At 32.8% G+C, this 118,736-nt stretch overlaps 8 protein-coding genes, 2 long non-coding RNA genes and 3 pseudogenes across 16 annotated transcripts; 7 read left to right on the forward strand and 6 right to left on the reverse strand.

Annotated features, from left to right (window-relative positions):
• Window positions 1-2,950: 2,950 nt before the first annotated feature.
• On the reverse strand, window positions 2,951-5,593 carry LOC108815870 (regulatory protein NPR6-like; annotated as a pseudogene).
• Window positions 5,594-31,472: 25,879 nt separating this feature from the next.
• On the reverse strand, window positions 31,473-33,103 carry LOC108833679 (lysM domain receptor-like kinase 3; annotated as a pseudogene).
• A 2,348-nt stretch (window positions 33,104-35,451) lies between these two features.
• On the reverse strand, window positions 35,452-38,736 carry LOC108833677 (origin of replication complex subunit 5). Of its 3 annotated transcripts, XR_001946732.2 has the most exons (6): window positions 38,581-38,736; window positions 37,261-38,079; window positions 36,758-37,171; window positions 36,334-36,658; window positions 36,068-36,221; window positions 35,452-35,619 (listed from the first exon to the last, which is right to left on the reverse strand). XR_001946732.2 is itself a non-coding variant. In XM_018607088.2 (5 exons), exons 2-5 carry the CDS (start codon window positions 38,064-38,066, stop codon window positions 36,171-36,173), a joined length of 1,596 nt encoding a protein of 531 aa, XP_018462590.1. In that variant the 5' UTR covers window positions 38,067-38,079; window positions 38,581-38,736; the 3' UTR covers window positions 35,867-36,170. The 3 variants fall into 3 exon arrangements, 2 of the variants coding, with proteins under 2 accessions (XP_018462590.1, XP_056846719.1); XM_018607088.2 differs by lacking the exon at window positions 35,452-35,619 and having other exon boundaries at window positions 35,867-36,221; XM_056990739.1 differs by lacking the exons at window positions 35,452-35,619; window positions 38,581-38,736 and adding an exon at window positions 38,365-38,468 and having other exon boundaries at window positions 35,867-36,221.
• Window positions 38,737-39,138: 402 nt separating this feature from the next.
• Window positions 39,139-39,981, forward strand: LOC130498055 (cystathionine beta-lyase, chloroplastic-like; annotated as a pseudogene).
• A 556-nt stretch (window positions 39,982-40,537) lies between these two features.
• LOC108833678 (two-component response regulator ARR9) lies at window positions 40,538-48,007 on the reverse strand. 2 transcript variants are annotated; one of them, XM_056990740.1, is made up of 9 exons: window positions 47,313-48,007; window positions 47,150-47,230; window positions 46,234-46,707; window positions 45,822-46,130; window positions 41,756-42,013; window positions 41,572-41,678; window positions 41,382-41,459; window positions 41,133-41,203; window positions 40,538-41,059 (listed from the first exon to the last, which is right to left on the reverse strand). In XM_056990740.1, exons 5-9 carry the CDS (start codon window positions 41,856-41,858, stop codon window positions 40,726-40,728), a joined length of 693 nt encoding a protein of 230 aa, XP_056846720.1. In that variant the 5' UTR covers window positions 41,859-42,013; window positions 45,822-46,130; window positions 46,234-46,707; window positions 47,150-47,230; window positions 47,313-48,007; the 3' UTR covers window positions 40,538-40,725. The 2 variants fall into 2 exon arrangements, with proteins under 2 accessions (XP_056846720.1, XP_056846721.1); XM_056990741.1 differs by lacking the exons at window positions 41,756-42,013; window positions 45,822-46,130; window positions 46,234-46,707; window positions 47,150-47,230; window positions 47,313-48,007 and having other exon boundaries at window positions 41,382-41,431.
• Window positions 48,008-52,507: 4,500 nt separating this feature from the next.
• LOC130497678 (uncharacterized) lies at window positions 52,508-55,887 on the reverse strand. Its single transcript, XR_008936686.1, has 3 exons — window positions 55,562-55,887; window positions 54,807-54,936; window positions 52,508-52,887 (listed from the first exon to the last, which is right to left on the reverse strand). It is a non-coding gene; the product is annotated as an uncharacterized LOC130497678 (long non-coding RNA).
• On the forward strand, window positions 52,578-54,392 carry LOC108817846 (protein STRICTOSIDINE SYNTHASE-LIKE 8). Its single transcript, XM_018590661.2, has 3 exons — window positions 52,578-52,864; window positions 53,299-53,553; window positions 53,647-54,392. Exons 1-3 carry the CDS (start codon window positions 52,578-52,580, stop codon window positions 54,236-54,238), a joined length of 1,134 nt encoding a protein of 377 aa, XP_018446163.1. The 3' UTR covers window positions 54,239-54,392.
• A 584-nt stretch (window positions 55,888-56,471) lies between the features above and the next one.
• On the forward strand, window positions 56,472-61,097 carry LOC130497679 (uncharacterized). The gene is made up of 6 exons (XR_008936687.1): window positions 56,472-57,472; window positions 57,545-57,660; window positions 57,769-57,815; window positions 57,962-58,010; window positions 58,109-58,219; window positions 60,662-61,097. It is a non-coding gene; the product is annotated as an uncharacterized LOC130497679 (long non-coding RNA).
• Window positions 61,098-63,157: 2,060 nt separating this feature from the next.
• On the forward strand, window positions 63,158-67,041 carry LOC108817149 (uncharacterized). Of its 2 annotated transcripts, none has more exons than XM_056990357.1 (16): window positions 63,158-63,361; window positions 63,508-63,606; window positions 63,780-63,901; window positions 64,003-64,103; window positions 64,193-64,283; window positions 64,362-64,420; window positions 64,523-64,643; window positions 64,741-64,809; window positions 64,897-64,949; window positions 65,038-65,146; window positions 65,228-65,398; window positions 65,488-65,646; window positions 65,735-65,812; window positions 65,899-66,057; window positions 66,147-66,331; window positions 66,398-67,041. In XM_056990357.1, exons 1-16 carry the CDS (start codon window positions 63,229-63,231, stop codon window positions 66,759-66,761), a joined length of 2,073 nt encoding a protein of 690 aa, XP_056846337.1. In that variant the 5' UTR covers window positions 63,158-63,228; the 3' UTR covers window positions 66,762-67,041. The 2 variants fall into 2 exon arrangements, with proteins under 2 accessions (XP_056846337.1, XP_018445265.1); XM_018589763.2 differs by having other exon boundaries at window positions 63,159-63,361; window positions 63,810-63,901.
• An 18,770-nt stretch (window positions 67,042-85,811) lies between these two features.
• Window positions 85,812-89,813, forward strand: LOC130497631 (uncharacterized). 3 transcript variants are annotated; one of them, XR_008936629.1, is made up of 4 exons: window positions 85,812-86,060; window positions 86,158-86,388; window positions 86,819-86,877; window positions 87,441-87,936. XR_008936629.1 is itself a non-coding variant. In XM_056990582.1 (4 exons), the coding sequence occupies exon 4, from the start codon at window positions 88,437-88,439 to the stop codon at window positions 89,343-89,345; it is 909 nt and encodes a 302-aa protein (XP_056846562.1). In that variant the 5' UTR covers window positions 85,812-86,060; window positions 86,158-86,388; window positions 86,819-86,877; window positions 87,955-88,436; the 3' UTR covers window positions 89,346-89,813. The 3 variants fall into 3 exon arrangements, 2 of the variants coding, with proteins under 2 accessions (XP_056846562.1, XP_056846563.1); XM_056990582.1 differs by lacking the exon at window positions 87,441-87,936 and adding an exon at window positions 87,955-89,813; XM_056990583.1 differs by lacking the exons at window positions 85,812-86,060; window positions 86,158-86,388; window positions 87,441-87,936 and adding an exon at window positions 87,955-89,813 and having other exon boundaries at window positions 86,751-86,877.
• An 11,598-nt stretch (window positions 89,814-101,411) lies between these two features.
• Window positions 101,412-102,415, forward strand: LOC108816673 (transcription factor ORG2-like). The gene is made up of 2 exons (XM_018589237.2): window positions 101,412-101,722; window positions 101,831-102,415. The coding sequence occupies exons 1-2, from the start codon at window positions 101,426-101,428 to the stop codon at window positions 102,275-102,277; spliced, it is 744 nt and encodes a 247-aa protein (XP_018444739.1). The 5' UTR covers window positions 101,412-101,425; the 3' UTR covers window positions 102,278-102,415.
• A 7,050-nt stretch (window positions 102,416-109,465) lies between these two features.
• Window positions 109,466-111,215, forward strand: LOC108817889 (probable aquaporin SIP2-1). Its single transcript, XM_018590719.2, has 3 exons — window positions 109,466-109,929; window positions 110,498-110,758; window positions 110,851-111,215. The coding sequence occupies exons 1-3, from the start codon at window positions 109,642-109,644 to the stop codon at window positions 111,016-111,018; spliced, it is 717 nt and encodes a 238-aa protein (XP_018446221.1). The 5' UTR covers window positions 109,466-109,641; the 3' UTR covers window positions 111,019-111,215.
• On the reverse strand, window positions 111,158-112,938 carry LOC108817888 (magnesium-protoporphyrin IX monomethyl ester [oxidative] cyclase, chloroplastic). Its single transcript, XM_018590718.2, has 5 exons — window positions 112,404-112,938; window positions 112,204-112,268; window positions 111,788-112,115; window positions 111,602-111,700; window positions 111,158-111,518 (listed from the first exon to the last, which is right to left on the reverse strand). The coding sequence occupies exons 1-5, from the start codon at window positions 112,875-112,877 to the stop codon at window positions 111,255-111,257; spliced, it is 1,230 nt and encodes a 409-aa protein (XP_018446220.1). The 5' UTR covers window positions 112,878-112,938; the 3' UTR covers window positions 111,158-111,254.
• Window positions 112,939-118,736: the final 5,798 nt, after the last annotated feature.

A 118,736-nucleotide genomic window follows, 5' to 3' on the forward strand; every position in this document is an offset into this window, starting at 1 on the left:
GCGACTTACGCGTAATGAACATTGTATATCCAAATTATTTTTACATATAATATATAAAATTAAAAATTAAGTAACTATATTTATTATAAAATAATAAATATACATTGAATAATTGAAAAGTAAATAACTATTACGTATATAATTAAATTTGTACATGCACATAAAAAAAAAACAGCACTGTTATTTATTTACATTCATTTTATTAATTCAAACAATCATTAATTTTATTTAATATGGTATATAATTAAGTTTAAATGATATTAACACATATATATATATATATATAAACAAAAAATTTGAATTATTGATAACAAAAATTTTCATTATTGGATGTTTAGTAGTTTTTTAAAAATTATATTTAAAAAATCAATGCAAATTTAAAATTTAAATATCAATATTGTTCACAGCTTTATATCAAAATATATATATTTGTTCAAAGCAAATTTTGATATTAAAATATTTTATATGGTATGTGGTTTAATTTAGATGATATTAATATATGTATATATATCTTTTAATTCTAATAGTTATTAAATGAGACTTCATATTTATATGATTTTTTAATCCTTTGTCTTTCATAACAAAAATTTAACCGTTGATAATCAAAACTTTCAGTGCGAAACTTTTAGTAGTTTTAATAATTTATAGTTATTTTAAAAAATTTAAAATATAACATATAAATAAAAATATTTTTTTATTATATGGTTAATATGATTGTTTAACTTATTTTAATAATTTAAAGTTAAACAAAAATGATAGAAGATAGACAAATTTTTACTAAAACTTTATTATTCAAATTCATTAACTATTATATATAGTTTAGTTACATTATAAAATTCCATGATTTTCATTTAAAGAAATAATGAAAATATTAATAATTAATTTAATAAAAGTTTATTATAAATTTAGATAGACCAACATATAATATAATTGTGGGATAACACATGAATACTTCAAATATTTTAATGTTTCTCAAATAATATATAGGGCAATTCTCTTAAATAATTTATTTTAAGTTTTTGTCACAAAAATAGCCCTTAGAAATAAAATGACAAAACCCCTTTTTGTTTTGGAAATTTTAATTTTAATTTTTAATTTTTTGAAATTTGAAACTCCACCACTAAACCCACCTCTTAACTCTAAACCCTAAATCTTAGATTAGTTAACACAAGGGTTATAAATTCATACTAGATTTTGATCCGCCCTTAAAAAGGGCGGGTATATTTTTTGTTGGAAATAATATTTTATGTAATAAAAATTATGATTTTTGATAAATTATATATTTTAATTTTTATAAAATTTATTTTAAATTTGATTATATGACTTATTTTGTTATTTTAAATATGACTAAATTTTAGAAGACTCTAAATAATTCTAACCCGTAATATGATTTTATCTATTTAACCCGAAGTTAAATTTATTTTACACTGATTTTTTATTTAAATAAAATATTTTATATCTTCAACACTCTCTGTATTGAAAAAATCATTTGTGTGTTTCAAAACATTTTCTATAACTATATTAAATTTAGTTTATGTGATTTAGTTTTTATTTTAAATGAAGCTATCTTTTAAAGAGTTGAGATAATTCAGACCCGTATTATAATTTTGTTGATTTAATCATTTGTTATTTCAACTTAATTTTATTTTTAAGTTTCATTTAATAAATGCTTTCAAATAATTAATAATGTAAAAGATTTTTTGGAAAGATATGGTGCAAATATTTATGAAACAAAATTTTCAAAAAGGCTAAAAATTGGATTATATTAAATATTCTTTAATATAATTACAAAATAATGACTTTTTGATTGATTTCAAACAATGCTGGTAAAATGGTACATGCAATTTTTGTAATTACTTAGAAATTTTTGTAATATGCTTTAATAGTATAGATAATTTAAATGGTTACTAAACAGAATCTAAAATTTCAAGTCCATCGATTCAAAAGTTTCAAGCCCATTTTGTTTTAATAATACACTGAACAAAGATATTGGGCTGTCAATTTATTTTAAGACTATGTTGGGCTTTTAATGGCCGAATTTCATTTTTAATTGACTTATTCTTGGGTTCACCCTAGGGGGTAAACCCTTAGGTTCACCCTAGGGGGTAAACTCTTAGGTTCACCAACCAATAGGATTTAAGTATTTTTTATTTAATATCTTTTAAAAATGAAAACAAAATCTTGTTAAATTATATTATGTTTTTAAAATAAATAATTAAAAATAAATAAAAATAGTAGTAATTGAAAAAAAGATTTTTTTTTTAATTTTTAAAAACTATGATTCATCCAAGGGTTTAAAGTTTACCCAAGGGTTCCGGGTTTCCCAAGGGTTCCGGGTTTCCCAAGGGTTTAGGGTTTAGGGTTTAGTATTTAGGGTTTAGGGTTTAGTATTTTGGATTTAGAGTTCTTATTAAAATTTTTTTTTTGCAACTACAACTGTTTTTATTTATTTTTAGCTATTTATTTGAAAACATAATATAATTTAACAATATTTTGTTTTCTTTTTTAAAATAGATTAAATATGAAATACTTGAATTCTATTGGTTGGTAAACCTAAATGTTCACCTTAGGGGGTGAACCCAAGAATAACTCTTTTTAATTACACGATTTCATTTAAAAAGAAAAGGAAATGGGATGTTTTTGTAATTTCCTTGAAAAGTCAGGGGTATATTCATAAACTGTTTTCTGCTTTAATAGTATAGATTTATCTTTAAATAACATTTCTTTTGATCATTTTTCTATTTGTTGGGATGCTATTTTGTGACAAAATTTTAAAAATAGTTATCTAAATGAATTTCTCTAATATATAAGGGATATGTATACCAATAAATTGAGGATTGAGTAATCTACTGTTTATATATACGCAAGAATAATTCTATTGTTTTGTGATAAAAGGTTTCATTGATTACAAAAAAACAAATAAATTGTTGTTTTTAACCATCTACATAAATATATGTAACTCACGATCTTCATCAATATATATGACCCTTGTTTGTAGCCTTCTTCTCTTCTCATTTTTTCCACTTTTCATGGAATAAACGCTTACAATTGTTGGCATATACATATTCACAGATAAAAAAGACTACAACAATTAGATCTTGAAGAAATATGTTTATCATAACTACAAAATGATCGTTCTATAAAACCCTAGAAGTGGTGGCCCTGGTGGTGATGATGATAAATTGTTGATGGGCCATGATGATGATGATGCAGGCTCATTTCATCTCCAAGATCCGGATTTATAGCTCCAAGATTAAGATAAACCAATCTTGAATCCAAACTGCTCCCGCTCGTGTGTTCGTTTTTCATCCTAGGGTAGATCATAGTGTTGTTATCGTTATTGTTATTTTTGTTCCCTTCTTCTCTGGAAATCACCAATGCTGCAGACTGGACCAGCTCAAGACAAAGCCTGAGCTTATTAGGTTCAATGTGCGTCATCAATCCAGGAATTGCCCCCCTAAACAAGAAATCCGACGTTAGGGTTCTAAGGATGTCAAGAGGAGTGATACCATCAACTGTTTGGGCGTTTGGATCAGCATGGTGGTCGAGTAAGACAGACACCATATCCGGAGAGGCCATCTCTGCCGCAATGTGGAGTGCGGTTTTCCTGGTGGGACCTGCCGGATGGTTCACATCGGCTGCTCCAAGCTCAAGAAGTGCCTTCACAACCTCTCTACTACAATTCTCTACCGCGTAAAACAAAGCTAATGACTCGTCTAGATTGAGTCCTTCTCCCATAACCATTAGCTTCACGAGCTCAACATCTGAGGAGTCTAATGCTCGTCTCATCCTCTTGATCTTCTGGTCCTCTCGGCTCAGAGCCGAGGTTAGGTCATGTTGGTGAGGCACTAGCATTAGGGAACATAGAGGTATGGATGATTTGAGACGAAGCTCCTCAACCTTGGCTACGAGTTCGATTGGGAGATGTTTGGCTAGAATCTCTGTTGGAAGACCGGATTTGGCGACTAGGCAAGAGCAAGTCGTCAATAACTGATGCATGTCTTGATTTCTTGAAGCAATTAGCACTTTCATCACGTCTTCAATGGAGGCTTTCTCCACCATGCTTGTCAAATGTTTCTGTGATTATTAAAAAGAAAAAAGAAAAGGAAATTTAAGACAAAGTGTTCAATTTGAAGACACTATCCACCACTTATTTTCTATTTGCATCAATATACATGTGTTCATTGTAAAGGATTACTCAAAGTTAAGAAACTATTCACCAAGGCTTTTCGTTGTATCTAAATCGAAATGAGGAAAGTGGGGTAAGACCATCATACGACAACGACCTAATGATGGCCTATAGAATGATAAAATCTTTTGATTTTGATCATTGCATTTGTTGAATTTCTGAACGTAAATGGCCGTTCCATACATATATGTCATAGTAAATTCATGCAAAATCGCATAATGATCATGTCAATCCTCTTAACCCAAAAAGATATAATGTCATTTTCTAAATTGTTGGGTTACTAATAAAATCCCTATTATTAGTCAAAGTTACTATTTTCAAATATATATATTATATATATATATATATATATATATATATATGAGATAATGAGTTTGGATAATGGAAGAAAGAAAACCACAAAAAGTTACTAATTGAGTAGTTTTTTTCTTTATGCAACACAACCATCAATTCATACCGACGTTGTCCTGAAATAAAGTATCAGTACGTGAAATGCGAGAAATCTTTAACCTTAGTTATACATGAAATCTATATAATACAAACTCTACTTATCTATTTCTATTCTTATATACGTGTAGCATCACTAGGGTTTCAAATTTTAACTCAACGGAACTGACCCAAACCGAAGCCGAATCAGAACAGTTCATTACCAGGATTAAATATCAAGAATCATTAACCTAACAAAACTTCCTTAATTAATTAGAACCTGAGTAAGCAACGCGAGCTGCTCAACTCCAAAATAACGAGCGGCGGCTAAGATATCTAAGGAGAGATCAACGGCGGCAGTGCACTGCGTGTGCCAACATTCTCTATCTCCACAGTTTGATCTTGACTCGTGCTTATGCGGTACGATTGAGACTTGACCACTGTATAAGAACTGAAGTAGAAGCAAGAAAACTTCGTAACTAACAGAGTTAACAGGTACGACTCCTCCCACTGAGGCCACTCTGGCTCCTGAGCTGAACGGTTGCTGTTTGTGGAGGATCAGATCCGTAGAAAAATTTGCGGAAGAAGAGGCTACGTGCAGCGAGGATGCAGCGGTGACCGTGGACTAGACGACCTTCGACGCTGAAAGTGACGTCAGAGAAAGCTTGACCGTTGATTTAAAGGTTGAGGTAATCTAATGACAGAGATTCCTCGACACTACTAGTCATCGCTGCTGCTTATTCTTTCTTTTTTTTTGTAGTATAACTTAGGGTTTCAGAGTACTATAAAAATACTCTCCTTTGATTGGTAAGCTATAGAAAATGAAAAATATAATTTGTTTTCTTGAAATAAAAAATCATGCAAGTGAAAGTGGGTCAAGCTTTTATCTTGAGAAGCTCATGGAGAAGATGAAGAAGAGAGGGAGAAAGACTATAGTGTTTGGGAGATTGGTCTTTGTGTATAGATATACAGTATAGAGAGAGAGAGAGAGAAAGAGACAGAGATCTGAATAGGCGGACCAAGGGGTCTCTAATTAATTTATAATAAATTAAGACGATGAAATGATTAATGTCCACGTGTGTGCTTTCTTTTATTGGCTGGTAACAGTTGGAGTTTTGAAAAATTTCTGTGATAATCATTTGTTACTAAAATTAGAAGATAACAATAGGGTTTTACTTAACATATACTATTATTAGTTTTGTAAATGAAAAAATAAAAACAATGAGGGAGAGACTCATTATAACATGATCAAGAGATATTAGTCCTGGGATTCTGCCCCGAACCGATTGGTCCGACCCGAACCGAACCGAGATTTAGGGTGATCGGTTATTGTCCGGTTCATAGAGAGGAACCGATCGGCAAAGCTTTTAAAATAAATCGGTTTTGTCATCGGTTCGGTTCGGTTCTCTATAACCGAATGGATAACCGAAAAATTAACCTAACTATATATACCTAATCTAAAACAGAAACCTAACCTATCAACAAATCTAAAATCTTATTCGGCGTAACCTAATCGCCTCTCCTAATCTCTCTTCCTCAAACATCTCCTAATCTCTCTTCCTCCTAATCCAGAGACTCCATAGTCCATACCATCTTCCCTGCTTCTTTATGTCATCTCGAGTACAAGGTGACAAGGTTAGTTCTCATGTCTCCTCTTCTCTCTGAGTTTCTGTATAAATCTCTATAAATTTCATTTAGAGATTGTGATTTTGTGTGGTAATAGAAACAGATGTCGGATTGTTAAATAATATTGTTGTGAGTTTCAATTATATTTTGGTTTTAGTTTTGTTAATTTTGTTAAATAATATTGTTGTGATTGTTTTGTGTTATCTAAATTTCTAAAATGTTTATCTTTTGATTGTAGATGTCAGCTTGTGAAGATAACCATGAGTTCTTTGGAGAAGACAATGAAACTGATGTCGATCAAGGAGGTGGAAAGAAACGATCTGCTTCAGAGAGGTCAAGCACTGATCTGCCTCCTGCTGCAAAGAAAAAGCAAGCCCACCGAGCAGACGTCTGGCAACATTTCATTCAAAGAGAAGATGATCCAAGCATCAGCAACTGCCGTTACTGTGGCCAAGCGATTGGATGCGACTCCAAGAAGAGTGGGACAAGTGCGATGAAGAATCACATTGGTCGATGTAAGATGTTCCAAGTTTACAACGAAACTGGAAAACAGCAGGTGCTAAGTGGAGACAGTAGTGGTGTTTTGACAACCGTGAAGTATGATGCGGCTTTGTTCAGGAGATCAGTGAACGAGATGATAGTGCTGAACGAGGAGCCATTCTCTTTTGTCGAGTCTGAAGGGTTTAGGAGGTTCTGTCACAATGTCTTGCCGATGTACACAGTTCACTGCAGAAGAACAGCGACAGAAGACATTTTTAAAATGTTTATGGTGGAGAAAGCTAGGTTGAAGAAGTTGTTTACTGATGAGAAGCAGAGAGTATCTTTTACCACAGATATTTGGGTGGCTCCTACGACATCATACAGCTACATGGTCGTCACAGCTCATTGGATTGATAGGAACTGGGTGATGCAGAAGCGGATCATCAGTTTCAAGCCTGTCACAGATCATAAAGGTGAAACTATTTCTGAGCATTTGAGTTTGTGTATGTCTGATTGGGGTATAGATAAGGTCTTCACGGTGACAGTAGACAATGCTAAGGCAAACGATAAGGCTCTACGACTGTTTGCAGAAACCTGTAGGGGGATAGGCCCGAATGCATTAGTTAAGGATGGTTCTATGATGCATATGCGTTGCTGTGCACATATTCTCAACTTGATCGTTAGGGATGGGTTAGCTGAGGTCAAAGAGAGTGTCATGGCTATTAGAAACGCGGTTAAGTATGTGAGATCATCGGGTGCAAGGTTGAAGTCGTTTCAGTTGCGGGTGCTTACAGGAAATGTTAGTAGAGGGAGCTTATCTTTGGATTGTATAACTCGCTGGAACTCCACCTATCTCATGTTGTCTGCTGCTCTGAAGTTCAAGGTTGCGTTTGAGAAGCTCAAAGCCGAAGACATGCTGTATAATGATTATTTTATGGAGTTAGAGGAGAATGGACAGAAACGGGTTGGACCTCCTACTTCAGAAGGGTGGGAAGAGGTGCAGAGGTTAGTGAAGTTTCTGAAAATCTTCTTTGGTTGCACCTTGGCGTTCTCAGCATCCAAGACAGTCACATCTACCATTTGTTACAATGAGATTGTGATAATAGAGAGGAACTTGATTGCACTGAGCAATAGCAGAGATGGGGTTCTACAGATTCAAGCAAGGGAGATGAGAAACAAGTTTGAGAAGTACTGGGATGGACTTTTCAATATGAACCCGCTGGTCATCATTGCAAGTGTGTTCGATCCAAGGAACAAGATGCAGTTTGCTTCTATCTGTTTTGATAAGCTCTATGGTAAGGATAGTGTGGAGAGTGCTCATCTCAGAACCTCAATAAGAACACTGATGAAATCGTTATATGAGGAGTATGTGAGCAACCTTGTCCCTCACTCTCAAGGTGATAGTCAGAACAACCTTGTCGATTCTGTGGAAGGTGAAGTTGGAAACCTGTTTGATATTTCTGATGATGATGATGAGGACTATGAGAGCAGAGATTCTTTGTATTCAGAGATGGTTTCAGAGGCAGCATATGAAGAATCCAGTACTGAGCTCGATATTTACTTGCTGGAAAAACCAATACCAAGAAGAACAAACAGTCTCGGATTAGACACCAGTGTGTTATCTTGGTGGAAGAAAAACTCTTGTAAGTTTCCAGTCTTGTCCGAACTAGCAAAGGATGTACTAGCCATCCAAGTCTCCTCTGTTGCTTCTGAGTCAGCGTTCAGTACGAGTGGTAGGATTTTAGATCCTTTTCGTAGCTGTCTGACTCCATACATGATTGAAGCTCTTGTCTGCTTACAACAGTGGCTTCGAAACAACATCCAGGCTGAGAAGGTTTCAAGCTTGGTTCAGATGTTTGCAGAACTGGATTTTCAAGAATCATTAGGTAATCATTTTAATTCTTAAGTCTTATTTTTTTTAATGCTCAGAGTCCTAAGTTCTAACTGCATTTGATATTATGTAGAGTCTTTGGAAATTTCTGGTGAATCTGATCATTAAAGGTAATCTGTTGCTCTCTCTGATTTGTATTATTAAAAGAAATTACATGTCTTCTTACTTCATGAACATGTTACTTGTAGGTTGGAGTGGCTTGGAACTAGGAAGATTCAAAACTAACTTACATATCTCTCTATTTTGGACAACATCCTTTTGAACTTAATGAATCTATATATCTTTCAAACTTTGATCTTTGATCTTTAGAAAAGAGATATAGATTCAGATTGTTGTCTTTTTTTGTGTGTTTTCATGATTGAGCTTGATCTCTTTTGGATGTTTAAACTCGGTTGTAAGTTGGTTTTGAGGTTTTTTTTTTTTTTTTGTTGATTGCTTGGTTTAATTGATTTGGCAGGTGAAAACAGAGCCATAACCGTGTAAACCGGAGATAACCGATACCCGAGATGAACCGAAAATATCCGAAATAACCGATTGACCCGTTTTTTTTTTTTTTAAATGATTTTTCGGTTTTTTCGGAAATTAATTAAATTCTATAATTAACCGATATCCGAACCGAACCGAACCGATTTTAAATTCGGTTTTATTCGGAAATTGATTCCGAAAATCCGGATAACCGATAACCGAAAAATCGGTTCGGTTCGGTTTCGGAAAACCGAAATCGCAGGCCTAAGAGATATCATTAGCTACCGACTAACTCAAAACCCCAAATTAGACCATGTCACCTAAGAACATATATCGATCAGCAGTGACTCAATCTCTCAAAAGAAATTTTATTAAACTAATTATTTTTTGTTTTATTTTTTCTAATGTGCTGTATCAATTAAAAAGGGCAACTGTAAAATGAGTTTTCTTAACGTAAAGAAACGTCCCTCAAAGAACAATTTTTTTTGTATTCTCTAATAAAGTGAGGGTTTTCGGTGCAAGGAAGAAATTGTTTTAGAAACGCCAAATAACATATTGAAACATGGCCGATAACAAAAATATTAGAAAATAATGTTCAAACAGAACTTTTTTAAGAGAAATCAATAATAGCACTTAAGTTCGATGCTTCGATGATATAATAGCTGTGACAAAAGAAATTCATCGTTTTCCTTTAAAAGTACGTAGTATATTCAAATAGCTAAAGAAGGGCTCCACTATTCTATATGCTTTTCATTTTTTTCTTTCTACTCGACCATCGAAAAATCGGCCAATTCATATTTCAACAGCGGTTCGATCAGTATATATGTTCGAACCATGTGCTAAAACATACATAAATACATAATACATTCAAATTTCATACATCAACTAACAAAATTCGGTTTTTACATACATTAACCGTTTATCCGTTAGTAAAAAAACAGAGTATAAACTGTCCTTTAAATATTAGAATAAAGGAGGAGATGGGGATTTGAACCTGGATCTGAAGAATATATCAACATGTCCTTTAATTAACCACTGACATAAAAGATTTGTTGATTGTATTCTCCATATTTTTCTATTTATACGTAATAAATATTTCATTTATATATGGCAATTCTCTCAAATAATTATTTAAATAAACAATGTAAAATAAACTTTTTCTTCTCTCAAATAATTGTTGTCGAAATATATTTTTTAAACTACAATTTTTTATAAAGAAGATTTCCAATTTTTTTTCAATATTTTGAAAAATTTTAAAGGGCAATTTTCCTAAATAGATTATTTTTAAGTTTTGTCACAAAAAGAGACACTAGAAAGAAATATGACCAAAATATTTCATTTAAAAGGTAATATTATACCCTAGATATATAGATACAAATAAATAAATAAAATAAAAATATTTTTTATAGTTTCAGATTATATGTTTTCAAATTCGGATTTTTTATATTTTGTTTTTGAATTTTTGTTTAAAATTTTCTTTTTTAAATTCTAAAAACTTTTTGAAACTATTTTAAAAATTTTTCATTTTCAAATTTCAAATATATTTGTGACAAAAACTTTTAGTGCTATTTTATGGTATTTCTCTTTTTTTTAAAAAATATTTATTATTTTTTAGAATTCAAAACCACCTCTCAACTAAAACTATAAGTCTATATTAGTTAATCCTAAGGATATAAATGTATATTTACTGTAAACCTCCATTGAAGAATTAGAGTGCTAGCTGTAATAAAATAAATTTAAGATAGTTTCAGAAATTCAAAATTTAAAAATAAATGAAAAAGTTTGACTTTAAAATCATATATTTCGAAAATAAAACATATTTTTTAATTGTTCGAATAAATAAATATTTGAGAGAATTGCCATATTTGGATGAAATATTCATCTATCTTATTAAAACAGAAACATTCTGTTGGACCTAACATTTATTTTGTAAGTTCTTAAATTATATACACCTTTATACTTTATAGTTAAACATAAATTAAGTCACTAATGTTCCTTTTTTATACTACTATCCATGTTTCCAAACAATATACTTATTTCTTTATACTACTATCAATGTTTCCAAACAATATATTTTTTATACTACTATCAATGTTTTCAAATAATACAATAATTAATCTTAGTTATTTTATATCTATCATTTTCTCTTTAAAATTTTGTAGAAACATCATAATTTCATAAATTGCAAAATAGTGAACTTTAAAATTTTGATTATAAGATTACAAATTATGAAACTATTACAATTTAAATCCAATTAGATTACATATCGGTCATCCATCAGTTCAATCGGTTAGTCTCGGGTTTTAGTGATTTTTAATATGAATATTTTAAAAACATAAATTGAATTGTCAGTTCTCCGGATTAACCAGTATAATCACAATCGGGTTGAATTTAAAAATACTGATTTAAATGCAAAAATATTTTAAATACACACTCTTTAAAAATAACCAAAATATTTGTTAAATTATTAGTGAAATTTTCATCGTAAAATATTCCGCGCTTCAAAAGCGCGGATCAAAATCTAGTTAAGTATAAATAGGAAACAGTAGAAAAGATAATCAACAAATCGTGTTTGGTACAGTGGTTAATGGACCTATTGAAATGTTATTCAGACCAAGGTTTGAGTCCCCCCCCACCCCACTACATTTATAGATAGTTTTATTATTTATTTGAAATATAAAAAGCCACGTAATCAATATTTAACGGATAGTTCAGACTCTGTTTTTTTACTAACGGATAAACAATCAATACATGTAAAAACAAAATTTTGTTAGTTGATGTATGAAATTTGAATATATTACGTATTAATGTATGTTTAGGATAGAGTTCGAGTGTATGTAGTGATCGGAACAGCGACCCTCTGTTGAAGTATGAATTGGCCGATTTCCCACTCGTCCATCCATAGGTAACAGAGAGTATCAAAAGATTTAGATGATGAACTGAAGTTGGTAGACGAATATAACAAACTGATTTTTTTTAATTTTTTCTTAGTATCATCAGAAGTGATGTAGTTATATCAATCAACTAGCTTTTGACCCGCGCATCCGCGCGGATGTCATCTTTCGTAAAAATAAGTAAGTAATATATTTTAATACTGTAGGTATATAATATTTACTATATTATAAATTTATTTTATAATTTCTTTATTTTTATAATTTTTACATTTTAGAACGATCTCAACTTGTTTGTTCATATGTTTAGCTACTTATTTTTTTAATTGAGATTATTTTTTATGCAACTGTGTGTTTAAAACTATTTATGTATGATTTAAAACAATATTATTTGTTGGTTAATGTTTTGATAGATTAGATTTATGTATAATTTTTTTGCAAAATTAGGTAGTTTGTAAATGTTTAAATGTGATGAAATTATAATAATACATAAATAAAATTAAGAATTGATTTGATAATTATTTGTATGGGTGGACGTTTGGGTACCTATTCGAGTTCGGTTCGGGTCTATTCAGATTTCGGGTTTTCGGGGTCAAAAATTTCAGTCCTGTTCGGGTATTTATAAATTTCGGTTCGAATTCGCTTCGGATCCTTGCGAGTTCGGTTCGGGTTCGGATAATCTATTTTAATTTTTTTTTAAATTTTAAAATTCATTATATGCTTTAAACTTCACAAAATGTTTAAAAAAATAATATATTACATTTAAATTTGAATAAGTTGTGCTAAAATACCAAAACTTAACATATAAATTGGTTTAATTTGAATATTTGGATATAGAGTCAATAAATATTTTAAATATTTTTGGTATTTTGAGTACATTTTAAGTGTTTAGACATGTAATTTTGACTATTTGTATATATTTTCAAGTATTCTAGTCAATTTAAAAGTATCATGTATATTTTGGATGATTTTTAATATACATCAAATCTAAAAATATAAGTATATTAATTATTTCGAATACATTCGGGTACCCGAAATATTTTGTAGTTGTGATTAGAAGGAATATAAAAGTGAATACAGTAGAACCTCTATAAATTAATACTCTATAAATTAATAATCTCTATAAATTAATAAATTTTACCAGTCCCAATTTGGACCGCTGTAAAATATGACATAAATCGATAAAATAATAAGATAATAATATTTTTAAAACTCCCATGTAAATATATAGTCCCATTAAAATCATAAATTAATAATTTATCTCTATATATGTTTATATAGGTACAAACTAAATATTATATTGTTGGTTTTATATTCACAATGAAAATACCTCTATTTTTTTCTTAACATTTTAATATATTTGATAATATTTAGTAAAACTATATTGAAAACCACATAAAAATTATATGAAACATAAAAATATACACTATATAATATTATAAAAAAATGAAAGTCAAAATTTTCAAATGTAAATAATGTTATATATGGTAAAAAAATATTTTCTTATTTATAAATAAAATATTTCATAAATAGAATAAAAAACTAAAAAAGGAAACTTTGGTAAATTAATATCTCTATAAATTAATAAAATTTTAAAGTCCCAACATTATTAATTTATAGAGGTTTTACTGTATATGTTTTTGAATTAATTAATTCTTTCCTTTAATATTTAATCATCATGATTTATAGAATATTCGTTTTTAAAGATTAACCATTCGTGATATGCAAGTTTTTGAAAGCAGAATAATAAGGTTAAGATTAAGATTAAGATTATGTTAAGTTCAAAAAAAAAGATTATGTTAGCCGAGTGATGTTGTATTAGTTAGCGTAGAAATAGGTAAATTCCCTATCCGACTTAGTGCAACAATATATTCTAAAGATACTAAATATAATATCTTTAACTACGAATATTATCTATAGCATGTAATATTATCTATTCGCTGGTTTACGTCTATAATTTAAGTTCGCAGGTCTTATTATTATCTTTAAACGACAGTGTATAGTCTTAATGGCAATTGCTTGTAATTATTGTGCAAACTAAGGAGCAAATATGATGCTTGTAATTATTGTACTAAATGTACTTCAGTTTTAATAGATTAGATACATCGTACGATATAAAGTATATTTACATCATTCATGTAAAGTATTACTAATGTCCTTTTATATTACTGTATTTGCACCGGACCTTTATACGACATCTATCTTATTAAAATAGGAACATTACAACTTTTTCTAGGTGGATTTTTAAAAGTGACCTCATATATTTAAATTAAATGTCTCATTCTTTATATATTATATGTACCATAGTCTAACTTTGCATTGATGTATTTCCTTAATACATTTCTTCTTTTTGTCCATATTCCATATATGATTTTAACATTTATTACATGTCGATTTAAATAAGATATATACTAAGAATACTAAAAATAGTAATCGTTCTATAGTTACCCTATACAATTCATTTTAAATTGATCAGTATACTTTCATTGGCCATATTAATTGTATTAGTACGAATAACATTAGGTAGATAAGTCATAGACACATACATAAAGATATGACTATTCTTATAACTACATTGGGCCTAATCTACTTTCTAAAACAAATAACACATAGCTTCATATATTGTTTAGAATATAGTAATATTGTATAGTATTATACTTATACAATAATACTAAAAACAAACCAAACTGAAATATAATATATATCGAAAATGCTTTGAACCATTACACACAAAATATATTAGACCTCAGAGATAAAATTCACTTTGAAATTACGTAATAACTATTTAAAAAAAAATTTCGTAATGTACAAAAAACATAAGTTTTATATAAAATTTTGTGTTACAATAAAAAGACACAACTCGCGCTTGCAAAGTGTTATTTTTACATACGAAAGACAGTTTTGATATTGTTCTTTAAACACAAAATTGAATTATACAAACTCGATACTACATAAAACTAAACAATATAGAATACATTTTAAAAATAAAACATGTGCGGGTGTACATATGTTATATAATATATAAATATATTATGTTACACATATTTTCATATAAATAATACCCCAATGTAAGTTTTGTATGATAAATGTTGAAAATACAAAATACATAGCACTATATATTTTAAATAATATAGAAAAAATCTACTTTACGTTATCATAAAATTTAAAAATCAAATTTAGTAATTAAACACATTGCTTATCTAAACACATTAGTACACATTGTTATTTATAAAAAATTTATATTAATACACATTGCGATCATGTATAACATTTAGTAAAAACAAAGATAAAAAAAAATTGACTCCCGCTCGGTCGAGCGGGTCATGATCTAGTGTCGATTAAACTTGATTTCTTTTTCGAAGCATTTACCACACTTATCGCAGGAAAAACAGACCAGCCAAGATCACTATCGAAGCCATATGCATGCGTATAAAATTGCTAATATGAAAATGGTGAATTGGACAGGACGGTGATGGATAAGAACATTGGCCTAATTCGTATGGAGTGAAGAACCACTAAAAGCTTGGACTGTACTTAGTAAAAATGTGATTTGATGGTTTTGCTTTAACCATTGGTCCATTTATGACCATCTCTTCTCTTTCTTTTTTTTCTGGTCAAACAACTGACAATCTCTTCTCTTATTTGCCACTTTTTCTTCCACATGAAAAAGAAGGAAAAATATGTTATTTTCTACACGATTCATGATAGATTTTTTTTTGTGCACGAATTATATTAAAGAAGCAAATGGCCTCGGGCCCAAGTCAAGCCCACCAACGGGTTACACAGAAGAGCCCAAAAGGGTTTGTTTTGCAATCTGATCCACATCACTGATCAGATCGCGTTTGATGTGATGAAAAGAAGTTTCGATGAAAACAGAGGAGATCCGGTGGATATTACGAATGATTCCGAAGAGCTCCTTGGCCTGAGTTTCGAAGTTGATTGCTCGGATGAGCGTTAGGTTGTCAGAGAAGATCTTGATTCGGTTGATGTCAAGCTTCACTGCATCGATGATTCCCAATCGCAGAGCTAGTGCTTCGGCGACGATCGGGGAGGGGACGTTGACTTCTGCGATAGAGCCTTGCTTGGTGAACGCGTTGTGTGCTCCGTTGATTATCCAAGCCAAACCGGCTTTCTTTGAGGTTCTGTTCCACGCCGCGTCTGATCTGCATGTGGCCCATTCCTCCTGCTCCGTAGAGGGGTGACTGCTTATCCCTGCTCTAGGTATTACTTGTTTCTTCTTTTCCAAGTTATCTTGGGCCTGGATCCATTCTCTTGCGAGCTTTATTCCTTTAGTCGCTACCTCCTTTGCTGATATTACCTTGTTCTCGAATATATGTGTGTTTCTTGTAGTCCACAATACCCAACAAATCCAAGGCAAGATATTTTCTTGTAGTCCACAATACCCAACGATTCATGATAGATTAGGATGGAGAAAAACGTAAATGATTTAGGTTATGTTATGAAAGTACTTGAATTTAAAACTATAGTGATTGAACTGTTGATTCATTAGATTACAAGCTTTTAAACCGGAAATATAAACAATAACCTTCATGGCCACGATGATAGATAAGTATGTTAAAAATTGAGGACATGTGGAAACAATCAGTATAAATATAATTTATTATTTTTTAGCCCTAAGATGGCAAGATATAATAATTTCGATATTATTATGTTTAAGAAAAAAAATTATTTTAAAAAATAATTTTATTGTTAACATTCAGATTTTGAATGACAATAAAATTACTATGTACAAGTTCAAACAAAATTACTAGGTAGATATCTACTTAAAAAACTTTTCGCGTCTCATTAGCCACTCTGTTATTCCAATTAGCAACAAAAATAAAACTCAATAAAAATAAATATCTGCATAGCTAGTTACAGCACTTTCGTTCAAAGCGGTAATGTGCTTAATTCAGCTAAAAGCATGGCCGAGGCTGAACTAATCAATTTATTTTGTATCTGAAACAATAATGCAGATAAAAAGTATTTTGACGACATAAAATAAATTCATTAATCACAATAATAGTAATAATGTATTAAAAATTGGTGGTGGAGGCTGAAGGACATGGGATGCATGTGGCCGATTGATCGGGTCCATCTGTCAGGCCGTTAATAATATTATATCCTATTTATCTTTTGTTTTAAGTTTTAACTTTTTTTGGTAAAAATGAAAATTTATTACCAGTTTTCAAAACTTTTATAAAAAACTACCGAGACAAATAAAAAACAGAAGAACAGAAATAAATCTAAACACAGAACTCAAACCTAATTAAACAGGAACAAACTCTAGGCTGAACATCATAAGCAAACGATATTTGAAAATCTGAACAATCCGTAGTGATAGCGAGAACTAAACCCGATAAAATTTGGATATGTCCGATGATCGGTTCTTTAAGATCAGGTTTTCCAAGAACAGTTTTCGGTAATATCAAGTCTTATATCCTTCACAGACCACTCCTCCACACAAAACCAAAAACACTTATTGAGATCAGATCAAGCTTTATTCGGAAAGAAACTACCAAAACTGTCACAAACCACCACACATGCACCAAAAAAAACGAAACAGCAAGAACTGCCTTAAGCCAAAGCGGTCAGAAGACAGCCCAAGATCAAATCTCTATAACTTGCAGACCCAACACGCACCATCACCAAGTAGAGAAACTGTAGTTGACAAATCCAACAAGTAGTAGTTTCCTCTTACGCGCTCCTGCTACAGAGAACCCGCAACAGATCCATCTGGTAGGAATCGATGGCAACTCCAGATGAACCCCAGAGAGCCACGGACTGACCGGCTTAACAAGATAACACCATGAACAACCGAGGAAGCATGAGAAACACCGCAACTCCACCACCCAAGAAAACCAACACCGTTTTCAGCATAGTATGACCACTCATCCGCGTCGAGAAGGTAAAGAGAGGAAACATAGGAGAGGCCTCTGATATTCAGATCTGACGTTAGATCTAGACCACTACCATCACAATTTTCCAAGAGACAACTTCATATCTATACCACCACCATAATTCTCCGCCAGATCTACCCGCGGAAGCACAAGACCCAAAACCACAAGAAAGAAACCGAGGAAGAGGACGGAGAGGAGGAGAGGAGGAAAAGCGACAAAGGAGGGAGGAAGCGACTGACGACGACAGAGGAAACGAGACCGCCAGCCACCCTAAGCAAATAGTGATTAGGTTTTGTTTAAGATGATTTGGAAAAAGAAAACGGTCACTTTAAGTTTTAACTTAATTAAACACTATACAAGAATTACAAAATATAACTAAATTTTATAAAGAATAATGAAAGAAATATACAATATTTTAATAATTTGCGAATTAAGTACATCAGACGCATAGAAAGACATTTGTACCCTTATCAAAGGTTGACAAACCTACATTGTGTAGTTATAACGAGATATTGGATAAATCTGATTTTGCCAGACTAGTGTTATCCTTAAGCCCTCAAATTTGCAAAAAAAAACAATTTTACATAGACATTACCACAAGCCTCCGAAATCTCAGGACCGACCCTAAGGTTGATCAATGGAATAAAGTGTTATTAAAAAGATTAGCTTTTGTTTAACAAAAAATTATCATTAATTTAAAAAGAGTGCATGAAAGATAAATGGAGAGGTTATGTGAGGATTATATCTACACATATCTGCAAGTTAGAGCATGGTTACTGCTTGGATTATAAAAAATCAATAGTGACATAACCATTTACCTAATTATTCTTCTTTCTATGGTTATCTACTGCAAAAGTTCTCATTTTATAAACCACTTCAAGTAAAATAGTAGGTCTAATAAAGTTAAAGATGTTTAAAACTCTTAAATCTGTTCTTATAATTGTAAGCAGATATAGATATGAATTGTGGTTAAAAATTGATAGTTTAAACAAAAATATTAATAAAATTATAGCATTTTTTGTGTTTGTATCAATAGTGTTCTATGACATGCAATATATATCGTTATCATCTAGTTTTAAATTGAATTAATCATCTATTACTGTTAGTTTAGAAAATATATTTTATTGAATTTGATATTATATATAGGGATAATTTGTCAAGTACCTATATTAAAGGCTCAAATTGGCGTTGTACGCATGGATTGACGTTTGTGGTTCAACTTGTACAGTCCGTCTTCGTTTATGACGAAAATAACCCCAATCTGAAATATTATTTGGCATCTGCAATACAGTGAAAGTCAGAAGGATTATCTAACAATTCTCTTAGCCTTTTCTTATTGGTCATAGACCTTATGTCTTATAATTCATCCCAACCACACGATTCCATGGTTTCTTGTGTCAACACTCGTGGACTCAATTTCGAGAGATTCTGACAATTCTCTTTGCTCTTTTTCACACTTCATTTCTTTATTTTTACACTATTTTTCTTTTTAAATTTTCTTTTCACCTAAAATTTTATGTGTAAATCATTTTCTCAGCATAAAACTGTGATATATACTTAACGAAAAATAAAAAAATCTGATAAATAATTTTTTGGATTTATGATGAACTACATTATAACTGATCAATAATTTGACCATTAAACATGTTACAAAATATATTAGAGAGTTAGCAAATTTTATAACAAGATACAAAATTTGTTAACATGTTACAAAATATATTAGCGAGTTAACAAATTTTATAACATGATACAAAATTTGTTAACTGTAAAATAACATCAACTATAGTCTCGCTAACATGATACACAATTTGTTAACATTAAAATAACATCAATTTTTACTAGGTTTATGATAGAACTACATTATAACTCATCAATAATTTGACCACCAATATTTTACAAAATGTGTTAGCGAGTTAACAAAAATGGTAACAAGATACAAACTTTGTTAACATGTTAAAACATTTGTTACATGTTACCAAATATGTTAGTGAGTTAACAAATTTTGTAACATGATACAAGATTTGTTAACATTAAAATAACATTACTACAAAATGCATAAATTTATTTCAAATTCAGACAATCATAGTGAAAATTTTACCAGAAGATCACTTATGAACTTGTGTAATTTATGCATTCAATTCCTAAAGTGTTGGGGTTAAATGGACAAAAGAGGCAAAATTTGAGGACAAACCATTGTTGGTCATCAAGCTTTCAACCACCTCTTCGGTGAGGCTGATTTGGACAACGACGAAGGCTGAGCTCGAGCCATCGACGCATACATGTGCTGTCCGCAGGTGAAAAAGAAGCCCAAACACAGTGGCTAGTCTCGATTTCAAATATAAAAAAAAATTCACCAAAATAATCAACACTGTAAATGTTTTAATCAATAGGTCTCTAAAGAAATCCATAACAAGTAGAAATTTAAGTTTGAATAAAAATAGTCTATACAAAAAAAAAATTCAAGAACACAAAGAATGGAAAGAGAAAGAGCTTGGAGAAGATGAAACCATGAGATGAAAGAGAATACGAGAGAAAAAATGATTTAAGAAAATAAAATTCATCACACATATTTTTAAAAAAATAGACACCTAGCAAGTTGTGTGTGTGGGAGAGTGAACCCGAGCAAAAAACAACGTAGGGGTGTCAGTTTAGATGTGTTGTTCAGTGTTAGATTAGTAGGGTTAAAATAGAGATTAAAATTCTTGGTTTTTGACTAGGGCATTTACTTAATATCGTATGCAATTTGCGGTATAGAAGCAAATTTTCCCCCATATATATGTAGCTAGGTAACTTAATGGAAATACATTAGAATTGCATTGTAATACATTAGCTATTTATCTCTATGAGAAGATAAACATTAACGTGTTTATCATATGCGGTATGCGGATGTCTCGTCACTTAATTTTCTTGTTTTTCGCTTGTTGAAAAGTTTACACAATTTCTTTTACTAGTTTTGTTTTACCAAAAGAAAATTAAAATGTTTTGACAAATCTTGAGTATATTGCTACGATATTTTTTTCCCGTCTGGTCAATCAAGTCCTTGAAATGAAATATTCATCGAATTGTACATACACTGTAAGTTCAGTCAGGAACACACGTGCGGGTGACCTTTATTTCCTTTTGCTTATATTTTATTATTTAGTTCACTGTTTTTCTTTTTTTCCAAATCTATTTATCTTATTATACTTGTACATATTGGTTTTAGTTTTTGTTATAGTGAGAGAAAGTGGAAAATATTAGTGAAAAAGGATGATAACACAAGAAAGCACTGGCAGTCGTATGATAAGATAGAGATCCGATTTGACGTCTGTTTTGTCTTTTCAGTCTTTTTCTTTCTTTCTACCAAGTAAATGTAAATTTTCATTCTTTTTATCAAAAAAAATATTTCATTCATATTTTTTCTCTCTTCATCCCACTGTTTGCATAAAAATGTTTTCCATGCATAAATAAATTTAAAATACTAACCGAATATATCAGTAGGTCCCGTACAATAATATAACGTAAAAAATAAATTTTAATAATTTAATTAATGTATATAAAATAAAAATCAATTATTATTATTTTTTAAATATATTCTAAAAATAAGAATTTAACAAATTAATAATTCTATAAATTAATATAATACTATAGTTTCAATATTGTTAATTTATATAATTTTTACTGTATATAGTTTAAAATTCTTTTATAATGATAACAATTTTACTTTTAGTTGATCTTGTTTTTAGAGGTAGATCCACATGTATTAATGATGAGTTAGTTGACACCTCTTAAATTGTATAAAACGATTTTTACATGTAAAATAGAACGTTAGTTCTAGTGGTTAAGTCTTCTTTCTAACCTCCCTAAACCAGATTTTAATATCCAGTTGACTTAGTATTTTTACCTTTTTTCCCTGACCTAAAATCCATATAAAATTTTGATCCATGTTAAACCAGAGTCTGGGTCCGCCACTGCGTCTTTTATCGGATCCTAGGGTTTTGCTAAGACTGTATAATTCATATTTTGTTATGAATTGATATTGTAATCATTTTACAAAAAGTAATAAATGATTTTTATCACCAACTTAAACTAATTGCCCAATTCCTGATATTTAGTTTTTATTTCACCTTACGAGATCAAAGGAAAAGTTAAGAGTATCACACTCTAATACCATTTCTAATGTATTTTTCTATGTTTTCTTCTATAATAAAGAAACTCTGTGATAGATGTGAGTTTCTTTTCAATATATTTTTCTATTTTTTCTCTAAAAAGATAAAAAAAATATTTTTAAAAGATTTATTTTTTAATTTTACAATTAACACTCTTTAAATTATAAATGTTGAAAATTAACCATTCATTATATATTTTGTAATTTTTTCATAAAAGTGCAATATTAATTAATTTAAACATTTTATTACAAAAACATTGAACAAAAATAATTAAACAAAGTAGACATTATCTAACCATCATTATTACTATAATTTTCTCATAAATAATCAGTTAATGTATTATGAAATGAGAAATGATTTTTTTTTTATCTTTGATATTTTGAATCGACTTAAAAACTCTTGGAATCCGTTATTTTCATCATCTGATATTTGAAGTAACCAACAATAAACTCAACAAGTTCTATGTCCATCCATTTCGTTTGGACAATATTCTAACGATCTTTGTAAATCCGGAAGAAATTTACCTGAATAATAAATTGTTTTAATATGTTTTATTAATCAATATTTAATTTCAACTTAAATATGTTATCAATATGTAAAATCTATGTGGACTTTTTAATAATTAAACTATAATTAATAATTTTAGTTTTAAGTATAAAAATTAAGTATTATTTGTTCAAAAAATTGACTTTCACATAAAATAATAAATGTAAAAATTTATAATATTATATAAACAAAATATAATTGGGTTTTGTATGTAAAATAATGTATTTCTAAATAAACATGTATTTTAGCTATAATCACAAAAAAATTAAAGAACCACAGTGTAAATAAAAAAAAGTATGTCTCTATTATAGAATAATGTTAATATAGAGGAGAAAATAGCAATTCCTAAGTTATAATTTAAAATAAAAACTATAAAAAAGAAAAAAAATAAAATAAAATAGTAATCTCTATTTCAGGGAAAGAAAAAGAGATGTGATGGAGTATATTTTACTTTATTATAGCATATAAAGGTAAATATAGGGATGTGTTAGAAATGCTCTAATCGGTACTGATATTCATTACACTTTTAAGACCATTCAGTTGATATCCAATCCCTTTTCGTGATCGGTATTTGCTACTGTCCTATCTAGTATTGTGGTGGTAGACAATGCTTTATAGGCTTACGATAAGCATAATGAATTGAAGCTAACTCCGATTTTGAATTGCATTATAACTAACTTAGATTTTGTTTATTTGAAAGAAGTCGCAGCCATCAAATACGCGTTGTTGTGTGTGCATGTGTATGCTCCTATTCCCCACTATTATGTGTATATATATGTAGTGTTCGTATATATTTTCTTCCAGTTCGATGACAGCTTTCAAGAAGAAAATGACATGAATCTAATTCTAAACGAAGATAATTTTCACTAGTCAAACTCAAAGTCATCTTCAACTGAAACACTTGAAACTGAAACACTACATCATTAAAAACTGGAACGTTCTATTAGAAGTTAGCTAGAACTCTGCCATAATAGTTAGTATAGTATAACTAAAATATTTCACTATGGGAAAACAGAACACCATATAAAAAAACTAGAATAAATCTCAGACCAAAATTGACCCATGTGAAAGTCACAAACCGTTAAACCCACTAAAACTCTTAATAATCCTAGCACTCACCAAAACTAATAAAATAGAGAGATAAGATTTACAAAAAAAACGCAGACAAACTTGTGACTTTCAATAACATTATTGCTTGTTTAATCGAGTTGTGCTAATATAGATCATTTAGACTGATTTATACCGGTTTGACTAATTTAAGATGGTGTTAATTGATTTAAGGTGCTTAAATAATATTTTTAAGTAAATTGTTTCGGGTATGACCGATTTGTCGTCTAGTCCGAAGCTTAAACCAGTTTATAGAACATTGCATTTATACTCATATTTACGGAAGTGTATGTGTGAAAAGAAAGAGACAAGAATAGCTGGAGTTTCCAGTTCTGCTGCTAAGTATCGTGGCAAAAAAACAGAAGAAGTGTTTGTTAGTATTGAAAATGGATAAATAAAATATATGTAATTTCATGAAAGAAGGAATAAGAACAAGAAGACAAGCGGTGAAACAGTAAATCTCAGCTGCTTTTTGTCTGGATAAAGAAGATTTACCTCTAACTGTTAAGAAGTTCAAAACATGGAACAAGATCTTCTAGTTGGTCATATATAATATTGTTCTTGTTGAGACTGTTATTACCCTATCTGCAACCCATCGACCTGCTTCTCGACCAAGCTCATCAGCTTTCTAATCAATTGCATGCAAAAACAATATTACGAACATTCATTTTTGAATTTACAACCCATATATTATATGATAGTCTCAATACATTAGTATGTTTCACTATACTTGGATTTTTTAAATTCCATGGATCTCTGTTCTAAGTCAATACCTCATTTATGAAGAGAAGATCTAACATTTAATTCTATCACGAAACGGTTGTTTTAGAAATTAATAGAACGTATGTATAGCCGTATTGTCTTATCACCAATTCACCGAACAAAACTTAAATTTATCCAGAGAACTGCGAACCACCAAACTATTACTCTAATAATTTCAATAATTTCAACTGAAACTACTTCAAGAAAATACTTATTCGAGTCTTTTGAGTAATGATTATCATTGCACGACCAAAAAAAAAAGATTATCATTGCACGACGTATTAGATGACACCCACAAAACTTTTTAGTCCTATGCAGTGCCGGTTCTGAGATATTGCGGGTCCAATGCGAAACTAAAAATATATGGACCTTAAATGATATCTAAAAATTAAACTTTACAATATCCTTACTACTAATAAAATTTTATTAGCTCTAAAAATTATTTTTCAATTTCTTTTTATTAAAGTACAGAAAACCATCAAATATTTTATTATGTTACATGTATGTATTTTGTTATGTTACATGTTTGATTAGAATCCATTTTATATTTCTTATGTTAACAAAGTATAAAAACTGTGAAAATATTAGGCCATCAAATTTGAAAATTATAGGCCCCATTCAAATGTATCTTGAGTATGTGCTCAACACCGGGCCTGGTCCTATGGATTTATATTGCTTTCATATGTTTAATCTGAATATGAGTGAGGTAGTTGATAATCATCTATCTTATTAAAGTTCAAGTACAAATTCGGTGCGTTTGGATACTTGGATAAGATTAATAAAAAAATTTGGTGTGTTTGGTTATAACTATAAAAAATGAAATATTTGGAAACTTGAATAGTAGTATCTATTAATTGTGTTTCCATATTTCACTTAGTTTAGCAATTTAATTAATTATATTACCTTAATAATAAATTACATCATTAATTATATTACCATAATAATAATATTGCATATTTTTATTTATTAGTTAATCAATATTAACTTTGTGCCAATTATAAAATCAAAAATGCTAAATAATTAGGTTTTACATATGATTAAACATTTGGTTTATTTTATTTTACTAAAATATTTTTATTTTAGTTACAATCGGTGGAAAATTACGTACCCAAAAACATAGTTCAAAAATATGTTTTGTGAATAAAATAATAACTTAAATCAAAATACTTAAAATGTGCTACATTTATTGTCACTTAATTTTCCACTCCATATAATTATTTTACTTGATAAAAAAACTCTTTCTATTTCACTTAATTTAGCAAAACACATAAAACAGTTTTTATTAATTTATATAATCATTTAGACATGAACATTATCTGTCTATTTAGGTACATGTTGTTCTTTTCGGGTATCCTTTTTTTTTGGTAACCAAGTCCCGCTTGAATATTATAAACTTATGTGTGGATTTTGAGTTGGATCATTCTAGATCTGGATGAATTCGGTTCTGATGTATAGGAACCTAAAAATATCTAAATAACCAATGTATCTAAAACGGGTTCGGATATTTGTAACAAAAATAACCATCTATACTATTAAAGTACAAGCACATTTGGATTTTTTACTAAACATGCCCTTTCTTTAACTCACATTGCTTATTTCATTAAGGGCAATCAAGTAATATTAATAACTCATTTTTATTGGGTTATTTTTTTTTGATCCAGCCCACTGCCCACATCATCTCTCTTGGGCTATTTGGGCTGATTAAGAAATCAGATCCAATTCTTATTTTTTTCCCTAATTCTAATAATTTATTTTCAACCATTCTTAATATTTTGTGTAGTGAACAAAAATTAATAACTTAATTATTATGTTTTTTATTTTTAATATAATTTAAGCATTCATAAAAAAATTGAATTTTTTCATTGAAAAGTATAAATCTTTATTAAAAGTATATATTTTTTTATTAAAAAATTAACCACATAATAAAATTAATATATCAGAGTTATACTAACTTAATTCATTAAAAAATAAAATTTAATTTTCTAAACATAAATACTCACTAAACCTGGACGTTCGGATACTCATTCTGGTACGGATTGGTTCTTTCAGATATCGAGTTTTTCGGGTTTTAAAATTAAACCTCATTCGGGTTTTGAAATTAAACCTCATTCAGATATTATAAAATTTCGGGTTGGGTTCGAGTCGGGTCTTTCCGGGTCCGAGTGGATTCGGTTCTCATGCATAAGAACCTGCAAAATAACCAAATAACCAAAGTATTTAACGGGTTCAGTTATTTGTACTTAAAGTAACCAAAGTATCTGATTCGGTTCAAATTTTTGTATCCAGATTATTCAATAGTAACCAAAATATACTTTTTATACAGTTTTTTGGGTAAATTTTTATCCAAACTATCATATTTTATCCAAAAATACTCGAATTACTGAAAATAACTACTATAGTTAACTTATAAAATTAATTAAAAATTAAAATAATTATAAATATAATTATAACATATATTTTTAGATATATTTCGGATATCTTCGGGTACTCATTTGGTTCTCGGTTCGGGTCGGATTCGGGACCGGTTCTTCGGATATAGCAATTTAGAACTCATTCGGATATTTACCCCGGGTTTGATCGGGTTCGGGACCCTGATTTTTGGGTCGGTTTCGGGTTGGTTCTTCGGGTCCGAATATTGTGTTCTGGTCTATACTCTTTTAAAATGAAACACGATAAAGAAAAATAAAAAAGCTTAAATCTTTTATAAAAAACAAATATATAAAAATATGACATTTACTAAATATTTGTCAATTTAAAAAAAAAATAAAGGAAAATAAACCCGCGCTTTCAAAGCGCGGGTCAAAATCTAGTCTATCTTATTAAAGCTGAAGTACAAATTCGGTGTGTTTGGATACTTGGATAAGAGTATTAAAAAAAATTGGTGTGTTTGGAAACATGGATTGTAGTCTTTTAAAAAAAAATTTGTTTGGAAACAAAGATAGTAGTATTAAATAGAAAAAAATAATGGGCTTAAGTTATTAAGTCCATTATAAAAGAATGTTGTCAATATATATAAGAAAAATACAATACAAAGCCCAATTTGAAATACCAATTCAAATTATGGTTTTTATATTTCATATTAAATTTTTAAAATATAATATATGTAATTATTTATATGATGATACATATTAAATACTATTAATTATATCATTACTTATATGATGGTACATATAAAATACGATTAATTATATGATGAAATTATACGATATATAATAATGACTAAGGATGGGTTTTCAGACATCCATACGGGTTTGGTTCTGATCAGTTTGCGTTTCTGGTTTTCGAGGTCAAATATTTCAGTCCTATTAGGATGTTTCTAAATTTTTGTTTGAGTTTGATTCGGATCTTTACGGGTTTGGTTTGGGTTTGGATAACATATTTAAATTATTTTTAAAATTTTAAATCACTATATATTTAAAATTTCTCAAAATCTATAAATAAAGTAATATATTACCTATAAATTTAAATAACATATGTCAGAATACCTAAGATTAACATATCATTTGGTTTGATTTAAAAATTTGGATACAAAATCAATAATTATTTTAAGTATTTTTGGTGATTTGAATATACTTTAACTATTTCAGATATTTGTTTTTGACTATCTATATATATTTTCAAGTATTTTAAACCAATTTAAAGGTATCATTCTTGATGTTTTATATACATTAAATACAAAAATAATTAATATATAAATATATAAATCTATTTTTAGATAAATTCAGGTACACGAATACTTCGGTTTGGATCCGATTCGGTTCTCTAACTAACAAAATTTTGAATAATTCGAATATTTAATCAATTTATGTTCAGGTTTGGTACTATATTTACGGATTGGTATCAGTTATGTTCCTCAGATTCATTTTGTCAAACCCTAATAATTACATGAAAAACAAATATCATCATATTTTTAAAAATATACATCCGCGGAGGTGCAGAGATCAAAGTATAATCATTTATTTTAACAACAAGCCAAATAAATATGTTGATTGAAGAGCGAATAAAACAAAATTAGAGAAATACATAGTTTATCAGAGGCACTCTATGTGTCGAATTTATTATATAAATTTTTTTATTAAAATAAATAAATTCAATAATTACAAACAAATAATATATTTTATAAAAGTGAAAAATAATACCCGCGCTTTCGAAGCGCGGGTCAAAATCTAGTTTCTTCTTATGAATGGTTTTGTTTTCCCGTCCAACTAACGAAGTAGTATCGTACTTATATATTTTTCTTATATAGTGGATTATTGGTTGCAGGTGTAGATATTCTGGATAATCAAAATTTAGTTTAGAACTATATATGTCAAATAATCGAATTCTGTTTTCTTTAAAATTCTCACAGCAAAATAAAAATTTTACAAAATCAAAATATGTCTGCAGAGAACTTTATTTTCAAAGCAAAAAAAATAGTGCTTTACAAAGTTACATCAAAATAATCTACAGCAAATATATCTACAGATTAAATTCTACAGTCAAAAACATAAATTTACCGCTAATTCCAATCATCCCTATATCTTATTTATCGATCTTGTCGATGTCAAAAGAGCACATTTAATATAACAAATAGACTCATTACTACACTTGCTGAACAAAGTTTAAAATGCTTTGCAATTAATGTTAAAATAGCTAAATCGACCATTATTTAACTACCATGTAAACGTATAGACATTGAAACTGGCCAAGTAATAGTAAATTTTTTCCCTTAAAAGATTATTTACTAAATTTTGTATCTAAAAATTTATTTGATGGTGCTATTGATCATGGGCTAGTAAAGAATTAGTATATCGTTTCTAGTTCGTTTTGATGAAAATCACGTCGATATAGACACATTTAAATTTAGAAAAATTGTCAAAATTACCACATTATTAATTATACTTTTCATGATTAGCTTAACTGTATTTATCCTCATTTTTAAAGAGGTAAATAGACACTTACACTTATAATTCTAAGATTAACTAATCTAAATCTAGAGTTTAGAGTAGAAAGATGGTATTTTGGAATATATGGTTTATGATTTTAATAAATACTTAAACTTCAAAAATAGATTCAAAAAGAATATTTGAATTTCTTTATTAATTCTACTTTTAATGTTTAGTTTAACTTTGTTTATCCTTATTCTTAAAGAGGTAAATAGAAATTTACGCTTATAACTCTAAGATTGATTAATCTAAACCTAGAGTTTAGAGTAGAAAGAATGGTGTTTTGTAATATAGGGTTTATGATTTTAATAAATACCTAAACTTTAAAAATAGATTCAAAAAATTATTTTAATTTTTAAAAGACAATTTTCAGAAATAGAAATCAAAAATAAAATATTTATAAAAAAGTTTGAATTTGAAAAATTTCCAATTAGAAAAGCTATTGATTATTTTTTTATTTATTCTATTTTTAAATAATTATTTATATTTATATATCTATAAAGCAAGAATATAAGAGTATTTTGAATATTTAATGAAGAAGGTTTTTTAAAAATGTTCTTTTAACGAATGTAAACATGATTTATAGTACCAACAATGGAGTAAAAATGAAAATTTTCTTTAAATTTGTAAAAAGTAAATATTTTTTATACTAAATCGTCTTTTTAAACACATACTAAATCGTTTACTATACATAAAATCTCAGGGTTGATCCTATGTGTTTTGCATCAGTGTATGTATGTATATATAGACGGGAGAAAGATTTTGTCTAGATGTAAAATAATTTGACAAGACAAGACAAGACATTGATCTTTTAGCGTGTGTGAAGGGATGTGTGATGTGGACTTATTTTGACTGGATCCCTTTTTTTATTTGTGAACGACTTGATCTCTTATCCTCTCCTCCTTTTATATTCCCGTTGGTTGCTAAAACTAAACATGATAACATTTATTTTTAAACTTGTAAATCTTAAAATTTAAATAATTAAGTAAAGTGACTATCTAACCTAAGTAGACAATATAAATAACACAGGCATTTTAACGGCATGCTGCAGTGTCATCTCATAATGTAAATAGAAATAAATCAAAATTTGCATTATATCTTTTATATATTTTTATCAGCCTCTTTCATTAACTGAAAGGCCCAATGAGCAGTTACATCAAGATGGATTCGGCCCAAAATCATACATCGATCATAATATTTTTAACAAACTTATTTGCATTACATCTTTTATGTTTTCATTTCTTTTTTTTTTATAATCCAGTATCCGACCACTAAGCGTGATCGACTAGCCCACCGGACCTAAGCCCATGCCATTACAGGATTTTTAAGCCTCCACTTAAGGACCCCTGATTACGCGAAGTGGTCTGAAAGACGAGAGGAGCCCATGTGAAAACTCTCGTGGCCAACGCGGATCGAATCCAGGGCGGACACTTCAGCCGGAGTTCCTTTACCATTAGGCCAACACGCGTTGGTTGTTTTCATTTCTTTTGATCGAATCTTTTATGTTTTCATAATCTTTCAGATCACCTATAATTTTGTTATTTTATCATTCACAACGAAGAAATGGTACTACCAGCTACCAAACAGACGGGGCTCATGTGCGTCGAATAGCTAAACAATAAAAAGCCTTTAGACTACGAATTAAACTAAGCCTAACGTGAAGACAAATTGCAAAAAAACCATGTCTCCTGAAAGAAAGAAAATTTTACACTGCAAAACACTTTTTGACTTCTCAGTTACATTTAGAATCACTTCTTAATTCAACCTCACGTCTTTGTTTACAAACGCATTAATGTGTCATCGATCCCTCGTAACTCATGTGTCTTCTTGACTTTAAAACCCTCATCCACTCGACTCTAAATCAGATATTGCATTACTAGCTTTTACTACTTTTCCTTTAGCTTTCTCTTGTTCATCATTTTGACTTTTGATGTCTTCACATATCCTTTCACATCAAAGAAATTAACAACGTTTGGAAACGGAACAAGTTCTTAATTACTTACCCATATTATATGTCTCAGGCCACACGACCACAAAACACAAATCCGTTTATATTGAATTAACAACCTTCAAAGCATAAAGATGTCGCGATTACAAAACCAAATCATCGACAAGTGGAGTTACAAATTTGATTTATTATGTTTCCAAAAGCTTAAAGTAAATGAGATTTTAATAGGAAGATAAAAATATAGCACGGTATATATTCTAGTTTATACGCAAGATTAGAACATTTTTTGCTATGTGCTTAAAAACTACAACTTTTTGTTTGTTATCTCTCCAAATTTTTTCTATACAAATTATGAAAAAAACGAAAAATAAAATAAAATCGAATGCATCACATTCCTCATCTAGGAGGCGTAGGAGACGGTGATATCTACTGGCCGTTTCATATTGGCCGACCATTTCTCCGATTCCAAATACAACTGCGATATCTTTCCGGCGACTCTTCCCATCTCAGGCCGATTCACCGCCTCATCCTCCACGCACTCCAACGCCAACCGCATCAACTTCTCTACCACCGTCACCGGAAACGAATCCCCCAATCTCCGATCAATCCACCTCCTCAGCTGCCCCTCTACATCACCACCACCGTCAACCACCGCTTTCACGGTTTCGATCACCGAAGTCCGCTCGAAATCCCCCGTCGACTTATCATACCTATACTTCAACGGCTCCTCCCCGGAGAGAAGCTCCAGCATCATAACTCCAAAAGCGAACACGTCTGACCTCTGAGTCGCGACCCCGGAATCTTGAAACTCCGGCGACATGTACCCTCTCACTCCCTCGAATCTAACGCCTCTCGTCGACCCGTCTGTCTCCCCACAGAGCTGCGCGGTCCCGAAGTGGCAGATCCTCGCGTTGAAATCCGGCTCCGTAACGATCACCGCCGAGCTCTTGATGTGGTTGTGAACAAGATTCTCGATCGGTCTCGATTTGGATCCTGGACGTCCAGTTCGATAGGACGGTGAAGTTAGGGTTCTTAGGGTTTCTTAAGCAGTCGGTTAGAGAGGCTCAGTTGACGTGTTTGTATACTAAGTAGATAGTAGATGTGATCGGATACTGAAGCCCCGAGGAGGTTGATGTGCTGTCTTAGTTAAGGACTCTTTAACTCATCTCCATTAGAGCATCTTTATCGCAGTTGTTTCACACGGTTTCTTAATGTAAAAGTGAATTAAAATAAATCAAAAATATGTAATAAGTGAAAATACGTCTCCTAAATTGGAAGAATAACAGACGTATTTTAAAGGACACGTGTTGTTTCCTTCTTCCTCTTTCCGTCTTTTGATTGGCCTTCCTTTGTGTTACTCCGCTCGACGGAGCGTTTGAGAGTCACCGCTCTGGGTCCTCTCCATTTGATCTCGACGACGGGTCTCTTCCTCACGGCGCGCTGATCGCAGTCGGCGTTATCGGAATTCAGACCCTCGATTCTGTGGACGACGACGATCACGTCGAATTTGACGGCGAAGAAAGGAGGATGGCGGCCACTGCATGGGTTTGGTGGATGCGGATTTGGTGGACGCGGTTTTGATCCGGACGCAAAGTTTTGAACTTTGAAGAAACAGAGAGAGGGAGAGAAGAGAGGATATGAGTAAGCTTCCTTCTCTGATTCATCTCACAAATCCTAATCTGGCCATAATAAAGTGTTGATTTTCATTGCTCAGCTTAGCCTAAATCCTTGTATAATTAGGTCCATTTGGGTAATATTGATTTGTTGTTACTTAGATTTGAGGTTATGGAGATGCCCATGAACTTTGTACTGTAAAACTATGGTTGGATGTTATCAAAGAGTAAACTTTATTGTGTGGGTATGATTCATGAAGTTTGTTTTTGCTTAGCTTAGATCCTTGGATAGTTTTTTTTTTTTTTTTAACTAGGATGTTCAAGGCCCGGAGGCCCGTAATCACCCTAGACCCGGAGCCAGCCTTTGCTGATACCTTTAAGTGGCGTAAAGCACTCCGTGGCCATGCTGTGACATTCGATATGGCCGACATTCGTACCCGCGTCCCCTTGAATGGTGGACTTTGCAGGACGGCCGTTACCACTCGGCCACTAACACATGGTTAGATCCTTGGATAGTTAGGTCAATTTGGCTGATTTCGATTTGTTGCTAGTTAGATTTGAGGTTATGAAGATACCAATGAACCTGGTACTGTAAAGCTATCGTTGGTGTTATCAAAGCAGTAAACTTTACTGTATTAAACTGTGTTTAGGACATTCATGCTATGCTCTCGTTAGATGATACAACAGCCTGGAAGGGTTTCAAGCACTTGAACCAGAGCTATCTCTCTGTGTTGCTAAACACGTTTACAGCAACGGATAAGAGCTTGACACGAGTGGACAATCAAGCAAGAGGAAAAGTGTGAGTTGTGTGTTAGGCGGTGATATACACAAGACACTACCAATGCTGACTGCTGAGGCAAGTGAGGAGGATCGATCTTTAATTTGATGCAAATTTGTTCTGCTATAGCCTTTACACTTTAATAATTAAGAGACTTGCAATAAACTATCTAAATGTTCAAATCTCTTTCTAAGTATCATAACTCACTTTTACACTTTAAAAACTATTAAAAATTAACTAAGAGACCTTTAGGGGGTTTAGGGATAATGATGTTCTTAGAGTCTCAAGGAAGAGTATCACACTGCTCCCAAGAAAAAAAAATATTTTAATAATACACAGAGAAGAACTCAGTCTCACAGTCTCTCTCGGATGAAACGAGTTCATGACTATTTCGTGGGCTCAACAACACGTGACGGCCTACAATTAATCCAATTATTATATATATATATATATATATTTTTTAGAAAAAATCAAACAGAAAAAAAAATAATAAAAAAATACTTTGTGAACCCTTCTCATGGGGTTCACTAATGGAGTTGCCCTAAGATACCCAAACTCTTAATAATAATTGTAGGGTGCAACTGGTGACAACAATTGAGGAAAGGAATGGCAGGGAATGCTACGTTCCTGATTTTTTTTACCTGTCACAGAAAAAATTCATTACTTGCAGGAATTAGTAATTCCTTATTTTCCTTCTTTCACGAGGAATTGGAGTAGAAATATATTTCATGCCAAATTAGATAAGGAACCAAAGGAAAAACTTTAAAAAATTTGGTAAAAATATATTAATATGTTAACATATCAAATAATTTATAGAAAACTGACATTTTAAACCAACTTCTCAATATACGTGGTTTGTCTTCTTCTATATAATATCTGTTCATCAAGCTTTTTTTTTCATATAACCCTACTCATCTAGAAACAAGAGAAGGAGGTAAACTATACTTTTAAGATTAATTTTTTTGGTCAACCTTTATTTTAAGATTATTTATTATGCGTAAAAGAAGAATACATATGCATTGATTAATTTACGTCCATTATTATTATCTATAGCTAATTATCAAATTATTTATTGTTTAAAGTTTTGTTCCTTTGTTTAGTTACCATTCACCATGACATTTTGTTACATTTCTTCTCTACAATTTTTCCTTTTAATTAATTTCTTATCATTCCTTTAGATTCTTTTTCTTATAGTTCCTATCATTTTTAAAGTGGTCACTAGTTAGACCCGTAATCTTTGGTGCACAAATATTTTTTTTAATTTAACATGTATGGCATAATGTAGCTGTATTGTTTGTTTTTTAGTTGTAAATTAATATTTAACATATCAAAACGATAAAGTATATGTTGTCCTGGTGGAACTATGATTACCTTTTTGAGTTGTCCTAAAAGGGGTTAGGAATAGTAGTAGTATTGGTTAGTGATGTTAACTGCGCATTAGTTACTGTGCAAAAATCAAGATAATTGTTTTGGATAGCTATTACTCTCACTTTAGCTTTTTTTTTTGTTGCAAAATATGTTTGTTATATAATTTCGATGTAACTTACACTTATTTTCAATTCAATATTAACTGCAAGATGAATTAATCTTATAAATAAATAAATTTATTTCAAATGCTATTGAATTTTAATCAGTTTCTTAATATGTGAAAAAATGATCAAATGACACTTTTTGTGAAATGTAGGAAGTATCGTTTATTGGTTTGTATTTTTTTAGTGTAGTGTGGCCTACTCACATGTATTAAAGATCAAATCCATTACCTCATGGAGACAAAATGAACGAAGAATCCATTAGCTTGCAAAAGATAAAAGTGAAACTAATAAAGGTCCATCTATTCGTGTCCGTATCCACTGAGAGAACAAGAGGAACAAGTTCACGCAAGTCGATCAGATCATCGGAGAGAATGCGGACACGTGTTGATGATCTGAAACAGCACCATATGAATTTTGTCAACAAAAGAAAATCTTCAGTAAATAAGTGACGTACACGATGACATGGGTGTATGACGGTTTTACCTTTCATGGAAATTTATGCAAAAAGATTATATAACAAGTTATTCTTGTTCATGTGATCACGGTGATTGTGATGTCAATTGAGTTTCTTGGACATTCCTTAATGTCTCATTAAAAATTTAGAAACATACAACTGTGCAAATTGTAAAAGTCTCATCATGGTTTTCAATCAAAATTAATAATCCAATCAACGCCCATCCGTGAATGGTGTTACCTTCAGTTTCAATGAGAAATTAGAAAAAAATACAATTACTGATTTAATAATTACTTATCTCGTCTAGAATAATAATAAAAAAAAATTTTGGACCACATTCTTAATTATTTCTTAATAAATTTGTATTATAAAATAAATTCCCATACCGAAAATCAAGAGGATCTTGCCTACACAGGGTTTAAGCTTAGGAAGATGCATGGCCTCCACATGGTGTCTTCTCCAGGAATATAGACCATCCTCTCCAACATATTATCTTCTGTACAGGTACTTGGACAGTGGAAAGCTGAGGCTTCTCGCAACCTATAAACCAAATCAAAGGCAAAAACACAGAGACACGGTGCATCAAAGCATAATCTATTATATCACCCTATGTTATTTATTTGACACAATAGTTGCAAGTAAAGTGTGTTACCTTCAGAGACAGATCTTCAGACACCATGGAACGGTACCTAATAGAGCCTTCTAATGGACAGCTTCCGCTTTTGATTATGAAGTTTGCATCACAAAGACTCGACACTTGAAGCAGAATATCAGACATCATATTGTTACTCTCCTTGTCATAACCAGTAGCTTCTTCTTCTCCTTCTTCTTCAGCATCATCGCCAAATGAAGAATCTCCTACAGAGGCAATGCACTGGAATATCGCCAACAGTCTCTCCAGTGGAAAGCTTCCAGGACCTTTCATCACTGCTTCCTGCTCTGCCATTTCCTTCTTCTCCATCGACTTCTCAGAGGCCCTGAAGGGGAAAATATCATCAAGAATACACATCAGATTCTATTCAAAGACATCACGAGAACACACGGAAAAAACAATGATACTGATCTTTTAGACTTACTTGCGCTTTCTTTTACGATTATCCATGCCCCCTGTGGAGTCAAACATGGAGGCATCTAGCGTTGCTGGGTTTCTTGAAGCAAGAAACGCTGCAATGAGGAGGTACTTTGCTGAAGTAGACATATGGAAGTCCAACATCTCAAGTTGTTCACCTTTCTCACAACTGTAGCTAGCTTTCTGCCTTCTCTCGCCTCTGGTGTCACCATCATGAGGGCGGCTCGAGACCCTGAATATCTCATTTAGACAGGAAGTAATATGCGGTTTAAGATTGCTATACAGCCTTCTCTTCAGATCTTCATTTGGTGAAATCGCTAAATCATCAAGCGGTTCACAATACTTTCTGAACAATGATGAGAAGGTAGTGGAGAGTTCTTCAACTCTCCTGGTGACCCTACAGAGAGGTCTCAGTACAACACTGTTTGACACACACACACACACACAGAAAGAAACCGAATTAGTAAAAAAACCATATGAGTGGTGATGGTTAGAGAAAGCATGCCTTACTCAAGAAATGCTGAGTATAGTTTCTTGTTAACTTGATTCTTCAAGAAGATCTGACGAAGTTCCTCTTCAGAATACTCAGGGAAATAAACAGGTAGAGGGTCAGTGTATCCCACGTTTGAGTAATACACATCTGGTGACAACCCGCTGATAAGTACGATACCAAGTTGAGGCATCTTCAAAACCGAATACAAACCGAAAAGAAACTGCAGAATCATTGCCCCTTTGTCCCAGTCTTTGATAAGATCCACATGATCAACTACCAAGTACACCATCTTCCCCATGGATGATTTTCTCTCCAGTTTAGTAGATTTGAGTGTTTCCACCACATTACTAAGCGCTTCGCGAAGCAAGTTGACGAAATCAGACGGCTTATCACATCGTTTCGCACTAGCGTACCCATTCGATGAACACTTTCTATGCAGCAGCAACTGATTCAGGATGGACTCAAACAAGATACGGGGAGTGCAACATGTACGGCAGCTCGAGTAAACGAAAGGGCGATTGAGATGTCTGAACACCTGAAGAACAACACTTGTTTTGCCAGTAGAGGCGTCGCCGTATGCAATTACTGGAAGAGCAGGGGAGTCCAAGGGGCCAATGAGACGAACCAGGTCGAGAATCTGAGAGCGTCTGCCTGGGAAGTTGGAGAGGAGAGCATCGAGAGTGATGGATTCTTCTCCGAATGTGAGATCAGAAACGGTTGGTGGGTGGTGGGAGGGATTGGGCTCAGGGTTTTCAACAGTTACAGAAGAAGATGAGAATCTAGTGCTTCTTCGAGTGACTTTCGAACTCTCTTCTCTCGTCATGATGTGTTTTTACCTATGTCCAAAAGACAGAACGTGAGCAAACAAGGTAGACCAAAACAAATAAAAAAATTGGTTTTGATTTGGACCAAAACAAATCAAGAACAAGTAGGAGAAGGAGAAATAGAGGCACTGAGAATCATTTTCAAGACTATGATGCAAAACCTCACTGAAGCAGAGCACTACTTACAACTAACCAGTCTTCACTTACAAAAGCGAGAATCTAAACTACACAGCTATTAGGTAACAGTATAAGCTGCGAATGCGAATGAAAAGAGAAAGCACGATGATTTGGTCATACCGAGATACACAAAGAAAAAAACAGCATTCAGTAGACAATTTGCACACCATTGATACTGGAAGAGCTACGCATAAAAGAGTGAACATTTATTAAATAACAAACATATTGTTCATCATGTCACAAGCCAGTACATACAGTTATAATCCATTAAGTATGATACGACGACCAAATCCTATGTATAAAAATCCACGACCAAAATTGAATTCGAATTCGTACCGTTTTATCGCGAGCGATTAGTGGGCGTGTCCTCTGATTAGGTAAAGAGGTAGACGAATTGAGAAGAGCCGAGAAGATGAAGTAGCAGAATTAGGGTTTCTTTTTGAGAAAATCAGCCAGAAACACTCGACTTTAGCGGAAGTAAAGAGTGAAAAACCACCCAAGTCGCGTCTTCCCAATGAAACAACGAAACGACGTAGTTTTCGGAAATCATTATTTTTAATTTTTTATGTTTATAATAGCAGGTTTTATTTTGGTACGAGAAAAGGTAGTTTCAGTCCAAACGTTGCATAGAATCCCTCCCAATATAAATGTGAACTGAATCTGGATAGTGGTAGTTACAGCAATAACTCATTTACTACTAGGCCAACTCTTTTATAATTACAAGTTTAATGATTCCATTTGATGGTTGTAGACGAGTAAAAACACAACTAGTTTAGACGAGGTTGCTACTGATATTGGTCCTCGGACAAAAGCTTGTGTGGCTTGAATCTCCAAGAAATCCTAGACAACAAATTTCCCATATAAGAGTTAGTTCTCTGTGAATACCGAAACGACATGCTCAAGGTGAGATGATTTTTCAGTAGTGTTTGATTGATTTTCTGGTTTGGTTGGTTTGTAGAAACTAGCAGAGGTGGCTCATGCTCAAGGTGCACTTGTGTCGGTAGACAACAGTATTATGTCACCACTGCTCTCTCGGCCATTAGAACTTGGAGCTGATATGTTAAAAAAAACTCATATTTCCTTACTATTGAGTTTCGTTGTAACTCTCAGAACTTGTCTGGTTTTGTAGATAATGTGATGCACTAGATTTATAGCTGGACACAGTGATGTGATGGCGGGTGTGCTTGCTGCTGTAAAAGACGAAAAGTGTGTGTTCTTCTACTTGTCTTTACTGCTTTCAAGTGTTTGAGATATTTTCTTATTACATTCTCATTTGTTAGAATTTTCAGATTGGCCAGGGAGTTGTATTTGCTCTGAAACTCAGAAGGTTTCTGGATTAGCTCCTTTCGTATAGAAAAGCAACACCTCTACTTACTTATAGACAATGGATTTGTATTCCTCTCATCTTTGTTGGTTTCACTACTTACATTAGATGGTGAAAATATTCAGGAAAACACGAGGAAAATCGCAATGTACTTGTATTCTCATCCAAGAGTAAAGAAAGTGTACTATGCTGGATTCTGATTCTGATTTCATGCACTTTCTTCTCTTTTGTTAGGGAGTGTTAAGTCACTTATAAGCATATGCCATGCTTCGTGTCACATGCAAGCATACCTGCAGCAGTACGCGAGGCCAGAGGCTTGACGGAAGATCTTGTCCGTATATCTGCAGGTATTGAAGATGCTGATGATTTTGATCTCTGATCTTGATATGGCCTTCAAAACTGGTCCTATCTAGCTTCTGAAAAGAAGCACCGTTTATTCTTGTATCAGTTTTGTTTTCATAGGTTCTTGAAGTAAGAATCAATGTAAGTAACCATGAAGCGGCTGAGAACATATCAAACAAATAAACTAGTTATTGTTGGATTCCTTGTAAAATCTGTATTCCAGCTGGTAATAGACTTCAAAGCCAACCTAAGCAAGGTAGAACATGACTATGCAAGTACAGATCTTTCTTCAAAGTAAAACACAACTCTCAATAAGATGTTTGTTCTTTTAAGCCAAAAAAAAAACAAGATGTTTGTTCTGTTAAGAGATAACAGAGAGGACCCAGTGAACAACTTGTCCTAAAATTCTGTTTCAGGTTAGGTAAGAACAAGTACATGGAACAAACCATGACACCTGCACCAGAATATGCCGGATCTGTACTTATTTAATCACTAGTACAGGTATTTGTCTATACATGATAGAGCAACACTGTAAATTGAATTTAAAACTACATATCTACAGATCCTTCATATACCATTTTCAGATAGACAAGTTGAATTTCTTTAAAGCAAAACTAAAAAGAGGAGTGAACAAAACTGAGACTGGGTTATTATTCACCATGTAAGATTAACTGATGTACATATAAACATCATCATCCATCCCTATTCCCCCTCTGCATTCCCTACTGAAACCATGTATTTGTACCAGTGGAAGCAATCCTACAAATCTCTAAAATCAATAAACCGAAAAAAAAGAAGCATCATTGGCGATAGAACTAGACAGCGGTTGTGATGCCCTCGAACCTAGGACGTGATCTATCTGTTGACAGCCCTTCTTCCATCGACTTCCTCTTGTTGCTACTCAATGTTTGCTCTTCTTGTACTACTTGCAGATGCACTTGTTTCGGTTCTAGTTCTGACTGAAGAGGCAAGATTTTGACCTCTGGTTCAACTGCTGCTACGGTTCCATTTTCGTCTTTTGAAGTCTTTTCAATCTCTTCCAGCTTCTGCTTCTTCAACTTTGTTTTCATCATAAGAGGTTTCAACTTGTTGAGATCAGCTAATCTTACTGGTTTCAAGAAAAACTCCTCAGCTCCTTCTTCTAAACATCTGTTCATGATTAACACAACTAAAGGGTCACACACTCATACTTCAAAGATTCAATCTTTCATTGGTTCTTTACCTGCTGATCCTTGCAGGAACGTTCTCAGAGGACATTATTACTACAGGCATGTTCTTAAAAGCTGATGATTCCTTCAAAAATTAAAAAAACAGAGTTTATATTAAAATTCCTGGATAAATCAAAAGATGTTATGAATCAACTCATCAAATAGCATAAAAGATATGAAATAAACAAATCACAAAGAGCAAAACATTCCTAATTAACATTCTCACTTTCTTGATTATAAAAGAGAGAGAAAAAAACAAGTACCTTGACTTTCTTGAGCAAATCATAACCAGTCATGCCTGGCATACAATAATCTGTAATGATAAGATTCACTTCAACTTCCTGTCAAAAAGTCACAATCAAACAAGAACAAAACAAACTTCCACTAGACAAAGACTTGTAAACTTAACATTGAAGTGATTATTTTTTTAAGAAAGAAGCAAACTTTTCGAACCTGGTGAATCTCAGGAGATGTCGAAACTGCATCTGGGTCGTTACTCTCAACACCTTCTCTTAAACCCAGAAACTCTAAAGCCTTATAGCCTGAATCAACAGTTGTCACTGCAAAACACCCCAAAAACATAAAAAAAGCTTAGATATTTTCTTCATTCTTATAAGCTACAAAAGACATTTCTTACCTTGACATGAAGCTTTTTGAAGCAATCTCTCTATAAGTTTACGATCGAATAAACTATCATCAACAGCTAAAACGTGAAACTGCGGTTCTGCTGCCATACCCATTGCAGAAAGCTTGAAGATCTAATCTTGAATCTTGAAACCAGATGTAAAGTCTCGGACTTTTTCTTATTCTTTGCTTCGGGATTGCTGCTACTTTAATCTCAATACATGTTGTTTAGTTTTTCTTTTTTTCTTTGCTCCTTGTTGTCATTGTATTTCTGTCAAAAATCTGAAAATTGGTAATAATATCTTTACATTTTTACCAAAAAAAAAAGTAACATGAAATAAAAAATAGGGTTTGTGCTAAAAACAAGATCTGATTATATGTTTTTTCTTTTCTTTCTTCTTCCACCAAATCATATGCAAAAGAGAGAGGGAATAATGAATAAAAGTAATTAGCTTTGAATTGTGGAGAAAGCAAGTTCTGGTAGAAAAATGTTTTTTTTTAAGAAGACAACTCAGAGGGAAGAAAGAAAAAACAGAATAAATAAAATAATCTCTCAAATAAATCTTTTATGGTGATTTTTTAAGGATTAGATATGAGGTGAGCTTTGCTTTCCATGCTACTGACCACAACGGCTTTTGTTTTTACACCAAATTTAAAACGATGTACATACAAAAGATTTGTGAATGTAAGCCATAAGTTCAATATTTTTCAAAGATTTTAGTTTCAATGGTACTCTGGTTTTTGAATAAATTGGTGTATAACGAAACTTAATTGTTAGATTTATAAGATAAAATTTTCTGGTTTTGTAAATAATATAAAATAATTGTACCTACGAAAAAATGACTATTTCATATCTAACATATCGCGATATGTTCAATTTATATCCGACTTAATACCAAAATATACATGAATTTATATGGTCGTACCAAAACATACTCTACTTATAATTTTTTGGTGAAATCATACATAGTCGTCGCATCAACTGCCATATCATATATTTTTATTTGAACGTCAGCTAATTTTGCTGACGAAGACGCTATGTGTATAATTTTTTTTTTATAAAAACTAAATAGTCTTTTATAAGAATAATTTTTTAGAAAATGTAAAATTTTATAATTTTTTATTATTTAGTAAAATTAACAAAAAATAATAATTAATTAAATTTTAATCTTATATAAGAGATATATTCGTAAATGTTCTGATCCTATCACAAACCGTCTTTATAAGAGTTATATATGTGTTGTAATAATTCAAATTCAATGCTAGTGTTACAGACATGTTACTTTTTATTAATCATGATTGTGTTGATCTAAATTTTTTAAATATAAATAAATTTCCCATGATTAATAAAGTGTAACAAAACTGCGACACCAGCATTGAATACAACACATATATAGTTTCTATAAGGACGGTTTGTGATATAATCAAAACATTTACTAACATATTTCTTATATATGATTAAAATTTAGTTAATTAATTGATTAATTTTTTGTTAATTTTACTAAATAATAAAAAATTACGAGATTTTTACATTTTTAAAAATTCATTTTTATTAAATGATGACTAATATTTAGTTTTTTTAAAAATGTACACATAACATTCTTGTCAGCAAAATTAGCTGATGTAGAAACCACGCGAGCGAAAGTAGATGACATGGCATTGATGTGGCGATTAGTGTATGATTTCACCAAAATATTAAAAATCGGGTATATTTTAATTGAATTATATAAGTTTAGATATATTTTGACACAGACTAAGTCAGATATGAATTAGATATATTACCATATGTTGAGTATGAAATGTTTGTTTTTCCCTGTACATACACAAATTTATTTGAGTATAAATGTTAAGATTGTTACATGTATAACTGCTCTAACGTCCAATGCACACTTACTGCATTGTACATACACTATTCTATAATACACTATTCTATAATTAAATCCATATAATTACTATTTTAATATAATTACTGATAGATGCGTGATTCAATATTTTTATTTTGTTAATAATTTTATGGTTTTTCCATTATTAGTTATTTTTTCTCAGTGCATTACTGCATTGTACTTTATCATTTTAAAATTTAGGATTTAATTGAAATGTTGTACTATTATTAAAATTTCTTATAATCATGTTTAAATAAATTTTATAAAAATTACAAAAGTATCTCTTATATTGGTTGTAAAAACTAAAATATTTGCAACATTACTATTTTAATTTTAAAAGGTTTATCAGCAAAATATTAAGTTTCTCAAAATTTTCAATCTTAATGCTACATTAAAAGTTCGAATATCTTATTTTGAAGATTCATGAAAACTTAAAAATACTCTGTCAATATCTTTCTCCAAATGTTTTTGTTGTAATTGTCTGATATTTTTGTTCTTATCCTCGATTGGTATATCCTAAGAAGAAATTGTAACAGTATGCTGTAGAACATGTTTGTTCTTATTAAAACTTTTAATAAAGTGATTGGTAAACCAGTAACAATATACAATTTTAAAATTATCATAAAATTAGTATATAATTTATTTATTTTAAAATAATATATATTAAATTATAATATTAATCATATAATTTTTTAAAGATAATAGATCTTATTTAGTTATAGAAATTATGGCAAAGGTTAACAAGTTGTGCTAGTTAGCGTTACAAAACGAATTTCATTCATCAACGGGTGTCTCTTCCAAGAGTTATTTCAGAGAATGATTATAAATAGTTTAAGACACACCAAAACTCTAAGAACTTGAATAAATAACTTTACTTTACTTTAAAAAGAACTGAGATTTATTTATCTAAGAGTATCTCCAATGTATTACTCCAAAATGGTGTAACTCCAAAATAGAGTAAGATTTTACTCAATGTATTACTTCATTTTTTACTCCAAAAATTGTTACTAATTGTTAATAATATCTTATACTTATAAAAATTTACTAATTAACTCCAACTATTTTATGTTTCCAAAAATGCATTAAAATATAAGTTATTTAAATTAAACATCTTATATATTAATACAGAAGTCATGATTTTTTCATGTGTGATTATTAATTTGGACCATCCTTTAATTTTTATGAAATGTATTTTATTAAGATTAATTATATATAATCTTTTAACTACTTTAATCATAAAATCTTTTGATATATTTTCATTTTAAATATAAATATATATTTTAAAAACTCTAACAAATCTTTTTCAAAGATTTTGACAAGATCTTAATTTTCCAAAATAAAAAGGTGCTATTTTGGTCATTTTAATTTTTGAGTGCTATTTTTGTGACAAAAACTTAAAAAGTGCTATTTGAGAGAATTGCCCATAAAACTATTGTATTTAAAATAGTTATATAAACATTTAGATATATAATTAATGTTTAAAATGTATACCACTAAAATTTAAAATAAATATATATTTATATAAAACTGAAAACAAATACCCGTGCGGTTGCGCATGTCAAATTCTAGTTTATTATTAAAAGGTATAAGAAATTATAAAAATAAAATAAAACATAATATATAAGTTGGTTCAATAATAAGAATTAGAATATTTTCCCCACAAAATGATCAACTAATGCATTTCATAATGAAAAATAAGTTTCTTTATCTTTGATATTCCTAAATCGAGCAAAAAGAAATTTGAAATCGGACATTTAAATCACTTATATTATGTTATTTTTATTTTATATTATTTATGTTGTTTAATTATGTTATGCATTTTATGTTAAATTATTAAATAATGAAATATCTTGTTTTTCATGTTATTTTATAATTTTAAAATATTATTTAAGTAAAAAATAAGAACATTAAAGATTAAAGGACCATTTCATAAATAAAAAAAGTTTAACTCCAAAATGGAGTAATGTGTAAAATTACTCCATAAATGGAGTAACCCTAGCCATTTCTCCATTTTGGAGTTGAAAATAGAGTGGGGTTGTAGAAGATTTTACTCCAAAATGATGTTTGGAGTAGAAAATAGAGTAGGGTTGGAGATGCCCTAAGCAGGAAGAAAGGCTAAAGCCTACACCGAATAAAACTACACCCAATAATAAAACAATGTAACTTAGAGATGTTTTGAAAATTTATAGTGCCTACCGCAAAGATCACCTTTGAGATCATAGTTAGCTTCAAAATCCTCATATGAATGGAACCGGAAACATTCTTCGTCAAAAGGGATGGGACTGTCCTCAAGAACCGACATGATAGAGTTTTTTTTGGTGCAAATGTTAAAAAACATGATAGAGTTGTGTGAGAAAGATACGGTTACGCTATGATCAGCAACCCGATATACCAGTTTGTTTCTGGATCCGTATAAGTTGAAGAGTTTGTAAACTGATCCTTGTTTCATGTCAGGAAAATATTTTTAACACATCCTGATGAAATGAATCCTTGAATAACAATTCCCTGTAGAAGATGTGAAGATTAACATAATACAGAAGGAAAATATAGAAGACGACCATGTTTGAAATAAAATCAGTGGAAAATAAATTTTGGAGAATTCACAAACCTGTTCGTCAATGAGGAGCATTTCCAGACCAATAATTGTTTTTCTTACTGGGTTTTGAGCCTCCCAAAAATGGATCAGACGGTAGCTTAACTGGGCTTCGTGGGGACCTGGTGAGATATCTTTGAAGAACATAACTTTCTGATCATTGGTGGAGGAGACAGGGGACTTGCAATTTGATTTCATGGCATGTTTTGGTTTGTAGAAAGGAATGAAAAACAGTAGTATATAAAGGATGAGAGAGGGAGGGATGCGAAACAAATTCATAAAGAGGGAAGTATACAAAACTATTGATTGATAAGAAGTGGGATCACGGTAACAGAGGTTTCAAGAAGTCGAAGCGGGGAAGACGAAGTGACTGAGGGGAAGTCGATAGAAGCTGCCATCGATTCGGAGGTTAGGGTACTCATGTGGGCTCATTTTGGGCCAGAGTAAATAGTTTAACGCCATAGAAAGAAGTCCAGCATTATTGACTTTCTGATTATGAGTAAACGACGTGTTAAATAACTTCTCCCTGATTGGCTGATTATTTTTGAGGACGTGACATACCTCTCCTTTGAGTATAATGACCTTTTAGTATTGTTAGATTCATCATACACAAGGCAAATGTCATATCCTAGTTGTTAAACTATTTTATAATTTTAATCTGATTAATTATTATATTTGATATATTAATGTTTATACATAAAACTAGTTGTTAACTTTTATAATATTATTAGTCTTATAATATTATATGTTAATTTTTAAAATTGTATATATCTAATAATTATAAATCTTGTATGAATATTTAATTTATGTATTATTTTTAAAATTTTAATAATTTTTAAAAATATTTTTTCTATTTTTAATTATTTTTACATATCTAAAGGGCCAACTACACTTTTTACTGTTTGTTTCTTCAAAAGATGGATTGAGATACCTCTAATCTGATCCAAAAGGGATCCTGCACAAGAAATCTGGATTGGGGTTTTGTGTCCATTGATCTAGAGCAACAATCCATCTGTTAACAAACCATGAACCATGAGAGAGGACGTGGTGCATGTCCCTATTTGATTGGAAAAAGAATTAAACTCTGCACTTACTCTTCTTCCTCGAACGCAATCTTCTAACTCATAAATTGGTGGGAGGGTTTTGACTAGCCCTCCAATTTTATGTACTAGAGGGTTCAGTCCATTTACTATAACGCTGGATATGCTTTCTTCGATCAAGTCGTGATTCTCCAGATCCGGGATGTCTACCATCTCTCCTTCTTCCAGAAGCTCTTTATCTTTTAGCTCTTGCACTAGAGAAGAGGTATTCTCTTTTATCTCTTGATCATTGGGTTAGCTATTCTCCCCTTGTCATGTTTGTCTTTTACTTAAAAGAGACGATATGTATTCACATTGTATTAACCAACTAAAAACACTTATAAAAACCAATGTAAATCTCATTCTCAAGGATGAATTCAAATGTCTTTCATAAATAGTACTTAAAATGAATAGGAAACGCTTAGAACCAAATAATCAAGTTTTCAAATGAAACAATTTAATTAAAGAATAAAAAGATGAGAAATAACTAAAATAGAGAGTTTAGGATATTTTTACCCTCACTAGTTGCTGGATTTAGAAGAAAAAGAACAGAAGATTCAAGATACGATGAGAAGGTATCGAAACACGGTGAGATCTCTTCTCCGGTGAGGCTACACTCTGGTCATTGGAGCTCTGATGGTTAGCGACTATTCTCTGTAACTGAACATGATTTTGCTATGTTTTCTAGAGGAAAAAATTATCTTTTTTTGTAGAAGAGAAAATAGAAAACTCTTAAGATTTTTTTACATAGGACCAAAAGATTTTTTTACATAGGACCAAATCATTGAAAATCATTGTGGGTCTTGTCATTAGAAATTGGGCTTAGGCCCGGGATATGACAGTGTCGGTACTGATTTCAAACATTTGCGACGCAAGTGGTGGTAAGGAAAAACGTCTTTTGAAAAACACAACTTGGATCGAGATTTGCATTTGATTAGCATTTGTGACCAACTAAATGGAATAATAGGTTGTATATTGCTTTTTGAAAAAACTAAAAACGAGGGTCCTACGTAAAAAATAAAACTCATTTTGCAAAGAAAACTATGTGCTAAAAACAAAATGGTTTTGGAAAAACGCTAACAAAAAGCCAAAAAGATAGTGGACTAAACACAAACAGAAGACGCCAGTATGTTTGTGTTGAATTATTTGAGAGGACCAGTGTATTTTGTGCGTACGATTCTGTAGCCATTTGACAAAATTGTAAACGTGTATATTATTGGGAACTCGGCCAAAAAAACACTGAACTTTGTAGGAATTGCCAAAAGAAACCTGGACATATGGACTGGTCAAACAAAACACAAACTTTTCATTGACTTTAGAATTAATTAACAACTAGATTTTGACCCGCCTTTTAAAAGGACGGGTAGGTATATTTTTTGTTTCATTTTTTCTGAGAAATTTAATTTTTATATTTGCGTGTTTTATTCATATTTTTAATATTCATTTAATATAATTGTTGGTACTATATTAAATATGTCAAGTTGCATAATAATACGCTATATGCATTTAAGAAATTATTTTAAACGTTATTCTTAAAGTTTGCAATATATTATATATTTTTAATAGTTACCTAACATAGTTCGTCAAGAATATTTGTACCCAGAAAACTCGACGCGGATTCGATCCGAAAATTAAAGTTTTATACTCTATTAGACTTGGCCTATATACTTGAACCGTTCTTAAAGTGTTATATCTAAAAAACCAATATGAAATCCGATCCACACCGAAAACCGAACGGTTCGAGTATATAGGCCCGAACTTTAAGTAAAATCATATTCAATAAATATTTTTAATCGAATAACCTATTTAAGAACTGTTAAACTAAATAAGTTTATATAAATATTTATTTCTATTAAAAGTTTACCTAAAACTCAGGTAAACCCTATTTTAACATCATGTACTTATTAACTATAAACTTAATATTTGTGTAAAATATTTAAAATTAGAAAAAAAATCATAGACTTTTAGAATGATCCTATTTTAATATCCAGAATAGTTATATTATATGCCTTGATATATCTAGATTCTGATACGCGTTTTGAAAGTGCATAAATATAATGCATAATTTCATTAATAATGTTACATATGTTTGCAATCTTATTTTATATATCTTACTTTAATATTTTATATTAATACGTTGAAATATGTGATAAAATTCATGAATGTATGTTATTCTTTAATTTTATGATTTATAAATAATAAATTAATTAAGTTACTTTATATTTATTAGTTGATGTATTAATTTAATTATGAATATAAACATTATGGGAATATTATTTTTTATTCTATAATGAAATAATTAATAATTGTTAATAATTTATTTAATATAAATTACGAATTTGATTATTTAAAAATAAATATTAAAAAGAATTTATGTTTACATCTTAAATAAAAAGACAATAAAATATATTTTTATAATAAAATCTTAGAAAAGGATACTTGACAATATCTTTTTAGATATCTTATTTTGAAAATATTATTAAGTTAGTTGTAAGAGAAAAAATAGGAAGTTAAATTAATTCTATTTTACAAATCTTGAAATATTAATAGATATCTTTTAGATTAGAAAACATTATATGAAAATAACTAATGAAATTATTTTAGTTGGACTGTTATGACTTTTTTTATAGTCCAAAACATAGTCGATAAAAAGTTCTCCTGTTTTAATAGTATTGATATTTTCGTTGACTTCCCAATTTAGCACGCCGTCAGCCAATTTAACAGAAAAATGACATCGTTAAATATTGGTGTTAAGTGAAACGACGTCGTTTTGAAATGAGACGAAACGACGTCGTTTTACACGATTTGAAAATAAAATCAAGTCGACCACTGGGATTGAACCCAGGTTATTTGGATCAAATGACAAAGTACTTTACCACTCGGCTAGTGGCTCAATCAATGAATATACTAACACATTTAATTATATTTGGTACTGATTGAATATTAAAAAAATATCTAAAAACTTAAAAAGATCTTTAAATTTTCTAAAAACTGAAAAATTAATTCCAAAAAAGAAAATTTTCATTTTTCGGATTATAAAAAAAAGTTGAAAAAAAATCGAAAAAAAATTCTAAAAAGTTAAAATATTTCAAATCTGAAAACATATAATCAGAAACTATAAAAAATATATATATTTTTATTATTTTTTTGACATCTAATATATTTTATTATTATTATTATTATTTATTTTTTATAGTTTCTTATTATATGCTTTCAGATTTGAAAATTTTTATCACTTTTTTTTGAATTTTTTTTGAATTTTTTTATTTTTTCAAATTTTCTTTTAATAATTTGAAAAATGAAAATTTTCTTTTTGGCATTTTTTATAAAAAATAAAATAAAATAAAAAAAATTATTTTTTTATAGATTCTGATTATTTTCAGATTCAAGTTTCTTTATAACTTTATTTTTTGTTATTTTCGATTTTTTTTTTCAAAATTTTTAATCCTAAAATGAAAATTTTCGTTTTTTGGAATTTGTTTTTAAAAATGAAAATTTTGGAAGATTTTTGATTTTTTAAAGGAAAAATAAAATTTTATTTTTAATTTCAGTTTCAAAATTAATTTTATAAAAAAATTCTTTATTTTTCAAATTTTTGGAATTTTAAAGACTTTTTAAATTTTTAGAAAATTTATTATATTCAAAATCAATACCAAATAAAAGTAAACGTGTTTGTTCAGACATTGAATGTGCCACTAGCTTAGTGGTAAAATACCTTGTTATTTGATCCAAACAACCTAGGTTTGAACCCCGGTATCTACCTATTTTTATTTTCAAATCGAATGAAACAAAACGACGTCGTTTCACTTAACGCCAACAGTTAAGGTTGGGTTAACGCTGTCTTAACTCTCGTTTAACGGTGTGCTAATTTGGTCAGTCAATCGTAAGTTTCTTAATAATCTAAATAAGTCAACAAAAGTTCAGGCTTTTATTAGTCAGATAAGTGTACATGTTTCTTTTAGCAATATGTATTTATATTTGATCAGGTTCCATGATAAGGACAAAAAAAAACCCATCGAAATATTTTTTATTGTGTCACATATTGAAATAGTTTAAACGAGAAGATTCGTGAACGTGGCATGCTTCTTTTTATAAAATTATTAATTTGTTTATTCGAGGTATTGAAATAGTTTAAATGAGAAGATTCGTGTACGTGGCATGCTTCTTCTTATAAAATTTACTCGATCCGTTTCATTTTACTTGTCGTTCTAGATTTCGGCATACAAATTAATAAAACATTTAATTTTGTATATAACTAGATAAATACATCATTACCAATACACCTAATCCTATAAAAAAATCAATAAATTTTATACTGAAATAATAAAACGACACTTATTTTAAAACGAAAAATTTTGCTATAAAACGACATCTAATTCGATCCATCACTAAACCAATTAAGTGAATTTTGTTAAGTGTCGAACAAATTAAATTTTTAAAAAATATTATAATTTAATTGGTTCATAATTTTTTAATTTTTATTTATTTTAATCAAATATAAAAGAGGAAATCTTAAAATCAATTAATGTTGATGTCAACCAATCTATATAATCTTATACATAATCATTTTTATTATCTAATTATAACAACTATGGAAAATATATATAATATTTTATCATCTTTTCATTAATAGTCTATTTGTAAACAATGTAAAGTACATTTTTTAAAAGTAGTTAATAAAACTAATATAGTTCTAGTTTTATTTTTCTATTATAAATCAGTGGTAAAAATAGCTTTATTTTCCTATATAAATCATATCATAATATACATATATAAGACGTATACTTTTGATAAAAAAATATTGCAATAACTAAATGCATCATAAACGTGTTTATAAATAATTTACGTGAGTTTACAAATATTATATTATTTAAATTATCTATATCCTCAAATTTTTAAGGCAGCCAAAAAAAAAAAAAAAAAAAATTTTTAAGGCAGCCACCTAGTTCAACTTAATTTCTATTGTAATGCTAAACCTTTTTCGACAAACACGCGGCTGTTTTCACCAAGCGACAACGCTGATTGAAACGTGTGTTGTATCCAAAATTTTAAATAAAAGAAAGAAACATCTGATTGTTAATCCCTAATTTTAGCAAAAAAAAAAAAAAAATCTGATTGTTAACTGTTAGTATTATTTTAAAGTTATTTTTCTATACTTATATAGAGTAATTAATGTCAGTCTCATATCATTCACACATTTTCCCTTTCACTTATTAGCCAGAGAGAGAGAGAGAGAGAGAGAGAGAGAGAGAGAGAGAGAGAGAGAGAGAGAGAGAGATAATGCCAATCAGTCGGAGAGTTCTGACGCCTGTCGCGGCCGCTCCGGTTATCTTAGCCGTCGTTTGCTATTTATTCTGGTCAACTATCATCGAGCCGGACCGTTTAGAGGGTACGAAACACGTTCTTCAAGTGGCTAAGACCATTCCTCTCCCCGGCGTTGGACCAGAGAGCTTAGAGTTTGATTCACAAGGTGAAGGCCCTTATGTCGGTGTCACCGACGGTCGCATCCTCAAATGGCGTGGCGAAGAACATGGCTGGGTCGACTTCGCCTACACTTCTCCTCACAGGTTTGTTATGTCTGTCGGTGACACTGCGATCAAATGGACTTTTTATTGATCTTTATTCAAAGTTAGATTAAAAATAAAAGGGTATCTCAAATAAAAAATATAACAGAATGAGAAAAAAAAGTTGGAGAAAGAACCTGAAAAGTAGATAATCGTTACTGCAGAAAAAAATATATCGAGAGATCAGATCTACTTGTGTTTCTATTGTTTGTACAACTTTTTTTTTGTTTTGGTTATTAAAATTTAATCATATATCTAAACTATATTACATCGGAGAAATTATGTTTGAGAAACCAGCTTTAAAGATGCTCTTATTTTTGAGAAACCAGCTTTAAAAGATGCTCTTAGATGTGTGAATTTTTTATCTAGATTTCAGGGTGTTACTCAGTATTCCCATTTAACTTTTTGTTGGTTTGTTTCTGTTTTGGTTGATGAAGAGATAACTGTTCGAGGAATCAAGTAGTACCAAGTTGTGGAAGACCCTTGGGACTTAGCTTCCACAGGAAAACAGGAGACTTGTACATTTGTGATGGTTACTTTGGGGTCATGAAGGTCGGACCAGAAGGAGGCTTGGCCGAGTTAGTCGTTGATGAAGCCGAAGGCCGCAAAGTTATGTTTGCGAACCAAATGGACATAGACGAAGAGGAAGACGTCTTCTATTTCAATGATAGCAGCGACAAATACCATTTCGGGTTGTTAAATATTTTACATTTTTCTTATTGTTACAATTCTACGTGGACTTTTACTGACTTGTAAAATGTGTTATGTATGTTGTCTTTCAATAGGGAAGTGTTCTACGTGTCTATATCCGGGGACAAAGTGGGAAGAGTAATTAGATACGATATGAAGAAGAAAGAGGCCAAAGTTATAATGGACAAACTTCATTTACCTAATGGTTTAGCTCTAAGCAAAGACGGATCTTTTGTAATCACCTGTGAAGGTGGTACGGGTATTCTCCACAGAATATGGGTCAAAGGTCCTAAGGCCGGGACCACCGAGGTTTTCGCCAAGGTCCCTGGCCCTCCGGACAATATCCGACGTACCCCTACTGGTGATTTTTGGGTCGCGTTGCACTGCAAGAGCAATTTGTTCACTAGGTTGTTTCTGATTCACTCTTGGGTTGGAAAGTTTTTCATGCATACATTGAAGTTGGAGACAGTGGTTCATCTCATGAACGGAGGGAAGCCTCATGGAATAATCTTGAAACTCTCTGGAGAGACCGGAGAGATTATTGAGATGCTTGAGGATAGTGAAGGGACAACGATGAAGTATGTTAGTGAAGCTTATGAGAGGGAAGATGGGAAGTTATGGATCGGGTCTGTGTATTGGCCAGCCGTTTGGGTTCTTGATAAATCTGTTTATGAGGGCAACAAATGAGTGACCAAACGCAAAATGAATAAAATGTTCGTGGCGTGGTTTGTTTACTAGCGCAATGCATTTTGTTTTGTATCTTTTGTTTTTGTTTGTTTCTGTTGTTATTGTTGTGTGAGTGGACTTTGTTGGTATTGTTGTTATTGTTGTGTGTGTGGAATTTGGATCTTGTTTTCGACAAAGACAAGCCAATCTAAAAAGGAAAGAAAACAGAGAACGAAACAGAAAAGAACCAGTAGGGAAACAAAGACAATCCAACGGGTAAAATAAAGGAGACCGCATATAGGTGAGAAAGAGCATCATTATCTCTAAACTCCTTAAAGGGTTTCTTAATTATTTTTTAATAGTTTTTAAAGTGTTAAAATGAATTAAGAGACTTAGAAAAAGATTTGAACATTTAGGTGGTTTATTGCAAGTCTTTTGATTATGGGTTTTAAAAAAAAATTAAAACACTTTCATTGAGGAAGATGAGAGTATTTGGATTTAATCTGACCATTAAGCCTCACTGCCCTATTTATAACGATTCAATGCAACTAATCTCAAGACAATGAATCTCTAACTAATAACCACTTACTACTGCTTGCTTGTTCTGTAATCCTCTCTTCCATGCATAGATAGCTGCTTCTGTTCGTTTGTTTGCTGTGAAGAGAATGCAGCTTGGTCACTTCCAAGCTCAAAGCCTGGTCAATCCATCCTTGTTGCCTCTGTATTAACAAAGGATTGAAAAGATTGAAACCCAAACTGCAATGCTAATCAAAACCAAAACTCAGATTTTATTTTATTTTATAAAGAAACAAAGAGCAATTAGCCATCAAGCAATTTCATACGATCATGTAGTTGTAAATCTTACATTCTTTATAAAGAAACAAAAATCATCATCATCATCAGTTTGAAGGCAGTAAGAAAAAAAAAGAAGACAAGACAAGTAAAGCTCAAAACTTTATAGAGAATCAAAGACCAATGAACCATCAAACAATTTTACACGATCTTCCACTTATAAAGCGTGGCCATGTTTCCTAAATCATACAGAGAGAAAACAACACCAACAAAAAAATACTACACTAAAAGCTTCACCTTCCTCAGGATCATCATGCCCATTACATAAGCAGAACAAGAAACACAAACACATAAACGATTCAAGCCATCTCAAGAATCTAGATCATGACACCAAGCCACCTAACGAGAATCTACTAAACCAATAAGAACATGAAGTGATAGCATAAGAACAAAAACTCAGAAACGCATCTGAACTCAGAATTATCAGAAACGCATAAGAACAAAATTACATAACAGATCAATGTTGTTGGAGAACTAAAAACTCAGGATTACCTTTCGATTAAGAAGGAGCAGAAACCGACGATTGTCTTCATCGATGAGACTCACCGACGATTTTCTGAGTTGAGGAGAGGAGAGCAACCGAGAATCTTCGTCAACGAGAGCCAACCCAGATTTCTCGCCGAGGAGAGCCACCGCCGAGATTCTTCGTCGAGGAGGAGAGCACCGAGGAGATTTTTCATGGAGGAGACCACCGAGTTTCTTCGTCAACTTCGACCTTTTTTTCCTCTCAACGTGTTTTTTCTCTCCTACCAACACACGTGTCCAACAGAAGACGTTTCTTCTTTCGCATACACGTCTCTTCTTTCGTATACGTTCCTTGCCTTAATACCTATTTTTCTTTTTCTCTTAATTAGTAATTACCCTAAAAACTGCTTAAGAACCCTGCGATAAGGGTGCTTGATATAGACCCAACCACTTGCTTGAAAGCAAATGCATTCGTAAAAGGAGAAAAAGGCTTGAAACACTTCAAAGAATGGAGACACAATGTTAGGAATTATCGATCGTTTGATTGCTTAAATAATTAACGACACAAGATTTTTAACCCAGTTCCCTTGCGGTACCTCTGGGGTGGGAACCGTCTCCCACAACTTCCACTATCAATCAAAAGGGTTTACACAAACGTTCTATGCGCTCTCCTCATATAAACATGACACTAATAAAGAATAAGAAGATCAAAGAAACTCTATCTCTTAGAGACATGACTCGAACAATGTCTCTTAGTTTCTTCTACTCTTGATCTCTCTCTTTACTTCTCTTGTCCTTCGGGTTTTTCTCGGATCATATCAACCTTCACGGATGGTCTTCTTTTATAGTCAAACCTTAGCCGTCTCTTGCCTTCATATTTCCTTTTCTTGCATGTCAAACTAAACCGTAACCGACGTACGAGAATAATCTCCTTTGCTTAATACACTTTATTTCTGGTCCATCCAACTTGGAGAAACAGACCCAATTCGAAGCCCATAAATAATTGATATATGAAGCCCATATGCTCACAATCTCCACCTTGGGCTTCATTCTTCTCATTTATTTTAGTTTGGCCCAGTGCTTTATCACTTTGACCCAGCCCAAAAGAAGTTTTCTTTCTTCCTCGATGACGAGAAGATATCTTCTCAACAAACGCCATCGATGCCATCTCACCGGAAGTTCTGCCGTTCCCGACGAGTTCTCCAATCACCACTGCACTCTCCGCGAATCGCTGCCACTGTTTTTTTCTGAGAAAACCCTGAAGCTTCTACTTCATCTTCTCCTTTGATTTCTCCATCAGACCAAGACAATATCTGTGACAACTTCTTTCTCAGATGCTGCCACCAGCCCCTTTGACTAAACCCTTTGATCTTCCTCGATAGTGATATTGTAGATGCGATTATTTATCTTCTGTTGATGGTTCTCTATTGAACACAATTCCATCTTGATCTAGAAACTTGTCTTGAAATCAATGTGACTGCAACGCCGGCAATGACTTTGATGTCAATCTCAGACCAAGTTACTCCACCTTGAGCTCTCCACCTTGAGCTCTGATTCTTCAATCGATTACACCACCATCAACCCTACTGCTTCTGTTTTCTTGAGCTCAAAATCCAGAGAGATTCACAATCTCTCTCAAGTTTCCATCTTCTCTCAAGCTATCACCATCCATAGGAATTCTCTATTCACTTCATCGATGATCCTGTGATATCAATGCTCAAGAGCCTCCAGCCACTGACTCATCTCTGTGACAAGTTGCAAACAGAGCTAATGGAATGGCTTGTCTTCTCTCTACAGCTTGTCCGGCGAAGGCTTTCGCCACCTCCACTGTCCAAGATGTTTACTTATGTAATCTCCTCCATTGACCCTCTTGGTCAGACCATCACCACATACCCCTGTCGGTATCCATTGGCGCGACTGTGCCTAGAAAAATCCAAGGTAACTATCTTGTACCACACACTTGGTTTCTGCAAAATCGTCCTTACTTCGTTTTGATTTTTGTATTTGCAGACGTGAACCCATAATCAAGCTGTACCTGTTTCTTTATCCACAGCAGCTCCACTTTATTTTTACCATTCTCCACAGCTCCACCTGAACGTGGAATAATCTTTTATTTCCATTTAATGGTAACATCCTTAATAAAGCCTGCAACTACTCCATTTGTTCTGTCTCTCTTCTGATTTCTCTAGGCTATCTAAAATCATAACTTTTAATTTTTTTTTTTTTTTCTGCAGTTTCTTCGGTGATCAGTCGAAGTACTTCTGCTCCCATGATGATTCTGGTAAACCACAAACTTGAACCATCCTTGTAGCCTCTGCAATTTTTCAGACTTATCCGAGACAGTGAAATCACAACTTGGATTTCAACCTTTTTCTTCACACAGTAGCTCCCGTGAAACCTAACCCTTGGTTCCTTGTTTCTTTCCAGCTACTCATGACGAAAGAACAACCTTCTCTGTTGCTTCCTGCAACTTCAGGTAACCTCTTTACCTTTGTATCATTTCCTATGCCTCTCTGTTCTCCTTTTTTTTTTTTTCTCCAGAGAACCTTAACTCAGAACTTGAAATCGTTTCAGATTTTCAAGATTGCTCCACCTTGAACAAGAAACAACAGTGCACGACTTCTGATGCTTCACGGATACCTTACACCTTGACTGCGAGATGTCAGCCTCGCCCTTCATCTCTAGGTAATTCCCTTTACCTCTATATGTTTTTGCACTTCTCATCATTAAACTTTACCCAGTAATGAAATCTTGTAGTGCTTCCAGAAAACGTAAGCCCCTTTCCTTTAACTAGAATCATCTTTGCCTCATGCCTGAAGCTAAACTACTGTAACCCAATCAATCACACAGCCTCCTCCATGACCTTCATGAATCTGTTATGTTGATTTAATTCATTTTTCCTTTTGCAACTTGATTCCTTTTAGTATCCTTTTGATTCTCAGGTGCACCTAGCTCCGAATCATTTTCCTTTGAACCAAATGCAATAACCTCCCTGAATCATATATGCTTCAACCCGTGAAACTATCTCTGATTCAAAATGCTTTCCTGTTTAAACCCCACAGCTTTGGATCCCTCTTTGTACCGCCGTTAGGTTTAACGAAACACGCCATCAAGCTACCACATTTGCTAAATAGACTTTCGACATAAACTTTGATCCAGCTTTCTTCTTAAACAGAACCTGTACCAACAGTATTAAACCTTACTGCTAGATTTTATTTCTCTTAGCTTTACTTGAGCTCCTTTTTTTTTTTCAAAAACAAAACCTTGCTTTATGGTTAAACAACCACAGACTGAATCCATCTTGTACCGCCATCAACCATGATGGAACACGCCTCCTAACTACTCTTGTTGGGAAGACTTTCGACACAATTTTTCATTCATCTCTTCTTGTTTAACCAGACTCTTCCGTATTAAATCTACCTTGAACTCCTTTGTGTACCGCTGTTATCTCTTAACAGAACCCGCCATCAAGCCATCATCCTTGCTAGATAGACTTTCGACGCACCCTTAGTCCAAGCATCTCTTCTTACAGAACCTAACACATCCTTTGTGTTCTTCTTTAGCTCTTGAAACTCTGATCCTTATCCCTGACACTTAACCCTCCTTGAAGACTTTATCAGACCTGATTTTATATGAACTCATAAGTTCCCTGCCTGCTTTGCCTCAAACAGACTCCATATTTCACCTCTATGCTCTTCTGCTATAACCTTTCTCTTGAATCTCAGATTTTTAACATACTGTCGAAAAGCTTTTTACACACATGCATATCCCTTCCTAAGGCGTCCCCTAGTCGTGGATCTGTAAGTCCAATTGCTTTATCAACCCTTCCTTGAACACCAAACTGAATAAACTTTCAACAACTAGAACAAGCCAAGATACAACCTGATTTTACAGCAAAAAATCTTGACTTCTTATTGTTAAAACCGTCTACTTCCATGCGTTCTCCCAAAAAATCTTGATTCCATAAACTTAGCAGCCTCGAGTATCCAGAAACTTTAAACATCACAATAACCTTGTGATTGCAGCGGAAATCAGTCTTCAAGTCTTCAGCAACCTCGTACTTCTTTAAACGTCATGTTTCCCTTTGATCTTTCAACTCCAAGCCTTCAATGTGTCGACTCCATAATCTCACTAACACCCGCAATCAAAACCTGGATTGCTCTGATACCACTTGTTAGGAATTATCGATCGTTTGATTGCTTAAATAATTAACGACACAAGATTTTTAACCCAGTTCCCTTGCGGTACCTCTGGGGTGGGAACCGTCTCCCACAACTTCCACTATCAATCAAAAGGGTTTACACAAACGCTCTATGCGCTCTCCTCATATAAACATGACACTAATAAAGAATAAGAAGATCAAAGAAACTCTATCTCTTAGAGACATGACTCGAACAATGTCTCTTAGTTTCTTCTACTCTTGATCTCTCTCTTTACTTCTCTTGTCCTTCGGGTTTTTCTCGGATCATATCAACCTTCACGGATGGTCTTCTTTTATAGTCAAACCTTAGCCGTCTCTTGCCTTCATATTTCCTTTTCTTGCATGTCAAACTAAACCGTAACCGACGTACGAGAATAATCTCCTTTGCTTAATACACTTTATTTCTGGTCCATCCAACTTGGAGAAACAGACCCAATTCGAAGCCCATAAATAATTGATATATGAAGCCCATATGCTCACACACAAGTCCAATATATAGCAGAGTCGGTGGAATCAAATAAAAAAGAAAGTAGCTAGAAGATATTTTACTTATGTTGATTTGGTAATTTTTCATTATTTACCATATTTTCCAAAAACAAGAAAAGATTACATCCATACATACTTTATTTGCAATAACAACATAAGACACTTCTCATTTGTCACACATTTTCAATGTGAAAATTGTCAAATATACTCTCAACTTACAGCCAACTATCCAACTCATGTTACTTACTTAAACTAAATATTTATTTTTATTTAATTTATGTCTTGATTTTTAAAATGTAAAGCAAGAAAGATTAAAGAATCAAAGTTCTTTTCGCTTCTCTTTCATCATGAACCACCAAAGAAAAATAATTTTCTTTTCTTGATGAACAAATTTTTTTTAAGAAGCTCAATGAGAAATCTTTTTAATGATTCTATTGAAGGGACTAATGGACAGCTTGATGGTCAGAACATCACTATGAGCTAGGCTCAGTCCCGTATGAAGCAGTGACAATGGAGGCCATGATGGACATGGTGGTGGATACGGAGTGCTCAGCTCCACCTCCATGTCGTGCTCTCAGCTCGTGGCTGCCGTCTCCATTGCATTGTTACAGACTTTTCGTCGTCGTCGTCTCTCCATGGTCAGAGATTAAAAGCCCGACCAACAATGGTGAATTATAGATTATTTTCTCACCTGTCTTTTATCTTTTGTACATTTTTGTTTTGGACTCCAAACTATTTAATATGCAGAAACATCCCCTTGATTTCATCTTTTTTTTGTTTAAGTATTTTTCATAGTTTGTAATAGCATAATTACCGTCTGTAACATTTTCATAGTTTGTAATAGCATAATTATCCAGATTTAAAAAAATATATATTATTTAAAAAAACAAAAAGTTAAATACTATTCAGATTCATGTTCACGTGAGTACTGTATTTTCCTTTTTAATGTTACAGTCAATCTATATTAACTATTAAATCGTGTCTAGGAGAATTTTTGTATATAGAAAGTATAATAATATGAAATCAATTGGATCAAGATGGAAACCACGATATGTGTTTTAAATAAATTTGATTGGATTAGTTATAATTTCCGTTTAACTGTAGGAAAAAAATATAGGATACAAAGCATTGATTGATATTGCATAGTTATAGTTAGAATAATTATAGTTAGATTAATTTATTATATGGCCAAAACAGTTAATTAATAAATAGTATTAGATAGGTCTAATAAGTCTAACAACCTTTTTAAGTAGATTTTTAGGACTCTTTTTCTTTTAATAGTATAGATATTAACCATCTTACATAATGTAGTTAGATTAATTTATTATATGGCCATCTTACATAATGTAGTTAGATATTAACCATCTTACATAATTATAGTTAGATTAATTTATTATATGGCCACAGTTAATTGATTTTGACGTTTGATCATCTCTGAAATACATTATACATTACCAAATGACTCTTCCTTCCACTTGAATACAGAAAGTAATCAAGGTTTTCTTCAAAAAAAAATAAAAATAATCAAGGTTCCTTTGCTTCAAAACGACATCGTATCAATGCAAACAATCACAGTTCCATAAAGCTTCAACTTGAAACTAACCTATGATGAAGAACAGCTATATCAAAGAGATCATTTAGACTACATACATTGGACGTGTTGAATCTATTTCTACTATCATTTTAAATAATGAGGCTGTTGAATGCACACTTGGGTTCAACTGGTTGAAACAACTCAACCATTGAATAAACACCAAACGGACTCCACTTCTTCATATGTGTCTTCTTTTTATTGGTTTGTGTAGATTATGAATTTTTAATCTCAATTATTCAACAACAATTATTTATAACTAAACTAATTTATAAATTTATCTTCTATATATCAAAATTCGGAATTTTTTCTACTCCATAAATAGAGACTTGGTTCATTTGATTTGGATACCAAAAAAAACTTCTATTTCTACTATCATATTTTATCATTCTACCTTTAATCTCTTGATTATATCTTTAACTATTTTTTTAGCGGAATGAATCCTAACAATAAATCTTCTAATAATCAAAATTCTACTAATTACCCTTTTAACTATCTAAAGCCCAACAACTATTAATTTCAAAATCACTCTTTCAACCAACCCCAAAATATACCAAATTAAGTTTCTGAAACCTTTTTAATAATATATTTTTAAAAAATATATTTAATTACTATTCATGTTTTCTATTATTGTTATTTGTAAAGATGTAACTAAAATAAAACACATTTTTTATGTTTTTAATTAAACTAGTTTAATTTTTTTAACAATATAAAAAATAATAGGATAAGGTGTTGAATTTTATTAAACAAAACCATTGAAGAGTATAAAAAAATGAGTGAGTGTTGAATTGTTAGATGGAAGAAAGAGAAAATATGTGGAATGAAAAAGTGGAATTTAGGGTGTTGAATCGGTGTGTGACCAATGTACATAGTCTTACTCCGTGCTTGCAAAGAAAAATCTAGGGGGTGTATTGAATATGAAACTTGAAGTGATTTGATTTTTAACGAGTGGGATTTGTATTTTTATTTTTATAACTAAGAAACTCCCCTCAAACACTCTGGAAACACTTAAAGCACTCTAAAATCTCCAACTTAAATTTTGTTCAATAACAGTAGATTTCATAGTATTTTATAAAATATCAAATTCAATAACATTAGATTTTAAAATGTTTTTTAAATCCACTTTTGAATAATAGTGAATTTATCATTTTAATACAAATCACTTCAAACATTTAAATAAACCCTACCTTAAACCTTTTTAACCTTTAAAGGTCCATTATTCTTAAACTAGGCCAATTAACTATTTAGGGTTTCAAAAGGCTCGACAAAATATATAGGCCCATTATTCTTCAATTTACCCCAATAAAGAAATAGAGACCAAAAACCTATATACTGTTAACTATTATGTCGTCTCGTCTTGTCTCGCTTTAGTTCTGCCGGAAGCAAAGCGTAAGAGGATTATTATTCTTTGCTTTGATGATGTCCTCTTATGGAGATAGACTGAAGTCGACATCCATTAATGGAGTTAAGTTATACCATGTTTCATCTGCTCCCAATGTTGCTTCTTGGCTTAACCCTAAGAAGCAACGAGCTCTCCGCAAAAATCCTCGTAAGTATTTTTATCTGATGAGTCGTTAATTCTCTGCCTCGATGTCTCTCCTCCTTTTGTTCTTAGCTTTAGTTTTTTTCTCTGTTAATGATAGCTTTGAATGTTTCTCCTTTTTTTTTTTGTGGTTTGTGTTCTGTTGAATAAAGATTATATGCAAAGAGTGGAGCTTATTCAGGATTTGAAGTTTGAGACTGCCACTACTAGAATCAAAGCTACTCCTGATGGAGAGTATCTTATTGCTTCAGGTAATTTTTTATCTTTTTTCTTCTCTTTTGTTGGTGTGTATTTTCAGGGCCTAGGGCCGTATGAACATTGAAGTTGACCCCTACAAATTTTTAGGATTTATATCCCGAAATTATGAAAAAAAAAATTGTTATATCCCCCCCCAATACTCAAGTATTCCTAACAAGAAATTCAGAAAAAAATGTCTCCTTGTGTGCTGAATCAGGTATACATCCACCACAGGTCAAAGTTTATGAGCTAAGTCACCTTGCTTTGAAGTTTGAGAGACATTTGGACTCTGAGATAGTTGATTTCGAGGTAACATTATACTGCTTCATCATGACTCATGGAGTCGTGTCGTGTCTCTAAGCCGTTCTTGTTTCTGGTTTCAAGAACGTGTATGTTGTTGCGCTCTACAGATATTGGATAATGACTACTCAAAGCTCGCCTTCTTATGTGCTGATCGTTCTATCAATCTACACGCCAAATACGGGAAACACCACAGTTTACGAATCCCAAGGTACTTTAGCTTTTGTTTGGTCTGTGAGATATATATATATATATATATATATGTGGCATTGGTCTAGTAGCTCACATTTAATTTGGTAGGATGGGGAGAGACATGACATATGATAAATGGTCTTGTGATCTGCTTTGCGCTGCTTCATCACCAGATCTCTACAGAATCAACTTGGAGCAGGTACGTTTCGATGGAATATGATGTTCTAGTCTGTGTGGCCATGTTAATGATTTGTGAGACATGCCATTCTCTCCTTAGGGAAGGTTTCTTTCTCCTTTCAGCACTCAATCCCCAGCGCTGAATGTTGTTTCTAGAAGGTTTGTATATTATTTGAACTAGCAGAATATTTGAACTGCACTATTTACATATTACTATTGTGTAAGTTTGAGCACTTTTAATTTTTTTTTTTTGTCATCCAGCAATCTCCATGGATTGATTGCTTGTGGTGGTGAGGATGGTGCTGTCGAGTGTTTCGATATGAGAATGAAATCATCTGCTGCTAGAATCAATGCGGTTGCACATGGTGGTGATGCTGCTGCGGTAATTTATTCTAACATATGCTCCATATACTGATAGACTTCTAAATATTACATCAATCTTTCTGATAATCTTTTTCTTTTTGTGTATTGGCTGATAGGAGGTTACTGCTATAGAGTTTGACGACAGCGAAGGTCTTCAAGTAGCTGTCGGAAGTAGTGCCGGAAAGGTTTGATTCTATATTTTATTTGTCACAATTTGGCTATATATATATAGCTATCGTTTGCTGATTGTGCTGTCGTTATGTTATCTGCAGGTGTTCATATACGACTTGCGGACTTCGTCTCCAATACAAGTGAAGGATCACATGTAAGTATTAATATCCATTACATAAGCTATAACATTAGGGTTTGTTTCCTCGGTGTTTCATTCACTTTTCTGCAAAAATTTTTTGCAGATATGAGAGCCCAATTTTGAGTATTAAGTGGCAGCGGACTATTAACACTCAAGAACCTAAGCTGATTACTACTGACAAGCAAATTGTTAGAATATGGGATCCGAATACGGTAAGCTTCCAGTAACATATGTTTTGGTATTGAAATACTACTAGAAATAGATACAGCTTTTGATAACCACCACCTCTTCAGGGAGAAGGTATGACCAGCATCCAACCTACGGAAGGAGGAATAAACGACATTTCTGTGTTCCCTGGAAGTGGGCTTATCCTTCTTGCTTTAAACTCTAGCCTTATCCCATCTTACTTCATACCTGAACTTGGTCCTGCTCCTAGATGGTGTTCACCTCTTGAAAACCTAACGGTATACTTATATCTGATTCAAAATGTTTTCCCAGTCTGGTGTGGCCATATTGTTGCTAACACTTTTTGCTTAAAATCTTGTGTTCTCAGGAAGAGATGGAGGAAACTGGACAGACAACTATTTACGATAATTACAAGTTCGTGACTAAGGAAGATCTGGAGAAGTTGCAGCTGACTGATTTGATTGGCACAAATCTTCTTAAAGCTCAAATGCATGGATACTTTATAAATCACCATCTTTACAAAAAAGTGAGTCCTTGACATTTTCATACACTAATAACTTTAGATTAATCTCCTAGATGTTTCTTCCTTATAACTTCTTTCTTTCTCTTTACAGGCTTTGCCAGTGGCTGAAAATTACCGAGAAAGCAAAATTCAAGAGAAACTAGAAGCTGAACGTATCCAGAGAATCACAGTTAAGTACTTCTGATCTATGCAGATTCATAGTTTTGATACGTTGGTTACTTACATACATCTCTGTGTGTCTTGTGCTTCCTTCAGAAGAAGATAAAATTGCCAAAGGTTAACCGTGATCTCGCAGCCACCATCCACAACGAGGAGGATGAGGAAGCTGCAAAGAAACTGTCGAAGAAGAAGAAACCTGGACTTAGTGGCGAGGATTTCTCTGGTGGTCGGTTTGACAACATGTTCCATAATCCGGTATTAACAGCAATCTTCTCGAGGCTTTTTGTCTGTTTCTTTTTTTTGTTGCACTGTTCTTGAGAATCAATCTCTTTGTGGGGTTTCAGGACTTCCAAATCGATCCGGAATCATATGAATATCGTGTTCTACACCCTGTTGCTTCTTCTACGAAACAACCTTCTTTGTTAGATGAACACTTTGAAGCTGTAACAGATGATGATGAGAAGAGCGATTCTGATGCATCACATGGTTCAGACGATGGGAGACCAAGCAAGAAATCGAAAACTCCAAAGTTAGTGCCGTTCTAAATACGTTCTATTTTCTTTGTTCTTTCTTGATGTAAAAGGTTTGGTGTCAGGTTGTTTGTAGTGAAAAACGAGCGGCATGCTGAAGCTTTCCACAACGGTAGATCACTGGGTAAAGAAGACAGTCTTCCAATGGGCGAGCGTCTTAAGGCTATAGAGAACCAGCGTGGCAACTTTCGAGCCTCCAGAGATGTTAAGTTCGGTCCTGGAGGTTCCCGGGAGATTTCTTTCAACGCTAGACGCTCATCCACATACGAAGAAGATAGAGAGGATGAGGATGGGGACGGGCAAAGAAACAGGAGGAGAGGAGTTCAGTCTCTTGGACTGAAACAGGATGTTGTCAGAGGAAGCAGAGGTGGACGTAGTGGTTCCCGAGGAAGAGGTGGACGTGGTTGCGGGGGAAGAGGCCGCCGATGATAAATTTTGCTGTTAGAGGCCGCATATTACTTTGGAAAGAAAATAATGGGTCCATTAAGAGATATTTTGATCATATTTACAATTTTGGAACATTTTCGACACCTGTTCTTGAAATGTTTTACTCTAAATGTCTGAATTAGAGCAAAATCGTTTTGCTTTCTTGTGTTAAAGCCTTAAAGGTAATAATGGGGGTGATTGGTTTGGTCGTAGAAAATTTACTGTGGGATTTAAGCTGTAGAATTTTTTGATTTAGCTTTAAGTGATATAGATTTAAAATTTATTGTTACAGCAAGTTAGCAACATATTTTCTACAGAAAAAAAAATGGAGCTTTAGAAAATAAGGTATTTACAGTCATTTTCTCTACATTTTTGTTGTAGCTTTAAAAACTAATATAAAGCATGATTGGTGATTTTAAAGGTTGTAGGTAAAAATTAAAGCTAAAACCACCTTCTACAACCCAACCAATCAAACCCAATGTAACTTTGACACAGATCGATAGTACTTCTTAGTGTTTAAGTGATGGCCTAGTGCCTAAAACGATTAAAACAATTAATCAGACCTCTCGACTATTATAATTAAGCTGTTGAGACATTTATAAATTATAGCAATATCTTAAATATATCTAATCTTTTATATTATATATCATTATCTACAAATAATAAAATTTATATACAATAAATTAAAACCTTAGAATATAATTATTCTCATATTTTTATAATATTTAATAACTAACTAAATATTATTTTTATATTATTTTTTATTTTAATCAAATATCTTTTGTTACATAAAATAAACTTAAAATATTCATATATACACAAATTATATTTATTTTAAATATTTCTGTTGTAAAATATTTTTAGATAATATAATATAGAATCATTGAGGTAATGATGAATACCAAACTAATGAAATTTGTTTTTAATTTATGGGCAATTATATATTAACAAATATAACCTAATTATTTATTAGGAATAATAAAGATTTAAAATGCTCTAAATTTAAACATGAGAGCAAACAAAATATTTTGCAAATAATAGTATAAATATTTTGAATCTTCTGTCAACTTTTTTCAGAAGTTATCACATAATTGATTTTGATTGTCCTAAATTCTTTTATCGTAAAAGATAAATTATTATTATATCTTCTGTGAGAAATATATATGTATACATAGAATCAGTTTAATATTATTAAACCAAAATATAAGATATAATACTTTAATACTACTAAATTATAGTGTATAAGTTTGGCTATGATATTATCTTTAACATATTTAATTATTTTCAAGATAATGATAATTATCAGTTAAATCACTAAAATTATTTATTATTTAATATTAATTATTTATCAACTAATATTAATAATTAAGCATAAAATGACTAAACCTATAATTATGGGAGCATGACAAATAAGAAAATTTACTTCTCAAATAAGAGTATAGATAGATAGATTGTTTTATATCTTATTTTTTAACTTTTATAAATGAAACAATTATTTTAAGATAACAACACAAATATATAAGATTATCTTATCTTAAACATAATTAATATTTAATATAAATTCATTTTAACTATATAATGTAAGGATATAGATAAATTGTTCTATATCTTATTTTAAAACTTTTATAACAGAAATAATTATTTTAATATAACAACGCAATATATAAATAATATTAATTATTAATTAATTAATTAATATTAATAATTAAGCATCAAATATTACTAAACCTATAATTATAGAGTATGAAAAAATAAGAAAATTCACTTCTCGAATAATAGTATAGATAGATAGATTGTTTTATATCTTAATTTTTTAACTTTATTAAAAGAAAAATTATTTAAGATAAAAACACAATATATAAGAATTATCTTATCTTAAACATAATTAATATTATTAATATAAATTCGTTTTTAAATAGGTTGTTTTGCCCGCACTTGCGGGTTTAATAGTTTAAAAATCATAAACATATACTATAAATACAAATTTTAGAATAAAATATTCTCGTGTTTTTGAAATCTTTAATAATTAACTTAATATTAATTTTTATACTCAATATTTTTTATTTTAATAAAATATATTTGTTACGCAAATAAACCTAAATCATTCATATGTACATAAATTGTATTTATTTTAAAATATATGATGTAAAATATTTTAGATAATTAATATAGAATCTTTTAGATAATGATGAATACCAAACTAATAAATTTATTTTTAATTTATGGGTAATTATATATTAACAAATATAACCTAATTATTTATTAAAATAATAAAGATTTTCAACGCTCTAAATTTTAACCTGAGAACGAAAAATCACTTCGCAAATAATAGTATAAATAATTTTGAATCTGCTACCAAATTTTTTTAAAAATTATCACAATAAGTTATTTTGACTGTTTTAAAAAAAATATCGTAAAATATAAATTATTATTCTATCTTATGTGATAAATAACTAATTAATAGATATAGTGATAAAAAATTACGATTTATAAGAAATTAATATATTATTTTTTCTTTTAAATAATTTTACATATAATTTTTTAAAAAAAATTTGTATATATATTCATTAAAATAGGGTCGGTTTAATATTACTAAACCAAAATATAATATAAACATATATGTAATACTTTAGTATTACTAAATTATAGTGTATAAGTTTGACTATGATATTGTCTTTATCAAATTTTGATTATTTTCAAAATAATGATAAACTACCAGTTAAATCACTAAAAATATCTATTATATTAAAACAGAAGTCATGACTTCTAATTCATACTAGATCTTGACCCGCCCGACCGGGCGGGTATTTATTTTATGTTTTTAGTTTTTTATTTATATTAAATGATGTATTTGTAATATTTAAATTTAAATTTAAATTGAAAATTAATCTTTGGAGTTATAATAAAAAAATAATTAAAAGTTAATAAAATATTCTGATATAATCTTTTCAGTTTCTAATTAAAATAATATAGAAGTGGGTCATAATTTTTTCCAATTCCAAAATCTTAGAATCCCTTAAAACAAAGAAAATAAATTTATAAATACATAAAATATATAAACATAGTTGGAACTATAATTTCTATTAAAATAAATTTGTTAAATAAAATAATCTTGCGCTTTTTTATTTATTTCTAGAGTTTGATCCGTGACCGTATAAATATTTTCTTTCCCTTTAAATATTTTTTTGTACTAATGGTATACTATATATATTTTTAAATTAAAATGTATTGCATAATTTTAATATAATATTTTAAAACATAACAATTTTATTTATTACTTTAAAATAATTATATTTTATTATTTTAATCGTCTTTATATAACACTGTATCATATAAGAAATCATATATTTATAACTAATTAGACTTATATTATGAAAACCTTATACTAATAATATATGAATAAATTCTTTTATATTTTATTTATATGCTATATAAGTTGATTAAGATGTGTGATTTTTTTATTTTTTATTTATTACTAATAAATATTAAATATTATATATGTTAATATGAAATATATTTTGGTTAAGATTTGATTAAGTAAATCTATTATTTAAATTAGGAAAAACATTAAATTTTAAATAAATTATTTAAATTAAGAAAAGACAAACATACATTACTTAAATATTGGTTCAATAAATATCTCAATGGCATTATAAAGTAAATAATTAGTAAAACTAAAGGGTATTTTTATTTTATATTTTTCTTTTAATAATATAGATATAGATCCTCGTACATTTTCTATTGAACTGATTGATATTGTTAAAATCCCATCGTGGAATATGGAAACTAATTTCTTTATTTTAGAAGTAAGTTTGATGAGAATATAAAAGAGATTTCCTTTGTTAAAAAAAAATTTAACAGTGTATATAGAATTAATTGAAAGCCAATTATCAAGGAAGCTATTGCTAAGATATAAAATATTATACGTGGGAGGCAATATTAGAGAAAGGGAATGACTAAATCTTTTATTATATTCATAACATATCATATTAATAGTTTAAGAAAGATTTATATTAGATTGATATTGTTTCCATATGTCAAACTAATATCTTAATTAAATTGATTCGCCGGATGCTTTTCCATTAACTTATATGTCAATTATGTTAAGGCTTCCCAAGACATAATGAAAGATTTTTGATTTCAATAGATTCTTACGGTTACCTATAGATATTAATTATGGTTTAGGTTAGTGGCAGTGACTTGTAATATTAGAGATAAAATAAGGGTTAATTCTTAATTGTACTTCAATTTTAATAGATTAGATGTGATTTTTTAAAAAATGGACTATCTACTAGACTTGGTCACACTACATTTTTAATCATTATTAATTCTTTGAACTACTTTAATCATAATATCTTTTGGTATCTTTTCATTTAAAATTAAAAAAATCTTTTTAAAAGATCTTAACAAGATCTTAATTTTCAAAATTATATGTAAATATTTTAATTAATTCCGTAATTAGTTTTGAAATATTATTATACATTAATATATTCAGTTGTTTTTATAAAATGAAAAATAAAATATTATATCTTATTTTTATCTATTATATAATCATAATCAATCATGTTAATTTTTTATCATATTGAACTTAATAAGATAAAATTATATTAAATTGATAAAATTTTAAATTTTATTTTCATAAATAGAAAATATTTATGTTAAAAATATAATACGACAGAGCGGCTTAACATTAGCAGACTATATACTACATATATAAAAATTAACATATCTTTCACTTTTGTAGATATAATAATATATTGTGTAAAATGAATAAACATAAAAAATATTGATAAAAAGAAATCCAGCTTTGAAAGACGGGTAAAAATTTAACATCAATTAAATAAAAAAAATTGTCAAATATTTTTTCATGCACATATTAATATGTTTAATAACTAAATGCAAATACAATAAAATAAATATATAATAAGAAGCAACAAATACGTATGACGGTTTAAACAGTTGATTATTTACAACATGCAAACTATATATTATTGTATTTGAAATAGCTTTATAAATATTTTAATATATGAATAGAATTAAAAATGTATACTACTAATGATCTAAATAATATATATACATATAAAAATGAAAATAAAACCCGCACGGTTGTGCGGATCGAGATCTAGTTTATTAATTAATATTAATAATTAAGCAAAACTATGACTAAATCTATAATTACGGAGAGCATGACAAATAAGCAAATTCACTTCTCAAATAATAGTATATATAGATAGATATATAAGTTGTTTTATATGTTAATGTTTTAACTTTTATAATATAAATAATTTTTATGTTAACAATATAAATATAAGAATTATCTTATTTTAATAATTAATATTATTAATATAAATTCGTTTTACACAATATATAAGAATTATTTTATTTTAAAATAATTAATATTATTAATATAAATTCGTTTTTAACTATATAATAAATTCACAAATAATAGTATAGATATAGATAAATTATTCTATATCTTAATGTTTAACTTTTATAACAAAAATAATTATTTTAAGATAATACCACAATATATAAGAATTATCTTATTTAAAAATTAATAATTTGATCAATATAAATTCGTTTTTAATTATACATACAAATTCATTAAGGGTAATATCAATATTAACCAGTCTAACTTTAAACGTGAGATATAAATTCGTTTTACACATTATATAAGAATTATCTTATTTTAAAATAATTAATATTATTAATATAAATTCGTTTTTAACTATATAATAAATTTACATAGATAAATTATTATATATCTTACTTTTAACTTTTATAACAAAATAATTATTTTAAGATAACAACACAATATATAAGAATTATCTTATTTAAAAATAATAATTTGATCAATATAAATTCGTTTTTAATTATACATACAAATTCATTAAGGGTAATATCAATATTAACCAGTCTAACTTTTAACGTAGGAACTCCATTGCGAAAAATCACTTCACAAATAATAGTATAGATATATATTAATTGAAAAATCACTTACATGATTTTTATTTATGTGTCGCTCATATGTGAAATTTCAAAATTTTGTTATGACTTGATGGGATTTTTGCAAATGTGACTTAAAACTCAAAGTTGAACCCAAAATTAACTCATGATTTTTTTTGAAACTTTCATTTCTCCTATTCACCCTAAAAATTTGGACTATTCACAAAAATGCCATTATTTGTTTCAAAAATAAGTTTTTACTCTCTCATCCTCATGTTCTTCAAGTATTTATAATATTGTCATTGCCATCAATACACCAACCACTATACACAACCAATTTGAAACTCTTAATGCACCTAAAATTGATTTAATGACATTCATTTTATCTTATTTCTTATGAACCACAAACAAACATTTTTTCACTTTCTATTTATTTTCATCCCAAAAACACAATATTTGATTCTAAATTTTTTATGGTTCATAGAGCTATTCAAGCTTGCGATTCTTGCTGTGTAACTTTCTTTTGAGATTTTGTATGCTTAGAAAAAACTTATGTGTACTAAACAAGTTATCTCACTAGTTGTAGCTATGAAATCAGTTTCTTTTTTTCCAGATCTGTCCGTCATAAGATTTCCGTGTAAGTCTTATGGATGTAGAAGACTTATACGGAAGTCTTCCGGTCAATGCAGAGGTTAGTTTTGCAATTGACTTTATGTGAGTGTTTTTAGAGATGAATTTTATGGAAGTCGTCCGACTTTCTTTGTTAAAAAATATATTGAAATTACAGAAAAGACTTCCTGGTAAGTCTTCTAGGATAAAAATGTTAGTTTTGCATTTGATCGGATTGTATTTGAAATTTGACTTTTCATAGACGACTTACCCTGTAAGTCGTCCAGAAGAAAAATAAAACTTCAAAATTTAATTATAATTAGACGACGTCCATGTAACTCGTTTCAGGTTAGTTTTGCAATTGAAAAACAAAATTTAAATATTTTATCCAGACTACTTACACGAAAGTCTTCCCAAGGACGACTTACAGGGAAGTCGTCCAGGATTTTATTATGAGATTCTAGTCAAACATTGGTTATTATAGAAGACTTCCGTGTAAGTCGTCTACGAAAAGCCTTTTGTGTAAGTTGTCCAGATAAAAACTAAATTTTTAAGTTTTATTTTTAAATTGAAAAGGTAACTTGAAAAAACTTACACAGAAGTCGTCTAACTAAAATTAAAATTTGAATTTTTATTTTTCTGCTGGACTAATTCCTTGTAAGTCCTCTGTGAAAAGTCAACTTTCTTACACAATCCGAACAAATGCAAAACTAACGTATTTACCCTAATTCATTATTTTATAAAGAAAGATGAAAACTTTGATGAGATTATTTATAACTTTTTCAACATATTTTGTCATAATTAAAATAAAATTTATTTTTATTAAAATTTTTTTTTTTAGTATCTTAAATGAATTAGATAAATTAAAGATTTCAAATAGTTATTTTGTAAATAGCACTTAAATGAATGTTAGATATATTCTATTATATTTTGTATATAATCATTTTTAGATAATATATTTTTGTAACTTTAAATAAATAAATAGATAATATATAGTTGTAGATATAAAATTTTAACATATATTAACAATTTTATTTTATTTTATATAAAAAATTAAATAACTTACAAATTTTATTCATTTTAAACAGTGAATAATATTTTAATATTTTTAAATGGTGAATACTATTTTATTTAAATGAAAGTATTTTTTAAAATGTTAATTTACCAATTTAATATCATTTCATATTTCATTAATATATTACTTATATTTTAATATAATATAGACAATAATTATCAAATTTATAAAAGTAGCATATAATTTTATTTATTTTTATAATAAATGTTTATTTAAAGTTTTTATAACATTATTATATTACTAATTACGAAATTATTTAATTTATTAATTTAAAAATATCTAGAATTTTTTGTAAGATTTTTTTAGAATTTTCTCAATAGATTCTTAATCTAATATCTTTATATTAAGATTGTTAGAAATCTTAATATTCAATAGATTAATGTAAATAATCAAATATATGTAATTAAGGAAATAGATATATTGTGACTTTTTATGGTAAATTCTGATCCGTCTTTCAAAACTGGATTTCATTTTACCAATACTTTTATGCTTATTCATTTTAGATAAATATAATATACAAAAGTCTAAAATATTTTAATTTTTAGACATGTATTATATAAATTGCTAATTTTAAGCCATTCTGTCATAATATTAAAAATAAAAAGATAGGATGATTAAAGTAGTTACAAAGATTTTATATTATTAGCTTTAATGAAATACATGTTAATTTTTATACATGATTATATAGTTTGCTAATGTTAACATGTCTTACCTACATATTAGATTTTATTTTTGAACATAAATATTTTATAATTACAAAAGTAAAATATATAAATTTATCAATTTTATTATATTTAGGTCAATATAATAAGTTTTTTTAATATGATTGATTATGATTATATAATAGATAAAGTATGATATAATTTTTTATTTTTCATTTTATTAATGAAAACTGAATGTATTAATGTATAATAATATTTCAAACTAATTTCGAAACTATTGAAATCATTTAAATATAATTTTGAAAAATGAAGATCTTTTAAAAATCTTTTAAAACAGATTTGTTAGAATTTTTAAATAAATAAATTTATATTTAAAATGAAAAGATATCAAAAGATATTATGATTAAAGTATTTTAAAGATTTTATATATTATTTTTTGCCTTAATAAAATATATTTAATAAAGTTTCTAAGTGATGGTCCAAATTAAAAAAAATCACACATGAAATAAATCATGATTTCTGTTTTAATAGATAAGATTTTGATCCGATAATATGTTAGTCTAAGGAATGATTGGTTAATGGTTTATATTACATGTTCATAATTATAAAAATAGGATAATGTATTGGTCTACGGACTGGTTTAATACGATAATATGTTAGTCTAAAAAATAGTTTGTTAATGGTTTATATTGCATGTTCAGAATTATAACAATCTGCTAATGTATTTGTGAAAATGGACTTTTTGATAATATTTTACATCTTAACTATTTATACATCGATTTTACATTTAATAAGGAATCAAATATTGGTTTGTCAAGAGATCCGGTTTTGTCGGAGTTAATGGTTAACTTAGGCATGATATATTATTAAGCATATTTTTAGTAATAAAAAATAATAACTGATTTTTTGTTATGGTCCATTTTTAAAAAAATCATACATGAATGACTTAAGATGTTTCCATTTGGCCTACTCTCTGCTTATTAAAAACTATTAACGGCCATGTCAAAAAGTTATGTTGTTTGGGATTTTGAATAAATGAAATTACTGTTAAAATGTCTAATACGGCTTCAGAAGAATTTAGATACCATAGGCGAATGCTTATTTTTTTCTTGTGTGGGTAATACGGCTCTGCATACACATAAACATTTTTGTTAATACCATATTTTGGAACATATATAGCTTCAAACCGACATCTAGGCCGGACCTGGATTCAGCTACTGCCAAAGCGGCAAAGCCTGTAAAGAGAACGAATTAAAGAAGTATCTTATTATCAGGGTTATGAAAATGTATTTAACTTAAGAACGGTGAAAAGCATACTCTCTTTTTTGTACAGATGGTGCTTCATAAAAGATCCACGCATTTCAAAAGATATGTGCCAATCAAATGATGAGCCAGCTGCTATAACTTTAGGGTTTGTTTCTTCAGATTATTTTAGGGTAAAATGCCAAGTACAGCAGTCGCTACTCCGAAATTCAGAAAGCCCACATGTACAGATAATATTTTGTTTTACATGTACATTAATGTCAATTACCCAAAAGATAAGCCTTTTCTGGTAATTTTTTTATAAAGTGTTGATAAAAATAAAATATAAACCGATGATGTAAGTCATGAATAATAAGTTGACTTGCAAAAAAGAAAAAGAAAAACACCAGCAAAATTGTAAAGTTGACACCCCTAAGATTGATGGATATAAACAAATAAGGGCTTACTAGACCTTGATCCGTCCGACCGGACGGATGTTTATTTTATATTTTTAGTTGGACGGGTGTTTATTTTATACTTTTAGTTTTTTTGTTTATATTAAATGATGAATTTGCGATATTTTAAACATAAATTTTAGACTAAAAATGAATTTTGGTAGTAATAATAAAAAGTTAAAATTAAAAATTTAATTAAATATTCAGATATAAAATTTAAATTTTCTAACTAAAATAATATAAAAGCGGGTCATATTTTTTTTAATTCTAAAATCTTAGCATCTCTTATAAACAAATAAAATAAATTTATAAAAATATAAAATATATAAACATATTTAGAACTATAATTTCTATTAAAATAAATTTATTAAAGAAAATAATCTTGCGCTGTTGTTATTTATTTATAGATTCGACCCGTAACTGTATAAATATTTTTTTCACTTTAATTTTTTCTGTGTACTAATGATATAATATATATATGTACATTAAACTCTATAACATTATTGTTAATATTACATTTTTAAAAATATTTTTTTTATTTATTATGTTCAATAATTATATTTTATGATTTTAATTGTCTATTATATCACAGTATATCATATAAACAAATCCAATATTTATAACTAATTGAACTTATATTTTGAAACCATTATACTAATAATATATGAATAAATTATTTTACATTATATTTATATGTTATATAAATTGATTATGTTATGTGATTTTAATATTTAATAAGTTAATACAAAATATATAGAGAAATCGATTTTGGTTAATATATGATTAAGGAAATTTATTATTTAAATTAGAAAAAATATTAAATGTTTAAATCTATTATTTAAATTCAAATTAGGAAAATACATTTATTAATCAGAAAAGACAACAATAATTAAGGAATCTAAATCAGAAAAGACAACAATAATTTTGGAAAACACATTAAATAAACTGAAAAAGACAAGCATTAAAATAGGAAACTTAGTTAATTCTCAGTGGCATGCCTTTGTAAATAAAACTGAAAACTAAGGGGTATTTTTTATTGGGTACTACTCTTTTAATAAGATAGATTTGTGAAATAGGTAGGAAAAAATTGAAAATTAGTTTTGTAGAGAAAATGTAGAGAGAGATAGGAAGGTAAAAGAGGAGAGAAGATGTGATTTTAGTTTTTTCTTATAACGCTGATTTATTATGATATTATAATTATGAGAAAGTTTACATAGACGATTCGACAACCGATAATACTATCTGTCTTATGAGGATCTACGCCTAACTGCATCATCAGAACCGTTCTATGAAAATCTCATGATCTGATTTACTTGCACCATGTTAAAGATCTTTTGTACGATTTTTTTTTGTAGCTTTCTATTAATAAATCGCTCTTTCTGGAACTCGAAACCTGGATTTTCTGTAATCTGCAAGAAATTATATAGTCTGGGGTTCGAACTCCAGACCTGGATGTCAAAGTCTTTAAATCTTAATCAGTAGACTACGATGCTTCTACGGTGAACATACAGAGCTTCAAACCGACATCTAGGCTACGGTGACATATAGTTAATGAATTAGTGTTTTTGTATGGTCACCTCACCTAACTTCCCAACAAATAAAACCACAATCATAATAATTAATAAGTCAACTCTGTAATCGCTTTCTCTTTAAGAAAAACTATAACACATTTATCAATGAAAATGTAAGTCCACTATTTTATAATATATCGATCAAAAACAAACAAATCTATTTCCATGAAATAAATGTAGTCAGCTTAAGTAGTAAGTAACTGCCTTGGATATCAGTATACCACATTATCAAATGGTATATTATTTTTTTTTGAAACCTTTTTCAATTTCACGTAGTAGATCAAATGGTATATTACTGGTTTATTCTTACAGCTTGCAATGCTTTATTATTATTATTTAAAGAAATAGTTCAAAGAAAAAGAATTTGCAATGCTTACGTATCGGCTGACAAGTTAAACACATGGAATAATAATTTGGAACGAAGAAGATGTTGGATAAGCTTCAAAGATAGCTTAGAAAACAAGTTATTCATAAAAGGAAGTTTGAATAACTAAAAAGGAAAAACTTGATTTAGATTTATGTTAAGTTTCTAGATCACATTGTAATAGGTTAAGCTAAGACCCTATATATAGAGATCTATATTGTAAGATGATCTCAAGAAGTTAAGAGATTAATAAAACGAAGAAACTGTTTTATTAACAAGCTTTCATATTCACACATTCGATCCTTAGGCGACTTTATTTGGTATCAGAGCTTAGGTTTTTGTGTGATTGTGAAATCGAGAAGCTGTATCCATGGCTGATACAAAAGCTTTAACAGAGATGAAGCCACTAGGAAGAAGAGAAGACTTTCCGAGTGCTGTAATCTGTCTGATGCTCAATACGACGAACTACACTGTTTGGGCAAAGAGGATGAAGATTCTGTTAAAGGTTCACAAAGTTTGGAGTGCAATAGATCCAGACACTGACGACGAAGAAAGAAACGACCTCGCAACGGGACTTCTGTTCGGTTCAATACCTGAAGCGATGGTTTTACAAGCCGGAGAAGATGACTCCCCTAAAGTTATATGGGAAGCCATTAAAACCAGAAACCTTGGTGTTGAACGCGTTAAAGAAGCTCGTCTACTAACGCTGATGAATGAATTCGATCGATTAAGTATGGAAGACTCGGACAGTATAGATAACTTCACGAGCAAGTTAACAGAGCTTGCATCAAAAGCGTCCTCGTTGGGACAGAGCATTGATCAACCAAAGCTCGTGAAGAAACTTCTCAACAGTCTACCAATGAAATTCATTCACATGACGGCATCAATAGAGCAGATGCTTGATCTAAACAAAACCTCCTTTGAAGATATTATTGGAAGACTCAAAGCATATGAAGAACGAGTCAAAGGCAAAATTGCATATGATCAACAAAACAATCTGTTGTTCTCAAGCACTGAAACATCAAGCGATCAGAACTCGAGAGGCAGAGGAAGAGGATCATATCGTGGTCGTGGACAAGGAAACAGAGGTAGAGGACGAGGAAGAAGCAACACTGGCGAGGGGAACAAAGAGAAGAAAGACTACTCCCAGATCACATGCTTCAATTGTAAGAAGAAGGGACACTTCAAATCCGTGTGTCCTGAGAAGAAAGAAGAGAAACAAGAGCTCAACAAGACAGAGACGGAGGTAGCAGAAGCTGCGTTATACATGCATCAAGTTGTGTATCTCAACGAAGAGAAAGTCTTACCGAATTCACCAGAGCCAAGCAAGAAAGAAGATGGTATATGATATCTAGACAACGGTGCGAGCAATCACATGACTGGTGAAAAATCTTACTTCTCAGAGCTCAACGAGAACATCAAAGGAAAAGTCAAGTTCGGAGATGGCTCGTATGTAGATATAAACGGCAAAGGATCTATTCTCTTTGAAGCCAAGACAGGGGAACAGAAGCTCCTAACCGACATATATTACATACCGAACTTGAAGAGTAACATACTAAGTCTGGGTCAAGCAACTGAACAAGGGTGTGACATAAGGATGAAAGAGAATTACCTCACTTTGAGAGATCCAAGCGGTAGACTTTTGGTGAAAGTTCAGAGAGCTTCTAATCGTCTATATAAGATATCACTCAAAGTCGGTAAACCTACTTGTCTACTCGCAAAGATCAAGGAGGAACCATGGAGATGGCACGCACGCCTTGGTCATATAAGCTTCAAGACAATAAGGGCCATGGCAACACATGATATGGTTCGTGGCTTACCTGAAATACATGAAGAGAAGCAGCTGTGTGACTCATGTTTGGTCGGGAAGCAGACGCGTCACAGCTTTCCTGCAGCAACTGCATACAGAGCTTCGGTTGCTCTCGAGCTGTTACACGCGGATCTATGCGGTCCCATATCACCGGCAACACAAGGTCACAACAACTATATCTTCGTCATAGTTGATGATTGTACGAGATATATGTGGTCTATTTTGTTGAGAGAAAAGAGTGAAGCCTTTGATAGATTCAAGAGTTTTAAAGCCCTTGTTGAGAGGGAAGAAAACAAGACAATCGGAACACTCCGTACGGACAGAGGAGGAGAGTTCACGTCAAAGGATTTCCAAGACTTCTGCAACAAACATGGCATCAAACGCCATTTAACAGCACCATATACTCCACAACAGAATGGAGTTGTGGAGAGAAGGAATTGTACTTTAATGGAGATGACTCGAAGCATGATGAAAGCTATGAAGGTACCGAACTACATGTGGGGAGAAGCCGTGCGACACGCAACATATGTGATCAATCGTGTTCCTACTAGAGCATTGAAGAATAAAACTCCATACAAAAGCTTGAAGGGAGGAAAGCCTAACGTAGGTCACATAAGAGTTTTTGGATGTGTTGCTCACGCGAAAGTAGATTCAGTTCATCTAAGAAAACTTGATGATCGTTCTCAAGCTCTTGTTCATCTCGGAATCGAACCAGGCACGAAAGCTTATCGACTTTATAATCCTACCTTCAAAAGGATAGTCGTAAGTCGGGACGTAATTTTCGACGAAAAGACTTGTTGGAATTGGAAGGGAGCTACTAAAGAAGGACAAGACGACTCTGGTATGTTCCGGATGACGTGGGGATTGACTGTAAACGAAGGGAATGGTCCGTTTATAGCCAGCACACAACAAGAAGAAACCGCGAATGCAGAAACAGAGCAGCAAGAAGACGAAACAGGTGTTACACACGCAGAATCAGATGTAACACACAACGAAGAAGAAGAAGTTGATCAAAGCTCGACACAGGAAGTAAGGCGCTCAACTCGTCAAACAAGTAAACCTAGTTACCTAGATGACTACATTTTACTTGCTGAGATAGAATGTGAGCTGTTGCTTCATGTTATCAATGAAGAGCCAAAGAATTTCCAAGAAGCAAAGGGAGATAAAAGATGGACGAAGGCATGTGAAGACGAGATCCATTCTATCAACATAAACAAGACATGGACGCTAACAGACAAGCCAGCTGGAGCAAAGATCATCGGTCTCAAGTGGATCTTCAAGATCAAAAGAAACGCTGATGGATCTATCAACAAGTTCAAAGCGAGACTCGTAGCTAAAGGTTACGTACAAGAACATGGTATCGACTTTGATGAAGTGTTTGCACCAGTGGCTCGATTAGAGACCATAAGACTCCTGATTGGGTTAGCTGCTGCGAATAAGTGGGAGATTCACCATCTAGATGTCAAGACAGCATTCTTACATGGTGAGTTATACGAAGAAGTTTATGTGTCACAGCCTGAAGGGTTTGAAAAGAAGGGAGAAGAGCATAAGGTTTTCAAACTCTCCAAGGTCTTGTATGGATTGAAACAAGCTCCACGAGCTTGGAACATAAAGCTTGATCGAACTTTGAAGCAACTCGGCTTCAAGAGGTGTTCTAAAGAAAATTCGGTCTATCGAAAGGATGATAAAGGAAAGCTTCTTGTCGTGGCTATCTACGTTGACGACTTGTTCATTACCGGAGACTCTGCAAAAGAAATCTCAGAGTTTAAGAAGAACATGTCGAAGAACTTTGAGATGTCTGATTTGGGTCTTCTAACATACTATCTCGGATTGGAAGTAAGACAAAGCTCAAAGTACATCATGATCAATCAAGAAGCGTATGCGAGGAGAGTATTGGAGGAAGCTGCAATGGACGACTGCAACTCGATATGTATACCCATGGAGTTCGGTCTGCAACTCTCAAAAGGCCTCGACGAACCTGAGATAGATGCTACACTTTATCGAAGGAGAATTGGCTGTCTCAGATATCTTATGCACTCAAGACCAGACATGTGTTACGCAGTGGGCATCTTGAGTAGATATATGCACTCACCAAGAACGTCTCACGGCAACGCACTGAAGCAAGTGCTAAGGTACTTAAAGGGAACAATCGGGTACGGATTATCTTACGAGCAAGGTGGATCAATGAATCTCGTAGGATATAGTGATAGTAGTCACAACACGGATCCGGACGATGGAAGAAGTACGACAGGTCACTTGTTTTGTCTAGGAGAAACGCCAATCACTTGGTGCTCACAGAAGCAAGACACGGTGTCTTTAAGCTCGTGTGAAGCAGAGTATATGGCGGCAACGGAAGCAGCAAAGCAGGCGGTCTGGATACAAGATTTGATAAGTGAGATTACAGGAAAAAAGATGAAGAAGATGATGATACGAGTGGACAACAAGTCAGCTATATCATTAGCCAAGAATCCCGTGTTTCACCGTAGGAGCAAGCACATTCACAAGAGGTTTCATTTCATTCGTGAACGAGTGGAACAAGACAAGATTGATGTGGAACATGTTCCTGGAGAAAAGCAGAAGGCGGACATCCTAACTAAAGCTTTAGCAAGAATCAAGTTCAAAGAGATGAGGGAGCTGATTCAAATTCAAGACTTAAGCAAAGATGGTTTGAAGCTTAGAAGGGAGAATGTTGGATAAGCTTCAAAGATAGCTTAGGAAACAAGTTATTCATAAAAGGAAGTTTGAATAACTAAAAAGGAAAAACTTGATTTAGATTTATGTTAAGTTTCTAGATCACATTGTAATAGGTTAAGCTAAGACCCTATATATAGAGATCTATATTGTAAGATGATCTCAAGAAGTTAAGAGATTAATAAAACGAAGAAACTGTTTTATTAACAAGCTTTCATATTCACACATTCGATCCTTAGGCGACTTTAGAAGACGCCCGCAGTTTTTCCCAAACAATCCGTAAATTTATGAAATATTTGTCTTTTTCTAAGATAGTGTGTCATGATTTGTTGATATTTTTGAAAAATTAATGTAATATATATATATAATATATATATATATATATAATGTATATTGTCCTAGTTTTTTTTTTTTTTTTGCTAAAACGTATATTGTCCTAGTTATTGACAAATTTACGGGTCTTTTTGTTTTCACTCTTTTGACAAAGAATAAAGTATTTCATTAGTATTAAATCTATCTTATTAAAGTAGAAGTACTTTAAGCTTTTGTTTGGTAATAGGGATAGGAGTCTTTAAAAAAATTAAATTTTGTTTGGTAACAAAGATAGTAGAGAATTTTGTCTTTTCCTTATTTAAATGATAGATTTTAGTATTTAATGTCTTTTCCTAATTTAAATAATAGATTTCTTTAATAAAATGAATCTTAACCAAATAGATTTCTTTATAATTTTTTTGTTAACATTAAATATTTTTCAATATTTACTAATAAAAATAATAAAAATAAAAATCACACATCAAAATCAATTTATATATCATATAAATAAAATATAAAATACTGTATTTATAAATTGTTAGTATAACACTTTTATAATATAATTCCAATTAGTTATAAATATTAGATTTTTATGTGATATACTATGATATAATAGACGATTAAAATCACATAATATAATTATTTAAAGTAATATAAAAAATTTGTTTAAAATGGTAATCTAACAATTATGTAATACATATTAATTTACACATATATATATATATATATATATATAATATATATTATCATTAGAATCTATTTTATTAAAGTAGAAGTACTTTAAGCTTTTTTTGGTATAGCGATAGGAGTCTTTAAAAAAATTAAATTTTGTTTGGTAACAAAGATAGTAGAGAATTTTGTCTTTTCCTTATTTAAATGATAGATTTAAGTATTTAATGTCTTTCCTAATTTAAATAATAGATTTCTTTAATAGAATGAATCTTAACCAAAATAGATTTCCTTATAAAGTTTTTTGTTAACATTAAATATTTTTCAATATTTATTAATAAAAATAATAAAATAAAAATAACACATCAAAATCAATTTATATATCATATAATAAAATATAAAATATTGTATTTAAAATTGTTAGTATAACACTTTTTATAATATAATTCCAATTAGTTATAAATATTAGATTTTTATATGATACACTATGATATAATAGACGATTAAAATCACATAATATAATTATTTAAAGTAATAAATAAAAAATTTGTTTTAAAATGTTATACTAACAATTATGTAATACATATTAATTTACACATATATATATAGATATTATCATTAGAACAAAGAACAAAATTGAAGTGAAAGCAAATATTTATACGGCCACGGGTCAAACTATAGAAATAAACAAACATTAGCGTAAGATTTTTTTTTAACAATTTATTTTAATTTCAAATATGTTTTATATATTTTATTTATTTATAAATTATTTTATTTGTTATTAATAATGCTAAGATTTTGGAATTGGAAACAATTATGACCCATCTCTATATTATTTTCATTAGGAATTATAAATTTATATCAAAATATTTTTTTAAACTTTTAATTTTTATTATAACTACAAATGTTAATTTTCAATCTAAATTTCTGTTTAAATATTACAAATATATCATTTATAATAAAAAACTAAAAACATAAAATAAATACCCGCCCAGTTGGGCGGGTCAAGATCTAGTTATATTTAAATTGGTTGATTCAATCAAGTAGAATAAGTCTTGTCTTCCTGATTTGTAGGAAACAAATACCAGTATCTACAGATTTATTTGGTCAATAGTTCTGTTTCCATGTTAAACTTATTAACTGGTTCGAAAAATATGCATGGCTGTCCATATAGCTTTTTTGGTGTAACTGTCTATATAGCTTTTTCTGAACATTATAACAAATTGATCTCCATGCATATCGTTGAGGAATTTTTTTTTTTGAATGAAAGAGGGGAATTTTTTTTACTATTAGTGATAAAATATTACGTTCAGGAATAAAATTAAGGTATGACAAGCATTAAGCTTATGCTTCTCGCTTTAGACTCTAGCCTCCCTGATCCCATCTTACTTCATAATTGAACTTGGTCCTCGTCTCCCCCTAAATGGTGTTCTCCTTTAAAAAACCTAACGGCATTTACCTGATTCAAAATATGTTTATATGGTTCCAGTGGTACCACTGTAACCATTGTTACTAACACTTCTTTATTGACATCTTGTTCTCAGAAAGAGATGGAGGAAACTGGACACACAATATATACAATAATTAGAAGTTCGTGAGAAGTTGTAGCTGACTCATTCTGTAATGACCCAAACCCAAGTCCACTATCTCAAACCCGCTCAGGCCCAAGCCCAATCGAAATTACCCAAGGTAAATTCTATAAAAAGCCCTCACTACTTTGGTTTCTCCTCCATTTGCAGCAACAAAGAAAAAAAAAAAGAGATTAAAGAGTTAGAGAGAGAGAGTGAGCTAAGGGGAGTGTGATCAAATTTCAGGAGGAGGGTCGCCGGAGCTCGTCACCGGAGTAACCGTGCGCCGTGATCACGCCCAGCTCATCACCACCGATCGCAGCCCTAGGTAACGCCGGAAACCGCCATGATCTTTAAGTTTCATTTCGGCCGTTTTAGTAAAACACCCATAACTTCCTAACCACTGAGTATTTCGTGCATGCAAGACCATCATCGTGTTCCTCTCGACGAGACGAATCCATAGCCACCAAAATCGTCGAAATCGGAGCTCAGACGAAGCCGTACGAGCCTCCAGAAGATCAGCCTTCGCGCGCGCGTGAAACAGACGCTCCGCCGTCTCTTCGCCGGAGCCGCCGCGCCCGGCCGCCGTCAGTTCGCCGCCGGGAGTCCGCCGCCGCGTCACCACCGCACCGCCGCCGCCGCCGGTGACTTTTCCGGTAAGCCACCGTCCCTCCGCCGTCGCCGCCGGTGACTGGTGCCGGTGACTCGCCGGCGACTCGCCAACTCGGCCGAGTCGACTCGGTGAGTCAACTCGGTGACTCGGTCAACCGGTTGGTTTGACTGGTTTAAATTAATTGCGAATCGGTTAGGGTAAACCGGTTGGTTAAAATTAATTAGATTTCGGTTAGGGTAAACCGGTCGATTTAATTAATTAATTAATTTAATTTCGGTCAAGGTTAAACCGGGCGGTCCAATTGAAATCGATTTAGGATAGAGTAAACCGGGCGGTTAAGTTTAATTGATTTCTGGTCAAGGTTTGACCGGGTTGACCTTTGACCAGCGGGTTGACTTTTCCGTAGGCTTTGACCAGACCCGTTTTCGCCCGTTCGAAGGGCGTTCTGACCCGAAATTTCGCCCTGATTTCAGATTTGGAGTCTATTTGAGCATCTGGAGTTCATAGATACCACTTCTCTACATTTTCTAAGGTGAGGGCTCTTTCCGAACTTCTCGTACCCGACTTAGGATTTCGAATAAATATAATTTATTTTTAATATGTTCCGTCTGCGTGAAATCGAGTCTGTCATTGCTTGTTTAGTTTAGGTTGATTGCTTAAACCGGAACTAGGGTGTTAGATGGTTCAACGTTGATTGCCTCACTTAATGCATTTTCTTAGTTAGGACTTTTTATAACGGATACAGAGACGTAATTCTGTATGCCGGATTGTGTGGCGGTTACGGCCAGCTATAGTCGACCGGCTGGCCCGTAACCTGGAAGTGTCGATAAAACGTCTAAGGGCGGTGTCCGAGCACTATCTCGAGTGGAGTATATTTATTTATTTTTTTTTTTGCCCTTTAGGGGGCGGCGAGTGCGCGGCTCGCTAGGACCATTGTTTGATGTTTGGGTACTTTAGGTACCGTGATTGTACGTATTAAGATTAAATTATTTTTATCCGTAATGCTATGTCTATGTCCATGAATTTCGGGATTAGCATCCCATACCTCACTGAGCGACTCCCCTGTTGCTCACCCCTCCTTCTTTCCCCTTTCAGGTGAGACCGCCGAGCGGGAGTGATTCTACTGGACGGATGCTTTTGAGTGCTTTTGGGCTTTTGGGCTTTTATCACTCTTATCGTTATCTACTTTTAGGCCTTCGGGCTTTTATCTATCGTTTATGTTATTTCGTATTTTCGGACTTACGGATTTATGTCGTTATCTATATTTCGGATGTTATCGTTATTTACGGATTTGACCTTATGATATTGTGATGACGTGGATGTTGACTTTGGATATTATAAATGGAGATTATTATTATTATTATGATATTTTATTATTATCGGATTTTTGAGAGTGACGGGTGTCACAGTTTTTGGTATCAGAGCCGTGTTCCGTCCCGGTTCTGTCCCGGGATGGCGATTTTTGGAGACTCGGTTTTTATTCGGTTTTAATCGGTTTTCAAATATTTTGGGGTTTGTGTATTTTAAAAATAAAAACCAATAGCACCTCTCCGTTCGGTACACTCCTTTAAATTGTCAGCAGAAATTAACAGATTTGTCTTCCTTTCAGATGCCGCCGAGGAGAGCTACTCGTGCCCAGATCGCCAGAGATGCTAGAGAGGCTCAGGATGAGCATGTTCAGCCCGCAGTTCCTCAAGTTGACCAGGAGGCTATGAGACAGATGGTTCAGGATGCTGCTAGACAGGCTGCTCAGGAGGCAGTTCAGCAGGTTGCTCAGGAGGCAGCCAGGCAAGCCGCTCAAGAGGCTGCCCGAGTAGCTGCACAGGAGGTTGCTCGTCAGTTGGCTGCAGCTCAGCAAGGTCCTCAGGTTCATGTGCAGCAGGGTCCGCAGATTCAGGTTCAGCAGGCTCCACCAGTTCAGGCTCAGCAGGATCATCAGATTCCCGATCAGCAGGTTCCTCTTCCTCAGATCCCAGTGCAGCATGTTCCAGCTCAGCAGTTTGCTCAGGGTGTTCAGGATCTACCGCCACCACCACCGCGACCCCAGGTTACCAGGCTTATGATGAGACATTCTACAGATTGACGCGCCATATGAGAGACATGGATATGGAGCATTTTAGCGGGACAATAGATCCCATAGCAGCGCACGATTGGAAGTTAGCGCTTAAGCGGAAGTTGGAGATTATTGAGTGTCCACCGGAGTTGTCTCTCAGATTGACTATGCAGTACTTGCGTGGAGATGCTCTTGTTTGGTGGGAAGGAATTCGATTGGATCATGATGGACTCGAGAGGCTTACTTTTGAAGATTTCCGGGAGTTTGATAGGAAGTACTTTCCGGAAGAGGCTATGGATAAGCAGAAGAGTGATTTTGATCATATAAGCCAGGGGGAGATGTCAGTAAGAGAATATGAGCGGAAGTTTAACCAACTTCGCAGATTTGCTGGAGGTGGTATTACAGAAAAAGACTTGATCAGGAGGTTTTTGAAGGGGATGCGAGTGGATATTCGCAACAGATGCCGTGTTGTTACTTACCAGAGATTGGGAGATTTGGTGGAGAAAGCAGCTGAACAGGAGGAAGGTTTGGCAGAAGAGAAGAAGCTTACTAGAGCAGCTCAGATTAAGTCTGGGAAAGCTCCGGAGTCCCAGAGGAGAGCAGGAGACCACTCGGGATCACCGAGATGTCCTCGTTGTCACCGCAGTCATAGTGGGCAGTGTGTGAGGTGCCTTGTTTGCGGTAAGCTAGGACACATTGCGAGGTATTGTCGGGTTAAGCCATTGGATGCGCCACCAGTCGGGCAGATTATCGCGCCAACAGCACCAGTAGCGGCAAACCAGTTTTGTTATGGCTGTAACCAGACGGGTCATTTCGTCAGAGATTGTCCCAGGAGGGGCAATGCAGCGCTTCCACCACCACCGAAGCGCCTAGCCATCGCCCCACGTGTGTTTACGGTTGGAGATGCCCAGGGAGCCGAGCCGATAGCGGGTATGCTTCTTATTTAGACTTGTTGTGTTTTGAGTATTTTGGTTTTGTGGTTATCATTTGTAGTTAGTAAAAAATCTAGTGTAGGATTGGTTTCGGTTGGAGGTGAGCCAGCTCACACCTTATTCGATTCGGGAGCTTCTCACAGTTTTGTGAGCCCGCGTTTGGTCAAGTCGTGGTCTTTCCGAGGTGTCTTCGAACCGAAGGCTAAGCAGATTCAGACCGCCGGTACAGAGAGATTGGGAACAATCGGAGTTCATCGTGATGTACCAGTTATGCTTGGAGGAGTTGACTTGCTTGGAGATTTGACGGAGATGGAGATGAGTTTCTACGACGTCATACTTGGGATGGATTGGTTGACGAGACATCGAGTTGTATTAGATTGCCCGGAAGCAAGAGTTAGTATTCCAAGAGCAGAGGGAAGATTACATTTGAGGGAGCCCAGACATATCAAGGGGTTTCTATCGTCTCCATGTTACGTGCAGAGGATTTACTAGACAAAGGAGCTGAAGGATTTTTGGCGACCATTTCGATGGTTAATGATGATGATCAGCAGGAGCTGCATGATATTCCAGTGGTTTCTGAGTATGCAGATGTTTTTGAGGCCTTAAAGGGGCCACCGCCAGCTAGAAGTGATGTTCTTACAATCGAGGTGGAACCAGGGACAACACCAGTTTCACGAGCTCCTTACCGTTTAGCTCCAGCAGAGATGGCTGAGTTGAAGAAGCAGTTGGAGGAATTATTAGATAAGGGTCTTATCAGGCCGAGTACTTCACCATGGGGAGCACCAGTATTGTTTGTGAAGAAGAAGGATGGGAGTCTCAGGCTTTGTATCGACTACAGAGGGTTGAACAAAGTTACCATCAAGAATAAGTATCCACTTCCGCGTATCGATGAGTTGTTAGATCAGTTGCAGGGAGCTTCATGGTTTTCTAAGATTGACTTAGCGTCAGGGTACCATCAGATTGCCATAGCTGAGGGCGATGTGCGGAAGACGGCTTTCCGTACACGCTATGGACACTATGAGTTTGTTGTGATGCCATTTGGGTTGACGAACGCACCTGCAGCATTCATGAAGCTAATGAATGATGTGTTCCGCGAGCATTTGGATAAGTGTGTGATCGTTTTCATCGACGATATCTTGATTTATTCTCGGAGTAGAGAAGAGCATGCTGAACACTTACGGATTGTGTTGGGGAAGCTTAGAGAGCATCAATTGTTTGCTAAGTTGAGTAAGTGCAGTTTCTGGCAGAGAAAGATTGGATTTTTGGGTCACATGGTTTCAGAAGAGGGAGTTGCTGTAGATCCGGAAAAGATTAAAGCTATTTCAGAGTGGCCGACACCTAAGAGTGCGACAGAGATCCGCAGTTTTCTTGGTTTAGCAGGATACTACAGGAATTTTGTCAAGGGTTTTTCTAGCATTGCAAAGCCAATGACAAAGTTAACGGGCAAGGACGTCAAGTTTGAATGGACATATGAGTGCTCGGAGAGTTTTGCTGAGTTGAAGCGACATCTGACACAGACGCCAGTTTTGGCACTCCCGAGGCCAGGGTTTCCATACGAGGTTTACACTGATGCATCAGGTACTGGATTGGGATGTGTATTGATGCAGGAGGGTAAGGTCATTGCTTATGCATCACGACAGTTGAGGCCACACGAGGCTAATTATCCTACGCACGATTTGGAGTTAGCGGCCGTTGTCTTTGCATTGAAGATTTGGAGATCATATTTGTATGGAGAGAAGGTGAAGATTCTCACAGATCACAAGAGTCTGAAGTACATTTTTACTCAGACGGACTTGAACTTAAGGCAGCGCAGATGGATGGAGTTATTAGCAGATTATAATTTGGAAATCACTTATCACCCGGGGAAAGCCAATCAGGTGGCAGATGCTTTGAGTAGGCGCAGAAGTGATGTTTCAGTAACCAGAGAAGTTCAGGAGTTTACTGGGATGCTAGCTAGTCTCAGATTGTGTGCCACTTCTGTAGACGGAGAGCCAGTTGGTCTCGAGGCCGTGGAGCAGGCAGATTTGCTATGGAGGATACGCAAAGCTCAGGAGGCAGATGAGGCTTTGCGTAAGCAGATTGAGATCGAGAGTGTTGGATATCATACAGCATCGAGTGGGATGTTCATGTACCGGAACCGGATTTGTGTGCCCAGTGATGAGCTGTTAAGAAAGGAGATCTTACGGCAAGCACACCACTCGCGTTTCTCTATTCATCCGGGGAATACTAAGATGTACAGAGACTTGAAGCGTTATTATCATTGGCCGGGTATGAAAAAGGATGTTGCTACATTTGTATCGCAGTGTCAGACTTGTCAGTTGGTGAAGGCTGAGCACCAGGTTCCTAGCGGGTTATTGCAAAACCTGCCGTTGCCGGAGTGGAAATGGGACATGGTGACTATGGATTTTGTATTGGGGTTACCGACTACTTCAGGAGGGAAGAATGCCATATGGGTAATTGTGGATAGATTGACCAAGTCAGCCCATTTCTTAGCGATTAAGAAGAATGATGGAGCGAGTCAATTGGCGCAGATTTACATCGATGAAATTGTAAGATTGCACGGAGTTCCAGTCAGCATTGTATCGGATCGAGACGTGAAGTTTACGTCCATATTTTGGGGAGCCTTTCAGAAGGCACTTGGGACGAAGGTCCATATGAGCACAGCTTACCACCCGCAGACCGACGGTCAGTCCGAGAGGACTATTCAGACTTTAGAGGATATGTTGAGAGCTTGCGTTCTATATTGGGGAGGAAGTTGGGCAAAGTATCTACCTTTAGCGGAATTTCCTACAACAACAATTATCACTCGAGCATTAAGATGGCACCGTATGAGGCTCTTTACGGTAGACCTTGTCGCACTCCGCTTTGTTGGACAGAAGTGGGGGAGCGACGTGAGATTGAACCTGCAATGGTTCAAGAGACGGTAGAGCAGGTTGAGATGCTCAAGAGACGGCTTAAGGAAGCCCGATCGACAAAAGAGTTATGCAGATAAGCGCCGTAAGGATTTGCAGTTTGAGGTTGGCGACTTGGTATACCTGAAAATGAGAACATTTCAGGGAGGATCTAAGACTCGGAAGCTAAAGAAGCTTAAACCGAGATACATGGGACCATTTCCTATTTTGGAGCGATTGGAGCAGTTGCATACCGATTGAAGTTATCAGCAGAGTTATCAGACTTCCATGATGTATTTCATGTTTCCGTTTTGAGGAAAGTCGTTAGAGAGCCAGAGCTCATTTTGCAGCAGCCACCAAGTGACCTTGGCAAAGATTTATGTGCGCCGTGTACGCCAGTGGAGATTTTGGATCGCCAAATGAAAACAGATAAGGGAATGATGACCATGTTGGTCAAGGTTCGTTGGGAGAGAGACGGGATCCAGGAGGAGACATGGGAGCCAGAGCTACAGATGAGGATTGACCATCCAGAGTTGTTTCGGGATGTTATGGAACGGTCAGTTGCTGTCTCGAATTCGGGGACGAATTCCGTATTAGTGGGGGAGAATTGTAATGACCCAACCTAAGCCCACTATCTCAAACCCGCTCAGGCCCAAGCCCAATCGAAATTACCCAAGGTAAATTCTATAAAAAGCCTCACTACTTTGGTTTCTCCTCCATTTGCAGCAACAAAGAAAAAAAAAAGAGATTAAAGAGTTAGAGAGAGAGAGTGAGCTAAGGGGAGTGTGATCAAATTTCAGGAGGAGGGTCGCCGGAGCTCGTCACCGGAGTAACCGTGCGCCGTGATCACGCCCAGCTCATCACCACCGATCGCAGCCCTAGGTAACGCCGGAAACCACCATGATCTTTAGTTTCATTTCGGCCGTTTTAGTAAAACACCCATAACTTCCTAACCACTGAGTATTTCGTGCATGCAAGACCATCATCGTGTTCCTCTCGACGAGACGAATCCATAGCCACCGAAATCGTCGAAATCGGAGCTCAGACGAAGCCGTACGAGCCTCCAGAAGATCAGCCTTCGCGCGCGCGCGTGAAACAGACGCTCCGCCGTCTCTTCGCCGGAGCCGCCGCGCCGGCCGCCGTCAGTTCGCCGCCGGGAGTCCGCCGCCGCGTCACCACCGCACCGCCGCCGCCGCCGGTGACTTTTCCGGTAAGCCACCGTCCCTCCGCCGTCGCCGCCGGTGACTGGTGCCGGTGACTCGCCGGCGACTCGCCAACTCGGCCGAGTCGACTCGGTGAGTCAACTCGGTGACTCGGTCAACCGGTTGGTTTGACTGGTTTAAATTAATTGCGAATCGGTTAGGGTAAACCGGTTGGTTAAAATTAATTAGATTTCGGTTAGGGTAAACCGGTCGATTTAATTAATTAATTAATTTAATTTCGGTCAAGGTTAAACCGGGCGGTCCAATTGAAATCGATTTAGGATAGAGTAAACCGGGCGGTTAAGTTTAATTGATTTCTGGTCAAGGTTTGACCGGGTTGACCTTTGAGCAGCGGGTTGACTTTTCCGTAGGCTTTGACCAGACCCGTTTTCGCCCGTTCGAAGGGCGTTCTGACCCGAAATTTCGCCCTGATTTCAGATTTGGAGTCTATTTGAGCATCTGGAGTTCATAGATACCATTTCTCTACATTTTCTAAGGTGAGGGCTCTTTCCGAACTTCTCGTACCCGACTTAGGATTTCGAATAAATATAATTTATTTTTAATATGTTCCGTCTGCGTGAAATCGAGTCTGTCATTGCTTGTTTAGTTTAGGTTGATTGCTTAAACCGGAACTAGGGTGTTAGATGGTTCAACGTTGATTGCCTCACTTAATGCATTTTCTTAGTTAGGACTTTTTATAACGGATACAGAGACGTATTTCTGTATGCCGGACTGTGTGGCGGTTACGGCCAGCTATATTCGACCGGCTGGCCCGTAACCTGGAAGTGTCGATAAAACGTCTAAGGGCGGTGTCCGAGCACTATCTCGAGTGGAGTATATTTATTTATTTTTTTTGTTTTCCCTTTATGGGGCGGCGAGTGCGCGGCTCGCTAGGACCATTGTTTGATGTTTGGGTACTTTAGGTACCGTGATTGTTCGTATTAAGATTAAATTATTTTTATCCGTAATGCTATGTCTATGTCCATGAATTTCGGGATTAGCATCCCATACCTCGCTGAGCGACTCCCCTGTTGCTCACCCTCCTTCTTTCCCCTTTCAGGTGAGACCGCCGAGCGGGAGTGATTCTACTGGACGGACGCTTTTGAGTGCTTTTGGGCTTTTGGGCTTTTATCACTCTTATCGTTATCTACTTTTAGGCCTTCGGGCTTTTATCTATCGTTTATGTTATTTTCGTATTTTCGGACTTACGGATTTATGTCGTTATCTATATTTCGAATGTTATCGTTATGTACGGATTTGACCTTATGATATTGTGATGACGTGGATGTTGACTTTGGATTATTATAAATGGAGATTATTATTATTATTATTATATTTTATTATTATCGAATTTTTGAAGAGTGACAGGTGTCACACATTCATCGGCAGCCTCTTTCCCCACCACAACGCTCTCCAATTCTACCCTTGGGAACCGCCACCGATGATAAATGTTGCTCTCGGCGGATATTTTATAATAGTTTGGAAAAATATGGGTCAATTAAAATAATTTTGGAAACTTTGATTCAGATATAATTACAGTTTTCGGATGGTTAACATTGCTCGTAAAGATTGCGGATTTGAAATCCTTTTCTTGGATTATTCATCCTTATGACAAAGTGACAAGGATTTCTAATTTTCCATATAAATTTCTAAAAATTAATTGGTTGGATCTCGTCTCACTAGATATCTTTTTTTTTTTAATCTCACTAGATATCAAGTTTCATTAAAAGTTGATATAATATTTACTCGTCTTTACAACGTGAAATGCTTATGTATCTGCTCAGTCTACTGAGATGGTTATACGACTTGATACAGAGCAAACCTCCGCTCCCTCCAGGGTAGTTCCTACGCCTCCCTCGGGTACTCTGGTTTGCAATGTGGATGCAGCATGGGACTCAAAATCTGGAAATTGTGGTTTGGGTTGTGTGTTTTCAGGTTGCTTACCTATGGGAATGACAGGGACGCTCAGTGTGTCTCGAAGTCACATATCTTCGGCGTTCTTGGCTGAGGCCATCGCCATTCGTTCTGCGGTGATGCATGCCGCTTCATCAAATGTGAAAAAGCTAATGATCCTATTTGATTCTCAGTCCCTAGTCAAGCTGATTAAGGACGGTGGTTCCAAACCAGCTTTGTTTGACGTTTTGTTTGATGTCTATTATCTCTGTTCTGCTTTTGATTCTATTTTTTTGCTTATGTATCTCGGCTGAGTAATGTAAACGCTGATTTGGTGGCAAAGTCAGCTCTTTCATTGTTCAATGTATCCTCCAATCTTTGAGAGTAAACTCTTTAGTTGAATGAATGAAGTTATGTTTGATAAAAATAAAAAAATCTGCTGACAAGTCATAACGTGGAATAATATGGGACCAAGAGCTTCTTCCAGTCCGTAACTTTAGGAGTTTTTGGCTTTCTCTAATAATATGTATGATTTGTTGATGTTTTGAAATTTTAGTTCTCATAAAAGTAACATAATATACGTCCTACTAATTATTGGAGGATGGACACATTTTGTACGCTTTTTACAAAGAATAAATTATTTAATTAGTATTAACTTATATGTTTAATTGGTGAACAAAACTTAGCTTCACCCCGTAAGGTGAATCTCTACATTCACCCACCAATAGGAATTAGTTAATTAAGATTTGATATCTCTTAAAAAAGGAAACCAAGTAATAAGAATTTAATGAAATAAAATTATGTTTTTAGATAAATAAAAAACTAGTAGCAATTATAAAAAAAATATTTTTTAATATTGATAAATCCGTCAGAAAATACTAAACCATAAACCCTAAACCCTAAATTCTAAATACTAAACCCTAAACCCTTGGGGAAAGCCTGAACCCTTGGGCAAATCCTATATCCTAAATCGTTAATCTTAAACCCTAAACCCTTAATCATAAACAATAATATTAAACCCTAAATTCTAAACACGAAACCCTAAACCCTAAACTCTTTGACAAATATTAAATCATAAATCCTTAATCCTAAACCATAAACCATTTTGGAATTTAAGATTTAGGGTTTAGTATTAGGGGTTATGATTTAGGGTTTAGGGATTAGGATTTAGTTTATGATTTAAGGTTTGGTTTAAATTTAAGGGTTTAGGGTATAGGATTTGCCCAAGGGTTCAGGCTTTTCCCTAAGGTTTAGGGTTTAGTATTTAAAATTTAAGGTTTAGGGTTTAGAATTTAGGGTTTAGGGTTTAGTATTTTCTGACGGATTTATCAATTTTAAAAAAAACTTTTTTTTTGATAATTGCTACTATTTTTTATTTATCTAAAAACATAATTTTATTTCATTAAATTCTTATTAATTGGTTTCCTTTTTTAAGAGATATCAAATCTCAATTAACTAATTCGTATTGGTGGGTGAATGTAGAGGTTCACCTTAGGGGGTGAAGCTAAGTTTTATTCTTAATTGGTTGATTCAATCAAGTACAATATTCGCCATGTATTTGAATGACTGATGTTTTAATTTTTGTATCTGTAAGATTGATGTTTTAGAATATAGTTAATGTATCTGTTTTTAAATTAAAACATATATAAATCTAAATGTAAAACTATGTAGGGCTAGGCAAATAAACCGAATCCGATCCGATAAAAATGAATCCGAACCGATCCGGATCCGACATAAATACCGAATGGATCTTGTTTTTCGGTATTTCGGGGTTTTTGGTATTTCGGGTTATACTTATATTTGGTTATAAAGTAGGTACAAATCAGATATTTTTAAACCGAAGAACCGATTGGGACCCGAACCCGAAAGTACAACAGGTTGTTCCGGTTCTTTGAAATTTTACTAAACCCGACCCGAACCCGACAAAACCCGAACCGGTTCCGAACCGGTTCCGAACCGAACTTTCAAATAATCCGAATGGGGCTGATTTTGATAAACCCGAAAAACTGAAATCCGATTGGATAAAACCGAAACCCGATTGGGATCCCGAATGTCCATGCCTAAAATTATGAGTGGTGAAACTTTATTGATAAAACCAAAAATAATAGATAAAATGATACATTTTAAATTGTATTAAAATGATACATTTTAAATTTACTTAATGGGTGTAAAAAACTCAAAACATCTAAACTATTAAAGGGGAAGTACAAATTGTAATTAATCCTTAGTTTTCCACAAAAATTACAATTACATGCCACTGCATTTATATTTTAATTGAAAATAAAGATAACTATTACTTACCAAAATCGTAGTATCTATATTTACCTTAAATAAAAATATATATGACCACTTAATGACTGCATCATATTACGGCAGAATCAACCTTCATATATTTTAAAATATACTGCAATATGAAGGATTTTATACTAACTGACCTTCGGTTATTTTAAAATATAGAAACATAAAGAAAATATTGTTTCTTAGCTAACAAGTTATTTTGAGCAGTGGTTTTCAATATAAGATTTTAAAATAACAACAATTGTTAATATATTGTAACAAATATACTATAATATGGAAAAACATTATTATGTTCAAATATAAACTATAAACCCAAAAATCATAACTCTAAACATAAAGTCTAAACCCTAAAACATATCTCCAAACCCTCTATTGATAAATAATAGATAGTTATAAATTTTATAATATTTTAGACAGCTACTTAAAATAAGATTTTAAAATAACAATATACGTAGTTACAATATTTTGTTTTTCACCTAATACCTTAAACAAAATCTGTTTTGTTACTGGTTTACGAGTTTTACTTTTATACTAACCATATTTTGAATAACCATCTTAACAAAATTCTAACTAAACAAACAAGCAATTTAAATTTCAGTTATTTATTTTGAATTCATTTTGAAAAGATATTCTAGATAGAAAAAGAGAGTATCAAAATTTTCTTCCAAATATAGAAACTACACTTATTTCAGAATAAATTGAAAACCTTACATAATCTTCATTATATTTAGTTACAGATTTTTCATATATGAAAATTTAGCTATAAAATAATAACTCGTGCTAAAAATAAATATAATTAAATCCACTGTTTATAAACATTGTTAAATCTTCAAAATATAGCAAATTTCGTGCTCTTTAAATCAGAGGTCCATTAGTAAAGAAACTTCAAAGTACAATAAAAATCTATAAAACAATAATTTTAGATTTTATCGTTTATATATTTTTAATTTCTTAAATCTATAAATAAAATAATATATTGTATATAAACATGAATAACATATGTCAGAATACCTAAACTTAACATATAAATTGGTTTGGTTTAAATTTTGGATCAAAAATCAATAATCATCTTAAACATTTTTGGTGTTTTGAGTGTACTTCCACTATATTAGATATTTATATTTGACTATTTTATATATTTTCAAGTATTTAAACCAACTTAAAAGTATCATATATATTCTGGATGTTTTTATATACATTAAAACTAAAAATAATTAATATATATAAGTATATAAATTGTTTTTCGGATACATTTTGATATCCAAAATATTTTGGTTTAAATTGGTTATGGTTTCGGTTGTCTAAATATCAAAATTTTGAATAATTTGGATATTTAATCAATTTTGGTTCGGGTTTGATATTACTCTTTTGGATCGTGATCGGTTCGGTTCTTCAGATTTGAATTTTTTATCTGGCTTTGATATTTACTTGAAAAATAAATAACAATATATTTTTGAAATATACACCCGCACGGGCGTGCGGGTCAAAATCTAGTCAATTATTATAAGTCTTGTCTTCCTGATTTGTAGGAAACAGGTTGATTCGTTAGGTAGTTTTGATTTCATGTCAAACATATTAATTGGTTTTTAAATCAATTATGGATGTCCACATAATTGCTGAACATTATAAGATAATTGATCTCCATGCATATATAGTTGATGAATTATTTACTATTAATAACAAAATATTTAAGTTTAGGGAAATGGTCAAGTATGCTTCAGGAAACTTATATTTGAAGGGTTTATTGAATAGATTCGGTGAGATACGTGGAGTTTGATAATATATGTCTGATTTTAATTGAATTTAAAATTAAAAATCTATTGACTATTTGATAGGACTTTTTCTTTAAATCTTAGAGTATTTAGTGATTTAATAGTGACAATTTCTCATGAAAGAGATGATTAATTTTGTATTTGGTATATATCTATTTTCAAATAAAATGTACATTTAAAATTTGAGTATATTTGAAAATTGTATGAAAATTGAGCATTTGATTCAATTTTACAAATTATTAGTTATTACTTAGTTAAACGTTATTTTCTATAGAAATAAAAATGATATTATTTTTAATATTTTGATTTCCAGTGATTGTTTTTCTTTCATTTAAAGGTTTTAGTTTTATTAAAGATTGAAAATAAAAGTTAAAATTAGTTTTACAAACTTCAAATTCCATCATTAAAATGGTATTTCTATTAATTATTTTAATAGAAATTAATTTCCAAATATCTTTAAATCCATTTGATAAATCAATACTATTAAAACAGGATAACTTTTTATCGACTATGTTTTGGACTATCAAAAAAGTCATAACAGTCCAACTAAAATAATTTCATTAGTTATTATCATATAATGTTTTTCTAATCTAACAAATATCTATTAATATTTCAAGATTTGTAAATTAGAATTAATTTAACTTCCTATTTTCTCTCTTACAACTAACTTAATAATATTTTCAAAATAAGATATCTAAAAAGATATTGTGAAGTATCCTTTTCTAAGATTTTATTATAAAAACATATTTTAAAGTCTTTTTATTTAAGATGTACGAATTTTATTATTTAAAAATAAATATTCTTTCATTATAGAATAAAAATAATATTCCCATAATGTATATATTCATAATTAATTTAATACATCAACTAATAAATATAAAGTAACTTAATTAATTTATTAAATATTTTATAAATCATAAAATTAAAGAATAACATACATTCATGAATTTTACCACATACTTCAACGTATCAAAATAAAATATTAAAGTAAGATATATAAAATAAAAATTACATATTTAAATTTGAGTATTAAAAATAATTCGATATAGTATGATACGGGTTGAATGAAGTATATTTATTTATACAATAATAAAATAAATTTTGACCAATATAAAAGTTAAAAATATTTTTACTATAATTTACAGTTTTAAATATAAGTAAAATTAATAATGACGGGTTTTATAAATGAATTATCTTATTTTAAACAAATTATATTTATTAATTTTAGTTTATGTATCTATAAAAAATTTTTTTAATAAAAATACATGTATGAAATTTCTAATTTTCAGTAAATAATTTTTTGGAAAAAAAACTAAGCCCATAGATGCGGGTCGGGTAAACACAAGTATAATTATATTAACTTATTTTCATAAATAATGAACGACCTAAAACCAAAACCAAAAACCAAACATTATATTTAAACATATTGATGAATAAAAAGACGGGTTAATAAATTTGTTGACTAAACCAATCTCAAACATTTAACAAACGAAGAAGATCAATATATAGGATGATGACAAAGAAAAAATCTTATACGCCCTTTGAAAGGGCGGATCAAACTCTAGTTCTATTGATTAAAATGTTTGATTTCCAATAAGTTAGTATTTAATTATGAATTACTAATTTAGTAACCATAGATTTTACATAATTATTGTAAATGTTAAATACAATAAAAGAAAATTTGAAAAAAAATAGAATCATTTCAGATCTCTAATCCAGTGAACCCCATAAGTATCTGCGCCATATATCATCTTCCCCATCTATTACCTTAACGAATGAGATGGGCTTTTTGGGTATATGCTCGTGGTATATGCTCACAATATGATTTCTCTTTCTAGGTACTAGGTCGTACAACAATTCAAAAAATACATAAACTTCCGTTTGACAACTATTTGTTTGTTTAATCGCCTAAAATGTGTGAACTGGGCCCTGCATTGTTTCCAATCACATATATACATATATGTCGCTGGACAATCACAGCCAAAACAGCTTCAAAGAGAAAAACATAATCTAAGAAACTTGTCTTTAATCAAGCTAAAATGTGTGAACTGGGCCCTGCATTGTTTCCAAAGTTTGGGTGGGAGTTGACGGGGGAGCACGAGAGCTACTCCACCAATGCCACGTCGTTTCTTGACTTTCCGGTACCAAATACGTATGAAGTGGCTCATCATGAGACCAGCTTAGGGGTTTCTCTTTCGTCCGAGGTAAATGGAATAGACAACAGTTCGGTCATGATCAAAAAGCTTTGTCACAATGCTAATGAGCGTAACCGTCGCAAGAAGATCAACTCTTTGTTCTCAAATCTTCGTTCATGTCTTCCAGCCTCTGATCAACTGGTAAGTAGCTGATCTGATATGTAATCTGAACGTGTTTCATATTAAAAACTAAATGAGAAGTTGAATATTTTATTAACCCTGTCTTTTTTTATTCCTACTTTCTTGCAGAAGAAGCTGAGTATTCCTCAGACGGTTTTGCGTACCGTGAAGTACATACCGGAGCTCCAAGAGCAAGTAAAGAAGCTAAGCCTGAAGAAGGAAGACCTCTTGGGGCGTGTATCGGGTCAAAGAGACACTGAACGTTACGTTAAGACGCAACCACAAGCGGTTGCTAGTTATGTCTCCACCGTTTTTGCGACTAAGCATGGAGACAACGAAGTAATGGTCCAAATCTCATCGTCCAAGATTCATAAGTTCTCGATATATAATGTGTTGAGTGGATTAGAAGAAGATGGGTTTGTTGTTGTGGATGTTTCTTCTTCGAGTTCTCGAGGAGAAAGACTCTTCTACACTTTGCATCTTCAAGTGAGCAAGACTGATAAGCTAATTTGCGAAGAGCTAAGCCAAAGGATATTGTACTTGTATGAGGAACGTGGAAACTACTCGTTCAAATGATAATTTGTTCTTGTTTCTTTGAGCTATGTCTTCCTTTTCTATAGACAATCATCTTGACCAGTACTGCGTTATGTTCGAGAGTGGTTTCTGTTTTTTTGGTCGAAGTTAATGGTCGATTACTAATAGATTACTACTACGTTCTTATTACAGCAATAAATTTTTTTTTTGTCTAGACTTTTTCTCCGTACTAAAGTTTTTGTCTAGACTTCGATTTAAGAAGCAGTCATAAATTTTATAGGACCAAAACCTTAATGTTGCCTTCTACTCTTTGTTCATATATACTATCTTTGTTTAAAAAATATTGTAGTTTAGAATTTTTCACACATTCCGTAAGAAGTTATAGTTCAGAAAATAACTTTAATCTAATAAATAATTTACAAAAAATAATTATTATATGTAGTAATTGTCTTAATTAATATAGATAAATTAGGTAAGAACTACAAAATTATATTGAAAATACAAAACCATTATTTTTGTATACAAATAAAAATCTCAAAATTACTATCTTCGTGAAATAGAAGGAGTGTTTATAAATACAAATTGCACAAAAAGTAGAGAAATTTCTTCAACCTTCTCTTTAGAGCTCCACCACCGCGAAAGTTGTTGTCTCCGGCCGACGGCGTGGCTCCCACAGCCACCGTCGGTCCGGTTCCGTCAATCTCTCTGTTTTTTCTTTTTATCCTGCTCGGTTTTTCTTTTCTTAGTTTTCCGGCATCGCATCTTTTCATGGTGGATGGTCTGCTATGTCTCCGGCGTTGCACCTTTTCGATGAGGGTGAGCGGTCGGCTCTCTGCTTCCGCGTCGTACGGTCTCTCCATTCTCGACGGCGGCTCTGGTTGGATTCCGGTTTCCTACTGTGACTTGGTGGTGTGTGCGGCTTTGCTTCAGGCGGAGATCTTGACGATTCGAGGGTCTACTCTGGTGAAGGAAGCGATAGATTAGAAGATTACGACTTCCCTGGCTCTGGATGAGATCTCGAAATTGGCTTCGATGATGCTCTTCCTTTCAACGAGTTCAGGTGAAGATGATGAGTGTGGTTTCTGTCTCCAGCGTGTTCCAGAGGACAAGTCTCATATGCAAGGATTCGGATTGTTCCGCCGGCATGAGAGTCCGATCGTGTTCCCCGGCGTTTTTCTCCGTCGTGATGTCGGTCATGCGGCAGTGTTCGGGACACGTGCTCCCGTATAGAGTTAAGGTCTAACACGTTTACGGTGACCTCGACGCGTGTAAACGCATAACATCGGATGAGCTTGCAACTTGGTCTAAAAAATTTTGGTTTTATTTAGACTTCATGGGCTTTGTAATTTTCGGTATTTGTAACTAGGGGTGGGCACGGAGCGGATATCCGGAGTTTTAAGGATATCTGTGATCCGATCCGTGTCTTACAAATATTCGATTTTTCGATCCGATCCGATCCGTAACTCTTCGGATATTCGGAACACCGGATATCCGCGAATATTTGATTTTTTTCCGGATATCCGATTCGATCCGTAAAAATAATAAAAAATTAAAAAAAATAAAAGTAAAAGAAAAAATAAAAAATAAAATAAAATAATAATATTTCATTAATTTTTTTTAAATTACATACATTCAAAAATTTTAGTAACTAAATGATTAATTTAGTGAATAAAACATTATAAAACTTATATAAAGATATAAAAGTATATAATTTTATAAACATGTATACATATATATGTATATAACGGATCAGATCGGATATCCGTTTTTAAAAATATTAGTATTTGTGATTTGCTTCGTCTTTGACGGATATTGGATTTTAGTATTTGCTTCGATTCATTAAGTTACGGATATTCGAATTTTTCGGATCAAATCGAAACGAATAACAGATCGAATCAAAATTTACGGATATTTTGCCCACCTCTATTTGTAACTAGGGTTGGACCTGTAATGGTTTTTGCGCCTTGGGCCTTTTCTAATAAAATTATTTTAGATGGCAAAAAAAGGAGTTTTATATTATAACAAAATAAATGTTCTATCAATTGAGTTTTGGTATATTAATAAGAAAAGACAAAGTGCTTGCAAGAGTCGGTGAGTACGACACTTATTAATTAATTAATAGATGGTCCTGTGCTATTCAAAGGCTTAAGGGTATACATGATTAATGAGAAACCATTTGATTGGCTGTCCATTGATTCTGGAGATATGCCAGTCCATCTGTCCTTAGTTTATTTGATGTTTAAGGAGTTCTTTTTGTTGTAAAACAAGTGATGTCGCCACCACTTTAATATTTTAACTTTGTGTTGTCAAAATTTGTTTTAGTCAAAAGTTTCAAATTTAAAATAGGTAACTAAAATTAATTTATTGTTGGCAAAAAGGATTAATTTCACCTTCATAACATATTACCGAAATATGTAATAAAAATATTATTATTTTTATTATTGTTTAGTAGAGATCCATGTTTTTAATTTTGATATATAACTAATAAATTTATTAATTATTTTATCAAAACTAAAACGTGGTTCTTTTTACTAAACAATAATAAAAGATAACTCTTTTATATGTATAATTTGAGATCGCATTAATTGATCATTGGTTGATACATTTGACTTGTAAAAAATGTACAAAACATTGCTCGTAAAAAATAATCGAAATAAATAAGGAAAGATAAAGTTATAATTAATACTTTATTTACTTCCTTAACTATTGTGAAAAATTCTTAAATTTCTAATAAATTAAAATAGTGACAATAGTAGAGAAGTACAAATTAGGCGTATTGCTAAACTTTTGATAAAAAGTAGATTGCAAAACTAACAAAAAAATAACTAGAAAAAATGGTAAACCACTCTTCGGAGAGAGAATGTGAAAACTCCAATGACCACACGGTGGAAATCTGGTGTGGTACGAATTAAAATTCAGGTTCTTTGGAAATTCACGGAACGCTTTGACCACCCGACCACAGACGGTAGTTTATAACTAGAAAAATATCATGCTCATAAATGCTTTTTTTACAAAAGTAAAAACATTATTATGATTATTTGTTCTATATTCATTACCGCCTGTTGAATATTTTAAAGTCTTGCAACTAATATATTATTAATAATAATAATATCAAAATTATTAGAGAAGATATATATATATATATATATATATATATATATAAACATAATAATCGATTTTTCCTTGAAACAAATTCACATGCAGGGTTCAGTCTCGGCCTTGTTGAATCTCATAGTTGTTTGATGCGATGTTCCAAAATCTGGTAAACTAATGACAAATCTTTTCGAGGCTTTTGGTTCTTTACGTTTCTCTATTTCACATCGTATTAAAACTGATTCTTGCAAATCTGTTTCAGGACTTCCCAATCGATCAATCATATAATATAATATGGTGTCCTTCACGTTGTTTTTTTTTTATCATATTATTTGCAGTAAATTAAACGTAGCACAAGTGTTCACTCGTTATGAACCAAGTTTTTTGGAATTTGCCTTACCCAGACCCAAAACATGATGTAGCCAAGTTCTCCTTTCAAGAAGCTTAATCAAAATGCTAATTACCGTGCCCGTGACCGTGACCGTCGTGAGAAGATCAACTCTTTGTTCTCATCTCTCCGTTCATGTCTTCTAGCTCAGATCCATCAGTAAGTTGACCTAATTAATAAATATTGTAATGGATTTTTAGTATTATATAACAAAGCGGAATTCATTTAAGACAAAGAAATTTGAAATGCTTATGTATAGGCTTACACCATGATGATGCTTAATTATGTATAGGCTTACAAAATCCAAAACGTTTGGGGCGAAGAAGACACCCAAAATATCTTCCAGCTGATTTCCGCGAACTTCCAAAACGTTTGCTATTGACTATTTTAAAACATATTACATCAATAAATTGGTTTTTTGGCTGGCAAAACTTTTACCGCAGGAAGTAGGTCTGCTACTCTTTGTTTTATAATTTTTTTATTATATATAGTTTTTTCGAGAAATAAAATGTTAAGCCCGGGTTTATTAAGTACACAGACTTAAGCCCCGAGTGAAAGGTGCAGCCCACGGATATACTTTCTCATGGTTAGTCAAATAGACCGAAAAACAGTAGTCCATATCCGTGTAAGGCTTGGGATGTCACCATGCATAGTTAATACCTAATAGGATGTTATGTTTTGTGTATCATTAATTAAGATGAGGAAAGACAGAAAGATGGTATTTCATTACAACTACTAATATCATCAACTCTCGGCAACATCATATTAAGAAAAAACTCACTTAGATTATTAAACACTTCTTTAGGTTTCCATTCAAGATCCCTCTTCCTTCCCCAGTGGATAATAAGTACCGTTCATTTCGTCAGGTTCTTGAGACCAATGACCAACGTAGAAGCTCCCATAGTCCCACTTGAACGTCCTGTTTCCACTAGGGAAACCATCATTCCAAAACCCATCGTATATCTACTACCATCGGTCCAAACAAAAGTACCTTTGCCGCAGATCATACCGTTCTTCCACTCCCCAATGTAATAACTCTCATCTCTCCAGCGATACTTCCCTTGAGCTTCTTGCAAACATCTCCTCCATTCACCATCATAGAAATCTCCATTTGCGAAACTCTTGATCCCATGTCCATGTTTCAGGTTCATCACCCATTGACCTCTATAAATATCTCCACTAGGACTTTGTACGTGCCAATCCCATCCATGTATCCACTTTTGAACTCACCTTCATACGTTGGACCAGAAGGCCAACCAAAACTTCCCTTTCCCCATAGTCTTCCCGTTGTACCACCACCAATGTACATGCAACCATCTGTCCATATATACTTATAACCTTGCCCATGGGGAAAACTATCATACCATGGACCTGTGTAGTAGTCTCCATTAGGAAGTACTCTTTCTGCATGGTAGAGTTCTTCTATGCTGCTTGTGTTGGTGCTGGTCTCATCATCATTCTCCTCGGTCATGGTAGCTTCATCATCTGTTTGTGGAGCTACCGACACTGTTCCAAAAATGCTGTTTGCACGTTTCTTGGCCTTTTGGGTCTTTCTCGCTGTTACCTCCCAAGCTTTTATTACACAGTTGTTCCTTGCTCATTTTGTTTTTCTTCATAGAAAAAACCCTAAAGAACCCTAATTGAACATATTTTTTTCCTTGTACAACAAATCCTATAGATGTACACATACACATGAAACCCTAATTAAGAAAACATATTTTAACTCTTTCGACTTTCTATCTCCATTGTCATTGAATCATATGAAAATAGTGAATGCTTCTCTGAACGATCATCGAGATTCAGAGACCTAACAAACCAGAGAGACAGAGATAAAACTAATTAATGGCCAAAAAAAGTTAAAGGGAACAAAACAAAAACATCTCTCTGATATTGCATCTTCTCTTTTTAACTTATTATGTCATTCAAAGAAGAAATCTTTAGATATTGATTCTTTTCTTTCTATTCTTAGCATTATCCGAGTTTTCCTCTCAGAAACAAACTACATTTTCTTAAAATTTTGATTGAAAATTAAAGTAAAGTACTAGCAAGTGATTAATTTAGCTAACACCACCAAGAAAATAATTGCACTAAAAAATTATCCAATCTCTAACTGAATTGAATGACACAAAAACCCGAATGCGTCATTATTTAAAAAAAAATTGATGCCAAAATATGATACATATATCGTTATATTTAGATTTAAAATAACTAAATACTATAATTAATTAATAAATTCGAAAATTTTAATTATGATTAAGCCAAATATCCACAAAATTTGAATTAAATGTATCTCATTAGTTGTATTTTTAAATTTAAACAACATTTTCTAAGTTTTTCAAAAAGATGAACAGTACTTCGGATATTTTTTTTAGCACGTCTAAGTTTTCCGGATAATTTGGATACAAAATTAACCAATATCCAACCAGACCGATACATTTTAGGCATTTGCCTCATGATATAAACACTCATATCGATTCAATCAAGAGAAATTGGGCCTAATAACCTTTAAAAAAACCATAATTCACTATCTAACTAAAATCTTATCCTCTCTCCTCTCTCTCTTCTATCTCTCTAAAAATATAATTTCTATTTATTTTTTGGTTATTCCCTAAATAAACCCTTCAATCAAAGATTAACTGAACTAATCCAAACCGATTTTCCTCATTTTCTATATATGGTTACTAGAGAGTAATAACCGAATAGTACCCAAAAAAACTGAACTAAACCAATAACCGAATGAGTTGTTTAGTTTACCGTAGGAAGCGTGAGCTTAGAAATGGACAGATGAGTTGGAGTTATTAGGTTAGGTGAAGAAGTCGCAAAGAAGAAGGAATAGTTGTAATTTCACATGATTATGATCAAAGGCTGTCCTGTCATCTTTGCCTCTCATGCTTTGATTAGCCTCGGTTTTTAGCGTCTTGAATCATTCCAATTGTTTTAAGTCCATGGGCTAAAATAAAGTTTTGGGCTATGATAAAGTCCATTGGCCCAATTTTGATTAGAAATTTCAAAAAAGATAGCCAACGCTGTATCCACCGGTTTACCAAGTGTCCGAACCGTATCCATTTAGGGCCTGACTGGTGTAACCGCAGCGGTTGCGGTTGCGGGAGTTTGCGGGTTCGGGTGGTTGCGGTTTTAAGCATTTTTTAGAGATTTGTACGACTGGTATAGCTGTTAGAAATTGTTGCGTTTGCGGGACTCTTATGACTGGTAAACTACAAAACGCAACATCTGTTAAATAATAATTTAACAATATTTACATTTTATGTAATTATAAAAATATTAAAAATCATAATAATATGATAAATATAAAATTTATATTTATAAAATCATATTATTCAATTTTAAAAATTTATAGAAAATATTTTAGTTTTGAATTTTTATAATATAAATTGAAATATAATATGAATACATTTTACAATTTCAATTATTTCAATTGAAAATTTTTATTGGATATTTTTAGTATTATTTTTATTTATTCTGTTTTTAAAGAAAAAAATTTACCCTCCCGCAACCGCCCGCAACCGCAAACGCTAGCTGGAATCAGCTTTTGATTTTAAGAGGTTCGGAGCGGTTTGAAGCGATTTGTAGCGTTTTCTGTGATTGTTTCGAAACGCCAACAACCGCTATAAACCGCAAAAGCTGCGTTTGCGGGTGGTAGCGGGAAAACCAGTCGGCACCTAGTCTCTGTACTCTTCTCTACGTCATGTCTATTGGTCATTAGCCAAGCTTCGTCATCGTCTTTCCAAGACCAAGAATCTTTTTATAGACAAAAATACAACCTTTTTATTGTCGGAATCTGACTCTATCACATCAACCCGATAACACAAAATGCCTCTAGCGTCAATTCTATGCTAGATTCACAATAGCCTATCACAATAAAAAAAAAAAGCTTACTTTCCTGAGAAACAGAGTTCCATCGAAAATGGGTCGAATAAGTTTAGTGGTTTGTGATCTGGTTCTGTCGTTCATGTGGATATGGGCAGGAGTTCTGGTCAACATCTTAGTCCACGGAGTACTCGGGTTTAGTCGGAAAGATACGACCGGCGATATCGTCCGTTATCTATTCTCCGTCATCTCCATGTTCCTCTTCGCTTTCCTTCAGAAACTCACCAAAGGTGGACTCTACAACCCTTTGACCGCTTTGGCTTCTGGTGTCTCCGGTGGCTTCCGCGGTTTCATCTTCTCCGTCCTGGTTCGCATCCCCGTCGAGGTTTGCTTCGTTGACTTTTTTTTTCTAGAAAGTATCTTGTTTTTAACTGGGGATTGTGTGCTGATCTCTGTCCTAATGTTTCATAAAGACTTCAACTTGGAGATCTTTTGCTACATGTTTTGCACATTGTGTTGTGTAGTAAACTTGATAGCTACAGAGAGCTTCTGTGTTGCTGTAAGAATGTCAAAGTAGCTACTAGGTTCTTCTTAGAAAGTTAGATCCTTTTTAGTCTAATGTTTCATAAAGACTTGATCTTGGAGATCTTTTGCTGCATGTTTTCACACTCTGTTGTGTAATAAAGTTGACAACTTTGTTGTTATTGGGGCTCCTTTTTTTTTGTTGCTATAAGAGTGTTACCTGTTGGGTTCTTCTAAGAAAGTCAGATTATTTGTGCTCTAGTGTTTCATAAAGTAGCTGCTGGGTTCTTCTCAGAACTTCAGATCATATTTGTTCTGTAATGTTTCATAAAGACTTCATCTTGGAGATCTTGTTTTGCTGCATTTTTTAACATTGTGTGATAAAGTTGAAAACTTTTTATTTTTGTGATTTTGTTCTGTTTTTTCTTCAGGTGATGGGATCAGTCCTTGCGGTTAAACATATCATTCACGTTTTCCCTGAGATTGGAAAAGGACCAAAACTGAACGTAGCAATCCATCACGGCGCTTTAACCGAAGGGATACTAACCTTTTTCATAGTAATGCTCTCATTAGGACTTACAAGGAAGATCCCTGGAAGTTTCTTCATGAAGACTTGGATTGCTAGTATTGCTAAGTTGACTCTTCATGTTCTTGGATCTGATTTAACCGGTGGATGCATGAACCCAGCTGCTGTATGTACACCTCCCACTAAAAGAATATTATTTGGGTGATTCTGATTTGAACCCATCTTTTTAAAGTGTTTTGTTTGTTGAAACCTTTGCAGGTGATGGGATGGGCTTATGCTCGAGGTGAACACATAACAAAGGAGCATTTACTTGTGTATTGGCTTGGACCTGTCAAGGCTACTTTGCTCGCTGTTTGGTTCTTCAATGTTGTGTTTAAGCCTCTCACTGAAGAACAACAAGAGAAACCTAAGGCCAAATCTGAGTGAGTAATGAGGTCACACCTCTAACAACACACACGAAGGGTGATATTGTTGTATCCAGGGATGATTTCGTTGTAGCAAACTCAGTTGTATCAATCAGTTCAATAAAAATGTGAATTCTGGCTTTATACAATGTGCAATGCAATTGATAACAGTATTTGGTTTATTGCAAAAGAGAAAAAAAGAGGTCTCAGTTTCAATCATTCAGATACAAGAAACCAAGAACTTGACAATGGCAGCTACTAATAGACAAGATTAGGCTCAAACTCAGCAAAATCAACAGAGCCAGACTCAACAGGAGGCATGAGATAAGCAGCCAAGATCTCTGAGACTAAACCAGCAATGAGAGGAATCCTCTTGAGGTTCTTGACGAAGGAAGGATCATCGGTTTGTCCTACAGCCATCAGCTTCTCATTGATCACAACCATTCTATCCAGTTTCCTCTTGAACTCAGGGTTCTCAACATCCAGCACAGCCGGGAATATTCTTGCCGTGGTTCGGTTTGTCTGAACCAAAAGTTCCCACATTTTCACACACACACACACAGCTTACTTTTAACTATTAATCTTGTGGTTTCAAGTTACTTTACCTCGATGATGACGTGCATATCAAACTCCTTTGTGTTTAACCCAATACCCTCGTAGAAATCAGTTCTTTGACAATCGTTAAGGTACATTGTCACATAAACCTGCCAAAACCAATCCTCTTATTAGTTAGAACAATGTCTTAAACACACATTTGTAACTAGAGAATAAGAGAGTTGAAGTTTACTAACCGAGAGGCAGAAGAAACGAGACCAGAGTTTGGCTTGCCAGTCATTAAGGAACTGAGGCTGAGCTTTCATCAAAGCAGAGAAGAAATCTCCGTGACGGTTCTCGTCTTGGCACCAGTTCTCAAAGTACTTGAAGATAGGGTAACACTGGAACTCAGGGTTCTGCTTGAGGTGTCTGTAGATTGTGATGTACCTCCAGTAACCGATTTTCTCGGATAAGTAAGTGGCGTAGAAGATGAACTTGGGTTTGAAGAAAGTGTACTTCCTTGCCTTTGTCAGGAAACCCAAGTCAAGAGCCAAGTTGAAATCAGACAAACCCTTGTTCAAGAACCTGCAAGAAAATTTTCTCATAAAAATACATAAATTCAAGAACAAACAGTCAGACTCAAGAAGAGAGGTTCCTTTTTGGGAGATGTTACCCGGCATGTCTTGCTTCATCTCTGGACATAAGAGAGAAGATCTCAGCCACTACAGGGTTTGTTTTCTGCATTGCCATTAGTCAAAAGATTAAGATCAGACCAATCATATGAACCGTGAAACAAACATTATTCAAGTCATATGTTCTTAACTTCTACCTAAAGTGTATAGGTTCAAAGCACAATGTAGACAAGAAACTTACCTTGAGTCTTCTGCCAAGCTCCTTGTAGAGAAGGAAACCAGAGAACTCTGCAGTACAAGACCGCTCAAGAAACTCGACAAAGATCTGTCTGAGAGGTCCCTGCAACTTGTCAGCAGCTTCTTTAAACTCCTTGTTCCTCACGAAATGTGTCTGGTTGTAATCAGTCTTAAACTCCTGAAGCAGAGCAATGAACTCCTCCTCGTTAAGGTTCTTGTTAATCTCCGTGTTGAAAAGCTGCTCCATCTCCTCGAAATCCGTCGTGTAGAACCTCGGAGTCAGGAGAGACTCTTGAATCTCTTTCTTCGTCCCCTTCTTGGACTTCGCGGTTGCCGTTGCAGGAGGAGGCGGCGAGGAGGTCGCTGACATTCTGATCACGGTGGAGAAACGTTGGCCTGAGAAGCATTTGCTCGGGTTGGTGAGTCTTGGGGATGCAAACTTGGAGATGGGCTTCACTAACGCCATTTCAGCGGCCATAGATAGAGTTGCAGAAGCTTTAGAGATAGAGACAGAGAGAGAGAGCAAGGAGCTAGAGGATGAAGATGAGGCTGTGGAGATTTATAAGCCAAACATCTCATCCAATGAAAATCTGAACTTCATGTTGGCGGTTGACACGTGGAGAATTATTATTGGATTTCTTGATTGCCTTTGTCTTTTTGATAATATATTTTTGGGCTTATTGCAAAAGTGACTCAAAACTTGAATTCAAACAGAAAACTAACCTTTTCTTTTGACTCATTTTTTTTTGAGTTTTTAACCCCACATCTGCATTTTATCTACGAAAATGCCATTAACCCTTTTTTTTTTTTTTTTTTCGAAAATGGCTTCTTTACTGTCTCAACCTCATTTTCTTCAAGTATTTACAATATTGCCACTGCCATGAATAGTGGGAACAACCTTGTACGAACTGTTTGGAGCTTTTAATGCCCTTTAATGCACGTAAATCTCTTTACACTCTCTCTGTTTCAATTGTTATGAACTAAAAACAACATTTCTTTCACTTTCTCTCCATATTCATCCAAAAAACTGAAGCTTTTGATTCAAAATTGTTTGGAGCCATATTTCTTTCGTTTTGACTTACGGTTGCTTTCGTTTGAGGTTCTGGGTGGTTGGAGAAGACCCTGTGTGCAAACAAAGTCATCTCACCTAGTTGAAGGTACGAATTTGAATTTTTTTCAAAATCTGTTCGCGTAGAAGACTTACAAGTAAGTCATCTGTATGTAGAAGACTTACTGATGAGTCTTCTGGTCAAACGGACGACTTAAACTAAGTCGTCCAGCTTTGTTTGGTGAAAAAAAACAGTCCAGACGACTTATATATAAGTCGTCTACGAGAAACATGCTAGTTTTGCATTTGACCGAATCGTGTCAGATCTTTGACTATTTCTGGACGACTTATAATTCAGTCGTCTCTCGGAAAGTTAAAATTTCAATATTTTATTAAACTAGACGACTTACGTGTAAGTCGTCTTAGGTTAGTTTTGTAGTTGAAAAATAAAACTTCATAATTTAATTTTTACCAGACGACATAATATAAAGTCGTCCCGTCAGAAGACTTAATTTAAAGTCGTCCGGGGAAAGCAAAGTCGTCCAGAATTTTTCCCAATTAAGTCGTCCAAACCTTGCTTATCCCGGACGACCTTAAATTAAGTCGTCTAGCTGGACGACTTTTAGTTAAGTCGTCTGGAGAAAGTTAAATTTCAAGTTTTATTTTTCAATTACAAAACTAACCTGGGACGACTTACGTGTAAGTCGTCTAGTTTGAATAAAATATTGAAATTTTTACTTTCCAGAGACGACTGATTTATAAGTCGTCCAGAAATAGTCAAAGATCTGACACGATTCGGTCAAATGCAAAACTAGCCCGTTTTTCGTAGACGACTTATATATAAGTCGTCTGAATTTTTTTTTTTAACAAACAAAGCCGGACGACTTAGAATTAAGTCGTCCCTTTTAATTTTCAATTGCAAAAGTGACCTCTTTAGACGACTTACCTTTAAGTCTTCTGGACGACTTAAATCTAAGTCGTCTGCGATAATGTTTGTTGAACTTCTTCATTTTCTCTATGTTTACTAATGTGTTTTATTTTGAATATTTGCAGATGATTTTTAAGTTACATGCAGTGTATGGAGAATGGTTGTTGAGAGATTTCCGTTGGGATTTTGTGGTTGATGATCTCAAAGGAGCAAGATTGTTTTTATTGAATGAAGATTCAACACATGCTGAACTTGTTGCAATGGCTCAAGAAGATTATAACCTGGACATGAGATCAGTGACTGTGGAGATTAGCTACTCATTACCAGCAGAAATGATGATGACTCCAAGCAGTCCTCCCATTCATGTTACAAGTGATAGACAAGTTCGAAACTTGCTCGAGATACTCAAAACGCATAGAGTATGTCTTTGTGTATCAAGCCGCAGCAAGGTGGAAACGGTTTCAGAGAAAAGAGAAGAAGCTGGTGATAATGATGAAGCTGGTGAATGGGAAGAAGATGTTGGTGATAATGATGAAGCTGGTGAATGGGAAGAAGATGTTGGTGATAATGATGAGGCTGATGAATGTTTTGAAGATGTTGGTGATAATGAGTCTGTTGAAGATGAAAATCAAGATGGGGAGGAGGAAAATGGGGAGGAGGAAAATGGGGAGGAGGAAAATGGGGAGGAGGATGCTGATAACACTATTGTTGGTGAAACGGATCAGAATGGTGGGGATTACAGTCTTTATGGAAAGGTTCTAGATGAGGACGAGGAAGATGATGATAATATTTGTTTTGAAGAAATTGAAAAGACATATGCTAAGACAAATGCTATTGAAGGAGGAAAATCGGATTGTACCAGCATCTATGTCAACCAGAGTTTTGTTAGCAAGGATGCACTGCTTTCAGAGCTGCGGTTGACAGCAGTGAGGGGTAGGTTTTCTTTCAGAATATACAAATCAACAAAAACTCTCCTTGTGGCAATATGTCGGGTTAGCGGTTGTGGATGGAAGATCAGAGCGAGTGTGAAACATGGGTCAAACACGTTTTGGGTAACAAAGTATGTGGAAAAACATTTATGCTCAATTGGAGACCGAATCGCTCAGCGGAGACACTGTACTCCAAAGTATGTTGGTAGTCTTTTCATTGATCGTGTTGGGATCATTGATGGGATAACTCCACAGCATATCACTGATGCAATGAAGAACATGTTTGGCATGACGCTTGATTACACCACTTCATACAGAGCACTGTTATATGCACAGAAATTGGTGAGAGGATCAGCAGAAGAAGGGTATTCGCGTCTGCCTTCATATCTCGAGCAAATCTCCATTGCAAATCCTGATTCTATCACGGCTATAGAACTTGATTCTGAGAAAAGATTTAAGTATCTATTTCTCTCTTTTGGAGCTTCTATCAAAGGTTTTAAGTATCAGAGAAGGGTCATTGTGGTGGATGGAACTCACCTAAGTGGAAAGTATGGAGGTGTTATGTTAGTTGCAGCCGCACAAGATGGCAATTTTTAGATATTCCCATTGGCTTTTGGGATCGTGGATGCTGAAGATGAACCTTCTTGGGAATGGTTTTTCACAAAATTGGCTAGTTGTATATCTCATGACAAGCCTCTGGTGATAGTCTCTGACCGGCACGCGGCCATTAAAAGTGCGTGTGAGAAGGTGTTTCCTTGGGCAACCCGAGGAATATGTTATTATCACCTTCAAGATAACATTGTCAAAAAGTTTAAAGGAAAACATCTCATGTACTTGGTGAAAGGGGCTGCTTATGCGCACACGGTTCACGATTTTAACCGGTACATGGCTGAGATACGGAGTGCAAACCCGAAACTTGCAACGTATTTGGAGAAGGCCGACGCCAAGCTATGGTCAAGGGTTTATTGTAAGGGGAACAGGTTCAACATAAAAACAAGCAACATCGCTGAATCTATTAATTCCGCACTGAAGCGAGCAAGAGGATTTCCGATTCCGTTCCTGCTGGAGTTCATAAGGCAGAAGTTAGGAAAATGGTATTGGAAAAGGAGACAAGATGCTTTGAGTCTCCCAACTGTACATAGCCGGGGTGTTGAATACTTGCTTGCTGTTCGATCAGAGATAGCGGATACGATGACGGTCGAACCAATTGATGGATGGCGTTTCTTTGTCAAAGGTGGCAAAATGGACTGTGCGGTTGATTTGGAACATGTAAAGTGTGGTTGTGGTGTCTATGGAGTGGAGAAAATACCTTGCTCTCACGACTTATAATAAGTCGTCTACTAAGTCGTCCAGCTGGAAGACCTTCCAGACGACTTATAATAAGTCGTCTACTAAGTCGTCCAGCTGGAAGACCTTCCAGACGACTTATAATAAGTCGTCTACTAAGTCGTCCAGCTGGAAGACCTTCCAGACGACTTATAATAAGTCGTCTACTAAGTCGTCCAGCTGGAAGACCTTCCAGACGACTTATAATAAGTCGTCTACTAAGTCGTCCAGCTGGAAGACCTTCCGGACGACTTAATTAAGTGAAGATGGAAAGGTACCTGACTCAAGATAGCAGCTTTCATGAATCTGCGGCCTCTGCTGCCGTCGTAAGCCAGAATCGGTGGAGACGGACTGTTTGCTCTGGGTAGACCAATACTAGCACCCAATCCCGGAATAGCTTCGTACGCCCAGACCTGAAGAACTTGTATAAAGCCATCCACGGTGTAACAGCCAGTAATATCTTTGTTCCACAAAGAGTCCATCAGCACCTTAAACGCGACTCTCCCCCATGGATAATTCTCAAACCTTTCTAAATCCATCACTAGCCTTGCGAGAGTAGCTCGTGTAGCGCTTGAGAACTTTTTCCCTTCAATGAATCCAGTGAAGATGGAAAGGTACGCGAGTCGCTTGCGATCTTCCCTGGACCAATCCCCGCATCTCTTCAGTGCTGCTATTATCTGATCAGTACTTGGCCCAGCTTCCCGATGAACTCCCATCATCTCCCAGAAAGAAACCATCTGTGGGGTAACTTCACATTCTGGTGTCTCAAGGTCCTCGATGTAGTCGCAGTTTAGACCAGTGATGTTTTCAAACTCTAACAGTGAAAACCTCGCAGGTTCTGGACCAACGAGACACCACATCTCGTACTTCTTCTTAATGTCCAGCTTTAAACCGAGCAAGTGGTGAACCAGCCTTGAAGCCCAACCAAATCCCTGCTCCTTGAACTTGATGAAAACTCCCAATCTCGACTCCTTGAGCTCTTCAAATTCAGCATCAGTGAGAGCTTCCCTAAGAGCAGTATGCAACTTCGTGTTATCCGTATGATACGAAATGCTATTGTGGGGTTCTGGCTCTTCCCCTAATGTGTATAACCTACGGGGGAGTTCTGGAATATCCATCCTTTTTGTCTGCAAAATAATCAAAGACAACAATAGAAGTCAGAACACAAGCTAAATCAATCACGCCTTAATTGTTACTCCAGACGACTTAGTAGACGACTTAAATATAAGTCGTCTAGAAAGTCGTCCAACTGGACGACTTAGTTGACGACTTATATTTAAGTCGTCTGGAAAGTCTTCCAAATGGACGTACTAAGTCGTCCAGGTTGAAGACTTTCCAGACGACTTACTTACAAGTCTTCCAGTAGAAAAATTTCAAGCGGACCTGATTAGTCGCAGAAGGAGTTCGAGTACTCGTCATTGTGGTTATAGATCTGAAAAAATAAACGTGAAACGGTGAGAATGAGTAATTGAAAGAGACAACGTTTTATGTTCATCTTTCCACGAGTTTGATGACTTACCGGCGTTAGGGTTTACAGAGAAACGGCGCTACGGTTTACAGAGAAGAAGCGGCGGCGCTAGGGTTTAGAAGAAGCGGCGGCGCTAGGTTTAGAAGAAACGGCGGTGCTAGCTAGTGTTTAGAGTAAGCGGCGGTGAGAACGTTGGTGAGCACGGTGGCGAGGGCGACGGTTTGTTCGGAAATAGTGGAAGCGGGGGCGCTAGGGTTTAGAGGAATCGGCGGCGCTAGGGTTAGAAGAAGCTGCGGCGACAACGGTGAGAATGAAGTGAGATAGATAGCCGACGTTGAGAACGATGGTTGTTCGGAAATAGTGGGAATTCGAATCGCCTTTGATATCGCCGGTGAGAGAGAACTGTTAGGGTTTCTGTTCGCGGAAAATGAAAAAAAAAAAAAAAAAATCACCTTATATATGGGTAAATAATCCGGTTAGCTTTAAAAGTACATTGGTAAACTTTAAGGTTTGGTCCGGTTTAGACGACTTATCTGGCTGATAATGTACATCAGACGACCTAATATTTAGTCGTCTGGGAACAGAAGACTAAATATTAAGTCGTCCAATACCCTAAAATGAACCCCTAAACTAAAATG

The sequence above is a fragment of the Raphanus sativus genome, chromosome 7 (assembly GCF_000801105.2).
Source record: "Raphanus sativus cultivar WK10039 chromosome 7, ASM80110v3, whole genome shotgun sequence".
In the NCBI taxonomy this organism is placed as follows: Eukaryota; Viridiplantae; Streptophyta; class Magnoliopsida; order Brassicales; family Brassicaceae; genus Raphanus; species Raphanus sativus.

What these genes read in the sequence shown, in the direction of transcription:
- LOC108817889 (XM_018590719.2), top strand. Translation starts at nt 109,642, where the DNA reads ATGGGTCGAATAAGTTTAGTGGTTTGTGATCTGGTTCTGTCGTTCATG. An exon ending in TGGTTCGCATCCCCGTCGAG is followed by an intron (nt 109,930 to 110,497) that starts GTTTGCTTCGTT and finishes TTTTTTCTTCAG; the next exon opens with GTGATGGGATCAGTCCTTGC. An exon ending in GATGCATGAACCCAGCTGCT is followed by an intron (nt 110,759 to 110,850) that starts GTATGTACACCT and finishes AAACCTTTGCAG; the next exon opens with GTGATGGGATGGGCTTATGC.
- LOC108817149 (XM_056990357.1), top strand. Translation starts at nt 63,229, where the DNA reads ATGATGTCCTCTTATGGAGATAGACTGAAGTCGACATCCATTAATGGA. An exon ending in ATGGTGGTGATGCTGCTGCG is followed by an intron (nt 64,644 to 64,740) that starts GTAATTTATTCT and finishes ATTGGCTGATAG; the next exon opens with GAGGTTACTGCTATAGAGTT. An exon ending in CACCTCTTGAAAACCTAACG is followed by an intron (nt 65,399 to 65,487) that starts GTATACTTATAT and finishes TTGTGTTCTCAG; the next exon opens with GAAGAGATGGAGGAAACTGG.
- LOC108833678 (XM_056990740.1), bottom strand. Translation starts at nt 41,858, where the DNA reads ATGGGTATGGCAGCAGAACCGCAGTTTCACGTTTTAGCTGTTGATGAT. An exon ending in TCAAAAAGCTTCATGTCAAG is followed by an intron (nt 41,679 to 41,755) that starts GTAAGAAATGTC and finishes GGTGTTTTGCAG; the next exon opens with TGACAACTGTTGATTCAGGC. An exon ending in CATCTCCTGAGATTCACCAG is followed by an intron (nt 41,460 to 41,571) that starts GTTCGAAAAGTT and finishes ACTTTTTGACAG; the next exon opens with GAAGTTGAAGTGAATCTTAT.
- LOC108817846 (XM_018590661.2), top strand. Translation starts at nt 52,578, where the DNA reads ATGCCAATCAGTCGGAGAGTTCTGACGCCTGTCGCGGCCGCTCCGGTT. An exon ending in GCCTACACTTCTCCTCACAG is followed by an intron (nt 52,865 to 53,298) that starts GTTTGTTATGTC and finishes TGGTTGATGAAG; the next exon opens with AGATAACTGTTCGAGGAATC. An exon ending in AGCGACAAATACCATTTCGG is followed by an intron (nt 53,554 to 53,646) that starts GTTGTTAAATAT and finishes GTCTTTCAATAG; the next exon opens with GGAAGTGTTCTACGTGTCTA.
- LOC108816673 (XM_018589237.2), top strand. Translation starts at nt 101,426, where the DNA reads ATGTGTGAACTGGGCCCTGCATTGTTTCCAAAGTTTGGGTGGGAGTTG. An exon ending in TTCCAGCCTCTGATCAACTG is followed by an intron (nt 101,723 to 101,830) that starts GTAAGTAGCTGA and finishes ACTTTCTTGCAG; the next exon opens with AAGAAGCTGAGTATTCCTCA.
- LOC108817888 (XM_018590718.2), bottom strand. Translation starts at nt 112,877, where the DNA reads ATGGCCGCTGAAATGGCGTTAGTGAAGCCCATCTCCAAGTTTGCATCC. An exon ending in AGCTTGGCAGAAGACTCAAG is followed by an intron (nt 112,269 to 112,403) that starts GTAAGTTTCTTG and finishes ATGGCAATGCAG; the next exon opens with AAAACAAACCCTGTAGTGGC. An exon ending in GATGAAGCAAGACATGCCGG is followed by an intron (nt 112,116 to 112,203) that starts GTAACATCTCCC and finishes ATTTTCTTGCAG; the next exon opens with GTTCTTGAACAAGGGTTTGT.
- LOC130497631 (XM_056990582.1), top strand. Translation starts at nt 88,437, where the DNA reads ATGAGAGACATGGATATGGAGCATTTTAGCGGGACAATAGATCCCATA.
- LOC108833677 (XM_018607088.2), bottom strand. Translation starts at nt 38,066, where the DNA reads ATGACGAGAGAAGAGAGTTCGAAAGTCACTCGAAGAAGCACTAGATTC. An exon ending in AATCGTAAAAGAAAGCGCAA is followed by an intron (nt 36,659 to 36,757) that starts GTAAGTCTAAAA and finishes TTTCCCCTTCAG; the next exon opens with GGCCTCTGAGAAGTCGATGG. An exon ending in CTGAAGATCTGTCTCTGAAG is followed by an intron (nt 36,222 to 36,333) that starts GTAACACACTTT and finishes TTTGGTTTATAG; the next exon opens with GTTGCGAGAAGCCTCAGCTT.